Genomic DNA, 112,852 nt, shown 5'->3' on the forward strand with positions numbered 1-112,852 from the left:
CCACCTGTCCACTGGCTCCCCGGGCCCCACACCTTGTTGAGAAACTCAGGTATTCCATCTCTCCTGTCTTGTCAACCTCTCCCTTTCTTCTGGTTCTTTTGGAGCTGCTTTTTTAAAAACATGTTCCAATGCTTTCCTTTGAAAAAGTCACTCAGGGAGCTCCCCCTGAGGCTCGGGCCACTGCAGAGTCCCTGCCCAGGAGCTTCCACATGCAGCGTGCACCGCCATAAAAAAATTAAAAATTAGGGGAGGTCCTGTTGTGGCGCAGCAGAAATCTCTGACTAGGAACCATGAGGTTGAGGGGTCAAACCCCGGCCTCACGCAGTGGGTCAAGGATCCGCTATGGCTGTGGCTGTGGCGTAGGCCGGCAGCTACAGTTCCCATTGGACCCCTAGCCTGGGAACCTCCATATGCCGTGGGTGCGGCTCTAAAAAGGACAAAAGACAAAAAAAGTAAATAAATAAAAAATAAATTGAGTCGCTCAGCTCTCATCTCCAGCTTTTTATTTTCTTCTCCATTCTCTTGCCTCTGTTTCCTCACTCCCTTCATTCCTTAACCCGCTCCTGCCCCAGCCTGCTGCCAAGGTGGTACACACTCTCTCTCTCTCTCTCTCTCTCTCTCTCAGGTCACAAATGACCTCTGTGGCACTAAACCCACAGGACGGTCTCCAGACCTCGCTTCCTGTTCTGGCTGCAGTGCGGGGCCCTGGATGCCCCTGCGTCCTTCTAGCACTCTCTTCCTGGGACTTCGCACTCCCTGATTTTCCTCCTACCCTTCCGGTTTCCCCTGCTGACCTTTCAGGGCTGGGCTCCTCAGAGCCCTATCCTTTAGTCTTTTCCTAGACTGTCGCTTGGACCAACAGTCCCCACTTTTACCTCTTCTTCCCAGACATCCTTCTGAGCTTCACACGCTCAGTCTCCTCCAGCCTTCCCTCTGGCCCCCTATGAATCACCTCCAATGCACATTGCAAGAAAAAAATCAATGTTCAAAGACCCACCCTGTAAAACAGTCAACATTTTGCTTCTTGCTCCTCCTCTGGGCTCCCTGGCTCCACCGTTGGCTGAGCCAGCCGGACACCCAACAGTCAGCCTCGAGACCCCTCCCCTCCTGCTCACTCCTCCATGAAATCTGTCACTAAATCCTGGAGATTTTCTCTCCTAAAGACTTCTAGAGTCTCCCACTTCTCTTTAATTCTGCTGCCCAACCCTCATCCGGACAATAATCATTGCTCGGCTGACCACTCATAATCATCTCAACTCCAACTCCAGGCCCGTCCCCTTTTCTCCACGCGGCAGCCAGCGTGATCTTTCAGATGTGTACATATGATCGCACCTTCCTCCAGCTTGCACAGCTGTGCCCACATCTTTAATGTGTCCTTCAAGGCCCCTCATCATCTCCAGCCTCATTTCACACCCCTTTTCCCACTGCCTTCCCTGCAGCCCACTACCCACACCCACCCGCAGCTCTCCTGCTCCCCCGCCCCATCCTGATCAGCCTTCAGCCCCTGTGCCCTCGATACCTGAAGCCACTGTGACCCTCCTCCTCCCCTGCTTCCCACCCACTCCCCCATGGAATTCACCCCAAACTCTAGGTCTTTTTTATTTTATTTTTTAATTTTTTTGTCTTTTTAGGACCCTACCTGTGGTATATGCAGGTTCCCAGGCTAGGGGTCCAATCGGAGCTATAGCCTCAGGCCTACACCACAGCCTCAGCAACGCCAGATCTGAGCCTTGTCTGCGACCTACACCACAGCTCATGGCAATGCCAGATCCTTAACCCACTGAGCGAGGCCAGGGATTGAACCAGCGTCCTCATGGACACTAGTTAAATTCGCTTGTGCCGAGCCATGATGGGAACTCTTCTAGTTCTTTTTTTTTAAGTTTATTTTATTGAAGCATAGTTGACTTGCAATGCTCTGTTAATTTCTGCTGTACAGCAAAGTGGTTCAGTTATACGTGTATATATAGACACACATTCTTTTTCACATTCTTTTCCATATGGTTTATCTTGGGATATTGAATATAGTTCCTTCTGCTATATAGGAGGACCTTGTTGTTAATCCATTCCACACGCAATAGCTGGCACCTGCTCATCCCAAACTCCCAACCCATCCCTCTGCCGCTGCTCCCCTGGCCACCACACGTCTGTCAAACCCTGCTTCTTCATGCCTCCCCTGACCTAGAGAAGAGTTCAGTCGCCCTCCCAGGTGGGCATGGCTTCTCCTTTGCAGCCCTCCTCGCGACAGTAACTAAGGACACGATGGTATGACTGGGGGCTGAGGGATGGTCTCCACAGGGCAGACCCCATCTTCAGCACAGAGGGGACACTGCATAAAGACTGGCTGAAAGAATAGATAAAGCATGGTTAGAAATACAGGTCTAGGAGTTCCCATCGTGGCTCAGTGGTTAACGAATCCGACTAGGAACCATGAGGTTGCGGGTTCGGTCCCTGCCCTTGTTCAGTGGGTTAACGACCCAGCATTACCATGAGCTGTGGTGTAGGTTGCAGACGTGGCTCGGATCCCAAGTTGCTGTGGCTCTGGCGCAGGCCAGCGGCTACAGCTCCGATTCGACCCCTAGCCTGGGAACCTCCATATGCCATGGGAGCGGCCCAAGAAAAGGCAAAAAGACAAAAAAAAAAAAAAAAAAAAAGGAAAGAAAAGAAATACGAATCTAAAGTCCCGTCAGAGGTTGGAGGAAGAGCTGGCTCTTCAGAGGAAGTGTGCAGAGGACAGTCAAGAGGCTAGAGTTCTGGGGACGGGGTGGGGAGGCCTTACTTTGGTGGGGCAGGAGGAGCAAGAAGGGTCAGGAGAGAAGCCACAGGGGCGGGGTCAAGAGGAGAACCATGCATTTCACAGAAGAAAGAATTGGGGCCCCTGAAGTTCCCGTTGTGGCTCAGTGGTTAACAAACCCGACCAGCATCCATGAGGCTGCAGGTTCGATCCCTGGCCTTGCTCAGTGGGTTAAGGATCCAGCGTTGCTGTGAGCTGTGGTGGAGGCCAGCGGCTACAGCTCCAATTAGACCGCTAGTCTGGGAACTTCCAGATGCCGCAGGTGCGGCCCTAAAAAGACAAAAAAACAAAACAAACAAACAAACAAAAAAAACCTTGGATCCTGCAAGCAAGGTGCCAGCATTCATATTGCACCCCATTATGACTAGTTCGGGGACTCTCAGGACCAAGTGTCCTTGCTTCGGAAATGGGAGAATAACAGTCCCCCCACGTAGGATATTAGGCATTAAATGAGATGTTTCCAAGAAACGTGTTTTAGCTGCTTCCTGGTGCGCAGTGAGGACTCACTCCACGTAAGCTGCTGCTGCGGTGTTAGCGCTGATGGTGGTGGCGGTGATGATGACGATTCGCAGTGAGGGGCTGTGCTGGGGGCTTAGAAGAGGGTGCCTCAGGCCAGAGCTCTTTGTCCTGGGGTCCTATGCAGATGGACCAGTGCCTGGAGCTCTGTCTTGCAAACCCAGCTGTCCATAGGGAGCCACGGACAGTTTCAGAGCATGACAGTGACACCGTGGGGCTGACTTCCCATCTAGACTTGAATGGGTGGTGGCAGCCCCAGAGCCCTTCAGAAGCATCCTGCTCCCTGACAGCAGACAGCAATTTCTATTCCCAGGTTCCACCTCCCAGCGGCTCTGAGAGTCTTGTCATTTCTGACCTAAACGCCCCAGGCTGTCACGTGGGAGGTGGCTTCCGGGTCTGAGAGCACCCCAGGGGTGAGCAGGGTAGGCTGAATGTGAGGAGAGGGAGGCAGCGAGAGGTCGGAGGCCCGGGGGGACCTGCCTCCTGCACCTGCCTCCTCCTCTTCCCCAGGTGTGACTCCGGGGAGCCTGCGAACCCCCTGGTTCCCCCCCTCCCCACCCGCCATCAGCATGAGAGGTGGTCAGGCGTGATGACAGCTTTCCCCCTGGGGCAAGAGGCGCCACACAAAGGCAGGCCAGGCCCCCCTACCCAACTCCAAAGGCAGCCCGACTTTCTGCTATTGGGTCTCAGTGGCCTTGAATTCTGCCCCTCGGCATCCAGTGCCATAGGGTCCACATAAAGCAGGGTGGGTACCCCGACGAAACCCGTCCTGTGTGAACACCCAGAACACAAATCAAAAGCCACCTGTGGGATGAGTGATTCTAAGGGACCCTTTGTGTGACAAAGGGATTTGCCTCTTTCTCTTTCTCTGAGGCAGTGTGATGTATAAACGCAGCTTCCCCTCCAACACTGCCTCGCCCGGAGACCTTTGACAAATCACTGAATATCTCTGACCTTCAGATTCTTTATCTAGAAAATGGAAATTAGCTGTAGTCTAACTCAGGGGGTGGCTGTAAAGATTAAATGGGATAAAACCCTGTGTAAACTCAAGGCACCTTTCCCATCATTGCTTAGAGTGCCGAGGCTACTCTAAGCCATCTGATATCTATTAACTCATTGAATCCTGACATCATTATTTACCCTCGAAGTTTTAAACTATAATTTGCCTTCTTCCTTTAAAAGCTGAAAACTTCATTTAATAAATAATTCTGACTAAAAAACTTAATATAATTCAGTAATGTGATTGGATGCAAAATTAACATGTAAGGTGTCTACCACAGACCTATGACAACCAGTAAGAAGATCTGAGAAATGCTGCAGTTACAACAGCACCAACAAAAAAGAAAAATACTTGGAAATAAACTTTGTGGAGTTCCCTTCGTGGCTCAGCGGCTAATGAACCTGACTAGCATCCATGAGGATGCGGGTTCGATTCCTGCCCTCGTTCAGCGGGTTAAGGATCTGGTCTTGCCATGAGCTGTGGTGTAGGTCACAGATCCGGCTTGGATCCGTGTTGCTGTGGCTGTGGTGTAAGCGGCTGCTGTAGCTCCGATTCGACCTCTAGCCTGGGAACTTCCATATGCCTCGGGTGCGGCCCCAAAAAGCAAAAATAAATAAATAAATAAAAATTGAATTAAAATAAACCTTACAAGGTTTGTATAAAGCTCCTGAATGTCACGAGAGCTCCACAAATATGTTTGCATAAAAGAAATAATGTGTCCTTAGATTGGAAGACAAAACATAATAAACATGTTAATTCTCTCGACATTAATCTTATGTTTTAAAATGACCTCGGTGAAAATAACAAAGGGGTTTTATTTTTCTTTTTAACTAGGTGAGTTGATTCTAAAGTTCATATGGAAAAAGAAACAAGGAGAAATATCCAGGGGAATTATAAGGGAGAGTAATGGGTGTGGTGTGGGAATTTACCAGGGGGTAATGCCCTTTTTCCTAGTATAAAGCTGTGAATTTAAATGAATGTGGTCCTAGTTATGAGAAATACATGAGGCAGGATGTATGGTCCAGAATAAACCCAGATTCAGTCATTTAGAATATGATAAAGATTGCATTTCAAATGAGTAGGGAGAAGATGGATTTTTAATAGATGGTATTAGTTTGGCCATCTGAAAAAAAAAAGTAAATTTGAATCCCTGACCTACTCTTTATATCCCTGTACATTGCAGATGTATTGAGAGTAACGTAAAAAAAACAAAACAAAAACATAGAAACCATCAAAAGCAGTACCGAGAGGGGTATTTATAGCCTTCGGTAGATGTATGAGAAGAGAGAGTGAAAATCAATGAACCTAGCAACCTTTTCAAGAACTGAAGAAAACAGACTCAATGAAAACAGAGGAAAGGCAATGATAACGACAATGTAGAAACTGATGAACTAGCAGAGCAAACATACAATGGACAGGAGCATCACAGTCCTTAGAAAAGTCCAATTATTTTTTAATTTTTTTTTAGGGCCGCACCTGCAGCTTATGGAGGTTCCCAGGCTAGGGGCCTAATCGGAGCTGCAGCTGCCAGCCTACACCACAGCCACAGCAACAACAGATCTGAGCTGCATCTGTGACCTACCCCACAGCTCACAGCAATGCCAGATCCTTAACCCACTGAGCAAGGCCAGGGATCAAACCCGCAATCTCACAGTTCCTTGTCAGATTCATTTCCGCTGCACCACAATGAAAACTCCTAACTTTTTTTTTTTTTTTAATGAAACCTAAAAGTACTGAAAGAAAGCCTGGAAAAAACTGTCATAATGTTGGGTGGGGAAGACCTTTCTAAGTATGATGTCATCACTGCCCCTCCCCTTACCTCCTGCTTTCTTGTTCTCCACATCACTTTTCCCATCTGGCACCCAATTCTCATCCATGTTTATTTGGTATTTGCCTGCTCCCCAACTAGACAGATGAATGCTGTATCTCCGAGAACAGAGCCCAGCACAGTCCCGCCATATAGTTAGCGCTGAGGGATGTCTGGAATGACGGTTTAAAACGCGGAGGACGTATTTCTTTAACATATAAAGCGTTCCTAAAACTCAGTAAGAAAAAGAGAAAGGATATCAATAGAAAGTTCGTAGAAAATAAAATACAAATGGCTCCTACACATATAAAAAGATGTTCGGAGTTCCCGTCGTGGTGCAGTGGTTAACAAATCCGACTAGGAACCATGAGGTTGCACGTTCAGTCCCTGCCCTTGCTCAGTGGGTTAACAATCCGGCGTTGCCGTGAGCTGTGGTGTAGGTTGCAGATGCGGCTCGGATCCCGCGTTGCTGTGACTCTGGCGTAGGCCGGGGGCTACAGCTCCGATTCGACCCCTAGCCTGGGAACCTCCATATGCCGCGGGAGCGGCCCAAAGAAATAGCAAAAAGACAAAAAAAATAATAATAATAATAATAATAATAAAATAAAAATAAAAAAAGATGTTCATTCATAATAGAAAAAATGCATACTGAAAAATGAGACACCATATTTTACCTAGTATATTGGCAAATAATTTCTTTTTTTTTAAAAAAAAAAAGGCTGATAATACACATGTTGCTAGTGTGAGAAGAGTTAAATTGTACAACCTCTGAAAGATAATTAGACTACATTTATCAAAATTACAAAAATGACAAAATGTCAAAAAGTGCATGCCGCTACCCATTAGGCCATATCTATCAAAACTCTGAAGGCACACACTCATTCTGCAAGTGTTTGTTGAAAGATACTCCTTCAGCAGTGTTTGTGATTTTTGAAAAATGGAAACTATTTAGATAGCTATCAACAAAGAACTGCTTACATAATTCAGGGTGCCTGCACACAGTCAACTTTTTTGCAGCTATTAAAAGCAACAAGTGTGCTCTACATGTTGGTTTGGAAACGTCTGTGAAATGCATTGTTAAATGAAAAAAAGATGCAGGATAGTGTGGAGAGGGTGTGACCATTTGCATATGCTGCACATACTTGCAGAGGCATAAAATGTTTCTGGAAGGATACAGAAGAAACTGACAAGAGTGCTTGCCTTTAGAGCGGGAAACTGCATGGCTGGGGCCGGCATGGAAGGACGATTTACCTCTCATCACAGACCCTGTGAATGTTATAGCTTATGTCTGTATATTCAGTATATCCATAAATGCCTCCATAAGGTGTAGGAAATCTCTAGAAAGGGAGCAGCTGAAACTGGCCACAGCGACCTCCTCTGCAGAGGGAAACGGGGGGCTGGAGGATCCTGGGAACAGAAAGTTGGCTTCGAACTTACTGAGTTTTGTTTTCATTTTTCTTGACCATGAGCTTGTATTACCTGCTCATTAAAAGAGCTCAAATGCATTTGTCCTTGCTTCTCTAGCCTGCCACTCTCCAGCATGCTCTCCCCGGCCCCTGCCTCTGCTCAGCAGGCACGTGGGCAGGGAAGGGGCTGGGGCATCAGATAGGCTTTCTGACTTGGAGCTTCCTCATCCTCACCTATGGGATGGGACGATCAGCAGAGTTTCTGTTCCAGGGCACGTGAGGAGGACATGGGATAATGTGCAGAAGGCGAATGCTCATTCTGGGAAACAGGAGTTCCCGCTAGCACTGACTTGCTTTTCTAGAACATGGCTATGAGATCCATGGGGGCCTGGGGGGCTGAAGCCTTCCTCCTGTTGGCAGCTCTCTCCCAATTTTGAAGGAAGAAAGAAGCAGCAAAGGTTTTGAGCAATGACCGTGTCTCCTAATATTTATGAAGAGCAGCAAACGCATTCCTCGGATTTGCATTTGGGGCAGGTGGTGAAAAAGAGAGTGGCCCCAGTTGCCCAGGTACCCAGCATCCTGGGGCCCCAAACTCCCAGCTGGGCAGGAAGCTTTGTTCACTGTAAGCAGAAGGGAGGGGTCTGCTCTAGTAGGAGCAGTGTCGGCTGGGAGTGGAAGAGGGAAGGCCATGTGCCAGGAGACAACAGGAAGGGAGGGGGCTATCTTCCCCCCAGACCTGGGGAGGGAGAACCAGGTGCCCAACCTGCCCCACTCCAGAGCCAGCAGGAAGCTTTCAGAACCAGAGTCAAATATAGACCCATTGCCATAAAAGCACAAGCCTGCTTCTATAAATACCTCAGCCAGTTTTCCGGGGTTCTCATGTGACTTTGATGCCTACCTCAGTCTGCGGGGGATCCGTCTCCATGGTGACCAGGCCATGTGACCAGCCACTCTTCATTCATGGCAGGTTGCCGCATCCTGGATTGGGGGTGGGGAGGTGAAGGGGGCTGCAGGGAGGGCTAAAGAGAGGGAGATTGGGGATGGACAAGGAATAAAGATAAAGCGTCAGGCTTGGGGGAGATTGCAGAGCTCCAGCCTTACCGGGAGGATGCTCTGACGGAATTATTGATCTCCCCCAGGCTGGCTGTCAGGGCAGAAACATTTTTATTCAAGAAGCAATAGACATCTTTGCCTCTGAGTCAGAGAAGCAAAAGTTCAGAGCTGGGAGGCACCTTCACAGTCCTTTGGGACTGCTACAATCCCCTTGCTGCCAGGGGAAGGAAACCAGGCCCGCAAAGGTCAAGGGACTCATCCAAGGTCATGCCGCAAGTTAGCTGAAAACTAGGGCAAAAATTAGGGTGCATGTCCTTAGCAGATTCCTCCCCATCTCATGAGGACTCCCTCTGGGCTGGAGGCTGCGGGGGTGGGGGAGGGGGAGCGAGGCACAGAGACACGTGACTCTGGTGAGTGGGGTTTCAGCATCTTGGCTGGAGTCATGGGTCCTTCGAGGGAGGGGAAAACAGCTTATTTATTCGGTGCCGACTTGGCCCTGGCCCCTTGGCTGACAGATGTGGAAAGAGTGGCTAATAAATCAAGAGAAATCCTTCAGTGTCGAGCAAAGCCAGACGCCATGCACCAAAATCTATGGAAATCTTTTTTTGAGCAGAATGTCCTAGATCTGCCCCCATCCGGCTAAATCTCTCAAACATCACCAAGTCCTGTGCCCTTCCTTGCTCAGTGCTGGGGTGGGATGAAAAGGCAGGAAAGGACCCTTCCTGTCCTCACAGAGCTGCCCTGCATAGGTACACACGCATAAGCGTACAGAAGAGAATTTTTTTCCACCAACAGCTGTGTCCAGGGTTGTCGGGGTCTGGAAGAACAGTGGGTCTCAGAAATCTGGGGAGGCTTCCTGGAGGACGTGGCGGGCAGATGGGGAGGGGCATTCTCAGGGGATACTGGGTGCTGGGCCAGGATCTGGGGAGGGAGACAGTGCTCTGACCGAGGTGGGCTGAGGAAGAAACGCTGGCCAAGTCTGGGGATAGGGTGCTGCCGACCGCAGACCTGATTCACATGGTTCAATCACGTGGGCTTAAGCCGTCAGCCACGGAGCATCCAGGAGGAGGCAGATTCAGAGGAGACAAAGAAACTCTCGCACTGAAGTATTCAGAAGGAGACAGACAACAAATAGAGACACCATCCCAGGGCTGCATCTGTCATTGTCAGCCATGGGCACTGTCACTACCCAGCCTTGGGACATGTGTCCAGCAGGCGCCACAGAGGTTTAAATCCACCAGGCTGGAGGCTGGTACCAGCCAGGATGACCTGGGACAAGGCTCCATGTCCCTCACTCTTCACCTGTGTAGTCTCTGAGGACAGAGTCCCCGCCTGTCTCCATCCTGCCAGCCTAACAGTGGTCTGACCATAACCCGCGCCCCAGCTCACAGGGTGAGAGCAGATACTCAGATAGGGGCGGTCGTGCCCTGCAGGCCCGGCTTCCTCTGTGCTTCCCCACCAGCTGAGCAGCTGTGCTTTGTGTGTTGACTTTACCAAGGCCACCAGCTGCTAGAGTCCAGACACAATGCCCAACCCTTTTCTAGAAAACTCTCCCCTGGCTGGCAGCAGCTGGTTCCGAGGCAGGTATTCCTTCGGTGCTGGTTGGAAGTGAGCACAGCGGGGCAGTCGGAGCATCCTGGGGAGACAGACTGGACTCTGGGTCCTGGCTCTGTCACTCACTTGGGACCCCCTGGGGGAGCTTGTTTAGATTCTCTGGGCCTCAGCTGCTTCTCTATGAAAGGGGATAACGTTACCTACTTTGAAGAACAGTTGTGAAAATTAAAGAGAGTATTATCAAGTGTCTAGCTCATAGAAAGTGATTTTTATTTTTCCAATTTTTTTTTTTTTTTGTCTCTCTCTTTTTTTGTTTTTGTTTTTGTCTTTTTGCCATTTCTAGGGCCGCTCCCGCGGCATATGGAGGTTCCCAGGCTAGGGTCGAATCGGAGCTGTAGCCTCTGGCCTTCACTAGAGCCACAGCAACGCTGGATCCCAGCCGTGTCTGCAACCTACACCACAGCTCACGGCAACGCCAGATCGTTAACCCACTGAGCAAGGGCAGGGACCAAACCCGCAACCTCATGGTTCCTAGTCGGATTTGTTAACCACTGCGCCACGATGGGAACTCCTGTCTCTTTTTTTTTTTTTTTAGGGTTGCACCCTCAACATATGGAGGTTCCCAGGTGTGGGATTGAATTGGAGCCGGAGCCGCTGGCCTACACCACAGCCACAGCCACGCCAGATCTGAGCCATGTCTGGGACCTACACCACAGCTCACGGCAACACCGGATCCTCAACCCACTGAGCAAGACCAAGGATTGAACCCAAGTCCTCATGGATACCAGTCGGGTTCGTTACCACTGAGCCAAGACAGGAACTCCGCAAGGGACATGAAAAGGAAGTTGCCTCTACCATGGGTGGATGAATGGAAGTAGCCCCCTGTGGGTTCCCAGCTGCCATGCTCACGGGTCCCAGCATCCTCCTGAGTGTCCCCCCCTCCCCTTGCACCATCTCCTCTACCTAGAAGTTCCTCCTTCTTGGCTCTGCTCGTCACAGCGTTTCTGTCCTTCAAAGCTGCACTTCAATGTCACCCTGCTGTCCTGCCTAATCACCTTCAGCCCACAGGATGCTCCTTGGATAGAGTCTGCCTGCACTGAGGACTGGCCATCGTACCATCTTAATGGCAGACAGTAAGAGCTATCGTGATGGAACACCAGTAACCACACAGGGAAGCTAATATGCCTGAGGCTCAGAGAGGGTAAGTCACTTGTCCGTGGCCACACAGCTAATGCGTGGCGAAGGTGGGAGATTTCACAGCTTCTGCATCCTCACTGTTAATCGCGCTCTTATTTGACCATCTTTGCTCTCTCTGACTATATTCCAAGCCAGAAAAAGCTAGAAATGGGTTTAATGGTCATCTTTGCCGCCGTCGGGTTGGGTGATCTTGTGGGAGTCCTTAATCTTTCCAAATCCATTTGCTTACCCACAGTGGTGAGCGGCTCAATGAGATGATGTGAGATGGGGGGATGGGTCTGTCTTATAAGGACCACCATGGCCCCTCATGCAGCCTGGTGCCCCAGGTGGCTGGGTTGAGATGAGAGCACCGGCTAGTCCTTGAGTGCACGCCTGGCACCCACACCATCCCAAGGGCTCCTGTGCGTTCTTTCTTTCTCCTCCTGACAACACGACCACGGAGTAGATGCTTTTAGCATCCCCGCTTTATAAAACCAAAGCTTCAGGAGGTTGAGAAACTTACCCAATGTGACATAAGCCAGCAGCAGAGCTGGGACCTGACCCAGATCCCAAAACCCAGGCTCTGAAACATGATTCCACACTGCCTCCCTGCAAAGCAGGCGATGGACAATTCTTCCATTACTGCTGTGTAATGGTTAAGCAGGAATCACAAATTCCATTTTCCAGATGGAGCAGTAAAAGCGTGAGGTGCTAAGTGACCTGCCCAAGGTCACAAGTCAAGTGGTGGCAGAGTCACTCCTAGAACTCGGGGCTCCTAAACTGGGGCTCCACTTTCTTCCTTGTCCCTGCTGCCTATGGCTGAGATTCTTGAGCTGGAGACACTGGGACACTGGGACCTTGGCCAGGAAGTTGGCCACTGGCCTCAGTCTGGGCCCAGGAAGCCTCCAACCATGGAGAAATTTGCTTTGGAGACAAAGGATGATTCCTGGCAAGGAGAGTTGTTCCTATTTCTGCTCCAGACAAGTGAGAAGCTGCCGCAGATTCCATGATAAATCTTTTTGCTAAAGATGATGCATCGCTTTGAGCTGGTTATATGCACAGTCTTTGGACATTATACAAGTCAATTACTGAGATCAAGTTCTTAGCACTGAGCGGAGATATTTTCATCGAGAGGCTGTAACAGAGCCAGGGCCTCCAGGGATCTGGCTGGGAAGCCGATCCACTTTAAGTCTGATGCCGGCGGTGACAGCAGAGTGCTGAAACCTGCCCCGGGAGGCCTGCGGGAAACATGTCCCCCGGTCCCGTGCTGTTGGCCTCTACTCTGTGGTCCCTGAGGCCACCACAGGTTTTTGGGCAGGATGATTCGCAGCCAGGATCATTCTGCCCATTTTATAACCCCCAGCCCTCACTCTCAGCTGCCTGGACTTGGAGAGATAAGTTTCCATTCTGGCTGCAAATTGGGCCTTGCTCCCTCAGCCCTGGGTCTCAGACACATGTCTCCTATTCCCCAGGGACCCCCTTACCTGAGCCCAGAGCACTTCCAGGTAAACTCTCTGCCGCACAGAACCTCTCAGGCACCACAGCTTGCTGAGGCTGGCCCCTGGGAACTGGTCCAGGCCGGAAGATCCAGGCTTCCTCACCCCTAAACCCTAGGAGAAGCACATGGCTGGTCCTCTGAGGCCAGGATTTTTAAACCAAATATGTTCGTTGTTTCAAAAGGGTCCTCCTCTGACCTGAGTGGATTTCAGTGTTTCAGAACCAATGATTTTTTTTTCTTTTTACAGATGTACCTGCAGCATATGGAAGTTTCCGGGCTCGGGGTTGAATCAGAGCTGCAGCTGAGGCCTATACCACAGCCAAGCCAACACCGGATCGGAGCCACATCTGCAACCTACAACGTAGCTTGCAGCAACGCTGCATCCTTAACTGAGCACGGCCGCGGATCGAACCCACACCCTCAGACACTATGTCGGTTTCTTAACCCACTGAGTCACAATGGGAACTCCAGAAGCAAGGTTTGAGGTCCTAACAAAACGATGGGGAATGATGTGAGCCTCCCTTCGAGCTGTGTGACTTTCAGCAGGTCTTTAACCTCTCTGGGCCCTAACTTCCTCATCTAAAAATGTGACAAACAGCTCATCGTCGCTCCAAAATGCTAAGATCCATTCTCTGGGATTCCAAGAAAGCAATTGGAGACAGCTGGAGCATAAGACAAGGGGGCTGGGGGTGGGAAGAAATAGGGAGATGAGATTAAATGCAGAGGGCAGGGGTCTGAATCACAAAGAACGTGAATGTCATGCTAAAAAGCTTAAATTTTATATAAGGTCATGGGGAAGCGGGAAAAATTTTAAGCATGGGAGCAGAGTGGCCAGATTTAGCAAATACCAGACATCTGTTCAAATTTAAACTGGGCATCTTGTATTTTATTTGGCAAGCCTGCATGGAGTGACAGAGAAAGCCCTTTGGTCACTGAGTGGAGAATGTATGGGAGGGAACAAAACTGGAAGCAGAGATTATCGAGGGGTTATTATATGCCAGGCAATAATTCGGAAAGTTAATATTGGTTGAGGGCTTGTTTTTGCCAGGCACCATTCTAAGTATTTTGTGTGTAGAAATTCATTTAACAATAACAAGTCTATTCCTTTAACAAGGTTTTAGTATCTCGCATCATTCCCATTTTACAGGTGAGGCAACAGCAGCACAGAGAGGTTAAGTAACTGGCCCAGGTCACACAGCTCGTTAGTGGCAGAATTGAGGTTGGAGTCCAAAGCCCACCTTCTTAACCACTGCGACATACTGCCACCCCTGGGGCCCTGTTCTGGAAACTGGGTGACAGTCAGAAGCTGTTTTGAAGCCCTAGGCCCTGGGATGGGGGTGGGGTTCTGTGACTGGCAGAAAAGGGAGATAGAGTCGTATCACAGTGACACCCACATTTTCACATCGCCTGGTACTTTTCAAGGCAGGAAGAAAGGCTCCTAAGAAAAAGAACTAGTTGGAGTTTCCATTGTGGCCCAGCAGAAATGAATCCAACTAGCATCCATGAGGATGTGGGTTCCATCCCTGGCCTTGCTCAGTGCATCAGGGATTCAGCATTGCCGTGACCTGTGGGGTAGGTCACGGACACAGCACAGATCCTTTCTGGCTGTGGGTGTGGCCGGCAGCTGCAGCTCCGATTTGACCCCTAGCCTGGGAACTTCCATATGCCCTACAAAGCAAAAAAAAAAAAAAAAAAAAAAAAGGAGTTCCCATTGTGGCTCAGCAGTCACGAACCTGACTAGTATCCATGAGGACTTGGGTTCAATCCCTGGCCTTGCTCAGTAGGTAAAGGATCCAGCATTGCCATGAGCTGCAGGTCACAGACGAGGCTTGGATCTGGTATAGCTGTCGCTGTGGCTGTGGCACAGGCTGGAGGCTGCAGCTCTAATTCAACCCCTAGCTTGGGAACTTCCATATGCCTCGGGTGCGGCCCTGAAAAAATTAAAAAGAACTAGCATCTCTGTGGCATCTACCAAACACCAGGCGGGGAGCAGAGCAACCCTCAGGGTATTTAGAGGCAGTCAGCAGGCACAGTGATCGTGTGCACGTGGAGGGAAGGAGGGCCAGAGATTCTGGTGTGGGTTGGCTGAGGGCCACGTCAACCAGAGAGCACTGGGGACAACGAGCAGCAGGGGGTCTGGGCCCCAGGTGTGGGGGACTGGAGAGAAGAAGCATCCAGTCCAGGACATGCTAAACTTATTGGGTACAAGACCAGGAGGCAATCTAGGCCCAGAGAGGTTAAGTGATTATCCTGAAATCACACAGGAAGAAGGTGTCAGGAAAGAAACTGAAACGGAAGTCTCTCGACTGTATCTGGGGTGCCTGGCACAGAGAGAGCCCTAGTCTGGGTTCAAAGATGGGACGGAGATGGAGACACCCCAGAACACAAGTTGTGATCAGTATTTGGGGGCCACTGATGTGTGGTTCAGGCCTGCGGAGGCGCTCAGCCCTGAGGGCGGACTGTGTGTGCCCCTTCAACTCTGAAAGGAAAGCCGAGGGCTGAGCTGGGCTGATTTGGGGCACTGTGAGCCAGGAACAGTCTCTCTGCTGTGGTTTTTCCATCTGTGAAAAGGGAACAATAGCCACAGCAAAGTTATTTTGAGGATTAACTGAGGTCAAGAAACGGAAAAGCCATGCGTGGTGCCATGTAACGTGTGATTGTGCTATTATTCCGGTTTTCTGCCTCTGCCACTACCCCCTCACCTGACCCTCCTCCTCCACCTTCCCCTCCGCCCACTCTCCCTTCTAGCATCTGCCCTCCCCTCTTTTTAGGCCCTGGGACAGAGCCTGTTCCAGGGAGCGTCTGCAGATAAGCAGCCTAGAAACAAACGTGCAGCCTCGCATCTCCGCCAGCCTGGCTGCTTCTGCCACCCCCCCCACTCCCCACTGGACAGCCCATCACCTCGGGGACCAGCCCACCTAGCCTTCTCTCCAGACCAGCGCTCCATCAACTGCCCTCCCTGCTTCCACAGCCTCAGGCCTCCCAGAGGCCCCCGGGAGCCCCACCTGCCGTTGCCCAGGGAGCGCTGGCGGCCGGAGGTGGCAGCGGGGGGACGGCGACGGCACGAGGGGCCCAAGGGGATGGGGAGCCTCCGGCCCTGACAGCCTGGAAATGTACAAAGCCGATCCTTAGAGACCGAGGGAGAGACTGACGTCAAACCCAGGCTGAAAATATAGTCTGGAAAGTCACGCGGCACCGTGAAAAATGAGCTGCTCTCCCCAGCCGGAGACATAGGCAGAGGCGGAGGGACATAGATCCGGCTCTTTAGAGGCTCCAAACAGCAGGGGCTGCTGGCCTCTAGGATATCTGTCCAGAGGTCCCCGGGAGTCCCCAGTGACTCATTCAGGGGCCAGGGCACCTGCAACCACCCCCGCACCTGAGAGCAGCCAGTGCCCTGAGAACTGACAGCCACCAAGCGGGGACCAGGAGGGTGGGTCCCGGGCCCCCTCCCCCACAGCCGCCCTGCCCCCGCGTCTCTGGCCAAGCCCTGATGTGGTCGGGGACACTTCCTTTCCACGGGACTGTCTTTGTTCCCACTGCCCCCAGCAAGTGCTTCCCTTGATGGTGGTCCTTGCAGGGTGGGGGTGGGGATGGTGGGCCACATAGTAGGCCCTCGAATAATATGCATTGAGTCACTTAGGAAGAGGTCTGCGCAGATTAGAGGCAGTGGAAAGAAGCCAGTCTCTGATTTCTGTAGACAGCCAGAAGCGATAAGCCAACTATAGAAAGTCATACTCCACTTGTGATGGAACATGATGGAAAATCATATGAGGAAAAGAATGGATGTATGTGTATAACCGGGTCACTTTGCTGTGCAGCAGAAATTGTCAGAACATTGTAAATCAACTATAAGAAAATTGTTTTAAAAAGTTACAGTCACAAGATAACTATGCAACTTAAACACCCAGAGGAGGGATTAGTCTATGAGGGGTTTTCATTTCCCAAGGTGCCAGAACGGACAATCAGAGAGCTGCCACTCTAGCTGCCGGTGAGGACCTGCCTGCCTCAGTTTCCCCACATGGGCAGAGGGCTCACGGGCCGCTGGGTAGGAGGGGCTTAAGTGCTGGAGGCTGCATGCAGAGGAAGGGAGTCAGCTCCTCGCTTGCCTGTGCCTCCTTACTCAGCACTTCCCTTGGGACGGCATTTTCCAGTGTCCTTAACGATGCCTCTAACAAGGCCCAGGGGACCCTGGGGGATGGCCACCAGGGTTTCCGCTGGTGCCCTGAGAGCCCTCTACTCTGCCTGCAGGCCCAGAGCACCGACCTCTGCAGTGGCTTCTCCTGAAGGCTGTCAGCCCGAGTATTGCTCAGGACAACCAGGTCCAGGTAGAAAAGCCGGGTCCAAATGACAGCTCTCTAAAGGTCCAGCATTAGCCTCACCTGGGCTTCACAACCTCAGCCTCGGCCGCCCCAAACAAAAGATGGGACAATGTCATTGTTAGCTCACTGTGCTGGGAGCTGGAGGATCAAGCAAGAAATTCTCTTAGAGACCATGACAGAGAGACAGAGAGCTTGCTTTTCTCTGCTAAAGATGCTGGAAAGCAGAGAACTACACTTCCCAGACTCCTTTGCAGCTAGGGCCCACATGTGACAGAGTGCCACCAAGAAAATTCTTACATGGGACTTGGTGGAGTAGAGGGAGGGAGGCATGGGGATAGAAAGAAGCGGGAGGGGAGTTCCCGTTGTGGCTCAGCAGATAACAAACCCGACTAGCATCCATGAGGATGTGGGTTCGATCCCTTGCCTCGCTCAGTGGGTTAAGGATCCAGCATTGCTGTAAGCTTGGTGTAGGTTGCAGACACGGCTCAGATCCCTCGTGCTGTGGCTGTGGTGTAGGCCAGCGGCTTCAGGTCCAATTGGACCGCTAGCCTGGGAACCTCCATATGCTGTGTGGGTGCGGTCCTAAAAAGACAAAAGACAAAAAAAAAAAAAAAAAAGAAAGAAAGAAAGAAAGAAGCATGAGGCAGCAGCTGGGAAGGGGGGAGATGAAGCCTCTTGGGTGAGCTGTGGCAAGTTTCCAGAACCTCCTCCCTGAGTTGAGGGCAGCAGAGCAGTGTCTCTGCCAGATCAGCCCCGTGGGATGCTGGGAAAGTCCTCCTGGCTTTGTGATGCCTTGCCCCTCTCCAAGGTTCTATAAACTACCCAATATCCTCTAATAAATTCCTTTCTGCTTACATCAGCCAGAGTGGAATCTGCGTTCCCAGACTGGTATTGGAAGAGATTCCAGGCAAGAAGCCCTCAAGGATATGAGAATCTGGGACTGGTTTCCAAACACAACAGAAAGCAGGTTAGCATCAGAAGATGGGGCTTTAGGGGTGGACGGCAGATCACGATGAAACAGCTACTGCCCTCACTCTGAGGTCCCCACGATAAGGTGTCTGTGGGAGGCAAGACTACGGCAACTTAGCAGCTGCTGAAGTAGCCCTTCACAATAACCTGTATCACGAAAGATTTCAAACCAACACAAAAATAGAGCTGTTTGATCGACTCCCATGTACCTCGTGTCTACAGTCAGTTGCATCCCATCATTGTCACTGCTGGAACTTCCTCCCACTTCACTGGAGTCTTCTGAAGCAAATTTAACATAACATTTCATCCAGAAGGACTTCTGCATGCTTCTCTAAAAGGTGACTTTTAAAAATATAATCACAGAGTTCCCGTCGTGGCACAGTGGTTAACGAATCCGACTAGGAACCATGACGTTTCGGGTTTGATCCCTGGCCTTGCTCAGTGGGTTAAGGATCCGGTGTTGCTGTGAGCTGTGGTGTAGGCTGGCGGCTGCAGCTCCGATTGGACCCCTAGCCTGGGAAACTCCATATGCCGTGGGAGCCGCCCTAGAAATGGCAAAAAGACAAAAAATTTAAAAATAAAAAATCAATTAAAAAAATAAAAATATAATCACAATTAATCTAAAAGGTGGTTTTTAAAAAAATAACCACAATTATCTAACATTTTATTTTTTAAGTGTTATTGAAATGTAGTTGATTTATAACATGATAATTTCTGCTGTGCAACAAAGTGATTCAGTTATACATGTACACACATCCTTTTTTTTTATATTTTTGCTTTTTAGGGCCGCACCCGCAGCATATGGAGGTTCCCAGGCTAGGAGCTATAGCTCGGAGCTACAGCTGCTGACCTACACCGCAGCCACAGCAAGGCAGGATCCTTAATCCGCTGAGTGGAGGCCAGGGATCGAACCTGCAACCTCATGGTTCCTAGTTGGATTTGTTTCTGCTGCGCCATGATGGGAACTCCCACACATCCATTCTTTTTCAGATTCTTTTCCCGTGTAGATTATCACAGAATATTGGGTAGAGATCCCTGTGCTACGGGAGGTCCCTGTTGGCCAATCATTTCATACCTCTCAGTGTGCATATGCCAATCCCAAATCCCCAGTCCATCCCCCCACCTCCATATTATCTCACATTTTAAAAATTAACACTAATTCCTTAATACCATCAAATATCCAGTCGATGTTCATATTTCCCCATTGTCTGGCCTTTTGGGTTTTTTGTTTGTCTGTTTTGGGTTTTGGAGTTTTTTTGTTTTTTTTTGTTTGTTTGTTTTTTGCTTTGTAGGTCTGCAACCAAGGCATATGGACGTTCCCAGGCTAGGGGTCAAATCAGAGCTAAGCTGCTGGGCTACACTACAGCCACAGCAGCACAGGATCCGAGCCTTGTGTTTGACCTACACCACAGCTCACAGCAACACTGGATCCTGAACCCACTGAGCAAGGTCAGGGATCGAACCTGTGTCCTCGTGGATACTAGTCAGGTTCGTTTCTGCTACGCCAGAACAGGAACTCCTTGTTTTTTAGCAGTTGATTTAAATCTGAATCCAAATGACTCTATCTATTGCAATTAGTTGCTATATCTCTTAAGGTTTTTTTGGTCTATAAATTTCCCTGCCTCTTTGGTTTTCTTCCTTTTGAAGAAATTGGGTCATTGTTCTATAAAATTTTCCACAGACCGATCCCCAGCTAGCTTGTTGGAAAGTTAAAATCTCCATTTTAACTCTTTCAGCCAGGGTTTCATCACTACCTGGCCTCTCCCAGGCAGACCAGTCACGTGGGACTTGTAGGTGGAGGTGAGCCAGGTAGGAGGCAGCTCTTCAGGGTGGGGCCGGAGGCATCAGAGTCCCCAGAGACAGTCATGACGGGGACTCTGGGTCCTCACCCGTGGAACCCTGGGAGCCCAGTGGCAGGCGGGGTGGCAGTCTAGGTGACTCTCTTGGTTGCAGTGCTCCCAGCTAAGTGTGAAGCCTGGTCCCTTGGCCCTCCCAGAAATCCTGTAAGCCACCCCGCTTCTTTGCCACAAATCCCTTTAGGTCTGAACTGGTCAGAGTGCATTCTGCTGACGGCAATAGAAACCAAGGGGGTTGGGGCTGGGGAGAATTGGCCTCGTTCTACACAGCACTTTAAAGTTTATAAAACACTTTCACACTCACTGGCTGCTCCGAACTACCCCACGAGGAGGCACTCACAGATGAGCCCGTGAGAGTCAGACCAAGCAGCCAGAGCTGCCCAGCCAAGGACCATCTCAAGACTCAGCCCCAAGTCCTCGGATCCCAGGTCTCGCTCGGCTCCCTCTCAGCATCCCGCCTCCCTCTCCTCATGGCTGCCAGGCTCCCAGCACAGACCAGGGGGCATCTGGGGCTATGGAGGCCCCAGGAAACAAGGCAGAGGCCGGAGAGAGACACCTCACTTTCCTCAAGATGAATGTGCAACCTCCTCGAACGTCTCTGCCTGATGGTGCCAGCAACCAACCCCCCTTGATGTCAGCCCTGGGTCTGAGCGCCCACTGCTCCTCTCCTTTCAGCCAGGCTGCCCTGAGCAAGGGGCAGCAGCAGGCAGGAAAGGCGGCTATCCAGGCCAGAGCCTTCTCGGTCACCCCAACTGTGTCGCCCACCTCTTCGGAGTCCCTGTTCCAGTGCGTGTGGGGGGGGGCCGGGGGGGCATGTAGAGTTGACCAGGGAAATCAAGTGGAAGGGGACTCAGGGACCCCGAGGGGACTCAGGCTTTTTCCAACACTCGGTCATTTTCGAGTTTAAGTAGCTACGGTGGCCTGAGGTTGTCTGATGAGAGGAGGGGCTGGGGGGGGGCTCTGAGGGCCCCCCCTTTGCCCTTTCTGATGGACAGCAGCTTTGATCCTGGGGTCTGAGGCTCAGGAAGAACGTCCCAGGCTGGGTGCCCCGGGTCCTCTCCAAGGGCAGCGCTGACAAGGTCGCCTCGGCCAGGCCTCGCGGGCAGGCCTGGCCCCACTGCCGCGGGCATGACGGGTTTATGGCCAGCAACCGACAGTAGTTGCCCCAGATTTATCACCCTTCTCCAGGGGGCAGAGGGAACCGCTAAAGGCTGCCGGGGAGCCCTTAAATCACTGTGATGGGAAGTGTTGTCGGAGGTGGCCGAGGGCAGGGAGGGAGGAGCTGGGGGCTGGGGCTTTCTGCTGGCTCCTTGGGTTACAGTCCTTTCCAGAAGTGGGTTTATAGCCTTGGATTCCAGGGGAGCCAGGGAGCCCCCCACCCAGGGGGGAGGCAGGAGGGCCCACAGGAGCTGAGCCAAGAGGATGAGGGTGCCCAGTGCCGCTGGGCCGGCCTGGCCAGAGCTGCGAGAGGAAGCGCGGACACCCAGCCCCAGCCTGCTGCCGCAGTGCCCATGCTTGGCCGACACGGCCGGAGCGCCTGCCTGGGCGGTCCCACCTTCCTGGCAGCACGTCCACCTGTGAGCAAAGCTGTCCGTGCCGAGACTGTGTGCACAGACACTTGTGCCCCTTCTCTGCGTGGGCATCTGTTTGGGGGTTTATATCCACAAAAAAGATGCGTGCACGCAATGAGGTCATTCTCCATCACAGCTGGGCACCAGGCACCGGGCTGGGTAGATGTGCCTGGGAATCCGTATCATTGCCTGTGTGCACAGGTGGCGCGGAGGTCGGGGACACTGTCAAAGGCAGTGGATTCTGGGCCCCTGTCTCTGCCTGCCTACTGGGTGAGTTGGTAGATATAAGAATACAAGAGACACGGAGTTCCCGTCGTGGTGCAGTGGTTAGCGAATCCGACTAGGAACCATGTGGTTGCGGGTTTGGTCCCTGCCCTTGCTCAGTGGGTTAACGATCGTAGGCGTAGGCTGGTGGCTACAGCTCCGATTAGACCTCTAGCCTGGGAACCTCCATATGCCGCGGGAGCGGCCCAAGAAATAGCAAAAAGACAAAAAAAAAAAAAAAGAATACAAGAGACAGGATCCCAGGGGGACAGGGAGACGTGATGGTACGGTCACTCTAACAGAACGGCAACTACAGATGAGATGACTGGGGGGAGAGAAGGTGGTCAGGGCGGGTGGAGAGAGAAACATGAGGATTAGAGAGAGAACGGGCTCAAAGGAGGCGCCCAGATGTCTACACAAGACCCAAATCGCCCCCCAAACGCGCCGGAGAGAACAGGAGGGAAAGGCTGGAGAAGAGGGGCAGGAAGGACAGGGAGAGGGGGGAGTGACCCGAGAGGGGAGGAGGGGGTAGCCAGCTGGCAGGAATATCATCTGCTCCGGGGGTTCAGGACCTGGCTTTGCAGCTTTCTCGCCTCAGCCTTCTGCCCAAGCAGCCGGGCAGAAGGACCCAAACACAGGGCAGCTTGTCCTCCAGTCACTCCTCTGCCACAGGCTGGTGGCCACCCAGGCCCAGCTCAGAGCACAGGCAGGGTGATCCCCGGGGCTAAGATGAAGCCAGCTTGCCACCTAGGAGAGCGCATACAGAGAAGGGGCCCCTGTCCTCAGATGTGAGTTGATGCTCACGTACGTGTATGGCCCCCTTGCAAAGCCAACTGCCACCCAGCACAGCCATGTGCACCACATGCCCAGCTTCATGTCCCTACGTGTCCTGTGACACCGGGGTCCTGACTACGAGGCATCACTTGAACAGAGCAGAGTTGGTCCAGGCCACCTCTTCCTGCAGCCCTGGCACTTCCTGGGCTCGGCTCCGCAAAGCCTTCCCTTTCAATCCTTGCATTTGTTGTGTGGGATCTTCTGGCTGGGCTGCCTGAGCTCCAGGAGCCTGAACCCCCAAAGGCCAGAGGTGGACCCAGACACCGCAAGTGGCACAGAGCCTGAAGCTTATTTCTGCAAACCTGGCTCTGCTGCTGTAGACCCCACCCCATGGGAGGGAGGTGTTGGATGTCTGCGTGTTTGCAGGTGTGCTCTGGCTGTCATGAGGTCCCCAGCCAGGTCAGATGAGGGGTGTACTGAGCCAAGCAACAGTTCTCCAAGTGTGACAGGTGGACCCCTGGGTGTCAGGAAAAGTCCCTCAGGTGCCCTTCAACTGCCCCCCTTTCCTATCCTTCACTGGTGCTCAGGCTTTTGTGAGATCCCCTCCTCTGAACGTGTGCAGGGGCTGTGACTTGCTTCTAACTATAGCCTCAGGCACCCGGGGTCTCTGAAGTCCTTGGAACAGTGTAAGCCCCCTCCTTCTCCAACATCTACAAGAATTTTCACCCTGACAGGCCATTCCCCGCCCCATCATTCAGGGCTATGGGTAAAAACCATGTGGTGAGCTACCTACACACCCCCACATCTCAAGCCTGGGCTGTGGCAGGACTTCCCAGAGCCCCTCTGCTGCACCATGCAACGAGGGACAGCAGGAGGCGCGCGTCTCTCCAAACCACCTTCTCGGGAGACAGGGCTCCTTGTTGACCAACCTAAGTCCCTAACACAAAGCCTGACACATAGTAGGACCACCAGCAATCTTTACTCATGGAAGGTTAAAGGACTTTGGAAACAGCACACAAACCAGGGTGCTGTGGGTGTTTCCACCAGAAAGATGGATTTTACCAGGGAACGGGGGCCAGGGGGGGGTCAGCCTGCAGTGATGCAGGAAAGGGCCAGGAGGAAAAGCCAGATTTCTCTGTGGGTCAGAACACAAAGCAGGAAACCTAGATTCAGGGGCCGTCCTGAGATGCCTCCTACTTGAGCAAAGTAGCTACCTGTAGGGCCCTGTGTGTCCTTTCATGGTACACATGAAAGAGGTGCTGCGGGGAATTAAGTGGCAGAGCCACACGCCCAAGGCTGAGGTTTAAAAAGAGTGCCTTCCTGTCCCCCCCATCCCTCAAGGGGTGATGGCAGAGGAGGGGACAGGGAGCCTTACAGCTGGTTTGCCTGCACAGTTTAAACTCCCCCTTGGAAATAAGGGGAGGCTGGGACAGGAAAGGCGCTCCAGGCAGGCAGCCCAGGAGCTAGGCATCTCCGCACAGGACAGGATTCTAACCCATCCCCAGAGTATGAGGGGATGCTCAGCCTCCAGGCTCCCCACACTCCCTAATACCTAAAAGTCTATCATCAGAGGACAAAGCCTGAGACACCCCCCCGCCCCGACCCCAGTGAGAAACGCAGCCCTGAGTAAAATGAGAGGTGACAACAGGAAGTGAGTTCTTTTTTTTTTTTTTTTTTTTTTTTTTTTTGCTTTTGTCTTTTTGCTGCTGTTGTTGTTGTTGCTATTTCTTGGGCCGCTCCCGCGGCATATGGAGGTTCCCAGGCTAGGGGTCCAATCGGAGCTGTAGCCACCGGCCTACGCCAGAGCCACAGCAACGCGGGATCCGAGCCGCGTCTGCAACCTACACCACAGCTCACGGCAACGCCGGATCGTTAACCCACTGAGCAAGGGCAGGGACCGAACCCGCGACCTCATGGTTCCTAGTCGGATTCGTTAACCACTGCGCCACGACGGGAACTCCGGAAGTGAGTTCTTGTTTGGGTCCAAGGGGTAGTGTGTCCTGTCCCAGGCTCAGCTTTGTGGGGGAGGGGCCGGAGCAGGGGCCCCTCGGGAAGGGCAGGGACAGCAATCATGGGCTCAGAAGGGCAGGACAACTCTCCTTCCTCCCATTTTGGGCTTCGAGTTGCCCCCCCCTGCAGCCCTGGGGACAAGCAGTGGCGATGGCTGCTCCCAGCAGCGCTGACACTCCCACTAGCAAGGAGAAAACAAAGGCTTCTCTTCCCGCCCCTTGTGCCAGAGTTTCTCAGCAAAAGGAATATAACGGCCCACTTATTTTTATCACTCACAGATTTCCTGGGAACTGGGCTACTAGTTCCCCTAACGTAAACTATTCTCTTTGCATCTGGGGAGCCAGTACCCCCTTGATAAACGGTGCAGCCCCAGCACAAACACACACAGAGCCATCAGGAGGGCTCTCCTCCAGAGGATGGGGGACCTGGGAGCAGGAGTGAGACCCGGACAGGAACCAGGGGGCAAGGACTCCCCTGTGGGTGCTGGCTGCCCACAGCCACCCATACTGAGGGTGCGGTGCCCCGGGAGAGGCCATTCATGTCCCCAGGCCCCGACTTTCCTCTCCATTAAGCTGGCAGGGGCCGGGGCTGGGGCACTGGTGAAGGAGAGGGCCATACAGAGTGGGGTGTCTCTTGCTCTGGGACGGGGGACAGCCGCTATAAGACAACTGCCTCACAGAGGCAGAGACACGGTTTCAGGGGTCTCTCCCTGCCGCTGTCCTCTCCCCTAGAAGACACTGCCCTCAATTACACAATTGTCACTATCTTATCCTCACAAACAACTATACTGCTATACTGTGCCCCAACCAATAGGATGCTGGGCCCCATAAGGACGCTGGGCCCATAGGGAGGCTGGGCCCATAGGGATGCTGGGCTCCATAAGGCTACTAGGCCCATAAGGATGCTGGGCTGCATGAGGATGCTGGACCGCATAAGGATGCTGGGTCCATAAGGATGCTGGGCCCCATAAGCCGAGGGCAGGATGCTTCCCGGGGAACTGGGCCCTGCTATGCCCTTCTAGACTACGCCTCCATCCCCTTCCCTCTCTTTCCATCACCTACAACTGCGGTTACAGCTCTTGTGGGATTTGGGGGAACCAGGCTCTCAGTGAGCTCCCTGCCCCTCTCACACACAGGGTGATCCTCAGCCCTTGGCAAGGGACACACATCAAGAATAGAGGAGAGCAGAGTTCCCGCTGTGGTTCAGTGGGTTAAGGATCTGGCGTTGCTACAACTTTGGCTAGGATTCCACCCCAACCTGGGAACTTCCATATGCAGCCAATGTGGCCCCAAAAAAGAAAAAAAAAAAAAGAAACTAGAGGAGGAGGCCTGGTTTTCCTGTAGTCTGTGGAGACTGGCCGTTGCACACTAAGCCCAGGGTCCCTCGAGCTGGTGACTGGCACCTGGGCACTTCAGTCATACGGGCTGTGCTCCGGTTTTGTGGTGCTGTTTTACTTGTCACGTGTATGCCCACTCTCTCCATCTAGGCTGCACGATCTGTGAGGGCAAGGGTCCGGCTGGTACCATTTTGCTCCCAAGGAGCCTGGGCCGTGCTGGGCAGGAAAGGGGGACTCAATGAGATCTGGTGATTGGTGAGACTTGGGGCAGGGAGTGGCACAGGGGGAGTTCACATGTGACAATGCAAACCACCTTTTCTGCCTATCAGCTTCCTGCTCTTCCTGGTCTGTGTGTGTGTCTCCCTGAGAGCTCCCGGCCTGGCACACAGTAGGTGCTTACCCCTGACTCCTACCTCCGCTGTCCCTGTCCCTTGAGCTGTGGAAGCACAAGCAGGCAGACAGCAGGGACAGCCTCACCCAGTGGGCAGGGGCCAGCGTCCCTCTCCCTTTGGATGTCGGGGGGCTGAGGGTGGGTGCCACGGGGACAGAAGTGCACTCACATGGTCTGCCTTTCTGTTCCCCAGGAGAAAGAGGGCCTGTCTAGAGCCATGGAGACTCAGAGTCTGGAGGTGGGCTGACAGCCTGAGCTTCTGGGGGCAAAGCTGCCCACCCCAGGAGGCAGTGCCCAGCGTATGATGGGAGGCAGCCATTGATGGCCCATTCAGGCTTCCCCTGGGGTGATCAGAACCCCTTCTAGGGGATGCAGATAGAAACATTCTGCTTTTCAGAGGGGAAACCACAGGCCCGAGAGAGGGCAGAGGGGACCAGAATCCATCCAGCTGCTTTGAAATTTCTTTTTCTATTGTTTTTGTTTCTTGGGGGGACACTTTGGGGCTGCACCCACAGCATATGGAAATTCCAGGCTAGGGGTCAAACCAGAGCTACAGCTGCTCGCCACAGGTGCAACACCAAGATCTGAGCTGAAAGCTCACAGGCAATGCCCGATCCTTAACCCACTGAGCGAGGGCAGGGATCGAACCTGGGTCCCCATGGATACTAGTCGGGTTTGTTACCACTAAGTCACGACAGGAATGCCTGCTTTGAAATTTCAAAGAGGGGTGAAGATGCAGCTACATCAGCAGGATCTAGTGGGGAGTCACCAGGGAACCCTTAAGGATGAGGCTGGGCGAATTCGAGTGTGCAAATGAGTAGGATGGTCGGTTTACTGATCAACCTCTTCCCCCTCTTCCTCCTCCTCCTCCTCCTCCACCACCTCCTCCTCCTTGTTTTGGGAGCTCTGAGCCTCAGGCTCCCTCTCCCCAGTGGGCTCCACTAGCGGCTCCTTGGTCAGGAGATACTGTGCCAGCTGCTCCAGGTGCCCCAGGCTTATCCTCTGCAGGCGCTCCTCGTGCTCCTGTCTCAGCAGCTGCAGCACAGCCTGGGCATCCGGGGGCCTGAAGTGTTTGGCTAGGACCTGGCCCAGATGGTGCCACAGGGGCTGGGACTGGTGGGCCTCCTTAGGCTCTGTCTTCTCCAAGGGCCTCATGATGACATTGATGGAGGAATTGGGCCCGATGCAGTAGTCGGAGAGGCGCTTATCATCCGCCAAAAGCTGGCCGCGGAAGAGCAGGTGCTGCTGCTCCTCGGGCACCTGCAGCCGCTCTGACACCAGCTTCTTCAGCATGGCCACACTCTCTTGCCCTGACACCTTTAGGCTGCATCTCCGGCCCAGGAGCTGCTTGACCGTGAGGAACATCAGGCCGAGAGCAGAATCAGGAGGGATCCATGCTCTGACAGCTGCCCTGAGGGTTGGGGGCTCTGCAGGAGAAGGTGGCTTCTCCTTATCAATGGAGGGCGGTGGTCCCAGGAGGCCAAGGGCCCAGCCCTGGAGAGCAGCCATTGGCTGATGCGTGGTGATGTCACAATGCTGCCTGCTGATTGGCTCATTTCCAGAGTAGGACTTGAGGGAAGTTAGAGGGGCATTTTGGACACAGAGCATCCTTCCACCTTGAGAGCAGAAAGAAGGAGAGAACAGGAGGAAAGGAGGACCAGGAGAGACGACACAGGACTGGGAGAAAGGAGAGCAGGAAGAGGAAGAGGAGGGCCCAAAGAACAGAGTTGCAGAAGGGAACATGTCCGTGTCGACACTTCAGCACTGTGTACTGGGTACCCTCTTTGCCAGGACCTGTCCCCAAGGAGAGATCACATCATAGAAGATACCTTCTGCTCCCATTTATCAAGTGTCTTCCTTCTGTCATGCACTCGACACGCTCTCCTGGATTGGGTTTCCCAGACACAGACCCGGAGATAGGGATCCCCATGCATATATTTGGTTGGGAGGTGACCCCAGGAGGCAGGCGGGCGAGGAAACAAGACGAGGGAGGGCAGCCCACACCGTGCCAATGAGCAGACTGCCTCTGTGCTCAGCTGGGAGCCCTCAGTCCCAGAGCTGGGAGCCACTCTGGGAGGCTGCAAGGAATACACCTGCCATGCCTCCAGGGAAGCAACGAAGCTGGATCCCTGTGCTTGAGGTCAGTGGGGTACTAACTCCACAGCACTTGTGGTCTGACTGCATGCTGAGCACGTGCCGGTGACCAGAGAAGACCAGTGGCAGAGACCTGCAGGTGCTGGCAGCCACAGCTTTCCCTTCTTAAGGAAAGGGAGCCCTGAGGGGCTGGGGCTGGGCCACCAGCAGGGTCTGCTGCACCAGCTCAGCCTGAGTGAGTGCTCCCAACCTTGGAGGCAGGTCCTGTCCTTCCCTTCATCTGCCAGAGGAGGCAATGGAGCTGGGCTTCATGGCACGGCCAGCAGGCCAGACAGCTCATGCCTTTACCGCTACCGGGTCCTGCCTCCTCAACATCTGCTCAGTGTCCTCTGTGTGCCAGGCATGACGCTGGCGCCTGGGGCTCCAAGGCCAATAAGAAAGGAACCTGACGGGGCCGCTGCCGTGCTAGCAACTTCTGTGGTCTCGGCAGTTTTCAGTTCACCTTGAAGGTCTCCTGGGCCAAGCCCTTTGTACGTGTTGGCACCTTTAAGCCCATGAGGAAGGTAATCATTTCATTTCAGAAACTAGCGAGCGTGAAGGCCTGGCAGACGCCCCAGAGCTGGAGGGCGGATCCGGTCAGGCGTGCCCTCGCCTCGCCCAATTCTCCCCGCCCCATGGCTGCGCTCAGCAAGCACCAGGTCCTCTCCGCCCTCCCCTCGCCCTCCTCCTTTCCTTCCCTTCACTCTAGCCTTGATTGATATCACTGCTGACATCCCTGGACTTTTGCCTCTCACAGCACGCAAGCCCGATTCCCCCCCGGGCACTCCGATCTTCATCCCTCTTCTGGCCCTGGCAGCCTCAGGCAGCAGAAGAAAACACCCAGGATGCCACAAACTCAGCTGGTCCTCCTCCCCGCTACTCCTACCCTCATGTTCTCACCCTCAGCAGGTGACGCAGATTCTAACCCATAAAGAAACAAAGTGCAGGAGTTCCCGTCGTGGTGCAGCAGAAATGAATCCAACTAGGAACCATGAGGTTGAGGGTTCGATGCCTGGCCTGCCTCAGTAGATTAAGGATCTGGTGTTGCTGTGAGCCGTGGTGTAGGTCACAGATGCGGCTTGGATCCTGTGTTGCTGTGGCTGTGGTGTAGGCCAACAGATGTAGCTCTGATTCAGCCCCTAGCCTGGGAACCTCCATATGCCGTGAGTACAGCCCTAAAAAGCAAAAAAAAAAAAAAAAAAAAGAAGAAGAAAAAGAAAAGAAACAAAGCAAATTCAGGAATCCTGCCTTTTCTCACCGCCCAGGGTGCTGCTGCCCAATCAGCTGCCCCTCCCCCGCTTCCCTCCTCCTCTCCCTTCCTGGACCAAATGAGCCCTCATATTATTTCTGTTCTTCCTTGAAAACGCCTCCAAAACCCACCCCTCCTCTGCATCTCCACTGACCCACAGCCCCGCTCAGACTCTCCCCTCCCTCCAGCCTGTGGCTCGGAACACTCAGTGCATCGCCTCCTTCCAGCCCTGCCCCCTCAACTCCATTCCTGCCACGGCCAAAGAGCCACTCCTCCGAGTGACACCAGCCAGTTTCATCCATTTACTCTTGGACTCAGAAGCAGCTCCTCAGCCTGGCATCCAAGGGCATCTCAACCTGGCCCTGCTTCCACCCAGCAGTCCCCACTTTGCACCCTCCGTGCCCGCCACACCCACCTGTCATTCCCTCTTCCTGCCTGTTTCATTTGAACTCTTCAACTCACCCTTCAAAATGCTAGTGAAAAACTTCCTCCTCCGTGAAGCCTTCCCTGCTTTCCCCAGTCCTGGGGGGAGGTAATCCCACCTCCCTCTGTGCAACCATTACTCCCCTTGAACGGTACCTGTGTTGAGGCACCTGCACGTGTCTGGGTCTCCATCACTGACTCCAAGAAGCAGGGAATGCGTCTCATCTGTCTTCGTATCCCCGCCTCCAGGGCATAGAGCCTGGTACATCAGGGGCCTCACATGACGTCTGTTGAATGAAGAAGTTAAAATTTCAACACACTGAGCCATGCAGGAGGATTCAGGGTCCAGTGCGGCAGGCTGCGGAAGGCTGTGAACCTGCCTGCAGCCTCTCCTTTTCCCATGGAGAGATGAAAATCTGAAATTACATAAAAAATAAATCTCAAAGTGATTCCAGTCTTTACCAAAGGATCTTCTATAGTATGCTTTCAATAGGCAACTCCCTTGGCGGATTTGAAATAAGATAGAATTTGCAAATGTGCATACAGTGTGCGGGGGCCCTGTGGGCTGCATGATGGCAGGGCGCTGTCTGTGCTGAGGGAGCAGAGGATGGATGAGGTCTCTCCGTGGCCATGTGGGAGTTTCCAGACTCTCCAGGGGAGGACCTTATTGTGGACAAACTGTGCGATGGACAGGATCCGGGGATGGGAGACTCCGGGAGCAGAACTACTCTAGGAAGGCTTCCTGGGGGCCAGGGTTGGCGTTCCCTTCTGCAGGAGATGAAAGGAAGTCGTGGAATGGGGAGGGCAGTGGCTTGCAATCTCAGGCTCTGCGACAGCTGAGCAAAGGGGCAGGGGCCAGAGCCCTGAGCATGGAGGAAGATGAGAAGCAGCCACCTGCCTCCAGCCTGCCCTCCTCAGATCATCTGCCCTGGACACTGGCAGCCTCTGGGAAACAGATGTTGGGCCTGGGCTTCTTAAGCAGGTGAGAGCCACAGCTCAGGCTCCGTCTCTCTAAAGCTAGTGGCCACTTGCAGGCTGGCACCTCTGTGATACAGGCTTTGAGGGCGAGAGCTACTTGGTCATGCTCTCCAAATCAGGATTCTTAGTCTAGAGAGTCCTGTGTCCTAGTGGGCCGTGAGGACAGACGCTTCAGAATTAGCAGTGTCCCAGGGCTCACGGCTGACCCCTGCCCCTGTGTTGGGGTCTCCATTGCTCTCCCTAGGGGGACTGTGGAGGCACCTTGCTGCACTCTCAAATCATATTTGCAGCTTGGAAATTTTTATAATTTTTCCTAGGCAATTGCTTTTCTTCATTATGTAATTAGCATGAGAAAATGGAGTTGTGTAATCAGCATGCAATCAGACAACAAGCGCCACAATTAGGGGGGAGATTAGCGGGAATGAGTGGGTTTTATGACTTGAGGGACAGGAAGAAACATGAACAGAGAGAATGCTGGTCAGTGGTGGGTCCCAACCCCCCTTGCAAACAACTATACGTGCGTGCGATCGTGTCCCTGGGAAACCAGCATGGAGTCTGCAGGAGGGGAAGAGGGGGGTGGGGTAGGGAACTCTGGGACAGGGCTACAAACATTTGGGTGCCTGGAGCCCTTGGCCTTGGACTTCTGGACCGTGAAACACAGAAGGCGTGAACTCCGTAGCATAAAAGCCAAATATCCAAGAGCTTCCGTTGTGGCACAATAGGATCAGTGGCATCTCTGCAGCACCAGGACACAGGTTCGATCCCTGACCCAGCAGAGTAGGTTAAAGGATCTGGCATTACTTTAGCTGTGGCATAGGTCGCAACTGCAGGTCAGATCTGATCCCTGGCCTGGGAACACCGTATGCCTCAGGGCGGCCAAAAGAAAAAGAAAAAAAAAAGCCAAATGTCCAGCTGCTGGCTTGGGGCTGCCTTGAGCAGCCTGCTCCTCGAGCCTCGAGCATCCCCTGTCTAGTAGTGCCTCTCCTCTTTTGTAAGACCACATGCGGCAGGCCATGCCCCCAGGACCTAGCAGTGTCTGACCCATAAAGACACTGAATTTATAAATTCAGTGTGTATATATAAAAACTTGTAAATGTGGGCTCTGTCACCCCAACTGTTAGGAAAGACCCCACTGCACCAAGATTCATGCCCACATGTGACTCCCCACAGGTGGGCTGAACTCCCTGCTTGCACAGGTAGGCGGGCAGAGCTGCCTCTGCAGACCTAGCAGGTCAAGGGGAGGAAGGGGCCAGGAGATGCTGGCTGACGTTGACAGCTGGCGAGGGAGGTGCTCTGGGCTTTGGCTAATCTGCAACCACTGCCTGGGGCTGTGCCAAAGCCTCACAAAGAGGGTACCTTTTGCGTCTGCCCACATCACTCTCTGGGCAAGTTATCGAGTTGTTATTGTACCTTCATAATGCCCGGCTGACCTTCCAGGGGAGGAAACACGGATGGAGACAAACCACAAAGCAAACAGAAGAAAGGCAGATGGAGCCGCAGAAACAGCGGCGAGCGGAGGGGGTGGAGGACAAGAAGGCTGAGCCCAGGAGCTGCTTAGAAAGGGGAGACGCCCGCAGGGATTAGGGGAGGGGGGCAGGAGTGAGGGGCAGGGCTGAGGAACGGCCCAGGGGCAGCGGGGAGCAGGGACAAACGGACCCTTGTGCCAGGAAAGGAAAGAGGGGGAGGAGAAGAAGCAGGAAGGAATTGTTACTGCAGAAAAAGGACAATAAACACCTCTGCAGGCCACCCTGCGGAGGCCGGTGTCCCTTGTCCCCTCTCCTTATCTCTGGCAACGGTTCACGGGAAAACTTGGCGGAGAAAGTGGAGTCCAGGCAGCTGTTCATGGACCCCGCGTGGAGCCTGAGGTCGTGGCTCCCCAGCCCCGCGGCAGCCCCTGCCTTCAGCACTTCCTGCGCGCAGGCTTTGCTCTGCGAGGCTCGTAGGAGAGAGCGCTGACCAGCAGGCAGGTGGGCTGCCTGTGCCATAGCTGGTACCTGTGACCAGGACCTCCTGCCCCTTTGAGGAGGGGTCTCTCAGAGATGCTCTGTGCAGCCTGTGAGGCGGCCTTTAGGTGGCCCCTACCCTGTGCTGCCCTCCACAGTGCTGGCCACACAGTAGGGGTGCGGTAGGTCAATGAGGCCCATCATTCACCCCCCATCCACTGGCTGGCACTTGTCATCTCAGTGGCTATACTAAAGGGGGTCTGTGACTGCTCCAGTGGGGACCCCAAGGCCACCCAACATGGACTTAAGGGGCTGAGGCTGAGGCAGCTGGGTCCGAGCCTGAGTAGGCACAGGGAGAGGGAGCTGGAGCAGGAGGAGGGCGGGAGATGGCAGGGGGCCTCGGGAATCCCCTCTGCCCTCTCCGATCATGGGCTGCCCAGCCTCTCCAGGCCTCCGTCTTGGCACCCAGCAACCTAGGTCCGCCCTGCACTGCTGTCCTGCAGCCCTGGAGAAGTCACATTGGCGGGAGGCCCAGCCCAGAGCACACCCACTCTGGACCTTTTGGAAAACCTTGTGGGGCTGCAGCCTGCTGTGACCACTAGATGTCACTGGTGACCTCCCTGGCCGGCTTCAGCATCGCCAGCCAAGCGGACCTAAGACCTCTGCCCCCTTGGGCCCTAGGCACACAGGACTGGGATGGGGTCCAGAGCCTGGTCTGGAGATGAGCCCCCTCCTCCCGAAGACTGTCAATCATCCCTCCACCCTCACAAGTCACACTCCGGGCAGCCATGCTCTGGGCACAGACATGAGTGCCCTCCCGGAGCTGGGTGCTGTGCCAGGTGCTGAGGCAGGAAGAGAGGCTAGTAAGACACATACACACAAACCTGTCATGTAGCATGGTGCATAAACCGGACCATGGCGGGGAGGGAACTCCCAATTCCCACAGGAGGTGGGGCCAGGTCAGAGAAGCTTCACCAGGGAGGGACCTTTGGTGGATCCGAAGGAGAAGTAGGAGCTTCCTCTGTGAAAAAGGCAAGGAGGGCGTCCTGGCTGAGGGCCCAGCATGCAGAGCCCATGTGAGAGAGTGTGGGACCCAGTGTAGCTGGAGTGGGGAGGGTGGTGGGGTGCGGGGGTGTAACTGGAGCAGGGGGTGAGAGATGGGACAGGACTGGCAGGCAGGGGCCAGTCACCTTCACACACTTCTCTGTATTATACATGTTGCACCCTAAATTCCTGCAGTGCATGTAGGAACCCCAAGTGAGCACCCCTAGCTGTTGCTCACTCTCTTGCGTGCACACACACACACACACACACACTGCCAACCTAAGCTGAGATCTGCAAGGGGGCTTGCTTTCCCACACCACCATGGCACTCTACCAGGGCTGTAGGAATCCAGGCACTGCTGGATGCTGGGTATGGAGTTCCCGCCTCCCTTGGGGCCCTCCCTGGTGGGGGGACCGGCTGGCGACGCTGCCTGTTGTGTGGCTGATGGCCTGTCACCTCGGTTGGGGGTGCTTCAACTGAGATCCACACGGGGCCCATCTGTACCCTGGGCTGCGTGATTTCAGGCGATACAAAAGAGCCTGCTTCAGCCCGTGGCCATGGTATCAGACGTTCATTTAGCCATGGTATCTGAGCGCTAAAAGTGCTGTGAACTTGAGAGAGTGGTATTATAAACGCTCAGAACTCAGCAAGATGACTCCCCGGAGCAGGAACCGTCAGCGAGCACAGGGAGCAGGGAGGCTCGGCTGCTCAGAACCGGGCTGGGATTCACGCTGCATCCACGGTGCATCCACGCCTGCGTCTACAGACATTCCTCACACACCAGAAATGTGCTAGACGCTGGCGCTAGACTGTGGGGAGTAGTCTCTGCTCCACAAGTTCGCCGGCAGGTGAGGGACCAGAGAGGCAGGTGAGAGGGGAAGACTCAGTTTTCTTCCATCCTGGAGAAAGGGGCAGGCGTGAGGCTCTGGGAAGAGAGCTTAGGCAGAACCAGTCGTGACCAGCTCCTCAAGGTCCGCCAGGGCAGCACGGAGGGGCTAAGGAGGAAAAGGCTTGTTCCAGGTCAACTTTAAATTGGCTGCAAGCCAATTAGTGCCGGGCGGGGGTGGGGGGGTGGGATGTGTGGGGCCAAGGAGGAAACTGCCTCCCTCATCTGGGCCCAGGGAGCGGGCACAGCACAGGCCCTGGTGGCTGAGCCAGGTTGGATGGTTACAGGGCAGATTCTGATGCACTGTAACCCGCCACGTGTCCACCAGTTCCCAAGTCCTATTTCCCCCTCAGCTTCCTGCAAACCAAACCAAATGCTATCAACTTGTCTTGGCTGCAACAATAAGAAAAAAAAAAAAGATGGATTCACATCTAAGCCGGATTAAGTGGAGAAGCAAAGGGGCTCCTGGCTCAGGCGGGACCATGGCGGCTACAGAGACCCAGCTGGGGGCCAGAGGGGTCCGGCAGGGCCCAGCATGGGCGGGTAGGCCCCTGGGAATGGCTTTGATGAATTTTCCCCTCCCTCCAAGGATGTCTGTTCCTTTGAAGGTCTGTGTCATCAGTCAGAGTGGCAGAAGCCCCTCCCCCATGCAGCAAAGATCCAACGGGATGCATGAGCGAGGACATAGGACGTGTCCGCAAAGCCCTGTCCTGAGCAGCCCTGCTCCTGCAGGCCCTGCCAGTCCACCACTGGGTCTGCATGGAGAAGCCTGTGAACCTCTCTAAAGAGGCTGCCGCACTGATCCCGCAGGATCAAAGGGGCCCCTTGTCACGCTGAGAGAGGCCAAGGCTGGTCCTCCAACCAGGCAGCTCGGGCCACCCTTTCAGTCTAGCTGTTGGCATAAGGATGCTGAGGCCGGCCCTGGGTGGAGATTCTTGTCCACCAGCCCCTTCTCTGAGCTGAGCTAAAGGCAGGCTCCTGCCAGGGAAGACGGCGTGTAACCAGCCTCATGACTGCTGCTCTAAAGATGCTGGCACCCAAACAGAGGTCCAGAGGGCCAAGAGGGAAGAAAGCTGGGAAGAAACCAAGTGAGGCTGGTCTTCGGGGAACCAAGTTCCCTGGCAGGCAGGCCCCTGTCAGGAGAAGAGGGACTGAATTACAGCAGACAAAGCAGTGAACTTGGATTTGACGTGGGTGTGGACACCACAAGGAGGTCCAACTGGCAGGTGGGGCCTTGGACTGGGCAGACTGCGGACTGTGTAGTGGTTGACTTCCTGCTCTTCCAGCTGGCAGCACTAACCACATGCAGCCAGTCATTAGAAAAGGGACTAACGGGACCTAGAGAACATCCAGGGAGCCCCGAGCCAGCTATCAGCTGGAGCCAAAAGCAAGAGGGAACAATTCTAATCTGACCAACAGCCGGTTGGATGTTCTGGAGAGCAGCACGAGCTGTGTGAACCAGTGGAGTTACGGAGGCCCAGTCAGGGGCTGCCTCTCTTCCCTGGTGGATTATCAGAACTTCTTCATCTGACTCGGGCCCAGTACTGAAACCCGAGTGGCCAGTTACTGGACCAGTAGCCTGAGAGCCCGGCTGATGGCTCTCCCAGAGTCACCAACATGGGCTCAACAGCTTCTTGGCTGTAAGAATGTCACACGGACATTTTAGATACTAAGCCCATTTCCCAACAAATGCCCTTGGGACTCCTAGGCAAGTCAACCCATTATGCTCACTCACAGGGAGCTGATTAAGAGCTAAGTGTTGGGAGTGGCAGGGCTCAGGGTCGGGCAGGAAGTATAGAGCAGTGGGACCAGATCCAAGGGTGGCAGGGGCTATCTGCCTTGGAAAGAACTAGAAAATGTCCAGGGAGCCACCGACCTGCAGTCAGCCCTGCTCCTCCCCTGGCTTCTCCAAAATACTGTGCCCCGTTGACACCCGTAACACAGCTGTGTCTTCCTCCCCAGCAGACCCCTGCACCTCAGATTCAGGGACTGCTGCCTTAAGTCTGTGCCTGGCAATTGTAGTTGCTCAAAAGAGGCCTGGGAGGCATGGCCAGGTGAGCCAGGTGAGCCAGGTTAAGGGATGGCCAGGCTGGATGGAGGCTGGGAGTCGGTCCTGCAGCCCCAGCTCTGGACACCAGCTTCCTGGCAGGATGGCAGACACCCTTCGGATGCCAGTGTCTTTCGGGAGCGGTGTGTCTGCAGTGACAGCCCTGGAACTCAGAAGTAGGGCATGGGAGCCAAAACGAGACGAGGAAGCCTCCAGCCTGGATAGTTGTGGGGAAACGAGGCCCTGTCCTGGGCATCTGGTCTCCAGCCTGAGACCCTCTGGCCCCTTGGCTGAGCAGAGGCAGAAGTGGCCAGAATGGGTTCTGTGCCAGACAGGAACAACAGCCCAGGAATGGGGTCTGGTGCGAGGCCCGTGGGTCGGCAGATGGGCTCTCCTCATCCAGCTGCCTCCGAGGTCAGTGCAGGAACTGCCTGAGCCGCCCAAGTCCAATGTGCACCCTCTCAAGTTCATGGATGGGGAGAAGGATAAAAGGGATCTGGGTGCAGAAGGATTTGGGGTAACATTTAGGAAGAAATTTCTTTCTTTCTTTCTTTTTTTTTTTTTTTTTTTTTTTTTTTTGTCGTTTATCTTTTGTCTCTTTAGGGCCGCACCTGTGGCATATGGAGGTTCCCAGGCTAGGGGTCGAATCGGAGCTACAGCTGCCAGTCTACACCACAGCCACAGCAACGCCAGATCTGAGCTCTGTCTGCGACCCTCACCACAGCTCACGGCCACGCCGGATCCTTAAGCCCCTGAGCGAGGCCAAGGGTTGAACTACAACCTCATGGTTCCTAATCAGATTCGTTTCTGCTGCACCACAACGGGAACTCTGAGGGAGAAATTTCTAACATGAAGCTGGGATGCTGCTCTCTGGCCACTTTCAGCAGTCAAGAGAACAAGCCCGGTTTAACTGAACCAGTTAGCCAGACTCAGGGGCCGGGGCAAGGCTGGATGGTCTTGACAAGTGGGTGCCCTTGACAAGCCTTTGTGGGAAACTCAGGCAGGGGTGTCCGGACAGAAAGACCCCTGGACTCTGCTCTCCCGGCCTCCCACTAATGCAACACAAAAACGTAATTATGCACAAGTGATGAGACGGTCCTGCTGAAGCCTGGCTGGGGGACCCCTGGGTTGTAGAATCGCAGACCGCCCGAGGGTAAGGGGGGCTGAAAGAGCAAGGCTTACCACTCCCACCCAGAAACTGGGACCAGAGAGGTACCTTGCTACCTTCAGCCCTGTTCCGGAGGGGTGGCCGAGCCCTCGGGCCCCCAGGGAGTATGGCTTCTGGGAAGAGAGCGGGTACCCGGCACCCGGCCCAAGGAAGTGAGGCTGGATGGCTGTGGGGAGCTGGGTGGGGAGTGGTCCCCAAGGTCCCCGTCAAGCTTCTGGGCCCCAGATGAAGAGTGAATCGTTGGTTCCCCCTGGAGGGGAGTAGTCAGTCACCCCGTAAAAGTTTATTTTTATACATGTCTGATCTATTTCACATCCGCTCAGATATTTTGACACATCTACAGGAAATGTAACTCTCCCCCATATGGCAGTGTTTGGTTGGGCCTGACCTGGGGAAACTCAATAGGGTCACAGAGGAGCGGAGGGGAGCTGCAGCGTCAGGGAAGAATGCCAGAGGCCTGAGGCTACGCCGGGCACCCGGGGCCAGCGGGCTGGGGATCGGGGTCACGGCAAGGTCAATGCAGACATCCCCCTGCCTGAGTACAGGGCCTCGGGGCTCCACGCCTAGGAGCCGCCTGTGCTCTGGCCTCCGCTCCCCAAGAGGGATGAAGGACCCAGGAGAGGGCAGCGAGGGTCAGGGGACGGGGCTGTTAGGAAGACAAAGACAAGTCGGGCCTGAGAGCCCAAAGCTGAGATGTTCAGACATGGGTGGAGGAGCAGGGCTTTTCTCCCCACCCTGGCACCCTGGCATCCTGGCCTGAGGAGAGACCTCCAGCTCCAGTGAAACAATGGAGCTGGGCACTGCCCCTCTGGACCTTCCCTAAGTCATCAAACTTCCGTGGGCCTCAATTTCCTTATATACAAATTGGGGTTTCTATTTCTCAGTAGGAGAGGATGAAAGAGGAGAGTGTGTCTACTGATTCTCAAAATGGTCCCGTGAAGGTAGAGAGCTTGGCAAATGCTAGTTCTCTCTCCTGAGCTCTAAGATGGGGAGGACGCGCAGGGTGGTGGGAGGTTGAACCGGATGTGACTGAATCACCCAGAACGGTGCCCGACTCCGGGGGTGCCCAGAGACCTTGGCTCTGCCTTTCAGGACACACTGGGGCTTTAAATGATGAGGGTGTGAGCTCAGGGTGCCTTGGAGGAACAGAGGCGGCACCTGCCCCTCCCCATGTGGCTCAGGGAGGGTCCTTCTCAGTGCTCCCCGACAGGAAAGTAAACTCACATGGCTCATCATTCCACAAGGGCTGGTCCAGAGTAGCACACTAACTTCATAGGCTTTTTTTTTTTTTTTTTTTTTTTTTGCTTTTTAGGGGGCGTGGCATCTGGAGGTTCCCAGGCTAGGGATCCAATCAGAGCTACAGGTGCTGGCCTACACCCACAACCACAGCAATGCAGCATCCAAGCCATATCTGTGACCTACACCACAGCTCACGAAAATGCCAGATCCTTAACCCACTGAGTGAGGCCAGGGATCGAACCTGCATCCTCCTGGATACTAGTGGGTTCGTTAGCACTGAGCCATAACGGGAACTCTTGTTTTTTCAAGTTTAAGTTCATGGACGTGACATTCCTACGTGGGTGCCTGGTGGAGATGGGTTGATGGCGGGCGTCCCTAACTCATGGGGTCGAGATGGAGGCAGATGCCTTGCTCTCCCCCATGATCCCTTGGTCTTGGCATCAGAGACCGGGGACGGGCAAGACTGACCGGAAAACAATCTCCCTGAATGAAGCCGTCAGAGCGTCCGACTCCAACGTGCTTGAAGGCCACACAGGTAGCCCCTGCCTCTGTTTCCAGGGCGTCCTTCCCCTGGCTGTGGGCACCGCTGGCCTAGACTATGGCCCTGCCTTGGCTACTGCTGCCCCAGCAAGCTGGTTCAGGACCTCGGGACCAAGGAGGAGCCTTGGTAAATGGAGCGTGACAGCTGAGAAGTCGTTAAGCCTTCCCCTTCCTCCCTTCTCCTCTGGGACCCGGAGGGTTGAAGCTCCGCAAAGCCCAGGGAGGGTCAGCAGGCGGAGGCTGCACTTGGGCTCACCTCACCCCATTCCCCCACCCACCTCCCTGTAAATCCTGGCGACACAACAGGAAGGCCCTTTAACTAGCACATAAAAGTGCTTTGGGCTTTCAAAGGCCTGCACAGCGTTTACGGGGAGCCCGAGACTTTTATGGGCCATTTCGAGTCCCTCTCCCCCTGACCGATTGATGCATCGTGGTTTGTAGCTGTGGTGTGGGGAATTGTCACAGCCCAACCCAAGTGATCACGGGGTGGGGGAGAAGGATGAGAAAGTCCTAAACAATGGAGGCCAGGATGCCTCAGCAAGACCGAGTTGCCGCCCGCCCGCCCACCCACCCTCGACAGGCCAGGCAAGCTGCTGGGCAGCCCCTCTGTCCTTCAGAGAGGGTTCAGCTCAAAATAAGGGCTCATCAAGTTGCTCTTGATCAAGTGACTGATTTGCAGCCACAGTAACTGTGACTCAGTCTTGGAAGGGGCCCAGCAAAAGTCTCTGAAGGGTAGGGAGGGCCTCATCCGAAGAGGAATTCAGCCCATTCTGGAGCTGGCCGGGCAGGCGAGCACTTCAGACTAGCATTCAAACAAGGGATCTTCAAGTTCTTATTTAGCCCTGAAAGACTGGGATGCTAGAGACATCTAAGGATTGGTGCAGAGAGTGGGGGCCGCGCAGAATTACCAAGCAGCTCTGCACTGCATCAGACCGAGAGCCTCTCATCGGAAGCACCCAGGAGAGTTTTCCCCACCTGGACCCCTGACCCTACTTGGTAAGGAGGCCTGGATGGCTCCAAGTGCGTGGGCAGTGGGGGTGCAGGGGTGGCCTCCCAGCCTGGTGGGAGGAAGAAGCAGGCAGGGTCTCCACCTGCCCCACCTGGATACCTCGGCCAGGAACGCCCCGGCCTACGGGCTCCCAAGGCCAACCCCCAGATGCCTCACTGAGGTCTGCCAGTGTCCCCTCTTTCGGGCCCCTCCCTGTCCTGCTCCCTCCCTTCTTTCCTTCTTTTTATTGTGTGCGTGTTCGTGTGCATGTGTGTGTGTGTGTGTGTGTGTGTGTGTGTGTGGCGGGGATGGGAGTGCGTGTCTGCTGCACCATTGGCACGTGCAAGTTCCTAGGCCAGGATCGAATCCGCTTTCTATCATTTTTAACCATCTCCTTCCCTCCTCTCCTGGATAAGAGCATCCCCGAAGGTCTCATTTAACAATAAAATCACATAATTCTTAAGATTCAATTAACAGGCCACGCACAGTGTTAGGCGTTTTCATTGCTATTATTACATTTAAGTATTACCATCGTCCTCTGAGGGTGTTCACTCCCATTTTACAGACGCAAAACTGAGGCTCAGAGGACAGGCACGATTTGCTTAGAACTGCACAGCTCTTAGATGACGGCGCTAGGATACCTCCACCTGCCTTCGGTGGTAAGAATCGTCTAAATTTCCCATGGGAGTGGTGCAGAGTACAGTACCAGAATACAGTATAGTGTAAACCAAACATAGATGTATGATGAGTATACTCTACAGTTCGGGGCCAGATTCGGCTCTGAGTGTTTCAGCACACACCCCTGTGAGGCAGGGACTGCTGTTACTACCCCTATTTTACGGGTGATGAAACCGAAGTGCAAAGAGGTGGAATAACTCGCCTGCAGTCACATAAGTGGTAAGCGGCAGAGGGAGATTCAAACCCAGGCACCTGGCCTCCAGACTTCTATGCACCACCCCTGGGCTCTCCAGCCCCTCCGTGGTCTATGGCACGTGGTCCCTTCATCGGGAAATGCCGGGGGATGGAGGCATCGCCTCTGGCTCAGACAGTAACTGAGTCCTCGGGGGCCCATGGGCCTCGCCTACCAGGAGGGGTATCCACAGCACGTGTTTGGGTCTGCGTGTCCTGCAGCCTTCCAAGGTCAAGTGCGGAAGAGGGATGTCACAGGAGGGGTCAGCTGAGACAAGAGGATCCTGTCCCGTGTGCAGACCAGAGAATAAAGGCCTCTGTTGGGAGCCCCTGCCCCCCGGCGGGCCCCTCCACTCCCAGCAGGGTCTCTCGGTCCCCTTCTGGGAAGGCCTGGAGCACTTGCCCTTCCTCCTGACCCGCCCGGAGCTGCAGCCAAGTCCTGCTCAGGGAGGGGCTCATCCGCTATTGTTGGGCAGCACCCCACTCGGACCCATGGCCTCCCCGGCTGCTGGGGACTTCTTGGCGGGTCCCCGGTCTGGCTCTCCCCCCTGGCATGGCGAGGAATGTGCCTCTGTCATCCTATCCTCCCTCCCCGACCCTCGCCCAGCACAGAATTGGATTAAGAACAAAAATATGAGCTGTGTTTGTTTTAATCAGCTTCAAGACATGGGGGCTTTTAAAGGGAAGGAGAGCGGGCCGGAGCTGGCCCCGGGGCAGGCAGGCCGGGGGGCGATGCCGTCCCAGGGTCAGGAGCAGCTGAGCAGCGAGTGCATCTGCAGGTCAGATCCCGGGGCAGATAAGGGCCGGAGGGAGAGGACCTGGGGGGCCAGGGGCCGGGAGCTGAGGGAGGATGAAAGGATGGGGAGGAGGGGGCTGGATGGCCACGGCCACAGTCCTCGAGCTGGTGCTGCTTGGGGCGGCGGGGGGGGGGGGGGAGGCTGTGACAGTGGTAGGAGCCCTGGAGCCCAGAAGAGCCCATGGGGCGGGGGGAATCACCTTTTCCAGAGCAGGGGCTACCTCCTGGCCTTTGGAATGAGGGATGATGGGAAGGAGGTGAGAGAGGGTCTCCGCCACCCGATGGCAGGAAGAGCCCTGCCCGGGGCTGCCTCGGAGGCTGAGCAATGGTGTCTAGACACAGCTTCATGGCCACGGGTGCCTGCACCAGAGGGGACCGGTGCTGACACTGAGTCAAACACACAGGACCTGGTGGAAAATGCCAGGTTGCCAGGCTCAGGTTGAGGAAATCAAGGCCTGAGGAGCAAGAGGCTGGGAAAATAATGACATCCCTGGACAGATATCAGGTTGGAAGAAGTTCTGGAGGCTGCAGGGTGTGGACGAAGGCTCTCAAGTGGGAGCCTGGAACCTGGGTGCTCTGGGATCCTGGAGCAGCTGCTTTTTAAAAAGCCCCCGATGTACTGAACATGTATGCAACCTTAACAACAACAACAACAACAAAATGGAGTTCCTGTTGAGGCTCTGTGGATTAAGAACCTGACTAATATCCATGAGGATGCAGGTTCCATCCCTGGTGCCACCCAGTGGGTTAAGGATCTGGCCTTGCCATGAGCTGTGGTGTAAGTTGCAGACGTGGCTCAGATCCCGCGTTGCTATGGCTGTGGTGGAGGCTGGAGGCTGCAGCTCCAAATTCAACCCCTAGCCTGGGAACTTCCATATGCCGCGGGTGCGGCCCTACAAATAAATAAATAAATGCCCCTGTGTCCACACTACTGTATACCCGCTATGTGAGTGGCTATCCTCACGCTAGCCCTGTGAGCCAAGGAAAGAGGCCCAGAGATCCAAGGTCACACAGCCAAGGAGAGAAGATGCTGGTACAGTCCCCTACGGCTCAGGATACCTGGCAGTGCCACAACTCCCATGGATGCAACAGCCTTGGCTAGTTCTCAGGTCAGAGCACATGGACGGAAGCAGTAACCTCGGATAGTTGAGGGCAGAGCTCCCAGAGGCCCTTCCCAGAATCCTCCTGCTCCCCGGCCACTGGGCACCAGAAGGGCCTGTACTAGCTCTGCGCACGTGCCAATCATGCTCCAACACTTTGGGCCACCCTTGCCTGGAGGGGACTGTGAGGTGATAGCTGGACATCTGGGCCAGTCCCCACTCCCCCTTAAACCAGAGGGTGGGCTCCTTGGGACAAAACTGGGTCTTCTAATTCAGGTCCACAGAAGGGTTCTGGTCCATGACGATGCTCTCACCAGACAGAGATGAAGGAGAAAAATCAACAGTGAATTCCTTATACGGTAACATTTGGTCAGCTTTGAAATTGAAATACCATCCCTTTTCTGATTAAAAATGCTCCTTCTTTCTTGTTACAAAACATGATGAAGGTAGGATTTCTAGAAAACCTATTCTTGGCAAAATTAAAACTGTCAAACCTTTGTCCATCCCCTTAATTTTTAATTGGCCCATAAAATCCACAAGCTTGGGATTAACTGTATTATTTGGAGACAGTCGTACCTTGCCTGAGGCACAGTTCAGAGCTTTGCATGCTACAAATACTTAACAAATGTGGATCACAGGACTTCGTGTGTGTGTGTCTTTTTTTCTTTTTTCTTTTAGGGCTGCTCCCTCGGCATGTGGAGGTTCCCAGGCTAGGGGTCGAATCAGAGCTGTAGCCGCTGGCCTGCGCCACAGCCACAGATAGCAACGAGGGATCTGAGCCGCATCTGCAACCTACACCACACTTCACGGCCACGCTGGATCCTTAACCCACTGAGCAAGGCCAGGGATCAAACCCACGTCCTCATAGATGCTAGTCAGATTCATTTCTATGGAGCCATGACAGGAACTCCACAGATCCCAGGGCTTCTTAGAGTCTGGGTCACCAAGGACTTGGACTGGGAGGTCTGCGGTGCAGAATCGCAAACGCCGGGCAGGCCTGAGCAAATTAGTGCCTTCTCAGCCTCAGTTTCCTCTTTTGGAGGAAGAGACAGAGGAGGAGCCAGGACTCTCAGGCAACCTCTAAGGTGAATCCCAGTGGCAGCATTCCTCGGCTCCAGGAAGGGCGACTGAGCTCCCGGAAAAAGAGACCGGCCACTCTCTAGCACTGAGCCTGCAGCTGTGCCCCAGACACAGGACAGAAGGGCGGGAGTAGGGGCGGGGTGGCTGCTGAAGGCACCTGTTCAGGTGGTCCCCACCGGAGAAGTTCTGAACAGTGACAACCACCACGGGTCTGCCAGCCGTGAGAAAAGCACCTAAATGGACAGTAGCCAGGAGTTAGACCCAAACCAAACAAAAGCCCACCATCTAGATGTGTCTCCTCGCATCACCAGGCTGGGACCAGGTTCCGAGCCTCCCTTTCACCACGAGCCCCGCCGCCCTCTGCAGGTCAAGTCCATCCAGGCCAAAGCAGCAAACCTCGACTTAGTCCCTACTCTGTGCCAAGGCGGGGGACACATGCATTATCTGGGAAAATGGTGCCGCACCAGTTAAATTTAGAATATGTGTGTTCATACGATCCAAGTGTGATAATAGGCCATGAGATTAAACAAAATACGAGCGGTCTCTGCCCTCAAGGACCACTCCTTGATAAATAGCCCTCCTGACCTATACAGGGGGCACAGAGGAGGGAGGAGACCCAATTGTCCCTTAGTGAGCACGTAGCCAACAGAGGAGGTGGGTTCAGTGCACAGACCCAGCAACAGGATAAAAGCAGGGGCAGAAGGCGCTGGCTCTTGGCCATCAGTGGGGTCTGGATGAAACCATCTCTTTCGACGCTGGAGTGAGATTAGAGAGGGCGTGTGCCATCTGGAGCAGGGCGGTCACCCAGGCATTGTCTTCTGCGTATGAGTGACTTTTTAGCCTGAATCCGACAGTGAAGCAGGAAAGAGGTAACTCGGCCTGGGTCCCCGGATGCAGGGGGAGTGGGCACAGCCTGCGCTGGGGGTGGAAGGAATGGGGAGCCATTGGGGGCGGGGGTGGTGGCCGCCCTCCCACCCCCTCAGTGGCTCAGCCCTGCACAGTCTCAGCCCCATTCCCCAGACACTGAGGGACACCCGCTGCTGACACCATGGCATTGGGTTTCCGCGGGGCTGGCTCAGGCTACTGTCACCAGACCTGCCAGGAAATTGCTGCTGACACTCAGGGAGGCGCCCCGGGAGCGGGGAGGCCAGGCAACGCCAAGTCGGTGAGTTCTGAGCAGGCACTAGACGGGGCTGGAGCAGGGGAGACACCGCCAGGGGGCTGAGGGGGCTTCCAGCCACACAGGGCTCGGCTGGGAGTCTCTGTCCCACTCCTGCCCCTCCTGGGCTCCTCCACAAGGCCGGGGAACCTTGGAGCTTGTGGCCAGCATAGCTGCAGGGGTGAGACAAGGAGAAGGGGTGGCCCTGTCCAAGGTCAGAGGACGCCCTCCTTGTCCCCACCCCCGAGCCTGTACAGATAAAGCCACTATGTGCTCTTATCTGGAGAGAGACTGCGTCCCCCTGCTTATGGGTTTCCTGTGTCCCTCTGTCCCACCAGGTCCCAGGCAGTTTGCTGTCAGCCTCGCCCTGTCCCGTCTGCTGCCAGCCCCCTCCTCTCCCGCTCCTCTGCGGTGCTTACCCATGCAAAGACATAACTGGCTCCCAGGTGCCCCTGAGTATTTCAAACACTTGGGGAGACAATGGGGACAGGGCTGGGGGGGGCACATGGCAGGAATGGGCGGGACCCTCAGACTGCGAATTGGGATCCTCCAACTCTGACTGCCCTTCCAGAGCTCTGCTGGGGGGGTGGGTACACTGGGGAAGGAATGACCAGGGCCACAGAGCACTCTGGGCTCTCCAAGGCAACCCTTACAGGAGGCTGGGCCAATCCACTTGCAGAGAAACGTCTGTGGGTTTCTCTCCTGTCTGAACCGCACCACTCCCCCAGATGAAAGCCCTCAATCCTGGAAAGTGACCTCGCCACAGCTCTGATCCTGGACTGTCCCACCCTAGCCCAGCACAGGTGGGAGGAAGAGGCAGGCTAGAGGTAGAAGCAGACCCAGGGGAAGTTCTGGAAGGGGCTGGGCCTTCTGGCAGAAGGCCACGGGGGGGCAGCTGGGAGGGCTGGCTGATGGGGCTGGGGGGTGCAGCAGGGAGGGATAGCTGAGGGGGCTGGGGCCAGGGAGGGTCATAAGCAGCTTGTGAGTGTGCAGTTGGCATGTGGGACTCCAGCCAGGGGCCCCCAGAAAGTGATGAACAATCCATGGTACCAGCTGGCAGCTTGGAGCCCTCACCCCAGACAGACAGGCCTCTCTGCAGGCACTGCTCGGGGGGGGGGGGGGGCAGGCATAGAGCATCCCCCCACCAGCAGGGGGTTTATTTTTTATTTTTTTAGGGCTGCACCTGCAACATATGGAAGTTCCCAGGCTAGAGGTCGAATCGGAGCTACAGCTGCCGGCCACAGCCACAGCTACAGCGATGCCAGATCTGAGCCTCGTCTTCGACCTGTACCACGGCTCACAGCAATGCTGGATCCTTAACCCACTGAGAGAGGCCAAGGATTGAACCCGAGTCCTCATGGATACCCGTTGGGTTCATCACCGCTGAGCCACAATGGGAAGTCCCCACCAGGAAGTGTTTTAAATACCTGTCATAGGCCTGACACGGTGACAAACAAGCAGAATTTTCTCAAAAAGGCCCACCTCTCCCACAATCTTGAAGACTCAGGAGGGCGCCTGAGGGCAGAGCCGGGGTGGGCTGGGGGGGAGCACAGAGGGGGGGTTGTCCAAACTTCTGGTTTCCCAACGTGGTATTAACAGCCCATGAAATTATTATTTACTGTCCTAACTTTCATTGAATCAAGTAAGGACATTAAAGAAAGGTATTTTAACACTTTCTTAAAAATTAAAAAGGTTAAAATGAAAGACAGTTTTTCCTGATATCAACTAGTGATAAGGTTAGACTGGGGGTTCCTCTGGGGGGACTGACCCAAGGGACACCAGGAAGCCTGGGGACACGAGTCAAGTACTAGCTCCAGAGCTGGGCGTGCACAGAACTCTGTTCATCTCTACTCAGGGCTTCGTGCCCTTTGCTCATGTAGTCACACCTCAACGAGAAAAGCGAACAGAGACAGAAGCGGGACAGGCTCATGGAAGCTCATGGACTCAGGGCCACGCTTCATGAATTCGCATTCGAGTGCCACCTCTTGGTATCTGTGTGACTTCGAACACATCACTCCTCAGTGCCTCAGCGACCTCATCTCTAAAATGAGGATAATAATTGTACTTACTGCAAAGAGTTCTTATGAGGATTGAGTGAGTTAATACACGTGAGGCCCATCAAACAGTGTTTGCTAGGTCGTCATCACGCCGTAAATTCTAGTCACTGTTATTAATATTATTCCAAGAAGCTGCAGCTGCCAACGTCACACTGAAATACAAAAAAGAGATTCGACAACCCCAAATTCAGAAGAGAAAACATAAAATGATGCTTTAGAGCACGAACGGCATTATCCAATGTTGCTTTCTTAACGCAAACTTCCTACTTAGAGGCTCTATATTTGATTACTCATTCATTATTCAATAAATATTTATCGACTGCCATTAGCTTCCAAAACTATTCCAGACAGTGGAATAAAGCAGTGAATCAGCCAAAGTCCTGTCCTCATGAATTCACATGCTCACGTGGGAGACAGTCAGGGTAGAAACAAGCAAATAAATACATGATACAGCAGCAACAGAGAACACTAAGCAGAATAAACACCCCAAAAAATCTACACAAAGCTGCCACCACACTGAAACTGCCGAAAATCAAGACAAAGAAGAAATCATGAAAGAAGTCAGAAGGGAAAAAATAAAATGCTTTACCCACAGAAGAACAAGGTAAGAATTACATCAGGGAGTTCCCGTCGTGGCGCAGTGGTTAACGAATCCGACTAGGAACCATGAGGTTGCGGGTTCGGTCCCTGCCCTTGCTCAGTGGGTTAACGATCCGGCGTTGCCGTGAGCTGTGGTGTAGGTTGCAGACGCGGCTCGGATCCCGCGTTGCTGTGGCTCTGGCGTAGGCCGGTGGTTACAGCTCCGATTCGACCCCTAGCTTGGGAACCTCCATATGCCGCGGAAGCGGCCCAAAGAAATAGCAAAAAGACAAAACAAACAAACAAACAAACAAACAAAACAAAGCAAAACTGTACAATTACATCGGACTTCTCTTCAGATACCATATAAGCGAGACAAAAGTGGAGGACATACTGAGAGTGCTAAAAGGATGCTGTGTCCAGTGAAATTGCCCCTCAAAAGTGGAAGAGAAATTGGCGTTCCCTTTGCGGGCCAGCAGGTTAAGAATCTGAGGAGTATCCATGAGGATGTGGGTTTCATCCCTGGCCTCGCTCAGTGGGTTAAGGATCTGGTGTTGCCATGAGCTGTGATGTAGGTCGCACATGTGACTCAGATCTGGCGTTGCTGTGGCTGTGGCTGTGGCTGTGGCTGTGGCTGTGGCTGTGGCTGGCAGCCGCAGCTCAGATCCGACCCAGATATGGGACTCATAGATGGGAACTTCCATATACTGTGGGTGTGGCCATAAAAAAAAAAAAAAGTGGAAGAGCAATACTTTCTCAGGCAAGCAGTGTCAATGGTCGAAGATGCCTTTGAGGAAGAGGAAGCAGGGTAAAGGGTTAGAGAACAGCGGCGGGGAAGGTGTGGTCTCAGAGAAGTCGTCTCCCCAAGGAGGTGCCATTTCCGAGGCGACCCAAATAAAGGGAAGGAGCCAAGAGCCAAGGGAGGATCTGGGAGAGAGAGCCTGGCAGAGGGAGCAGCGGAGCAGCGAGGCAAAGGCCCTGAGGTCAGGGCAGGGCAGGGAGGGGGGGCGTGAGGGTTAGAGGAACAGAAGGGAGCCAGGGTGGCTGCAGCATGACAAGCCCAGAGGGGAGGCTGCAGTGAAGAAGGAAAAGCCAGGGCACAGGGCACGGAAGGAGCTGGAATTTAGCTCTGAGCGCCAGGAAAGGCAGAGTCCCAGCCGACCGGCCATGCACTCAGGCTTCTCTCTTCCAAAGATTCCCTGGGAGGAGTTCCCGTCATGGCTCAGTGGTTAAGGAATCCAACTAGGAACCATGAGGTTGCAGGTTCGATCCCTGGCCTCGCTCAGTGGGTTAAGGATCTGGCGTTGCCGTGAGCTGTGGTGCAGGTCGCAGGCGCGGCCCAGATCCCGCATTGCTGTGGCCGTGGTATAGGCCAGTGGCTACAGCTCCAATCCAACCTCTAGCCTGGGAACCTCCATATGCTGCAGGTGTGGCCCTAAAAAGCAAAAACAAACAAACAAACAAACATCTCTGGGAGAACGGGGAGGAGCCAGCAGATCAGCTACAGGGCACAGTCCAGACAAGAGGATGAGGGGTGGGGATGTGAGCAGCATGGGGTTGGGGAGCAGTCGGTGGCTTCAGGATCCTTTTGGAAAGTGGAGCCAAGAGGATGAGGGGTGGATTGGATCTGGGGTGTGAGGAAAGGAAAGGGGTCACGGGGGTCTTCGGGTAAGCACCTGGGGAGTGGCAGTGGCAGTGGCTGGAGCTGAGGGGGGCGCTAGGAGGGAAGCCGGTTTGTGGGGGAGCCGAGAGTTCTGCTTTGTTCAGCTGCGGTGCCTCTTAGGCCTGCACATAGAGAGGACACATGGACAGCTGGACATGCGGGTCTAGAACCCAGGGGAGTGGGCAGAGCTGAAAATACCACTGGGGATCGGCAGCAGCAGGAAGCAGAGCGCACATGCCCTGCTTGTTCTCACGCTTGGGCTTTTCTCATCATCGTTATGGAAAATTCCCGTAGCTCTGCTGAGAAAAGTGGAAACAATCTTTTCTAGGGTTGTCTCATTACGATTGGAACATTCTGGACAACATCAGAGAAGGCGAGACCGACACCCCTCGTCGCCCGCAGTCCCATCAGTCCCTTCCCGGTGGGCAGGCGACAGAACATCTAAGTCGGGAGCTCCAGGGAAGGTGCTGGCCAGAAAGACAGCTGAGCGGAAGGCCTTAGGCCAGTGCCCGGAGAAAAATGCCCCCTAGGCAGAACCGCTCAGCGCTCTGGGCAGAGCTGGAGACAGGCTTAGATGGGACCCTGACGAGGGAGTGAGAAAATTATTCCCTTTGAATAATAGGTGCATCTGGTCACTCAAACTGTGGCCGATGGGGCTTTAACAGCCTCTAACACTTGCTGACATTCCTGTTGGGAAAAAGAAAGCAAACCTGAGACTCAAAACCTTCCAAAGGCAACTCTAGCTACAATGTAATCACACACTATGCCTCGATTTTATTTATTTTTCTGGCTATCCTCTGTTTAACACAAGTGCTACTGGTGTTTTATTTGTGGCAAGAATGTACTATGTCCTTGGAAAAGATATTTATGGAGTTTCCTGGTGGCTCAGTGGGTTAAGGATCCAGCGTTTTCACTGCAGCGGCTCGGGTCACAGGCCACTGCTGTGGCACAGGTTTGATCCCTGGCCTGGGAACTTCCACATGCTGCGAGTGTGGCCAACACACACACACACACACACACACACACACACTCACATATATATGTGAGTGTGTGTGTGTGTGCACAGTGAGTTAATTCCAAGAAAAATGTTAATAGTACAAGTGGCCACTCACATGTGGCCAGAATCACGAAAGTGCTACTCACATGACCAGTGCCTGAAAAACCACGGCTATAAATGATGCAGAAATGGAAATAAGAGCCCGAGCCTCATATTGATACATAAAGCTCATAATCACCCAAGGTCAAGGGCAGGAACATTTTCCTTTTCGTTTTCCAGCCCCAGCAGGCTGCAGGTGGATAACTTTTCCTCTTCCATGTTGCTTTCGGTATTTTCTGGGACTGGATTTCACCAAAGGCAAACATTCTCCGAACATACACTTCTCACCATCTCAAGGTCACAGATTTGATGTTACCAAGGATACTTCCCCAAATGCTATAGTCACGAAGTCCTTCTGAATCAGCGAAGATTACACGTGCCCTTTAAATAACAGCTGCATCTGATCACACTTCTAACTCATGGAGATGGAAGTTCTGGACTAATGTGTCCCCAAATGGTGTAATTCTCAAAAATAAGGAGTGGGTCTGGGCACGACTCAGGGCCTTGAGTGGCACCCCGCCTAGTCCAGACCTCAGGGGTCTCTGCGTATCAGGGGGTCCCCATCCGGCAGTGCCTGCCCCAGTCAGGTGACAGTGACGAGGCAGGGTCGGCAGACCCAGGCAGAGAGCAGCTCAGGAAGAACAGGAACAGAAGGTATTCAGAAGCAAGTTCAGCTGACCTCTTAGGACCCCGCCGAGGCCTCCAGACCCCTCTCCCTGGAGACCTTTTGGCCCGGCGATGTTATCCCAAAAGTCGGTGTTGCAGGTCCTGGGTTCCCAGCAGCTCCAGCTGCGGCTGGGCTGAGGGAGGCACAGCTGCCTTGCCCCAGGCTGTGTCTCTTGTGAAGGAGAAACATCCGGCCAATTCCATGAAGAATGTCAGTCAAAACTCAGGGCAGGACTCGGGCAGCTCAACTGCCCTGTCCTGGGAGCAGGCGCCTGGACTGTCCCGGCCAGGAGAAGGCCAGGCTCGTGTCCCAGGGGCTGTGGCCTTCGCAGCCCCCTCGTCCCCACGGTCCTCTCCCACCTAAAGCCTGCAGCCTGGGGGGAGATTCAGGGACTCAAAGGATGTGACCTAGGATGTGGGGACCCAGGGGCTCCATGGAGAGATATGCAGAGGTGAAAGGGCAAACCTGCTTTTAGTCTCCTTATCAGGAACGGCCGAGGGGAAGGGAAGTGGGCAGCCCCGGGGGTCGGGCTGGGGGTCATGGCTGGGGCAGGGCGAGGCCCAGGAGACCTAAGAAGAGACCCTGCTGGGTGGGGGAGAAAGGGAATGGGTGGGTGACTGGAGGGAGGGCCTAGCTGCTGGCCCTTTCCAAGTTGGTGGGGGGAGGCGGGCAGCAGCTAGGGTGGCCAGCCCTCCAGGTTTGCCCGGGACTGAAGGGCTTCCTGGGAGATAGGACTACAGGGTGGTGGGGGACCTGAGGAGCAGTCCTGGCTGGGGAACTACTGCCCCCCCAAAGTCCCAGGCTCCCCATGCCACCTTGATGGAAGGCCTTCTTCTCCCCCAAGCTTATTCATTCAACAAAATGATGAAATGTCCACTCTGGTGGCAGGCCTGCTACCAGGCACGGGGCGGGGGGGGGGGGCTCAGCAGTGAAAGGACTGGCACGGCGAGGCCATCGGAGCCACAGTCACACCGCTGGCTCAGGCGGAACCCTCACCATCCACGCCCAGCCAGCCCACCGCATAGTGCCTCTGGGGCACATTTCTTGGAAGCTCTTTCTTGTCTATGCCACCAAAGCCCCAGGGCCGGACAGTGTCTAGTTCAAGGCTCTACCTCCCGCTAGGCCGGCACCAGGCCCTGAGCAGGACGGGTGCTTAGTACACATCTGAGGCTCGAGGGGCTCAGGCATGGAGGGCAAGATGCATGTGGGGATATGTACCTGCAGCCCCTCACCTGCGCCAGCTCCCAGGCACACACACCCGCACATGGGCACACTCAGTCTTCCAGGGTCGTTCTTTCCCACACGGTCAGAGGGTGCCCTCACCTCTCAGCTGGAGAGCGGTAGGGGGCACATGGCAGGCCTGTAGGCAGACCCCAGCCCAGGAGAGGGGAAGGTGGTCCCCTGGATGAGGGGGACCAGAGCCGGCTTGCTCTCCCCTAGCTGCGAGGTCTTGGCCTCAGATTCTCGAATCCTGTCCCCCCAGGGGTCCCACCTGCAAAGAGCCGCAATAGCTGTTCCCCATGTGTGTCTGGGGTCATCCTGGGGAGGCAGAGCCAAACCGAGGTCCTCGCAGCTGGGGAAGGGACCCTGAGCAGAGGCTAGGCTCTGGGGCGCAGCAGGGACTGCCAGGGTGGAGTGGGGTGGGGGTTTGCTGTGAGAGGCTGGGGTTCCTTCCAGCTACTCTGACTGCCTCCTCGGCCCACTTAAGGAGTAGGAAACTGTACCGGTGAAGTCACCATGGGACTGTAAGCTTCCTGCAGGCAGGGGCTGTGTGTACTCGTCTTAGTCTACCCGAAGGGCAGTGCTCAGATGGGCTCTCCACACCCGCCGCGGACAACGCCGAAATCAACACTGGTCCTCAGAGAGCAGCGCCCCGCGTTTCTGCCCTGCCCCCTGGTGGCCTCTTCGCATATTGCAACTCACAAGATAAGCAAGAGGGGGTGATTTCTGATTGGCTGAGTTCAGCCCACTGTACACCCCATTTTAGAAGCCTGGACTTGGGGTATCATTAGGATAAGGCCCCTGAGTGTTCTAGGAATGTCTGGAACCTAACCAGTGCCAACCAACTGAAGAGTGGGAGAAAAGAGCAGGAGGTACAAAGAAAAAACAGCAGCCTGGGACCTGATGCACGCTCTATCCACGGGCCACAGACAGCAATAGCACAGAAGGCACATGGATCTGTTCAATCAAAACGTAGATTCCAGAATTGGATTATCCCAGTTCCTGACACATTCTCATGCTTTCATTTGTTAATTATGCACTGAGCAATTTTTCGCAATGTATAAGCACCTACGAACTAGGGATTGTCTCTCTTTTTAAGCAGTAGAGCCCCATTTTCTTCTAAAGGAAAATTCACAGGAACCCAGTATATAAAAAGTAGAACCACTCTGGCTGCAGTGGGGCCCTGAGTAGCCCCTTAGCGTTCTGCGGTGCATGATCTATACCAGTGTGATCTGCAGCCAGGAGGGAAGGAAACTGCCCCCTTCATTCCAAGGCTCCGGTGCCCAGCACATGCCCAGTTCGGTACCCTGTTCAAACAAATGGTTGCTGAAATGAATTGAATGAGAAAAATTTGCTCCAATAACTACCCAGGTCTGATGGGGGCGGGTGGCAAAAAAATGCCTCTACCTCCAAACAGCTCCCCCCATCAGCCACAGTGCCAACTGCTCCCCATTAGCACGCGGTCTGACCCTGCACGTTCTCCAGGACCCAGAACAGACGCTACCTCCTCCGTGAAGCTTTCCCAGATGTCCCCAGGCACAGTCATCTTGCTGCCTTTGAACGGCTGTGGTCACTTTATTACACCTCTTTCCAGCATTCTTCACACCCACTCAGCCCTCGGCCCAAGGTATTTGCATGCATGTCTCATTTCCCTTCAGATGCTGCGCTCCTTCAGCGTAAGACATGTTTGATTGACGTTTGCTTCCATCTCAGTGCCTTCGAACAGTAATATTCAGTACATTTGTTTGAGGAAGAAGGAAAGTCTCTTGATATTCCTAAGGACACTGCGTCCCCAGAAGGGCCTGTTAAAATTCTCCAAGAGGGGCACCTGGAATCAATTTGACCTACTAAGACATTAGCGTCGAGCGCTTTCTCCACTTTCCAAACCGTCACCAAGCAGAGCGCGTGGGAGGCGATCCAAAATGGGGTGGAAAAGAGACAGCTAGGGCTGCGCTAGTGCCAGACCTGTGAGCCGAGGATGGGTTCCTGGCCGAGAGGGATCTGGGAAATGTGGCCAAGGAAGAGCTGGAGGGAGGGGCTGCCAGAGGAGAGATGCTGGGTGCTGGGGCCCTTGAGCTCTCCTCCTCATGCCTGGCTCCAGTGCCTGGCCGGCTGGGGCAAGGGCCCGGTTCCCTCTTTCTCCCCCAGAACATCTGGGGCTGCATCAGACATAACGATCTGGTAAAGAAAATTGTTATGGAAATATGTAACCGTGAGACGTTATCAAAGGCGTCTTTAAAGTCCTTTTTCAACCCCCAGCCGGGCGGAGGGGATTGGAAATTGGAAAACTGGGAGCCGATTACAGGACCATCAAAGTGGCCGAAATTCAATCCAATCTGCAGGTTTAAAGATGGCTCGCAGACCCCTGCCCCAGCCCAGAAGGCTGCAAACCCCACTGTTTAAAAACCAAATCAACGGCATCATCAGATCCGGGTCTGGAGCAAACAAACGGCGCCCACAAAGGCTTCCCTGGATTTCCCTTGCGTTGGGGAAATCTGAGAAGTGAGGCCCTGGGGAGGCGCCCAGCTTCCAAGGCTTCTGTCTTCTCCCCACTCTACCCCACCCCACCCCAGACAGGGCTCCAGCTCTTTGTCTCTCTATCCTTCTCGATGCTTTTCGTCTACGTGTTTTTGGTGCCTACTCTTTCTCCATCTGTCTCTCTTCTCCTTCCGTCTCCCTTTATATGTTCTGGTCCTAACAGTGATCCACCTCTCTCTCCTTTCCCTGTTTCCTGCTCATAATCTGTCTTTTTGCGACATTTCCATCCCTTTGTTGTGAATTTCCATCCCTTTTGTGTGTTTCAGCACCGCATCTGTCTCTCTACATTTTGTCTTTTTCTTTTTTTCTTCTCGCTCTGTCTCCCTCTCTTTCTTTCATAGCAACACCCTCTTTTCATTGGCCCCTATTGAACTTTTCTGGCCTTTTTCTGCTTGCAAATTTCCTGAAATTTCAGACTATGTATGAGGTGAAATCCTCTTTGGCTGGTTTATTGACCATTATGAGACCTGGGTATTTCTCCCAGGTGTCCAAACACCAATGACCCTCCATGCATGTCCATCCAAGGACCCTCTTGTCCCAGTGTTCCTCACCACGAACTTGTCCCTGGTGGCAGGTTACTGCCCCAAGGCACACAGGCACACAAAATGGACATGTGGTTTCACCTATGAGCAGGCGCTGCAGACACGCAAATTTATGTCCGGAGGGTGGAATGCTACAGCACATAAAACTGATACACGCAGAGAACGTCGGTAATTTACAATTCTTTTTTATGTGGAGTGAGAGAAAGAGACTATAATTTTGCTACTAATAAAGTTCTGCATATTTATCCTCAAGATGTGAGGGTTTACCTTCATTCATATTTCTTGTGGTCGTGACCTCGAAGGCTCTGTTAGATGGCAGGTTATAATGAGAAAAGAGCTCCATTCGCACGTCTCACTGCAAACACCCGGGGAGTTTGCATTCTGCCCTGCGAAAGTCGTGAATGACCACAAGCCGAAAGCTCCATGCAGCCATTCACCTTAGAAAAATCGGTTCGAGAACGCAAAGGGAAACACACCCGTAGGTTTACGGCTTACGGAAGCACCGAATGGAGAAACGGAAGGAGAAAACGAAAGCAAACGCACGGCCCGCGCCCCGGGAGCCCGGGGAAGGCGCGGGAGCCGGCGCGGCGCGCGCAACCGACGGAAAGCGGCAGTTCGCCGCCGGGCTGCTCATCAGGGCCTGCGGCCGGGACCCCGCGGGCGGCGAGCCGCAGCGGCAGGCTCAGAGCAGCCGGCACCCGGCCGCCTGTCCGCCGCCCGTCGGGCGGTCTGCCCGTCGCGGGCCGCGCGAGCCGCGCTCCCGGATGGCGCGTTTCCTCCGCCCGCTGCCTCCAGCTCAGCTGCTGGAGAGCCGGGCAGCGCAGCGGACAACCTGCCGACTGCTGTCAAATCCACAGGCCCCAAGTTCACGAGCGCCGCGCCGGTTCCGCTCGATTGAGTCCCGCACCACTCAGGCCCCGGGCTGCGGTGTGGACTCCTCGGCCCCGGCTGGAGAGTAGGACGCGCCGGGCGGCCGCGGGCTCGATCCCCGGGGGCCCCCTGAGCCCTGAGGCCGCCGGAGTTCCAGGGAAAAGACCAAGCGCCTGTTCCCTTTGATCTGGTTTTATAGAGATTTGATGTTGCATTAAACTTTGAATGCTTTTATCTGTTTCAGTCTCTCTTATTCCTATTTTGGGAAGGGACTCCTGTGCCAACGTGCCAATCTCTAAGGGCTGGCGAGGGCGCGCGGGGCGGAACTCGGGCACCCGGAGCAAGGCTCCCGGTGGCATGGCGGTGCGGGGGCGACGCTGGGTGCCGTCACCTACCCACATCCACATGCAGCTCTCGATCGCCCCGAGAATCCCTTCTTCCCCCAACTCACGCGCCAGGCCGCTCTCTCCGCAAGGCGGGCGCGATAGGCTGCGCAAAGTGGAGGCGCGGCGGAGAGACCAGGGCTCATCCCGAGGCTCTGGGCGCGGAGCTGGAGAGGAACTGGGAGTCACCGGCGCCGTTGCAACTCCGCTCTCCTTCCGCACCCCTGTACCATGCCGAGAGATTCAATTACTTTCAGGTGTGGACCACTTAATAAAATAAATCTTTCGGGAAAGGAGGCAAGTTTTCAGGGGCCTAACTCAAATCAGCAGACTTCGCATTCATAAAGAGGGGCTTCCCTAAAATCCCCTGTGGCTGGGGAGCAGGAGTGGGAGTGGAGAACAGAGGTCTCTTCCTGGGATGGAGCCTCTCTGTCTCTTTCCATCTCTCCTTGGCTGTGTCTCTATCTCTGTTCCCGGTGCATCAGAACGGGAAACCATTTTTGGACTGACTCACTGTTAAACCTGCTAGAACTCTCCAGCCCAGCCCAGAGACCCAGTGGAAATAAGAGGTTCTGCCGGCCTCCCCACCCCCGCACGCGCACCCCCACCTCTTTCCCTCTTTTCTCCATCATCCGTTGCCCAATGTCCTCTTGATCTGCGATTTCCAAACCTGGTTTTGCAACACTCTCGGGAAACTCCAATTATCTCTAGGGCTTTGTGAAATGCTCAGAATGAAATAAACCTTAATTAACTTTAATTATTATTTAAGTGCAGGTTATGCACCCCCTGATTGGGCAGGAGAAGCGGGAGGAGAAAGTTGTGAAACAAACCAAACATCCCGGGGTGTCACAGCTCCCTGAAGATGAGAACTGCCAGCGTCAGAGATTCCAGGGCCCAGGAGAGAATCCCAGGCTCAAGAAAGGAAAATCAAATTCCCAGAAGGGCAGGGGCTTCGTTTACTAAGGTTTGGGGCCAGGAAAGGCTCTCCAAGGAGAGGGGTCCTGCCTGGGCTTCCTTCCCCACCCTCCGGCCAACCATCTCCATCTAGACTTTTGGAGCAGGAAGGGAGTGGGTCTCTTCCTTCCCACCCCACCTCACTCCCATTTAAATTCCTTCAGCAAGGTCTGATTTACACTGGACAGTGCAAACTGATTTTGTCCTCTCTTGCTAAGAAATTCAGCACAACAGAATTGGATCAATTCCCCGGGGATCTGGGCTGATGGAAACATGCTCCCATGGTTCTGCTCTTTTGGAAGAGCTACTCACCCCAAAGTCTTGGAGGGCCCCTCATCCTCCTCACACCACCGGATCTAGGAAACCGCCCTTCTGAGCTCAGGGACAGGAGCCCCAAGAGGTGACCAGATGGCTGTGGTGGAGGGCAACTCGCTCCCACGGCGGCGTCTGACAAGGGCCCACATGTTTCCCGTACAGAGAACAAATCTGCCCCATTAAAGCGTTACTCCGTTGGGGAAAATACTGATGCAATATTGGAAACATGCCGGGCCCACTGTGAGAGCCGGAAGGGGAGGCAGGTCTTCTCAGGAAGGCAGAGAAGGCCAGTGGGCGAAACTAATCCCGCCACGTCCATTCTCACTTGGCCCGCAAATCGAGGGAGGGCTCACGGACCAAAACATCCACGTACAGAGGGGATGGTGCTGCAGATCCAGAGAGAACAACGGGGGACAGACAGGGCGACAAGGTGCTGGGGACCTGGGGGCAGCTGCAGGAACCCCGACCTGGCTGCCTGGACTTTGGGGCCAAACCGAAAGGAGGGACCCCATCCCCGCGCCTACACGTTACATACAACCCATGAACTCCTTGGTTTGGGCCCCAGCGACGCTGCTGATCTAAATAGCTTATTAACACATGGAAAATATATAAACACGTAACAATTGCCTCTAAGAAAAAGCTTATTAAAATCCCTCCTGTGTTATTTGCAAAATAAATAGCTGAGCCCATATGGGTGAGGGGGGAAGTGGCTGTGTCCTAATTGGCCCTCTGCTCTTGGCCAAAGTCCTCCCTCTAGGCCTCAGTTCCCTCATTTCTAGAAGAAGATGACAGCCTGGAGGGGCAGTTCTTGAGCTTTAGACTGCATTGGTATGACCCGGGCAAAAAAAAAAAAAATTGTTCAAACAAAAACTGCTGGCCCCGCTCCAAGTGTATGTGACTTCAGAGGGCTAGGGTAGGGCCGAACCATCTGCCTTTTGCACAGGTTCCTAGACGTTGCTGGCCTGAGCCCAGACCTGAAGACCCTCTGGACCAGCTGGTGTTTAAAGCCCCGTCCAGATGGAACATTCTGTTCCAACTCCATGTCCCTGTATCTCCCCTCATCCCCCCGAGGTGTTTGCAGGCAACTTTGAGGAGGCTGAGGTTTTTCCACGCAAGCTTGTAAGCCCTGTCATCAGTGCAGCATAAATCTCCCACTGGCTGATAGCGACAGGTCACCCTGCCCGCTGGGGGCTTCCTGCCCTCTCGGGACACATATTCCAGTTCGCACTGAGCCCAGCGGCTGACCGCAGGCCCCAGACTCCAGCCGTGGCGAATGCTGGGTTCCCTCTGTGCCAGCGCAGGGCTGGGCCCAAGCCTTGCCGAACCCCAGGCGGGCCTGTGGTGTAGAGGGCTCTGCTGTCGGGGGGGTTGGCAGGAGCCCAGGGTACATCGTCGGGCCCCTCCATGTAGCCGAGTGTCTGCCAAACACTTGCCCCGACACACACGTGCACACGCACACACTTCGTCACACACAGAACCCCGGTCGTCAGGAGAACTAGCTTTGCTTTGATGTACCTCTCGCTGCACATTTGTTTCAGCTCCTCTCCTGGAGCCACGGCCTTATTTATCTTCTTGGCATGGCTTCTTAGAATACTTCCATTCAGGCAGCAGCAAAATCACTCAGCTCCACTGTTCTACGAAGTTTATCAAACAGCCAAATATCCGGTCTCTTTGTCCAATGGATCTGGTGTGAATGTGCCTACAGAACTGCCTTTCCCCAGACGGCCTGGGGTCTGTGTGTGGTTCCAGATACCCTCCCCTGTGAGGAGCTCACGAAATCCAGGGCTCGCCTTCTTCTGCTGCAAGGGGCCTCCAAAGCAGATGCACAGTTTAGGGGCGTCTCCTGAACAGGGAGAGCCAGCCCCGCACCCTCCACACACACACACACACACACACACACACACGCTCTGCTGACACGCCACCCATGGAGCCTCAGACGCCCAAAGCCCACCAACAACCCTCTGCACCCTGGCTTGACAGAGCACCCCCACATGGCAGAGCGCACCCCACCTGCAGACACAGGAGCTACTTTCTAAATCCTGTCGTCTCAACCCCAAAGGTGGGGAGCTCTGTGAAGGGAACTGCCCCCCTCCACCTGTTTAAAGGGACCAAGGCTTCATAATCTCCACAGGTTGAATCTCCCCTGCTCTCTCCCTACCCCCAGCATCCTGCTTGCTTCCCAGGAATCGTGCCAGCTCAGGACGGGGCTCCCTACTTCCAGCCACCCCTGAGGCGTTGCCAGCCAGAGCTCTCTGAAGGGTAAGAGAGCCCAGGAGCCAGGCCCACTCTCACTCAGCAACTGGTGACAGCCCCATGCCATCACCAGAGTGGCATTGATCACAGGATTCCAGAGCTCGGAAAGTCTACGTGGCCCCCTCCTCCCTCTGCCCCATAAGGACATCCCCAAAGTCAGGGGGTAGCCTGTGGCTTTGCAGATGCCCTGGCTTTAGAGGTGACAATGAGTGCTAGGGGAAGGACCCCTGGAAGGAGGGAAATCTGACTCAGAGGTTCAGAATGTCCCCTGAAGTCATGTCCCTGTGCCCTGCCTCTGCAGCCCGTTCTCTGGGCTGGGGCTCAGCCATACACCCCACCCTCCACATGGCAGTAAGTCTGGTCGCTCCTGCCCACGAAATCTCTCTTCCCTCCAGCCATCCATCCACATTTCCTCAGCTGCTCCCCCGCCAGGCCGGGGTCACCTCGTGCCTGGACTCCTCTCTGTATGCTGTGTTCCCTTCCACACGCCTGGCTACCTTGGGCAAGTTACTGACTCTCCGTGTGCCCTGCTTTTCTCATCTGGAGAAATAATAGTACCCCCCACATAAGGAATCGCCCAAGATAATGCACGTAAAAGAACAGGCCCATAGGACGCGCTCGGTAAATGTTAGCTACGGTCATTACTATGAGCCATCTGCTCGGGTCACTGAAGTGATCGTCCCAAAGCACAGCGCTCATTCTCCTGCTAAATGACAATGACGCTGATCATTCTAACACTTACTGAACACTTCTTACGGGCATGGCCCTCCTCTCAACACTCTGCAATGGCTCCCCGTCGCCCCAAAGAAAATAAGGCCCATTTTCCACACCTGCCCCCTTCTGGTCCTGCCCAGCCTTCCAGCCTACCTGTTGGCACGTCTGCTTCTCCTCCACAAAAGCCCCTGCAGGAGGCAGCCAAGCTCCCTGTGCCCTGACACATCCTGCCCGCTAGACCCAGGCTCAGCACTGCCCTCCTTGGCATCGGCCCCCTTTTTGCCTGCCCTTCACACATTCTGGGGCTGAAGCTCAGAGATCTCCCAGGATTCCCTGCGAGGGGAATGGCCTTCCACCTTGGTCCTCAGTGGGGACGGGTGGGAGTCAGGGGTTGGTGCCGACACGCTCCTGACCACCTAGAAGTGTCCGTCTACCCCCGGAAGGGACCTGGGAATGGCACCAGCCCCTCCCTGCTCACATCTGTTCCTCAGTGAGGGCTGCCTGTCTCACCCTCAGTGGTCAGCTCAGACTACTGAGTGTTGTTCGTGTGCCCAAATCTTGCCTCCCTGGGAGAAAAAAGCCTCATAAGAAGGATTTCCCCAGGCTTTGGGGAGACCCCCAGGCATGTCCCCAGCCTGCAGTTGTGCCCACCGTGACCTCTGCTCCACCGAATGCTCAGACCCACTGAGTGCTGGAGGCAGGTGCAGCCCCCGCCTGTCTGCCAAGACTCAGGGAGCACACCTGCTGGAGATGGTACAAGCTGACCAAGCCACCTGCCCGGGACCCCTCCAGTTTTAAAGTATGTGACACCTGGGGCAGCGTACTTCATTTCTGAGTTCTTTATTCTCGTCTGTAAAGTGGAAACAATGATAGCTCCTCCCAGAGCAGATTATATGACATTTTAAATTGCAGAGTGCCTTGTTCAGACCTCACTCACAGGGGGCCCTCCACAGCTTCTCCTGTGCCTGTCACTCAGTCCAAGGCCAAGGTTCCCTCTGCTAAACTGACAGCAATGCAAAAAGGGAATTTCAGGACCTTTCTCAGATTAAAAGTGAGTCTGATTCCTTCGTTCACCCACATGAACCAAGAGCCCCCGTTGCTCCCGTGGAGCCCTGAGATTGGCTTATTGCACCGAGGGAGCACCCCAAGAGTTTGCCTGCCATGACAGCTGAACACGAGGGGTACAAAAAACAGCATGGTACATCTTGTCCTATTTGGGGACCTTGCCAGTCTCCCTCAGGACAGGCAGTGTGCTTTGTCACTTGCCTGCCAGGCACCCTGTCGTTCCCCTTCATGTCCCCTTCTTAACCCATCAATGTGGTTCCTCCTCCTAACAGCATCTGGCATTAGAGCCTTGCCCTTGGGGTCAGGCATTGGGCTTTGAATCCCAATAGCAACGGTGGGATACAGGCAGTTGTGCAAACCAGTCTGTGGTCACCAGCCCCCACACTGGTGTCCACAGAACCACACCTACACGAAGAATCCTCTTATACAAAATCAGGACCAACTGGTGTGGCCAGTAGCACATCGCAGCAGTAATGGTGTGTGAGGGCCGAGGCTGGGCTATGAATGGCATCTCAGCTTCCATCTTGGTCTCTTGGCTCACCCTCTGTGGGACAAGCCAGCTGCCGGGTTATGGGGACATATAAGGAAAGGCCCCCATGGGGAGGAATTGAGGCCTCCCATTAACAACCAACGCCCACCTGCCAGTGATGTGAGTGGGTCACCTTGGAAGCAATTCCTCCGGCCCATGTCAGCCTTGCGAATGTCCTAGCCTGGCCAAGCATCCGACTTGGGGTCCTGAGGAACCCAGTATAGACCACCCAGTCAAGCTCCTCGACCCCTGACCCATAGTCACTGACCGTATTGCTGTTTTAAGCCACTCGGTTTTGGGGTGATTTGTTACGCAGCACGAAATAGCTAATACACAGACCAATCTCAGCTTCTCCATTCTGTAAAATGGAAATACTAATACCGACTTTATAACACACTAAAGAGAACATGAGATGATGTTTGCCTGGCACGTTGCGGGTGTTCTGAGTGGTGGATGCTATTGTTATCATTACCGAACTCGCTCCCTCTCCCCCCCCAACCCGGAGGCTCCAGAGGAGGCTGGGCATCTTCATGTGCTCTCCTCCCAACCCCTTGGAAAGCGCAGGCTCCATCTTCACCCGCTCTTCCTCCACCACAGGAGCAGACCCTGGGCTGGCGTGGGTGTATGTGGGCCACGGCGGTGAGCTCCAACCAGAACTCTGCGGTGGGTTCCGCTCACATTTCTAAGGGTGTTCAGGGGTGTGTGTTTGCGTGGCCTTTGAAGGGCCCCAAATGTGATAATTACATACTTGTTAGCTCTGTAAAATAACAAATCTGGAATCTACACTCTGGAACCAATGGATTTCCTGCTGAAATGAGTTCAAGGGGTGCCCTGACCAGCATTCCCGGTAAGAGCCCTGCCCCACGAGGCCTCCCAGACCACCCGGCCCGCCCGCATCCAGCCTGCAGCTCCTCCGCCCCTCCGCTCGGCTCTCCACCTCCTGGCTCCAGAGAGCAGATGTGCTTCGTGTTGTTGCTGTTTTCATGTTTTCTTGCCATCCGCCCTCTGGGTGGGGGCCCTGGGTTTCCACTTAGTGTCGGGAGCTTCCTCCTCCCCCTCTCCCACCAGTGAACCCCAGGCTTGCAGCTGAGCTTGGCGGCTGCACGATGCTGGTGGGTGGAGCCATCGTGACCTCCCCCTGGAGCTTCCCATGATGCCTGTGGACTCTTCCACCTCCGTCTGTCTTCCTCCCACCCCATCCCGAACTCCTCCTGCCCAGGCTCAGCAACAGTCACCAGATCCAAGTTCCCCGGGCTTGGCTTCCTCTTTCCCCCTTCTGGCTGTTCTCTCTGGAGGGCCTTCCCTCCCTGCCCGCCCCACACCTTCCCCTAGGTGACCCCCCTCACCTCTCAGGATTCAACCTGGAAGCACTCCACGGCCAGCTGTCCCCAGCCTGTCTCATGGCCCCACCACCCCCTGGCTCCTGCCTCAGCACAAGACACGCTGCCGTCTACGTGCCTGGGGCTCTGTGTCTCTCTGGCTGGCGTAGAAAAGCCCTGAGAATACATGGTCCGCGTCTCTGCATCTCTCGCTACCACAACAGCCCCGCCGTGGGCACATGGCAGGCCTTCACTGAAGGCTTGATGAATAAGCGAATGCATAAAATCAATTGATCAAAGGGTGAGAACTGCCAGGAAGTCTAAACCTGTCCCCTTCTGTTGCATACCAAGAAAGAGCTCATTGAAATCTCCCCCACAAAACAACTTCACCCTGATGTGCCATCGCCTGCCAGGGGACCTATTTACCTTCACCAAAGGCTGGAAGGCAGAGGAGGCCCTGGGACACTGCCACCTCCCAGACAGAGCTCCGCCTCTCTGGCCTCTGCCCCATTCCAACCCAACCCTGGAGAGGTGGGTGGAGAGGATGAGCAGAGACATGCAGGTCCAGGGGGCCGCCAGGCCCCAGAAACATCTCTCTGAACACCATCTCACTCCTTCCAGAAAAGGTGAACTCCAGAATCCTTCATCTCAATTTTCCAGGGGAGAAGCCGAGGTATAGACAGGATAAGTGGCTCTCCCCATGAAACAGATCAAATAAACCAAAGAGAAAAAAATAGCTTCCTAATGTCCCAGAAATGTTACCCCAAAGCAGAGTTCAGCCTGGATCGTCAGAATGACAGCTAAGGATGCTGGGTAGCCCTCGCACAAAGCTGCTTTCGCCCCCTTCCTTTCTTGTAAATATCACGGGTGAGGAGGAAGCGCCGGATCTGAAGGTTTATTTACCATTCCTTGGCCTGACCTTCCAGGAAGAATGTCACTAATGAGAAACAACCTACTTGGGCTCCCCAACCCAGAATTTTCATCGGAATCAATTTAGGATTTCAGAGGCTACACAGGCCAAGAGTAATCCCGAGTGTCTTGCCGTCAAAGAAAAAAGCAACTCGGTTTTCCCTGTGTGGAAGGAAGTTCTGTATATGTCACACAAATGTCAGCTCTGAAGTTCCATCTTTCCCGTTGTTCTGCCCACTTCTGGACATCCAGGCGGGGAGACAGGAGCACACCGGCCCTCGCTCGTGTGGCCCAGGCAGAGGGAAGTCAAAAAGGAAAGGAACGCTCTAGTTGGGGCTGTTTTCCCTAATTTAAGAACTGACCTTACAGTTGAGGCTAGAAGCCAGGAAATCTGCTCTGGAGACCAGATTCCATTCTAGTCTCCAGACAATTCACAGCCCAACAATAATTTTTTTTTTTTTCTTCATTGTGGAGGAGACATTCCCATCCCAGCAAAGCGTACATGCTCTGAAGGCAGGGGTCACGTTTGCCTCGCTTTCTGCTGTCCCCCACGGCCAGCAAATGCCTGTCACGTAGGAGGTCCTCTTATTAAATGAGTGAAACAATCAGCCAGCATTTAGAAAGGTGCCTAGAAACAGCCAATAAGTATCATTTTCATTTTGGACATAGTTATTCTCAGCAGGTGGAGAATTTTTTTTTTTTTTCCTGGTAGGACATAGAATTATTTGTATGATTCTAACAGCTCATCTCCCTGGGTCTCTGGACACTACACCAGTGACTAAACGCTATTTTAATTCAACTGGTTATTAAACAGCACGAATGGTGAATGAACTCACAAGTTCTCTTAAAACTCTGCCCCACATCTGGCTGTGTCGGTGGGTCGTAAAACCTCTCAGGTGTTAGACCCTCTGTTTCATTTGGTCTCAGCTTAGCAGAAACCACCCTCCACCTACTGTCCCGGCCACCACAGCTGGGTGTGGCGAGTCTCAATAAATTGTCCCTTGGTGATCAGAAGGGCAGCGGCGCCACTCACTCTGACCCCATCCACTCTGGCCTCAACATCCCTCTCAGGAACGAGTTCTGACATTCCTCTGGGAAAAGGGGGGGGTGAGCTATTGTTTTTACCTGTAAAATGAGGGCCCCTTGATCTTTCACCATCTCTCAGCCCTCCCTAGAAAGAAAACTTAGTAACTCTGAGGTTGCCGTTTTGTTTTCTCTATGCACCTGCCCCATCAAACTGCCCAGACCATACATGGATAAAGATAAGAGTGCACCAGAGGCTGAAAAAGAAGCAGGTGAGGTTCCTCTGAGTCCCCTGTTGTGCATGGTCCTGGAAGAAAACCTTCCCAGGAGGGCAACCCCATCTAATCCAAATGTAATCTGGGGTTTCCTGCTGCTTCAGTTCGATTGGCAACACCATCTCATTGTGGAAGTTAGTTCTGTTCGAAGAGTGGGAGAAGGGTGAGAGGAATTTCTGGGCTTGGGTGGGTCCTTGGGTCTCTTTGCTTGGCCCCAGATTCGGGTCCCTTTAGGCTGAGGTCAGGAGCCTTCCACCAGTTCAGCGATGTCACCCAGAAATCTGGGCTGAAATCTCTGGAGCTCTTACTGATGATAATAAGCTCTGAAATGAACACAGGTCATCTCATCTAGCAAAACAAGTGCTTCTCAAATATCCCTTGTCCGTGTGTGTGGCCCATTTTTGTGATGAGTAAACTGAGGCTCAGAAAGGTTAGCACCTGAGGCAAAACACTTGACCTTTACACGAGACCGCCTTGTTTAGACTGCTGCTGATGTTTTTTTCAAATGTCATACTTCCATCTTCCACAGGAAGCTACTTGATTACTTTGTGGAACGCAAGAGATGTCCTGAATAGACATTAATATACTCCTAAAAAAGTCAACAATGTCTACAGCCCTAACCCAATAACTGTGATTTTTTAAACGGAGGTACAGTTGATTTACTAACCCAATAACTACCGAAAAACCCTTATTAATGACAAAAGCGATCGATACAAGTTGGTTGCCCCGAATTGGGATCCACTGGATCCTACAGAATGGATCCCCCTGGTGAGGCCAGAGAGGAAGCTTAATTCCAAGCGAAGCCTCCTTCTCGGCTGGAAATAGCAGCCCCAGGTGCTCCCATCTCACTGCCCTGGTCTGCAGTCTGTGATTAGGGGCCCTAATGGCCATAATGCCTCCGATGTGGTGTTTAAACCAATAAGGCTTCAGAGAAGTTACGGTATGTTTAATAATGGCTTAATGACTACTTGTGAGATGCAAGGCTTCTGGTTCCTGTTTGGCCTTGATTTACAGCCCAACTCTGGCTGAGGACAGCCAAGAAACCCCCTCTAAGCCTCCAGCGGAAGAGGGAGGTGTTCACACCAGGCCTCTTGGATTCCTTTAAAAATTGAGAATTCAAATGAAATACAAATGATGTCTGACTCCACACCCCTCTCTGGGAGCACTGAAAATAAAAACGCTGTAACCCAGACCTAGGGACTCATGAATTCACACAAGTGAGCCGGGGCCTAGGGCCCTTGGGTGTTTCTTCCCAGATCTTAGGTAGGGTGGAAGTTGTTTCACTTTTCAGAAATTCTAAGCCACTGCCCTAGTCCAATGCTTCCTTTCGGCTAGGAAGACTCACCTCTTGGGAGACATGGTCCTACCTTTGCCTCCCTCCAAAATGGCAGGCCCCGGGGGCAGCAGAGCCCTGAGCACACAATCCCTCTCCACCGGGTCCCCAGGCACTCCCAGCTCATCATCACCTGCAGTCATAAAAGGCATTCACTCCATGCCTCCTATCGAAAGGTAAAAGCCTCTAGGTACTCCTCCACCTGCTCCAAAGGTAACCTCTGCTGGACCCTGTTCAGTTCTGCGCTGCCCCTGAGAACCCCGCTGTCTGCCTCTGCTTCTGAAACCCATCAGGAATACAGAGAAAGACTGTGAGAGTTGACTCGGTCCAACCTCCACAGTCACCCGAAGACACAAAGCGGCGCCTTCAAGGTCCCACCACTACGTAACGATAGTGCCCAGCTCCCCAGCTCCCATTGCCAGATTAGAGCTGTTTCCACGCAACACTCCCAACGACTCCTTCCCCCCCAGAGAAACAGGAGCTTTCTAGTGGAGGCAACGCTTTTCCTACTCCCAGCCCCACCTACCGCCTGGTCATTATCCCAGGCAATTGTCCGGAGGCAAGGCCCACAAGAATTTGTTGGAGGTGGTGGGGAGACTCTACCTCCGAATTGCCTCACTCCTCCAGGGCCAAGAGCCTCCAGGCTGGATATCAGGGCCAAGGGTGCAGCTCTAAAGAAGGGACTCATCAAGATGGGCAGACAAAAGGGACTCTGCCCTCGAGGGGGGGTGGCTCTCCCGCCCCCCCCGCCCCGCCTCCCGCCTCTCCAAAGGCCTCTGATACTGGGACTGGAGTGAATCAGGGGGCTCCCGGGCTCCGAGGGGTTAACCCGCGCGGGGCCGCACGTGACGTGGATGGTTCTAGCATTAAGTCAGAACGCGGCCCCCTCCCCTGTCCCCCGCCCCCCGCGGCGCGCGCCGCTCCCGGGGGCTCCGCGCCCCCGCGCCCAGGTCCCTCCCCCTTGGCGGGCGCTCACAGGCCGCGCGGGCAGCGCGAGCCCCCGAGCTCCGGCGGCCTGTGCGCCCTGAGCCGGCATGGACCCCGAGCGCTGCGCGCCTTTCGGCGTGGGGCCCGAGTCCGGCCCCTACGCGGCCGCCGGAGACGAGCCTCCTGGCCCGCAGAGAACCCCGGCCGCCGCGCCTCACCTGCACCCCGCGCCACCCCGCGGCCCGCGGCTGACCCGCTTTCCGGCCTGCGGGCCCCTGGAGCCCTACCTTCCGGAGCCGGCCAAGCCGCCCGCCAAGTACCTGCAGGACCTCGGGCCCGGCCCGGCGCTCAACGGCGGCCACTTCTACGAGGGCCCCGCGGAAGGTAACGCGCGGCGCGGGGCGTAGCACGCAGCCCGGACTCGCTCCCCCTCTTCCCTCCCCGGGCCCGCCGGGGCCTCCCCGCTTCCCTCTCCCGCTCGCCTATTTCTTAACTTTTTACCCCTCTCGCCCCCGCCGCGGCTCCCTCTGCAGCCGGACCCGCGCGGGTCCAGGCCAGGCGAAAGCCAGCTCCGTGCGGGAGCCAGAGACACCCGTGCCTCTGGCGGCGGGAAAGGGGGTCGGGAGATCGAGAGAGAGTGGAGCAGCGACGGCCCGGGGCCCACTCGGGCCCAAAAGCGGCCGGAACCGGGAAGAGAGATCGCGCGTGGCCGGAGTCGGGCTGGAACTGCCACCGACCCCGAAGCCCCGACCGGGCCCACGGCCCGGGCGCCACACAGAATTTGGCGGGGAGAGGAGCGCGGATGCGGGGAGAGGAGCGCGGCTTTTGTGTCTGGTGCCCGCTAAGGGCTCTGAGGCGGGGCCCCGACCTGCAGTGGCCAAGCCGGACTCAACCGAGGGCTGCGGCCTGGCCTCCCCGGGAAGGGCGCTGCCTCCTGCGCCTTAGGCGCTCGGGGCAGTGGCCGCGGCTGCTCCCGCAGTGCCGGGGCCATTCTCAATACGGAATAACTGTGTTCTTATTTCCCAGACTAACCTGGCCTCCCCGTCGTTATGCACGGCGATGGCCGCCCTTCTCGCAGTCCTGGCTTCCTCGCGCCGGATTGTCACCGCGGGCCGCCGGGAGCGGGCCTAACCCCCTGAGCGCCGACGGCTCGCGTAGGCCAGTTGGACCGCGCCGTCTCCCACGAACGCGCCTGGACGCCGGGGCCTGGCGCGCGGGTCCGCCACCCGGCCGCCGCCCACTGCCCTGGCCGAGCTGCGGCAGTGTGGGCGCCAGCCTCGTTTTTGCTGCCACATCCCGCAGCTTAGGCCCAGAGCTGGATCCTCCGAGAGCCGCCCCGCAGGCGCCTCGCGGGCCTCCGTGGAGTGGCCAGGCAGCTCCCGCCTTCGCGCAGCCGGGGCGGTGGGAATGTGTAGGAGAGGCCAGGGAGGTGTGTGGGGGTCAGCGGAGGAAATGAGCGAGTCTACGGAGCTTCGTGTCTGTGCCATTTGAAAGAGGCTCTCCTGATAAAAACCACAGTTGGGACTTAATGAGAAGCAGTTGGCCTGGCTCCTCTGATCCCAGCCAGACGGCGGCGGCCGCGCAGCGCCGTGAGCACCGCCGGGGACAGGTACCCGGGCTGCCTCCGCGCGCGCGCCGCGTCAGACAGGACCCACCCCGCGGGTCCGCGTCCCTGCTGGACGCAAAGGACCCTGCACGGACCGCCAGGGCGCCGGGACCGCGACAGTCTCAGATGCCGAGCCAACCGCGCAGAGCGCTGGAGTCCAATGAGCGGTGCGGAGGAACCCGGCGACGGCGAGGGTGTCAACAACGAAATGTGTGGAAAGAAAAGCAAAGCGTTTGTAAACAACAACCGAAAAGAAGGGAAAGGAAATTGGACAAAACCACAGAGAAGAGAGGCGAGAAGGAGAGGTGAAAGGCCGTCGGCGTGCCGGGCAGAACGGAAAGGAATGAAGAACGAACGGGAGGGAAAAAGGCAAGCGGAGGATCGGAGGATCGAACGAAGCGGGTAAATGGAGAGGGGAGAAACGGACGAAGAGGGAAGCAGCAGCCGAAACGAAAGAAAAAAGGGACCTCCTGAACGAGCAGAAAATAGCCAAATGGGAACGAGTGGGAGAAGGCAATCCAACGATTGAGTTGAGCGGAGGACAGACCGAACGAAAAGCAGGCGCGGCGGGTGCGAGCCGAGCCCGGGTAGAGACCCCGGCCGCGGCCGGCGTCCCCCGTGCTCTGGCCGGAACTCGGCGGGCGGGCGGGCGGCCTGCGTCCCCCCGGCGGAGCTGGGCTGCTAGGGAGGGACGGCCCTGGGGACTCTGGCCGCGCAGTCGGCTTCGTGGGGAATGTTGGTCAAAGGGGGAAGCCGCCGAATGCCCGGCTTTTAAAATAACGAGCTCCGAGCGTTTCCAGTTCAGACCAGTGAGCGCGCAGCTGCGCCCCATCTGCAGCACGATGCCTCCGAGGCCGGGCAGTTGCGCGCCCAGGAGCCTGGCGCACCGCGCTTCTCTCCAGCCCTGGGCCGCCCTTTGCCGAGAGCGCCTTTCCCCGGTCTGGACCCCGGTCGCGTCCTGGAGGTGTCAGCCACCCTCGCGCCCTCCGCGCTTGGCTCCCAGAGGGCCAGAGAATTGCCCGGCCTTTTCTTCCGGCTCTGCCGGGGGCCGTCCAGTCTGTCCCCTAGCTTTGCAATTCGCTGGCCGCCTAAGAGGCACTGAGCCGGATAACCGGGAGGGCGGCGCTCCCTGGGCCGGCCCCAAACCTCGGGGAGTGTCCCAAGTCGTCGGTCCCGCTGAAGCTTCTAGGCCAAGGCTGGAGCTTTCAGGGAGAGAAGCAAGGCCCCGCTGATGGTTTACACAGGGCGTGTATTTCCACACCGGCTTCAGAGCTGCGCAAGCCCAGGCTGTAGGGTCGTTTGGGAAAGGCCGGAGCCTGCCTGCAGAGAAAGGTGAAAAGACGAATGGATGGTTCTGCGGTGTCAGTGAACGCCATCCGTGGGGGACACTGGGGATCCCCGTAGGCAGGCAGCCCAAACGGTGCCATTCCCGAGCTGCCTCTACTTCAAGGCCGTGGGAGTAGGGGCTGTGACGGCCCCTGGGTGGGGGAGTGCACTGGGCATGGAAGCGGAGTCAGGAACTCCACTTGTCCTGACTCCTGGACAGACTGGTGCTGTGGTTCTGTGGTTGTGCAGGCCATGGACGCCCCGGTGCTGAGCTCCAGGCTTCCAGTCTCCAACATAATAAGCCCTACCTCCTCAGTCACCTGGTGTCCCCAGCAGGTGCAGGTAACTGCCATAGAGAGCCGGTGCACAGCTTCACCACGCTCTGAGCCTTACAGCGCATCCTTCCCCTGACAAGCTTAGGTTCCCACTGCTGGCTTCTGTTTCTGCCCTGCCTTTCCTTGATCGCTGCCCTCCATTTATCCCACCTCCATCTCTAGTCTCTTCTGGGCTTTGCTCCTTGGGAGGCTGCTTGGTTCTGTGAGGGGGATGCTGCCCTCACCCTGGAGTCCTCCAGGCAGATGGAGAGGCTTCAGGGCAATGGCCAAGAAGAGGGGAGATGTTCTCTGGTCCCCTGAGAGGGCTGGAGAATGGGCAGGCATGGGTGACCAGCAGGTTTGGCCCACCCCCCCACCTTTTTTTGTGCCCAAGGCAAATGGAAATTCCTGAGCCAGTGATTAAATTCAAGCCAGACCCTGAATCCACTGCACCCAGCCAGGGATCAAACCTGTGCCTCGGCAGCACCCCAAGCTGCTGCAGAGATGACGTTAGATCCTTAACCAACTATGCCACAGTGGGAACTCTGTCTAGGCTTGGCCCTTTTTTGGATAGCTCTTCTGAGAAGGCCTGCTGCATCTTCACCCCTTACCCTGGTAGCTGTGTGGCTTTAGGTCAGAAAGGCAAGTTCCAGAACTGCAGATCTGGTCACTTCCTCTGGACGGACACTGAGGGCAGCTGAGCAGACCCTGGAGCTGTGACAAGCTGTCTACAGTGACATCAGTGCTTCTCTGACCCCATTTGTGAGCCACCCATGCCCTTTTCTGCCTGGAGTCCAGCAGGACCTTCCTCTGAATCCAAGATACCAAGACCCCTCCCCCTCAGGCCTGCTCCATGTGCAGTGTCCCCTCCAGTCTCACTGATCATTTAAAATTGTCTGCGTCCACGTCCATTGAGTCCTCCTACCTAAGGTCCTACCCAGTGGAACTAAGCCTAGAACTCAAATGTCCTGGCCAGGCACAGAAGTCAGGGACTGACACCTTTTGACTCCTGTGCTCCCCCCGCCCCCCTGGGTTACGACAGAGGCCTGGCATCCAGGCTGTCACTGTTCACGGACCCAACCTCCAGGACACACTCCTGAAGCTGAGCTCATTTCACAGCCTAGGTGGTCCTGGGAGGTCGCCAACCACCTTCCAGCTGAGGGGACCCTGCCCAGCCTGTTCTCCGTGGTGCAGAAGGGAATGCACCGGACCCAGAACCCCAGAGCCATCTCTCTGTCCCATCCTCCTGCCCCCACCCCACACCAAGTCCTGGGAAAGAAACTGCCTCTTGGTGCCAGCTTACTGGGCCTCCTGGGGGCCAGGCCCCTGCTGGGGATGGGCCTGGGGCCAGGGAAGGGGCTGTGTGAGTCAGTGGGGCGTCTTTGTGGCGTCGCTCCTGCCATCCCAGAGGACTGTTGAGAAGAGATTTCATGACGACGCTGCTGGGGGTCCCCGCCAGAGGGAGAGGGCGGGGTGATCAGGGTGACCTATTTTTCCCCATGTCCCCATCCGTCGTGGCGGAGCTGCACCAAGCTTTGTGAGCGAGGGTGAGCAGGCTGCGTGGGGGAGCCGGCCGAAACTCCCAGGGAGGGAGGGGGCTGACAGCGACCAGGGTGATGGGCTGTGGGCTGTGCTGCGTCCACACTGTCCCCCACCTCCTGTCTCTGAGCACAGCCTGTCTCATGCTTTCAACTGCTGGAGAGCTGAAGTCCTTGCCTAGACATCAACACTTTGGAGGAATCGGACAACCCTCTTGAAGGTTCTTTGCCCCATCTTGCCCTTCAGACTCCAGGGCAGGGGGATTTGACACCGTCCTGAGACTTGGGGTTCAGAGAATAAGGCACAGCCAGATCAGCCAAAGGTGGTTTGAGTGTCCTTGTCCCTGTCCGGCCCTGGGGCAGGGGCATGGGCACCAAGGCCTACAGCATTAGGGGCAAGGAGGCATTTCCTGGCAGGGGCAGGGCGATGCCAACCACCCCATTCCCAGCCCTATGCTGGGCCCTGCCATGGCACCAATCCTGGCACCTCCACACCCTGTGGGAAGCACCACCACAGAGCACTTCCCCGAAACAAACCCTCCAGCAGATCCGCCCAGACCACAGAGCGATGGTCCCCCAGGGCCCCCTCCCCAGTTGGAGGCTCGGCAGGCAGGCCTGCGAATGCCAGGCGAATGCCAGGCGTCCTTGGAGGGTGGCTGCTGGGAGGACGGAGGGAAAAGGAAGGGGGAGGCGGGGACTGAAGCATCAAGATTCTTCCCCCTCCCTTCAGTCCACCCACAAAACCCCCGTTCGCTTTCCATCCTCCTTTCTGTGTTTTCCATTGCAGCTGAAGAGAAGGCCTCCAAAGCTGCCAGCTTCCCCCAGCTGCCCTTGGACTGCCGCGGGGGCCCCAGAGACGGGCCCTCTAACTTGCCGGGCTCCCCAGGGCCCTGCCTGGCCAGCCTGCGTGTCCCTCTGTCCCCGGGACTCCCTGACTCCATGGAGTTGGCCAAGAACAAGAGCAAGAAGCGCCGTAACCGCACGACGTTCAGCACGTTCCAGCTGGAGGAGCTGGAGAAAGTCTTCCAGAAAACCCACTACCCTGATGTGTATGCCCGGGAACAGCTGGCTCTGCGCACGGACCTAACCGAGGCCCGGGTACAGGTGAGGGCATTGCAGCCTCGACCATCCAGACCGTGAGCCAGGCCACGGAAGGGCTGGGAGAGGTGGACACCGGCCCTCCTGGGCTCCCTCCACACCGGGCTCTGCTGCAGCCACTGGCCTGTGGCCCGGGTGGAGGCTGCTGCACGGGATGGGGTGACAGCCTCCTGGAGACCTGTGTGGGAGTCCCACCTCTGCCACTTCCTAGCTGACCAGGCCATTTGGGGCCTGTCATTGAATCTCTTTGTCTTGGTTTCCCAGTTAGGAGAAAAGAATGATAATACCACCTACTGTCTCTGACAGTCACAGATGTGACAGCATTTTGGGAGCAGTGGGATGCTAAAGACGTCTCAGAGCTGCTTCCAAGGAGCTGCCCAGAACGGAGAGGGTCCCTGCAGGGGGCTCAGGATCAGTGATGCTCAAATCCATCCTGAGCCAGTGACCTCGGGCCTGCCAACTCCCAGATTGTGGCTGGGAGAGCCTGGCCAGGAGCCCCTGCCCACAACAAACTCCCTCCCCACAAAGATCAGGCCCCGGGGCTTCCTGGATGGGGCTGCCACCAGCGTCACTAGGGTGGAGCCCAGCCTGTATGGATGGGGTGGGAGGATGCGGGGATGCTGGGAAAGGGAGAGAAGGGAATCCAGATCCAAGACGTGCTGGAAGTGAGAGAGAGCAGGACCCAGAGCAGGCGGCAGGCGGAGACGGCAAAAGAGGCTTCAGAGAGAGTCTGGCCCAGGAGGAAGCTGGCCATTGCGTCCCTGCTCTGAACCAGCTTGATACGAAGCGGCTGCCTGATGCCAAGCAGGAAGCACGGGAGAGGGGCTGGGTTTGGGCTTCTCGGCAAAGGTGAGGAGGTGACCCCTAAGCAGAAAGGCATCCCTCTCTGGGCAGAGGAGACTCAGTAGAGGCCCCTCTGGAGGCTGTGAGGGCACTGGGGCAGGGCCCGCTTTGGCGGAATATGGGGCCCAGCATCCCATCTATCAGGAGACCAGCTGCAGCCCGGCAGAGAAGGACCTATAGCTGGATTCAGCATAGGACCAGAGGGGCACGGGCGGTTCCCCCTTTTCTGCCGGCTCTTCTTGCTTCCATATTCCTACCAGCTGGCACCCACAGCAGACCTCCAGGACTGTGTGCCTGGGCTTCTCAGGGCCTGGGGCCATTCAAGGCAACCCCAGGTCACCTAGGCCACAGAAGCCCAGGTGTTGCATCTCCAGACAGCCCAGCAAGCTTCTGGGGGAGGCGTCTGAGTAGCTGCCCCTATGGAACCGCTTTGGGGAAGCAGAGCACACTTCCCCCACTGCTCTTCTAGGCTTTTCAATCCTGAAAGGGTAGAGGAGTGGCCACAAGCACCCCCCACCCAACCCCGGTCTAGTCCAGAAGCTTCCCGGATGATTGAGGCCAAGCGTAGGGATGCTTGACAGGAATGTGACACCACCCAGATACCTTGTGCCCTCTGGGAGGGACAGTGCAGGGGGCAGGTTCAGGGCTCAGAGGGGAGAGAGGGTGATGACAGGGACGAATTCCCAGGCAATAATCAGCAGCTCTAGGCTCTTCCATCTGCCTGCAGCGGGTGGAGAGGAGAGAAAGGCGAGCCAGGTAGCCGCCCTTCCCCAGCCGTTAGGCGTTGGGACCAGCTGGGCTTAACTGTCAGGCCTGAGCTGTCTGCAGGAGAGGGGCCTGGAGTGTGGGACTAGGGTGAGGTTACACACACACACACACACACTGTCAGGCCTGAGCTGTCTGCAGGAGAGGGGCCTGGAGTGTGGGACTAGGGTGAGGTTACACACACACACACACACACACACACACACTGTCAGGCCTGAGCTGTCTGCAGGAGAGGGGCCTGGAGTGTGGGACTAGGGTGAGGTTACACACACACACACACACACACACACACACACACACACCCTTCTTTGTTGTGGCTCCCAGCTGAAGAGAGCAGGAGGATTTGTTGTTTGGTTTGGTTTTGGCCAGTGCCCGATATATAAAAGTTTATTACATGCCAGAAATACAAAACATGGGCACCAGCCACATAGGGCACAGAGCAGACGACAGGACTCTCCCAGATATGGGCACGGCACACAGATATGCCACCGCTGCCTGCCCAGAGCTCACAAGGGAATGGGAAAGACAGATTCCAAAACAGATCACGGTAACAGGATGTGGGAAATGCAATGAGCATGATGCTGAGAAGCCCAGTGGAGGCTGCCCAGCTCACCTGTGTGTGTGTGTGTGTGTGTGTGTGTGTGTGTAGTGGGATGAAGCGGGGAGCAGAGGCAGGGAAAACCTGGGCAAAGGCAGAGAAGAGCAGGGTAGCAGTGTTTCCAGGGCAAGCTGGGGTGGGAGGCAGCTAGGAGGGATTAAGTGCTGTTGCCTGGAAGGAGATGAGGCTGTGGAGAGGGCCAGGGATCAGTGCCAAGGGGCACTGTTAAGGAGCTGGACTCTAGACTGAGGTCTCCAGGGAGCCACTGAGGATTTAAGCAGGACCAGGACCTCATCAGAAGTATCTTTTTAAGATTTCTTGGATGCAGTGAGGTGGGTACGTTGGGAAAGGAGATGAGGCAGGGGGCTAGAAACCCAATGCATGCACGCTGGTACACCCAGGAAGTGCCCAGGGCCTCTGAGGCCACAGGCCTCAGTGACACCCTTACCAGGCACAGCCAGGCTGGAGAACCAGAGTGAGTCAGTCCAGGGAGTGGGGGAGGGCCCACAGGGCCAATAAACCTGCTCTGGGCTTGGGCCTCCCAGGCTCTCCTCCCTGGCCCTGAGAACGATGTGAATTTATAAGTTCCTGCAACGCAAGATCCTCCAGCCTGGAGCCAACTCCCTCCCCCGCTGCCCCCCAGGAAGACACAACCATCACCTCTCCCCCCAGTGGGTTCCATGCCTCGTGGTTGCTTTATCACACCCTCAACCTCTCCCAACCTGCCCTCAGGTCTGGTTTCAGAACCGCAGAGCCAAGTGGCGGAAGCGCGAGCGTTATGGGAAGATCCAGGAGGGACGGAACCCCTTCACGTCTGCCTATGACATCTCCGTGCTGCCTCGAACCGACAGCCATCCCCAGGTGAGAGCCCACGCTGCCCAGGGCCCGGGCCCGCCCGGTCCATGGGGAAGCCCGCAGAGTATGAGCTCGGGCCCCTGGGAGACCTGGAGCAGCGTCAGGGCTCCATGGGGTTGTGGAGAAATCACTTCTTCCTCTGCAAGACGGGCTCTGAGCAGTCTCAGGAGTGATGTGTGCAGAGCAGCTGGTACAGAGGAATCACTGAAGGAAATCTCATTTTGAGAAGCAGTGGTAGGGGCCTTCTGAGATGCCTGTAAGTGCTGGGGGTAGGAGGGGACAGTTTCCAGACTCGGATCAAGTGATGATTTCTTGCCAAGTTTCTGGAGCCCTAAGGGCAAGAGGGAGCCCCTAGGTAAGGGAGGTGGCCTCTGAGGCTCCTCATTCATGGGCTTTATTTTTCTCTTTTCAGCTGCAGAATGCGCTGTGGCCCAGTCCAGGGTCTGGGAGCCCCGGGGGCCCCTGCCTCGTGTCTCCAGAGGGCATCCCCTCCCCGTGCATGTCCCCATACCCCCACTCGCATGGGAACGTGGCTGGCTTCATGGGGGTGCCGGCCTCTCCCGGAGCCCCCCCGAGCATCTACTCCATCCACAGCTTTTCCCCTGCCCTAGGGGCCCACAGCTTTGAGCCCTCCCCAGATGGCGACTATAAGTCTCCAAGCCTCATCTCACTCAGGGTGAAGCCCAAGGAGCCGCCCAACCTGCTGAACTGGACCACGTGATCTGTCGCGTGGAACCGCACTTCGAGCTGCCCAACCCCACTTCCGTTCCCGGCTGCTCCCACCCCACCCCGGCCTGGATGCCAGAGAGGACACACCTCTGCTCCAAGTCCCAGATGGCTCCTGGAGGCCCTGCCAGAGCACTGGGACCCTCAGGCTTCCAGAGGGAAGAAGCTACGGAGTCTTTTAGAATAAGGTGGGGCTGCCCAGGTGAGAGGGGGCTTCAAAACAGGTAGGACGCCTCCTACCACACACTGGGCCTTCTCACCCAAACTCTGGGCTGGAGGGAAGAAGATGCTGCCCTGCTTTCTTCAGACTGGGTCTGACTCTGTCATCCTTCCAGCTGACACCGCTTAACTGGCTCCTCATTCTGGGAGAGCAGGAAAATAGGAGGAAGGAGACACAGGCTGAACTAGGAGCTCCTTGCCACTTAGGGGAAAGCAGAGTCTAGACGGCCAAGGGCCGGCCTCACTTCCCCCTCCCACCACAAGGGGGCGCACATCCAGTGTCTGTGCGGACAAGCCCTGGAAACTGGAGGTCCAGGTGTGAGACCCCCTTCTCCCCTTCTCTGCCATTTCTACTCCTGGACTGTGCCCCTTCCCACAACATGTTCTGGAGTCCCCTTCCCCTCCAAGGGGCAGAAATCCACCAGAAACCACCCAATATTTGGATTCTCTTCCATGGGATCAGGCCAGAGCTATGCCATGGAAACCATAGGCTCCCTTGGTTCACTTATTGGATGTTGGAAAGAATAAAACAGATTTCCACGGACTCAGCCCCTGAGTTTCCAACCCCCACTTTTGTAAAGATACTTTTGTCAGAACTGTGCTGCCCAGCATAGAAATAAAAGTGGCAGTATTTTTTATACCAGGTGACTGTGTACTTAAGGTGGCTCTGGGGCTGCTCTTCCGCCCAGGGTCCCAGCAGGGATCCCAGAAGCTAAGGGAAGAGGGGCCTGTGGCCAGAACAGGAAGCCCATGTGTAACATGCCTGGCTGTGTCACCTGCCTGGAGGGTCCCTGTGGCTTCAGCTGGCACAGGGAGGCGGAGAGAAAGGCCTGGCTCTAGGGCTGCTGGGCCCATCTGGAAGGGAAAATGGGGGGTAGGAAGGGGAGTGAGAACGCTGAGATAGACTTGTGGCTGAACTGACACTGGGCTGGGGGGGCGGGGAGACAGAATGGAAGTCTGGGGAGCCCACTGCGGGCTCTGAGCTCCCCTGGGCCGGGACCCCGGAGAAGTGGGGGTGGAGCCGCTCCCTGCTCGCAGACGCCCCAGGAACACGTCTGAGCTGTAGGGCAGAGACGAAAGCCAGGACTCTTTCTTGTGGTTTCAGAGTATTACCCATTCTATCCTTCATCCCCGCTTTCGGCCTTATCTTCCTGCAAGGCAGGAAAAAAGCAGGCCTGGCCCTCCCACCCTCCCAGTAAACACAACCACATTGCTCAGAGCGGCCCAGCCTCAGCTCGCAGCCCAGCTCCCCTACCCTGGGCCTCCTCCTCCAGGCACAGAGAAACCCAAGCACACGAAGACACCAGGGCCGCGCTGGTTCCCAAGGAGGGCGCGAGTCCCCCATCAGATCAGACGTGCCAGCCACGACCGTCACCGCAACAAGGCTCAGGCACACCCTGGAGGAAACCAGTGTCTTTCTCCTCTTCCCTCCCCTTCATCTGAGGGCCTGGCTCCTGGCGATTTCTCTCCTCTCTGTCCTGATGCTGGCTCTGAGGTCCAGCCCCGTGTCCATCGGGAAAGGAAGGGTCTGGGCGGTAGGGAGAGGCGGCCGCAGCCACCGCTGATCAGCAGAACCACCTTCACCCAGCTGGTTGATGACGGACTGGGGAGCGGCCTGCGCTTCGAATTCCAGGGCTAAGACCACGGCGCTGAAAGTTCCTTCACCCAAGGAGTGGCCAGCGAAATTCTGGACTTTGTCTCACAACAGTTAGATAGATGGCAGAGAGAAAGATTCGTTTGTTCTACAGATTTTGAGCCCACCTGTGCCAGGCCTTGTGTTGGGTGCCAGAGACAGAGCAACGGTCAGGAAGCCACGATTCCCTCGGGCTCCCAGCTGAGAAAGAGGGAAGAGGAAAGGATCCGTGAAAGTGAAGGACGCAGAAGCGGGGAAGAGACAGACCAGAGAAGAAAACGAGGCTGAGCCCGAGATCCAGCAGCAAGGCTGGGAGAGGGCGCAGAGGCCGGAGCGGGCCCTGTGCGGGTGGGGGAGGCCCTGGCGGGGAGGGCACCGGGAGGCCAGAGACCAGCTACTGGCTCCCATCCAGGGGCATCTGCCCACAGCTCATATTTTTCTTTCCAGTGACAGCTAAACGAAGAGAAAGCTAACTTTACAACCGCCACTTCACACATAATGAATATGAATGGGCATCCCGGAGCCGTTCTGGGATTATCTGTGAGTTGATGGGTCCTCCCCCTGACGGGGCCATCCCAGCCGGCCTGTCCCCTGGCTGGGACTCGGCAGCCCTTCCACCTGCTTCCCATTAGCCGTCCTCCATCCTCCCCTCCTCCTCCACACCCTAGGCGTCTCACCCCTAAGACCCGGTCCCCAGGTCTCCAGATGCCCCTGCCCCCAGCCTAGGCCCTGTGGAAAAGAAAGTAGCCGCACCTGGCATCTCGAGAGAGGCGCGAGGCTCGGTCTCCCCTTGCTAAGGCTCCTTTCTGCTCCGTGAGGCCCATCCAGAGAAGCCCTAAATCTTGGTCCTACCAGGGGCACAGGCACCAGGGCCAGCGAGGCGGGCCCAAGCCAGTATGTGCTTCAGGCCAGGCTCCCAGCCTTAGTCCAGCACCAGGAAATGCTTCTCATTAGAGGCACTCAATCTTCATCCCCTCCTCCCGCAGCCATTTACACATCAACCTGAATTACAACCCCAAAGTGCAGACCCTCTGCAGCCCCAGACAGGAACAGAGCCCAGCATCACCAGGAACTGGGCGTTTCCTGTATCCAGCAGAGGGAGAACATACCTCCCCGCCACCCCCTTCCAGCCTCAGCCACGGGCTCGTCCTGGCCATGAACACAAGCCTGCGCTTGGAGCCCTTGTTCTTGATGCTGGAGGCCCCTCCCCTCCCCCAGCAACTGCAGGCTCCCCCGGCCCAGTCCTTCTCCAGGACAAGGGCATTGGCTGGGGCCAGGGGACCTCTGTGGCCCTGCAGATGTGTGTCTTGGTACCTACCACATTAATGCCCTTACAAAGCTTTATGGCCAGCTCTCCATCGACTGAGAGCTTGTCAAATACTGTAAATTTGGTGTCCTATTCACCTGGACACTAGGGCACCTAGAATGGAGCCAGGCCCAGAACAGACCTCCCAGTTATGATGCAAGGCTGATGCTCCAGAGATATGTCTGTAAAAGACCTGGCTTCAAACAGCCAATCTGCCCTGAGCACATTCTGTGGCCGTGGTCAGGCACTTCCCCTCCCGGGCCCTCCGGAACCCACGGATGTGGGATGCACCTGCCCAAGCTTTACAGACCTTGCAGCTCTGCTACTGTGTTCTTTTTGCACAGATTTATTAGACATATCTATAGACCTTGCAAACCAAGAGGGACGATGCTTTTCTGGCTAAGGTGAAGTTTCAGAGGAGAGACTGGGGAAATAAAATAATGGGAAGAGGACAAAGCCTCAGCCAGATAGGCTGAGGGAGCCAGGCTGCCTGGAGGAGTAAGACTGTGAAGACCCACCCGACCGGAACTGCAACCCCAAGACACGTCCTTCCTATCGACCCTGGTGAGAACCCACCATACACACAGCGACGTGTCAAAGCCCCTGGTCCTGAGCAAGGTACCTTGTGGCAAAAGGCCAATCCCAGGGACCTCCACCCGCCTAGGCCATGTGACTTACATAGGAGCACACTGCTGTCTCCACCAGGGCTGCTGACTGCACGGAATCACGATGGCATATCAAGGCCTGTCCTGGAAGCCCAACTCGGGCCTGGACTGAGCCAACGAAGGGGAGTTTTCCCCCAGAATGTCTCCTTTATAAGTCAAGACCCCTTGGAGACTTAAAACTCCCTATACATGGCCTGCAGGTAAGATAAGGGAACCTTAAGCAATTCTGAAAAGGGAGCACTCCTTTTCCCAGCATCAGAATGCTATGACCCGCAGAAGTGGAGCCTCAAGAGGGAGCCAGCTGGGCGCAGACACGTCCAGGATCTCAGGGCCATGTGCAGGTCCCAGGAGGCCGCACACTGACAAGGACCACAAGTGTTCCAGGCTCCTCCTGCAGCCAGGCAGGCTCCTGGGCCTCCAGACACCCCTTCCCAGGATCAATGGTTTGCCTCTCCAGGCTCTGAGCACATTCTGTGGCCGTGGGCACACAGCTCTCCTCTCAGTCCCAAACCCCTGTCCTAGGAAGAGCTCAGAACAGTCGACCCCCTCCCTCCCAGGTACTGAAATTGGATTGGCTGAGGCCAGCTCAGGGCTGTGAGCCACAGAAACCTGGGGCTCCTCCTGCAACTACACTAAACACAGAGGAGCAGACAATTTGATGCTCAGCCACCCTGAGCCCTTGGGCTAGGAGCCCTGGAGCAGCACCAGACCGATGTGGTGGGGGAAGAACCCTTGGGGTAAGTGCCAACTCCCCTCCCCTTCCCCCGAAGATGGGGAGGGAGGGCAGCATGGCAGGGGACAAGGGGGTGACCTATTAATGCCGGCAAGAACACCTGTTTTCTAGACCCGGAGGAGATATTCAGGGGCTAGGTTCCCTGCAGACAAGGCAATGGGCATTGTTTTTGCTTCCTTTTAATGTAAACGGAATACACAAACACATTAAAAACCCCAACATGACACAAGAGAATACACACCAATTTATATATAGGTATTTACAGACCCCTGCAAACCAAGAAAAAAAAAAAAAAAATGGCACCTCTGGTTAAAGGACACATCTCTTCCTACCCCAACTCTGTCCAGAAGCAAAGTGCTGAGGCAGCTGCAGGAGCCTCTGCAACCGCTTCTGGATGAAACTTAGCAGGAGGCTGGAATGACATCAGAAACCCCTAAAGCAAAACCACTGTCTGACCGGGCTCTAACCCTAAGCCCTCCTCCTTGGCAAACCCACATGCCAAGGATCTGCGTGTCTCAGGAAGAGTGAGCATGATCCCTGAAATTCAGATGCAGTGGGTTCCCAGCCCAACCTAACTTTCCCCAGCCTTGGGCCTACATGACAAATGAGCTGCAACCAACAACGTCCGAGAGAGGAGGGCGGGGAGGAACGAAGGAAGAGGATCCCAGGGAGAGAAATGACGGCTCCGAGCAGGACACTGGGAACCACAGAGAGGCCAGATCTGGACTCACTCACCAGTCCAGCACTGGCCTGGGAGGGCACAGTGGGGCTGTGCTGCCACCTGGAGGGGGATGGGAGCACTGCAGCAAGGAACGAGGACAGCCCCTGGGGTACCTGGGGATCACCCCATCTTTCAGACTCCCACCCAGGAGCCTCACTGCAGCAGCTCTTCCCAGGAAATGGGCTTGGAGAAGACCTCCCTTTCTAACCAGAGGTCGTAGTTCATCTGGAAGTCCTCAGGGAGGTCCACCCGCTGGCCCAGGACACTCTGCAGGCAGTTGTCCACAGGCAGAAAGTCAGGGTTGCTATGGGCCCGGTCATAGCGCCGGGCATTGAAGCGTTCGATGTTGGCACGGAGGGCACACTCCTCTGCCTGGAAGTCCCACGGCCGGGCATCAAGATCTGGGACAAAGCAGGAAGGCATGGTTAGGAGCCGTGGTTGTGGCAGCTGCCCTCAAGTTCACTGAGATGCAGAGCCAGGCTGGGCTGGGCTGGGCTGGGCTGGGCTGGGAATGCTGACTGTCACCTGGGAGCGGGAAGCCTCCAGGCCCCATCCTTAGGAAGAAGGACGGGACTTCTCTCCTGGATACAAAGGGAAGTCAGATCACAGGTGAGGAGCCAGCTTACGGAGAAAGAGGCTTATGTGGCCCCAGTGAAGGAAAGCCACAGGTACGACATTCTCTCAAAGTCACCTTCTCCCTGGCTCGCCAGGATCCCCTAGGTTGCAATTTCCTGACCAGGGGCTGACCACCTTGGCTACACGTGAACCCACGGCACTGGGAATACAGGCACAGGCACGTGGCCCTGGCGCTGTGGCCAGGAACTGTAAGGGTGGGCGGCACACTCGGGGGGACCCGGGGGACCCACTCAGCTGGGAGGCCAAGGTGGCTGCGGGGGAAGGGGAGGAACACATGAGATCCAGAACAGTTAGGGGTACAGGGGAGGCACCTCGCCAGGAGAAGGAACGGAAATGAGGGGCGGCATGGCCAGTGCACTGGCTGAGGGCTGTGTGTCCAGAGCCCTGGCTGTGATGGAAGCTGGGCTGCGACACAGCAGCTGGAACAGGTTATAGAGGAGGACAGGGAGGCACCATATCTGGGCCTTACACGCTTTCAGAGTTTGGCTCTAGAAGTTTCCATCGTGGCTCAGTGGTAATGAACCCAACTAGCATCCATGCGGACGCAGGTCTGATCCCTGGCCTCATTCAGTGGGTTACATCAGTGGGTTAAGCCGGTGTTGCCATGAGCTGTGGTGTAGGTCAAAGATATGGCTCAGATCCTGCGTTGCTGTGGCTGTGGTGTAGGCCAGCAGCTATAGCTCCGATTTCACCCCTAGCCTGGGAACTTCCATATGCCTCAGGTTTGGCCCTAAAAAGACAAAAAAAAAAAAAAAAAAAAAAATTTGTCTGGCTCTAATTCTAATTCTAAGGGAAATCAGAAGCTAACGAAGGATTTTACTCAGGGAGGGAGCACCACCGGATGTGTTCTGTTGTTGTTGTTTTTTTTCTTTTTCCGCTACACCCACAACATATGGAAGTTCCCAGGCCAGGCAACCTACACTGCAGTTGCAGCAATGCCAGATCCTTAACCCACTGCGCCAGGCCGGGGATGGAATTGGTGCCTCCACAGAGACGAGCTGGATTATTAGCCCACTGCACCACAGTGGAAATTCCCTGGATGTGCATTTTTAAAAGATCACTAGGGCCACGTTTGAGGCACTGATGGAGGGAAAGGAACTGGAGGCAGCAAAACCCTGGGAGCTGAGAGAATTTCAGGAACCAGAACCCAGGCAGCTGCAGTGGGGAGAGAAAGGACGAGGAGATGGAGAAAGGCCTGGGACACTTTCTGGAAAAGGCACGACTTCAGGGGAGGCACAGAGGAATGGGGGATGATGACGGAGGCCAAGCCCTGCAGCCTCTCCAAGGCCTTCCGAGACCTCCACCCTGATACCACAAAAGCAGGAGCCAGGTTCTTCCCTGTGCCTCGGAGGGATGCTTAGCACAGAGAAGGAAAGTTGTCACCTCCTCCCCGACCCGCCTTGTGCAGAACCACACTCACCGTTGCCGTAGGCCCAGTCGTCGTTCAGCCGGTGTCGCACCTTCTGGTAGATGGCAGACATGGTCTTCATGTTGCTCTTTCGCCACTGCCGCCCCAGGTACTTGGTCTGCACCTTGAGCAGCTTCAGCACATAGAGCTGCATCATGGCCTGTTTCACCTTCAGCGCCCGCTTCAAGATGGGGGCTGACTTGAACACCACCAGCATCTGGAGAGGGCACAAGAGAGGCCCACGTTAAGGGCAGAAGTAAATGCCTGCGCCGTCGCCCCGCTGCTAGCCCTCTTGGGGACATGGTTACAGTGACCGAGTGCTGCGGGCTTCCCCAGACTGAGGGGTGTCCTGGGACATGGGGCTTCCACAGCAGACCAGGACAGCCCTAGCAAACCTGGATGGTTGGTCACCCTAATTACGGGTCGGTCTGGAAGAAAGCTATGAATTCCTTCGCCAGAACTATCCCTACGTGCACATGTATACACCTGCAGTGAATTCATGGACCGCCCCACCCCAAGGCATCTGCAGACTCAAGGTTAAGGATGCTCAGAACCCTGGTATGTGGAGATTAAGAGGACACAGAAAATTCCTTCTATACACGTGGATTTATTTCAGTGCATGACTGAGCCTCTTCCAGCTTCCAGTTCAACTCATCAAGGAACCAGGGATCAGCCCTTAAGATGCAAGTCCACCCTGGGGACTCCCTGCACCATGTGAAGGGGACAGGACAGCATGTGGCACTTGGCTTTGAGCTCCACATTTCACACCTGCTGACTGCGCTGACTCACCATTGTCCTCGAATGCTTCCATTTTGTCAGCTTGTTCAAGATCCGAAGCAGATTGATACAAGAAAAGAGGTTCCTCCAGCAAAACTGGTTATTGTCACCTGCTTCCTGCAGGGAAAACCCAGGAACACTCATCACCTGCACAGCCCCAGGTGCTCAGCAGCTTCCAAGGCCCTCACTTATATGACCTCAGCACTGCAGGGTCTCTCCATGCCTGTACCAGGAACCCTCTGCTCCCCTCAGCACAGGGGGACCTCCACCCCAGAAGCTGCCAGATGGTACTTCTATACAATGGGCTACTACGCAGCCGTAAAAAAGAACGAAGTAGCCATGCTCAGCAACGTGGACGCAATCAAAGCATGTCATACTAAGTGAAGTAAGTCAGAGGAAGATGAACACCCTATGATATCACTCAAGTGTGGAATCTAAAATACAGCACAAATGAACCTATCTCAAAACAGAAACAGACTCACACACAGAGAACAGACTTGTGGTTGCCAAGGGGGAGCGGGGAGGGGGCAGAGTGGTAGAGACCGGAAGTTTGGGGTTAGCAGATGCAGACTATTGTATTTAGAAAGGATAAACAACAAGGTCCTACTGTACAGCACAGGGAACTATCTCCAATCTCCCGGACAGACCACGATAGAAAAGAACATTAAAAATGTGTGTGTGTATACAAACATCTGAGTCACTTTGCTGTACAGCAGAAATTGGCACAACATTGTAAATCAACTAGACTTAATTTTTTTTTTTTTTTTTTTTTTTTTTTTTTTTTTTTTTGCTTTTTAGGGCCACAACTGCAGCATAGCAGCATATGGAGGTTCCCAGGCTAGGGGTTGAACTGGAGCTGTAGCCGCCGGCCTACACCACAGCCACAGCAACACCACATCCAAGTCGTGCCTGTGACCTACACCACAGCTCACGGAAATGTCGGATCCTTAACCCCCTGAGTGAGGCCAGGGATCGAACCCACGTCCTCATGGATACTAGTCAGGTTCGTTAACCACTGAGCCACAATGGGAACGCCTACAAAAATTGTTTTTAATTAAAAAAAAAAAAGAAGTTGGCAACAGATAGGGAGTGCTCCCTAAATTTTCTTGCAGGAAACATGGAGTGTGATAGTAGCGGCTGTGGCCTCGGCTTCCACTTCCCTCAGAGCTGTGGCCCCCAGAGTTCCAGTGTGGGGAGCGGGAAGCAAGTTGACCAGGCGAGCTCTGGGTCAGCAGCCCCTGGAGTCCACACTCCTGATGAAATAATCCCTCTGCAAGCTTCCTCCCCGGGTCCCTCTACGCAGTCACAGTGCTTCCACACTGACCCTCAGGCCACAGGGAGCACTGGGAAGAGCCCACCACTCACCAGACTCTCGGCAGTCAGCTCGGGTAGCTCGTGCACCACGCAGTGAGGGTAGTCCAGGACAGAAATGCTGCAGAGGGCAAGGGAAGCCAGGCCTCACCAGGAGCAAGGGTGGCGCCGGGCGAGCAGCTGTGACAGGACTGGCTCCTGGCACTCCTCCCTCACTTACTGGAGCAGAGGCTGGAATCTACTTGCCTGCACCACCCGGTTTCCCCAGCCACAAGACAGGGAACACCTGCGCCAGGACAACCTGAGCGGCCCTTCTGCAGCCAGTCAGACGTGTACCTGTAAGGGGTGGAGACCCTGCCTCCCTCACAGCAATAAATCTGGGGCTGAGGGGCAGGGATTTCTCAAGGCAATTAATTTATGCCAAGCGCCTACTGGAGACTGTCTGGTTAACTGCCAGCCAGCCTGTGGTGTATCATACTGATGAGTGGTCCACATCAGGCACAGCTGGCACCAGGTGAGGGGGTGGGGGTAAGAGTCAGCAGAAAGGCATTAGAATGCACATGAATAGGGTTCTCTGAGAAAGCAGGAGGCCTGCCCAAGAAGAGAAGAGAAGGAAAGAAAAGAGAAAAGAACAGAACAGAAAGCACAGAAGGCCAGTGAGGGCTGAGCCCAGGATGGGAACTCTCCTACCCAGGCACAGACAGAGTCACCTGTCACTAAACTGGCTAGACTTGGGTTTGACAAACTGACGTTTTCTACAGGCAGGGACCCTGAACCCTTCATCTTTGTGCCGATGTCTGGCTTGTGGGTGCTGAAAGGGCTCAGTGGGAGAGGCCAGCTAGGAGGCCTGCCATCTGCCCAGACCCACCCCTTCTTGATCCCTGGTTCTTATCACCTGTTCTTGGCAGTGATGTAGGACATGATGTTTTGATTGAAGAATTTTAGGATCAAAGGGATGCAGTTGGCAAACACCAGGTGCTGGGCCATGTATTCAAACTGAAACCAATGGGAAAAAAACATAAGCATAGCCCTTGGGACCCCACCCTCCTTCTTCCGCCAGAGGCCTGTGTCTCAGAACATTCATGCAGAGCTCAAAGGGGTTGGAAGGCCAGGGCCTCTGTTCTTAGGGGCTGGAGGAGCAGCACCGCCTGAGGCCCTGGCCCAGTGGACAGAAAGAAGGTGCTGCAAGTACCTGGTAGACGTGGTTCAACTTAAAGTGCTTGAGCAGCAGCAGTAGGACGGCAGAAATGGCCTTAACAATGACCTCTTTGTGGCGGTTCACATCCACCCCCAGCTTCATGCTCTGCAACACTGTGGTACTGGAAGCACAGTTGTGGGTGAGCCCCCAAGCGCAGCACTGCCTCTCCTCTCCGGGTGCTCCCAGGAGAGACAGGATTCCCAAGCCTTCTCTGGGCCAGGCACCCACCTCACTGCTCCCCCACTGCGGACATCTGAGAGGTCGGGCCCTGTTCCTCCCACCCACTACCCAATCTAGCTCAGCACAATTTTCTTCCTTCTATGACGGCTCCCATACATTCGTAGTATATTTCTCTGCTTTTCCTCCAAAAATGAACTTCTCACTTCAAAACCTTCCCTAAGCTTCTGCCACCATAGGAACTTGTGTTCCTTGGAGCGTGTTCTGTGAATTGCCAGTGTACTGAGATGTTTCATATCATGGGAAAATGGGCTTTGGAATCAGAAAAGTTGTGGAAGCATTGAGCTAAATCAGCTTCTTAATTTAGGAGTTGCCACTGGAAATCTTTCTAAGAGGAGGTATAGCATCTGGCTCTGGAATCCTTTTCCTAAGGCCCATCCTGATGGCCTGGTGGTCTATGTAGTCCCTCTGGGGTTGGCCGATGCCTGCTCCCCCCCCCCCCATTATCTGGCTATCACCACCAGACCCAAGGGGCCCAGCCAGCAGGGAGCTGGGCTCAGAGCTAGGCGGTACTGGCAGGCAGGTGGATCAGGTCAAGGCCCAGGTCCTTCTCAAAGCAGAACGTGATCCCGGTTTGTACTCTCGTGTGAAAAAGATGGGGGCAATGCCCCAGGGAGGAAGAACTCCTAAGGATGTCACTATCACCCTGAGACATTCAAAAATATTCTGCATGCCAGGGCTTCCCTTGTGGTTCAGCAAGTTAGACCTAGTGTTACTGCAGTGGCCTGGGTCCCTGCTATGGCTTGGGTTCCATCCCTGGCCTGGGAACTTCCATGTGCTAAAACTATACATCCTGGATGTCCCACAATCACATACTTTTGAGAAACATTTGGGGAAATGTCAAACACAGCCCAATTCATTTTACAGAGGAGGAAGTGACTTTGCCCAATTCACTCAGTGTTCGCTCAGGGGCAGAGTCTACACTAGAATCCAGGCCAACTGGATTAAGCCATTTTCCCAAGCAGTATAATTAAATATTTCACCTAGAACATTTTCTTTCTTCTGAGCCAGGAATATCCTAAACCCAACCTGCAGAGAAGTTGAACCCAAACACTAACGACAGACAACCTAGCAAACAGTGGGACTGAAAGGAAGCCGTTTCCCCTTCCCCTCTGCCCTTCTGCCCCTGACCTGCTCCATCCCCCAGATACTCAAGGCTTGACACTCACGGCATCTCCTCAGGCAGGACATCTGCTAGGATGTTGATGGAGTCTGTCTTGGCCTTTGAGGTGGGAGCTGCAGCCAGCAGGATCTTTAGCAGCGCAATCTGGGGAGAAGCAGACCATTCAGACAGCATGGGTGGGAGGGCCCAGGGGCAGGACTAGGCCCGGAGAGGTGGTCCTTCCCGAGGCACTCGGGTGGCTGAAGGAGGGGCCAAGGGCATGGCCGCCTGCTCTCAGGGCCAGTGCAGTGGGGAGGGTGGCCCGTGGCAGGTGCCTACGGAGGAGGAGCACTCACCATGTACTGCGGCAGGCTGGGGAGCAAGCCTTGGTAGAGAGTTTCCGCGGGAACTTGCTCCACCTCCTCTTCTCCCTTCCAACACAAGGGGTACAGTGGGGACAAACCCAGAGCCTGGTTCTGAGGATGCTCTCCCGGGCCAGTGTGCTAGCTGGCTGGAGGAGACTGTACATGTGGATGATGGGAGTAAATGATGCTGCTGCTAATGATGGTGAACCTTTAAGACAACGTGCCAGGCACCTGACTTGTAAGAGGACATTTCATCATGACAATTCTATGAAAAAGGTGCTACTGTCATTCCATTTTAACAGGCAGGACAAGAAAGCAGAGAGAGATCTAGTACCTCGCTAGGTCGCCACCCATGGAGCCGGGATTCAGAAGGAGGGGGCTGGCCTGGAGTCCGTGCGCTAAGCCCTGTGCCTGACACACGGCACCCCTGCAGCGGGAGCTGGACAGGGAGCTTTCTGAGGGCAGGCCTGGTGCTCTGCGGTCTTGGCCCAGCACAGTGCTGGGAACGGCTGAACCCTGTGGGCTGAGGAGGGCCCCCAACTCACCCCTGAGAGAGGAGAGCGAAGGTACTCCTCCTCCATCTGTGCCTGGACCTCTGCAATCGACGTGTACTTGTGCTGGAGGGAGAGAGGGGAGGAGGCACTGGGGAAACACCCCCCATTCTCTGGCCAAACACCCACCCCTGGCAAAGACCCCACGCAACTTTCTTCAAACACCGTCTTCTCAAAGACTGTTAAGTCACCACACAGATCACAAACTAGGATCCCCAATCCAAAATATTTTTCCAGGAGTTCCCATTGTGGCTCAGTGGTTAACGAATCCGACTAGAAATGATGAGGTTGCGGGTTTGATTCCCGGCCTTGCTCAATGGGTTAAGGATCCGGCATTGCCGTGAGCTGTGGTGTAGGTTGCAGATGTGGCTCGGATCCCGAGTTGCTTTGTCTCTGGCATAGGCCAGTGGCTACAGCTCCAATTCGACCCCTAGCCTGGGAACCTCCATATGCCACAGGAAGCGGCCCTAGAAAAGGCAAAAAGACAAAAAACAAGCCAACAAACAAAAATATATTTTTCCAAGTGGGCACCTACCTCTTAACACCAGTGCAAAAAAGCACACAATAGATTCGGGAAAAACGCAAATTCAAGGAGAGAAGGGGGCTTTCAGATAGCTATCATGAAATTAAGGGGGAAAACTTACAAGCAGAATCAAGCACCCATGTACTCAAGGATCAAGTACTCAAGTCCTCAAAAAGCCTAGCTGCCTGCGGCGCACTTACACTACAAATGTCAAAAGTACACTGCAAAAGCCTATCAGCATTCGCACCCCAGACATGCTGTCAGAGGAGACAGCTCTTTCCCACCTGTGATGCTTCTGCATTCCTGGAGGGACCCGCACGTACAAAACCCTCAGGTCTCCCTGTCTGCACCCCCACCACACATGCACACACTCACTCCTCCCCTCGCTGCCCAGTGGGTATGGGAGGAGGAACAAGACAGTCTCAGCACAACCTCTTTCTCTTCTTTCTTAAGAAAAGAAAAGCCTGTGCCCTCTTCTGCTCCTTGACCAGGCTTAGCAGGGTGCCAGCGCTGCGGGCCCTGGACAGGTGAACTGGCCTAATTCTGGAAGGGAGGTATCGGACACCCACTGGGGTTGTGCTCTTAGGCCTCATTCTCCACTCACTCTATTGGCAACAGAGCTGGTGTTTCAATCCCCATCCGCCTACTCCTTGAACCCAATTGCCTTGGAACCTGGGCCAGGAAAGGGAGGCTATTTACTAGACCCCTTAAAATTCCAACTGTCAGGTACTATAATCTTTAATAAAACACCAGTAAGAGCCCAACAAAAGCTCAGTTAAAGTAAGGAAGATGTATGAAGAGCTGTTTGAAAGGACATGGCCGGAGTCCACCTATTCCTCCACCCCCCCGTCCTTCCAGCAGACAACAGGCCTCTCCTACAAAGCCTTCTCCCAACGGGCTGGGCTCACCTTACTCACTTGGGACCAAACGAGGCCAAAAAGCTCAGCCAAAGCCACCTACCTGTTTCAGAGTCTTGATGCTTTCGTGGATTGGCCTGGGCAGCCCCACCACCGTGTTTGTGTCACTGGAGAATAACAGAGGCCCCGTGTTAAGCCGGAGGCCGGGAGAGTGACCTTCCCGTGACCTTTCTTCAAAAGGAACTCAGATGCCACTCACCTGCCCAGAGTGTAACCTATGAACTTGCTGCGGCTGGACTCGAGGAACATCTCGATGTCCTTCTCTCTGCCAAAGGAAAAGACTGCCGCTTTCTTAAATGTTATCACAAGGCATCCTGCTTAATAAAGCACAGAATGTCCAGACACTGCGAAGCCAGAAGAAAAACTTCCCACAATTGCTTTTCTTTTTGAGAAAAAGAATAGAAAAAGAAAGAATAGACATCTTCAGACTAATTTAAGGTCCCTCATTTGTTGCTGGATTATGATGCATAACCAGTTTACTCATAAATTTAAGGTGATACATGAAACGTAAAAGCCTACTTTATTCAGACAGCAAAAACAAGTTTGTCAACAGAATTTCTCAAGTATTTACAATTTTTACAACTAGAGCCATAAGCTACTGAGTTTTTCATGAGTCATGCTGTCCTGTCTCCAACAACCAGCCTATCTTGCATTTTCTGATGACTTGCTTTCTATTCCCACTACAGACCACTCAACACCGGGGCTATACCTCCATCTAGAAACTGACTTCTATGTGCTTTCACATTTCTTTTTTTAAATTACTCAATGAATTTCATTACATTTATAGTTGTACATGTTCATCCATTTCTTACACTGGCGCTTTTGCAAAGAGATACCATTTATATACATCCAGGAATCTCCATCTCCATTGATTTATGCACATATATTTCAAGTATCTTAATTATGGTTCTAAAGAAATTCTTCCTTAATCTGTAACATTCTGTCAAAACCCATTTACAGCGTCAGGGTGGGTGGAAATGGGTTCACTTAAATGCCCTTATTTTAATTTCTTCCTATTCCCTTTCACGAGTACCACGTCTGAGAGCTAACCCATGTTACGGACTCGGGAGTCATATGAGGGCCTCTTTGTGCACGGCCAGCAAGGCCACCAAGGCCAGCGCCCTGACACCCACTGGCTAGCACCGGGTACTTTAGGAGAGGCTCCTCCCAGAGCCAAGGTGGTCCTGGCCCTGCACGGGACCACTCATGTCACGACACAGGCTATGTGCTGGGCCCGGGAGTGCAAGGACTCTGGTTTCAGGAGCCAAGAGCATTTGGGAGGTCTGAGACTCACCTGACCTTGGGAGCCCATGGGAGCCCCTTTGGGCAGGTAAGCCTGTCTGTCTGGGGGTGCTGCAGCGGGGGAGGCATCACCTCATCCCGCTCGAGAGGGAACGTCTCCCCCTCCAGACTGTTGTCGTCGTCATTCTCCTCTTCCTCCTCACGAGAGTCGTCAGCCTTGTAAGGATCCCGCTCGTTGAAGGCATCCAAGTTATCCTGCTTTATCAGAGCCTGAGACAGAGGGAGGGGGGACCAGATAACAAGAGCCGACCAACGAATTAGAAAGGCACACGGAGGCTAGAGAGGCGATCACAGAGAAAGGCGGTAGGAAGTGAGCCAGGAGCAGTGCAAAAAGCCAGAGATGGGCCGAAGTAACAAATCAGTTCTTGCCCCAGGCCCTCAAAAGTGCCACGTCCTGAGCACCCACTATAAACTGGGCCTTGGGCTGGAGACACAGTGTCCCTGCCCTAATGACATCCATTTTGACTGGTTGTTCAGAGGGGACTTCCAACAACCTGGGATTCGTCCTGGGACCATGTCCCTGGGCGTGTGCACCCTGAGAGCCCTGAACTGTCAGGGGGACCTTAGGGCCCTCACCTTGTGCTCTCGACGGCCCCGTTTCTGCTGCTGCTCAATCAGGTCGGAGGCGGAGGCTGGCGGAGAGGCGGCCCTCATGTTGCGGATCACTTTGATGCTGTCCTCAGGCAGCGGGGGGAGGCCCAGGATGGCGCGCTTCTCGGCCTTCATGCTCTGCAGCTCCTCGAAGCCGCCCAGCGTGCACTGCATCGTAGACGGGTGCAGAGCGGGGGTCAACACGTCCGTAAGCCGGTCCCTGTCTGTCAGGCTTGAAATCGTCCATGACCCCATGACCCACATCAGCTCTAAACAAGGGACGAAGGCCACCCCCGGGGGCAGTGAGCGACATCAGCAAGGGAGAGGAGAAAAGGGAGCAAGGCAGGGAGAAAGGCAGGCTGACGGAGCCCCATGCGAATGGAGGCCTGGGGAGCCCTGTGTGCGGCAGCCGCCTCAAGTAAGACAGAGGCACCGGGAGAGATTAACCCTTCAAGTGCCTAGAAACGGGGAGGAGACTCTAATGCTTCAAAAGCTGTACATGCCAGTCTTTCAAATTGGGAATATACTAGGTTGGTTGCTCAAATTAAAACAAAAAGAACACTGTCTTCATCTAAACATCCCCCTAGAAGCCAAACCCCAGTAGTGTTCAGCAACGTTAGCCTGCTTAGTTTCACAATTTCTGAGCAATTCAGCTTTCCTCTCTGGCTTCAGTAAGACTTCGTGGGGGACCAAGAGGCCACTGGCCAAGAGAAAAGGCACAGGCCACTCCAGAGGCCTCATCTCCCTGAGCCCTGGCTCCGCGGAGCTGGCCTATTCAGAAGGAAGAGAAGGTGGGTCCCAGGGAAAGCAGGCGTCTAGACCCCAGCACCACCTTCTTCCCAGGCTGCTCCCTTTAGCAGAAGCGCTCCTGGTTTGGCCGGGGCCTGGCTGCTGACAATGGCCCCCAAGCCAAGGGTGCTGGCCGGCCGCTCTCCTGGACCCACCCCTTCCCTACCTAGAAGAAGAGTCAGCTCCTGCTCCAGGCCCCGAGGAACATGCAGGCGCAGGGCTCACTCTTGCTTCTTTCAGGTGACTTCTGACTGAGGAGCTCTACTTACACCAGCTCTAACTTTGCCTCAAGTTACTTTACAAACTCCAAGTTCAAGAGCAGTTTGTCTGGGAAGAAGGTGTTCTATGACTGCAGAAAACAGCTTCCAGGAACCAGGGAGCCAACAATCTATTCTGATTCCAAGGCCAAGTCCTCTCTGGCTGCAATGAGCCAAAATGAACATCGCCTTTCAGGAGGCTTCTTTCAGAATTTTCTTTTTTAACCAAAGCAGTTATATATTCATATAACTCAATATTCAAGAGGACATACAGAGAAAAGCCTTGCTCCTGCCCTGTCCCCTGGCACACGAATTACCCCTCAAGGAAGCGCTTACCAACACTGTCTTCCAGAGCAGCAAGAGGACCTTCTTCATGGGGAAGTGGGGGGCATGGCCACTGCAGAACTTGGTCACCATCCCAAACAGCATGATGGCAAACGGCTCATTGTTGTACAGTGGGGAACCTGGAGGCGACACAAAGGTATCAGGACCACAGGGGCCTCCGTTCAAAGCCCTCTAGCCTCAACTCCCAGGCAGGGCTTTGAGCCAGGATCCCCAGAGTCCTACCCAGCTCGGCCCTGAAGGTCTGTCGCATGGTCCTCCACTCGGCCTTATCACCCTCACACTCCTCGTGAACCGTCTCCACAATCAGGTACATGATGTTGAGCAAGACCCTGGGGACAAGAGCCGCTCATAACTGGGCAGGACTGGGGATGGAGGGAGCACCGCCGGCCTCCTCACACCCCAGCCGGCGCAAGACAAGCCTGCGCATGAAGGCTGCCTAGTCAGGGAGGACTGTCATACGGAAACCAACTGACACCTGACAGTCCCACAGAGCACCCCGTGCTGTTTCCTCCTCTGTCCCATGGTGCCAAGACTGGGACCAGATCTTCTATTTTGTTTCTAGGGTCTAGCAAAGTGCTTACTCAAAGCAGGCGCTTAATAAACAGCTGCCGATTGAAAAGATGTGAAGAAAGGCCCCAAGCATTTACTACACTCATCTTCCTGGAATGAGAAAAACAGAGGCAGGAGGCCACACCTGACTGTGGCACTAAAAGTGGCTTCACCCTGGATTTCCTTTGGGAGCCTCGATCCAGGGTCCCATTCAGGGAGAGCCCTTAGCAGGGACTACCGATCACACACGGAACCCCACACGCCTGCAGATTAGTGGAGGCAAAAAGACAGCACGCAGAGCGAAGAGACCCAAAGGTGCCCGCCCACGCTTGCCCTGACCTTGTTCTTCCTTGGGCTCGAGCTCAGGGAGCCCGGGTGAGCGGCTCGCCTCACCTCAGGTCTGTGCTGTCAGCCAGGGAGATGGCCGGCTTCCTCACGGCGCTGCTGCAGGCGGCACTGTTGCTGCAGGAGAGATGGGAGAGTCAGGGCCTTCCCCTGGGAAGGAAGAGACGTGGTTCCCCTGGCAAGTGCTGCCCAGCAGGGGAATAAGAGCCTATGCCACGCGCTTAGCCTGCACAGGAGTGCAAAGGACCCAGTGGTGAGAGCTCAGACTGCCAAAGCCTGAATCTTGGCTCCAGCGCTTATGAGCTATGTGCCTTTGGGCAAGATACTCAGCCCGTCTGTGCAGACTGGGGAGGGGAACAGCACCTGTGTCATTCCCATGAGCCACTACACGTAATGGCCTTAGAACAACGCGTGGGTCGTATATATAAGGACTCAATGAGTGCTTTTATTACCCACGGTGGGTCCTCAGATGAGCGACTAGCAGCTGACTTGTCCACCAAACAAAGGACTAGCGGAGACACAGGCTTCAGCAGGCTTCATTTGAGCCCTCTTGTGCCTGACTTGTGCCTGGCCTCCTGCTGAGGGGAACCTTGCAGAGCAGACACAAAGGAGTCCACAGGTTCAAAAGAGAGTTCAAAATCAAAGGCCTCTTTTGGGGGGGGCACAGTGGGCAGGCCTGGGCAGGAGCCGCGCTGGCGAGCTCTCTGGTGTGAGCGAGTTGCCAGACCCTTCACCGGTCGTCAAGGTTTGGGTGAGGATCTCCTCTGTTATTCGACCTGGCTGGTCAGGACAGAGCCTTAGGTGCCCCTACAACCCTCTCAAAAGCAGCTCATTCTGCAAGCTGCTGGGCCCCTGCCTCCTTTTCCCTCCTCAAGCCCCTCAGAAGAACTCACTCTATTTCCATGTTCAGAAGCTCCACCAAAGCGTTGAACGTGCCCACCTCCAGGAGCAGAAAGACGTTGTAGCGCATCCAGGACTGCACCTCTGCCTCTGAGCTACACTCCCCAAAGGTGCCTGCAAACACAGGCACAGCTCAGAGCCCCTGCCCGCATGTGACGGGGCCACATCACTGGAGGGACCCGGCACCTGCTTCAGTACCCTGGGCAACGTAGAGAATTGCTCGAGCCACCTTGAGTCTCTTCTCCCTGGCAGTGACCTCCAAGCCATCCAGGAGCCTCATGGCGTGGGTGCGGTGCTGGTTGGTGTCCAGTTCGGTCCACTTCTTATCCGTCACTGTCGGCAAGAGAAAAATCCTCACAGTGGAACAGCCTTTATGGTACTCATCAAATTCAGGACAGCCATGGGACCAGAACACTCAGAAAGACAAATTATTCTCTACATAAGGGATGAGGTCACACTGCTGCTCTACGAATCTGAATTTTCAGACTGAAATCTACTATTTTGGCTGCAATTTTAATCACATAAAGGGTCTCTCCCACCAAAACTTACATTCTGAAAAGCTACTGCCAGAGTACTTGCAAGCCCGCCCTTAATGTCCTAGCTGGCCTTGAATAACCATGGTTCAGCAGGTTTCCTAGGCCACTCCAGGACGACTTAGGTCGTTCCGATGACTAAGAAAAGCCCTCGGCTCTCACAATGCAGGAAAGGAGCCCAGAAGCGGGGAACTGTCTCACCATGCATCCGGAAGTCCTCCTCAAAGCATTTCCGATTCATCAGGAATTCTGGCCCTTCCGTGTAGCTGTAAAGCTCTGTTAAGAACAAAGTCTCATCATCTCCATGTCCACGTCCCACAGCAAGCGACACACACAGTAGAGAAGGTAAGGTGTTTGTTTCTAAAGCCAACTCTGTCCCCGAGTCACGATGACTCCTGGGCTACCCTACCTAATTACTAAGGGGTCTGATGTGCACAAAGGGGAGAATGCTGACTTCCCTGGCAGCCCATAACCAGAATGCCAGGTGGGCATAAAGTGGGCATTTCCAGCCCCGTGCGCACTGATCCCACCAGGCCATGCCAGAGGCTGACTGCCACGTGAACATGTGTCTCTCAAGTGGCTTGAGAACAGGGCTTGTACTATGGAGGCCTGAGAAGCAGCTCAGGCTGACTCCACATTACATGGGAGCAGCAGCGGCAGCGACAGATGTACACAGATGCAGCCACACATGCTGCCAATCCTCATGATCCCCTGTTCGAGAAGAGACCACTGCCAGAGGGGCCGCACACGGCCATCAATGTCCACAGTGGGGCTGGGCCATAGCCAAGTGAGCTGACTGTGCAGAGATGCTCCATAAAAGTAAAGAAAGCCAAAGTTGTGACATACACGGGGCCTGAATCCAACAATGGACATGCTCTAGGTATACACATCACTGCTAGGACCAAGTAGGGGGACAAAATGAACTCCAAAACGATACTCACTCTTAATTCTATTAAAGACTGACAAGGCAAGAAAGCACCCCTAATAATAAGAAGGCCTGTGCTTTACCTGAGAGCTCTGCAGCCCACTTGTCTGTGTCAGCATACTCAAACTCGAGGTCTGGAGACTCGGAATAGCCCTGGTGAGGAAAGGCGAGTCATGCAAAAGATCACCGTGAGTGTTTTCCAAAGGAATGAACACATATGCTTCCAGAGACCCTGCTGTGTTACAGGATGTCACTACCTTCACTTTGCTGATGCCTTATCACAATATTTTGTCCCCTGGGCTAGCTCAGGTCTCCCTCTCAGAACAACCTGTACTACTTCACAGCATTTATCCTAACTCATAATTATAAATGCACATGTGTATTCGTTTAGTGTCTGCTTCTCCATGAGACTGCAGATTCCTTAAGAGCAAGAACTTTGTCCATTTTGCTCACCAATGAGTCCACAATGCCCAGCATCCTACTGGGCATGAACAACGGACTGAATGAATAGTTCACACCCAAATAACTACTTGTTGGAGGAATGAACACTAAAGCTTCCGTGTAATCTGTGCGGTGAAATGACCATCCCACATGGTGCTCAGATTTTGGAAGCGTCATTCCTTCTAGCTAGTGACCTATCCATAGCTCAGGACTATATGAGTATACACACCCTCAGCCCTCCTGCCCTTCTCTCAAATTTCAGTGAGAACTGACGGAGAAGACAGCAGCTGAACAGAAATGGCTCCTTCCTCCCACACGCGGGAGAGGAGGTGACAAAGAGAATCTTTTTACTGCTGGGGATAGGTCACTAGCTGACAACACACCATCTTGGAAGCCATGTTCCGGGAAAAGAGAAGAGATGAAGAAAAAGGCAGTCCTCAGGCTTGATTACAATTGACCTGGGAAGATAAAGACCACTCGAAAATGATGTAAAACACCCACAAACACTGACTAACACGAAGAACTCCTTATTGGGGCCAAAGAGTGCATGTTCTTTCATAAGTTACTGAGCTTCAGTTTCTTCATTTATGGAATGAGGATGACAAAAAAATCTATCATGAAGGTTTTTTTAAGGACTAATCAAAATTGTGTAGCACACAGTGGGCTCCCATCAAATGCCTCCCCCCGGGTCCTGCAGGCACCCCTCAGGTTCCCAGCCTACTGATTTCAGCTAAGACACAACAAAGAGTGGCATTAATATCTGTAAGAAACAGATTTAGACAGGTCCCTCAGCTTAAATGTGTTCACTAACCTTGTATGTGTTGAGTCTACATGGAAATTAAAGGTTAGAAAGAAAAATTCGAATCCATCAAAGTGCATTTAATGGCCACTTAGGAAATTTTTTAACTATTTAAAAACTAGGGGGAGTGCTTGTTGTGGCTTGGTGGGTTAAGAACTCATAGTATTCATGAGGATGCAGGTTCGATCTCGATCCCCGGCCTCACTCACTGGGCTAAGGATGGGGCGTTGCTGCAACCTGTGGCATAGGTCGCAGATCTGGCTCAGATCCTGCATTGCTGTGGCTGTGATGGAGGCATGCATCTGCAGCTCGGATTCAACCCCTGGCCTGGGAACTTCCATAGGCCACAGGTGTGGCTATAAAAAGGAAAAAACAAAAACAAACCCCACACTAGAACTCCTCTTCTGATGAAGGTGGATTATTCATTACCACTTTCAAAATCCTCCATCCTTGAAAAATTATTAGGAAGTCCCCACTGACGTCCAATCAGCCCACCATGCCAGGGCTACTAAAAGGTCAGTTTCATTGCCTTTTCAAATAACTCACCTCAAGCTCAAAGTGTATCTGACTGGAACTTGCCAAATTTTGATGTTTTACCAGAAGATTGCTCATGCAACAACACCCAAGAGCTTGAGAGGAACTGATTTCACAGGCCCAAAGACGGCATCAGCACTCTGCAATGAACTGGTACCTTATGCCTGGACAATGCAGAATTCCCTCTCATTAATAATAATAATAAGCACCTGACTGCTAATCAGCCTCGGAGTCGTCTCAGGTGAAGGAGCCCTCACAGTAAGGGCGCTGGCAATGTGCTGATTAAGAAGCCTGAAACGCTGCGACGTGTGTGTCTTCATTCATGAATTCTGCGATGGGAGGCAATGGGAGTGTAATTCTTTAATGCGGGGTGAGCTCCAAACTACGGTGTCTCCGAAAGGGGGGGAACAACCCACTAGCAAGAACGGAGGGAAAGCGGCTTCCTAACGCGTGTTTAGATAAACATATTTTTCATCTTTAATAGGTCAGCATCGGGCGCACTGGGCACACCAACCACCAGGCATTGTCAAACCATGGCCCGAACCTGCAGTGGCTAAGGTCAGAGTGGACAGGACTGTTTCTCCCTCCTTCTCTCCCCACCTCGGCGCACAGTACATCGGTGCTAATTAGCTCAGTCCGTCTTCGAGGTGCCTTCCAAACCCTCGCCAGTCTCTTCCCTGCCCACACACACCCTTCGCCGCCTTGCGCTGCGGAACCCGCGGGACCAGAAGCCAGAGACGATTAGGGGGTTGGGGGTGTAGCCGCGCTGCCCTCTGGAGCGCACGCAGACCACTGACTCTTCACCCTTGAACTGGGGGCAGGGGATGGAATCCCCAGAGGCCTCGCCCACAGCCCCGGCCGCAGAGGAGCCTAAGAGCGGACATAGGCTCCAGAAGGGTTCTACCTGGCGGCGGAACTCGGGGAGGGGGACCCCGGTTTCAAGTCTCCCGCCCCGGGGATGCCAGCTTTGCGTCCTGCTCCTTTCGCTGTTAAACAAGCAAACAAACAAACAAAACCTCCTCTGCCGAACCCGGCCCAGCTTGAACCCGAGAGCGACCCCGGCCCCAGAGCCTCCGCCCGCCTGGTTCGAACCTCGCCCCCCGAAGCTCCTACCTCCGAGTCTTTGCGCTGGTTGCGGTTGAACTCTCGGGCTTTGCCCCCGGGCAGGAGGCCCCCGCCGGCCCGCGGTGCCCCAGGCGGAGGCTGCGCGACTGCGGGCGGCGGAGGTGGAGGCGGCTGGGGCTGCTTGTTGTTCATGATTAGAGGACCGGGACCGCCGAGTGCCGGCTCCATCTTGGCTGCTCCACACCCCCGGCTCGGCTCAGTTCAACGACAGTTGCTGCGATGAAACTCTCGCGTGATTTCCTCCCGGAACGCTCCCTGATCGCCATATTAAGTGTGGCGGCAAGTGCCGGAAGCCATCTTGGCTGCCCAACAGTTCGCGATATTTCTTCTATTTGCCTTCCTATCCTCCTCTGCCCCTTTGGTTTTTACTCTGTGTGGGTCCCAGTTTAGAGGTCTTTTTATCTGCGTAGCCCATAAACCCCTTAAGTCAGTTTAGGCCTGCCCAACTCCTGCCTTCACCATCTCTTTGCGCTTGTCACTGTTACAGCCCTGTTCAAAGCTTTGGAGATATGAACAAAATGGACACAATTCCAGTCTTCATGGCGTTTCCATGGGGGGAGAGGTGCGAAAAAAATGAATAAATCAATAAAACAATTACAGTTATGGCATTCATTAATCACTTATTCATTAGACATTTAATGGATATCTGGTATGCTCCAAGCATGTGATAGAATGAGGAACGAAATCAAATGCCTGCACTAACGGTACATAACACAGTGTCTAGTGGGAGAGACGATGTGCACACAAACAAACAGATTAGACAAGTAAGCTCTGAGAAGAAACAAAAAGAAGTGTAAGGGGGAGTTCCCTGGTGGCCTAGCAGTTAAGGACTTGGCTTTGTCACTGCTGTGGCTCCCGTTCGATTTTCTCTGGCCTAGGAAATTCCGCATGCCGGTAGCTGTGGCCTACATAAACAAACAAATAAATAAAATTTTTAATTAAGGGGAAAAAAGAAGTACAAAGGATTCAAAGGTGGTAGTAATAGGGGCGGGGAAGTGTGGCAGGGCTATAATAGGTAGGCTGCTTAAGAAAGGCAGGCCTGAGGGTGAGATTTTGTTTTCGTTTTTTTTGTCTTTTTGCCATTTCTAGGGCCGCTTCCCGTGGCACCTGGAGGTTCCCAGGAGTCTAGGGGTCGAATCGGAGCTGTAGCCACCGGCCTACACCAGAGCCACAACAACGCGGGATCCGAGCCGCGTCTGCAACGCACACCACAGCTCAGGCAACGCTGGATTGTTAACCCACTGAGCAAGGGCAGGGATCGAACCTGCAACCTCATGGTTCTTAGTCGGATTCATTAACCACTGCGCCACGACGGGAACTTCAAGGGTGAGATTTTGAATGAGTTCTGAAACAAGTGAGGGAGAGCCACCCAGATCCACGGAAGAAACACAGGCAGAGGGACCAGCTAACTGCAGAGGCTCTAAAGTGGTGTGGTACAAAATGAGAGAAACAGGGGAAGAATAGTAGGAGATGAGGGCTGGGTAAATGCAAGGGCCAGAGAATTAGAGGGCCTTGAAAAGCACTGACAGGACTTTGGATTTTATCCTACGGGAAATGGAAAACCATCAAAAAGTGTTTACCAGGCAGGTGTCATGGTCTGATGTTGAAAAGACCAGTCTGGCCGCTTTTGGAGAGGGATTGAGAAATTGCAAGAGTAGGTGAGGACACACAGGTTAGGAGACTATATAAATGGAAATGATGATGGCTTATATCAGGATGGAGCAGTGGTTTGACATGGTATTTCTATACTGTGTAGGTAAACTCAACAGGATTTGCTGAAAGGCTGGACTACTATCAGCCAGATAGAGAGGAATGATGGATGAGTCCTAGATTTCTGGCTTGACCAACTGGGTAGATGCTTATATAGCTTATTTAAAAAAAAAAAAAAGGCTTAGTATTACTTATTAAAATAGAGAGGCTGGGAGAAAGGAAAGCAGGTTTAGGGAGAAGATCAAGATGTCTGTTTTGGACATGTCATATATGAGACCCATTTGACATCTTAGAGGTGATATGTAAGGATCACCTGTTGCTATGTTGTGAGATCCTTAAAGGCATTTTATTCATCTTTGTCTCTCCCCAACTACATCTTGGCTGCTCCACACTCCCAGCTCAACTCAGTAAATCACTGGGATTCAACTCTTTCAGGATTTCTGGAGTTCCCGTTATGGCTCAGTGGTTAATGAATCCAACTAGGAACCATGAGGTTGGGGGTTTGATCCTTGGCCTTGCCTAGTGGGTCAAGGATCCAGTGTTGCCGTGAGCTGTGGTGTAGGTCACAGATGCAGCTTGGATCCCGCGTTGCTGTGGTGTAGGCTGGCGGCTACAGCTCTGATTCGACCTCTAGCCTGGGAACCTCCATATGCCATGAGTGCCGCCATAAAAAGACAAAAAAAAAAAAAAAAAAAATCTGCCAAGAATCCACCTAGTAGGTGCTTTAAAAGTCTTATTACAAAATAAAGAATAAATCCGAATCTGCTGTGTTGCTACTTCCTCCTATCTTCCAGTACTTTGCCTCTGTTTCTTAAATCCAGTGATTTACTTTATAAGTTAGCATTTCATCCAAGCTGGGCTGGGCCAAGCTAATAGGAAAAACTAGGGAATTTGCAAGAAAAGGACCAATGCTGAGTCTTCTTAGACAGAATCATCAAACCCCACACCACCCAACACACACCTAATATGTAGCTTCAGGGACCACAGATTTGGTCAGGTTCTAAGACTTACCACAGCTCCATCACTTGAGGAAAAATTTAGATCTTTAGGCGCAGTACACTGTTTCAGCTACATTTAGAAAAAGGAATGTTTTAGTTCCGTAATTTCACTTCTAGTGATATATTCTAAGGAAGTAATCGAAGATTTAGACAGATATATGCACAATAATATTCCAGGCAGTAATATTTTCAATAAAGTCGGAACCAACCTAATTTGAGAAACAGCTAATAAGAAAATGGCTAATAAGTAATGTGGCCTGCAAAAGAATGAATATAGAGATATTATTGATATTTGCATTTAATATTAAGAATTTTTACTGGCATGGGAAAATGCTTATGCTATAATTGGATGTAAAACTGGTTCTCAGTGTTCACGTGTGCATGTGTGTGTGTAGAAAAAAGACTGGACGGTAATACACAAAAATCTTAGAGGTTTTATTTCTGGATGGTGGAAACAGGTGATTTTTTTTTTTTTTGTCTTTTTTTTTTTTTGTTGTTGTTGTTGTTGCTATTTCTTGGGCCGCTCCCGCGGCATATGGAGGTTCCCAGGCTAGGGGTCGAATCGGAGCTGTAGCCACCGGCCTATGCCAGAGCCACAGCAACGAGGGATCCAAGCCGCGTCTGCAACCTACACCACAGCTCACGGCAACGCCGGACCCTTAACCCACTGAGCAAGGGCAGGGATCGAACCCGCAACCTCATGGTTCCTAGTCGGATTCGTTAACCACTGCGCCACGACGGGAACTCCGAAACAGGTGATTTTTATTTCCTTTATTCTTTTCTGTGTTCTTGAAGTTTATAATTAATGTTCTATTTTTATTGAGGTATAATTTATGTACTATGAATTGCACATGTTTAAAGTATAAAATTTGATATGTTTTGACATACAAACACCATAAAATCATCACCACGATCAAGATAACAAGCAAATCCATCACCCCTCAGTTTTCTCTTGCCCCTTGTAGTCCCCTCTCCTACTCAATACTGTGCCCCTCCCATTCCCAGTTAACCACTGTTAAGCTTTCTATCACTGCAGACTAGTTTGCATTTCCTGCAATTTTACAATAACAGAGTCATACACTATGTACTCTTTTTTGTATGAATTTTTTCACTCAACATAATCTTTTTTCTTTAACAATATTTATCATACATATTTATTAATTTTTTATTGGAGTATAGTGCTGTGTTAGTTTCAGGTGTATGACAAAGTGAGTCAGTTGTACATATACATATATCTGTTCCTTTTTGGATGCTTTTCCCATATAGGTTATTAACAGTATTTAGTAGATTTCCTGGAGCTATATACAGTAGGTCCTTATTACTTATCTGTTTTATATATAGTAGTGCGTATATGTTAATCTTAACCTCCTAATTTATTCATTCCCCCGTTTCCCCTTTGATAACCACAAATTTGATTTTTAAATCTGTTTTGTGAGTTCTTTTGTATCATTTTCTATTAGATTCCACATAGTCCTAATCTCATACAAGGTTTGTCTTTCTTTGACTTAACTTCACTTAGTATAATTTCTAGGTCCATCCATGTTGGTGCAAATGGCATTATTTTGTTCTTTTTTAATGGCTGAGTAATATTCCATTGTGTATATATACCACATCTTCTTTATCCATTCCTCTGTTGATGGACATTTAGGTTGCTTCCATGTTTTGGCCACTGTAAATAGTGCTGCAATGAACATTGGGTGCATGTATCTTTTTGTTTTTGTTTTTTGTCTTTTCTAGGGCTGCTCCCATGTCATACAGTTTCCCAGGCCAGGGGTCTAATCAGAGCTGTAGCTGCTGGCCTACGCCAGAACCACAGCAACGCGGGATCCAAGCTGCGTCTGTGACCCACTCCACAGCTCACAGCAATGCCAGATCCTTAACCCACTGAGCAAGGCCAGGGATCAAACCCAAAACCTCATGGTTCCTGAGCAAGGCCAGGGATCGAATCCAAAACTTCATGGATTTGTTAACCACTAAGCCACGACGGGAACACCACATTTATCTTTTTGAGTTATGATTTTCTCCATGTATATGCCCAGGAGTGGGATCATATTTAGTTCTATAGTTTTTTAAGGAACCCCCATTCTGTTCTCCATAGTATTTGCATCAATTTACATTCCCACCAGCAATGTAGAAATGTTCCTTTTTCTCCACACACTTTCCAATATTTATTGTTTGTAGACTTTTTTTTTTTTTCCCCTTTTAAGGGCCACACTTGTAGCACATGGAAATTCCCAGGATAGGGATTGAGTTTGAGCTGCAGCTACCAGCCGCCAGCTGCCAGCCTATTCCACAGTCACAGCAACACTAGACCCAAGCCATATCAGGAATCCACACCACAGCTTGCAGCAATGCTGGATCCTTAACCCACTGAGTGAGGCCAGGGGTCCACATCCTTATGGATACTAGGCTTAACCCACTGAGCCACAATAGGAAATCCCTGTTTGTAGACTTTTTGGTGATGGCTATTCTGACTGGTGTGAGGTGATACCTCATTGTAGTTTTGACTTGCATTTCTCTAATAGTGATGTTGAGCATCTTTTCGTGTGCTTTTTGGCCATCTGGATGTAATGCTTTTAAATTCATCCATCTTGTTGCATAATATCTACAGTACATAAATAATATTCCATTGTTCATCCAGTCACCTGTTGATAGATATGTGATTGTTTCCAGTTGTTCTTGCTTGTTCAAGCCTAATATTGAGAAGTAACAAGCCCTTCTTACAAGAATTGTCTCAACTTGCGTGGAAATCTTTCCTCAATGAATTCCAGTCTCCAAGTATGACCAGGATAGCTACTTGGATTGGCACCATTTTTGAATCTTCACTCCACCCTAGCAAAAACTCCTTGAACTGTACTCCAGTGGCATCTGGTAGGAAAAAGAATACCAGATATGAGGGAGTTGAAGTACAGCTAGAGAACACACTCCCCTGCCATTGGCTTTCAGAAAAGCACAGCCCAGTAGAGAGTGGAAGTTGCAGAAGTGCCTTCATGCATATTCTCTTCTTTCCTCATGTGTAAAATGAGGATATCTCACCTCTCTTTGAGGCTATGGATCAAATGAACGAATTTATGTGAAATCATTTAAAAAACCATAAATCATGGTTTTCAAAAAGGGAATTATTATTATTATTATTACCAAGAGGTTAGGCCTATGAGAAGGCCCTTCCTTTGCCAGGCACAACCATGGTTCAAGAAACTAGAGAAAATGAAACTTCATATTTGAGCCATCATAGCATTGCAGAGGCTGTACCAAAAACATGGTAGTTGTTCCAGTGAGGCTCTGTAGAAGGAAACTGGCACATACTGTGTGCCTTTAAGATGAGAGATACTGGGTAAGATGCTTCACAGCCATACATCCCTAAGTGCATGCTGGGAGGCAAAATAAGCCTGTTCCTGGCAATTTCCATTTTAGCTCCAGCCAAGATATTGCTAGTCACTGAAGTGCTCAGTGCAAAAGTCATGACCCCTGGAGCATCTATGGGTCAGCTCTTAATTTCTAGTTGTAGAGCCACGTGGAGTTCTCTTCATTAATTGCTACGTGAAGAGGAAAAGATGAACAATGTTTTAGTTGGTAAATTAATAAATAAGGCAAATAATGACCCTGCATTCCAAAGGAACAGTTAGCTTAATTGTCTCAGGTCAGGTTAATTTATGCTCTCCTAGCCCTTTTATATACAGTATGACTCGGTCAGAAGAGGACCCAAACATACAGCCAAGGGCTAGTTTGACATCTCACTTGGATGTCCAACAGGCATTTCAAACTTAACATGTTATAAACAGAGCTTTAGAGTCTCCCCTTCTTGCCCCAAACCTGCTCTTGCTTTTCCTTGTCTAAATCCATGGTGTTACCAACCACCCATTTTTCTCAAGGACGCCAAGGGGATGTCTTTAATTCCTTTTTTGCCCTTCACATCTAGTCTGCCACTAATTCTCCTACCAAAACATCCCGAAGCTCCCCATTTGTAATTATCATCGCTCTAGTCTTCCTCACTTACCCTCCTGCTGCCCTGTAACTGGTTATCCCTGAAGCCAGAGCTTCTAGAACCGCGGGCCAACTCACCTTACTCATTTGCTCTCAACCTGCTGCCATGGTTTCCCATCTCACTTCGATTTAAATCCCAACATACAAGCCCCACAGCGTCCAACAGGGATCTGCCGGCTTCTCTGACCTCATCTTCTATCACTCTCCTTCACCCTATTTCCCCAGTATGCCAAACTTGCTGCTACCTCAAGAACTTTGCACCAGTTGGTTTTCTGAGGCTGGGGGCAGGGATGGGGCAGAAGCCAAGGATGTTTTATAGATAGTAATAATCACAGAGCAAATATTTATGTGTGCTCACTGTGTGGCAGACACCATGCCAAGGATTTAAACTTGTTGAATCCTCACAACCACCTTATGGAATGGATACTGGTATTTTCTCCCATTTTGCAGATAAGGAGACCAAGACCCAGAGAAGTAAAGTATTTGCTCTAGATCACAAAGGGCCTCAGGCAGGGTCTCCAGGAAGCAGGCTCTCAGGCAGAGATTTGCATTTCAGAGGTGTGTTGGGGACCATCCCTGGGTCAGAGGTTCCTGACTAAAGTTTGGTCAAGTAGTCTTTGTCAAGTTCTCTCAATGAAGTTACAGTCAGGCTATTGGCCAGGGCTATGGTTTCCTCTGGAGGCTTAACTTGGGGAAGTGGGAGATGGTGGGACATAATCAAATAATATTTAAGTGGTAAAATGCTAAGAACTGTGGGAGAGGATTCTGGGAGGACAGTGGAATAGGAAGCACTGGGAATCTGGCTCCCAACCTAGACAACAATTGCACTGGCAGAGTAGTCAAATTTTGGAACTCTGGAGTCTGTTGAAGGCTTACCACTTGCAGGGGAAGATTTGGAAAGTAAACTGTGGTGTCTGCGCAAGCAAAATATGGTACATGCATACAGTGGGATAGTACTTAGCCTTAAAAAGAAAGGAGAATGGGCAATATGCTACAACATGGATGAACCTTGAGGTCATCAGACTAAGTGAAAGAAGCCAATTACAAAAAGGCAAATACATAACATTCCGCTTAAAAGGGGTACTTAATTTTTTTTTTTTTGCTTTTTAGGGCCACACTTGTGGCACTTGTGGCTCCCAGGTTAGGGGTCAACTTGGAGCTACAGCCGCCAGCCTACGCCACAGCAACACCAGATCTGAGCAGAACTGGCGACCTACACCACATCTCATGGCAACGCTGGATCCCCAACCCACTGAGCAAGGCCAGGGATCAAACCCCCACCCTTGTAGATACTAGTGGGATTCATTTCTCCTGAGAAGTCAAATTCATAGAGACATAAATTGTAATGGTGGTCTTTGGTCTTTAGGGGCTGGGGGAGGAGGGAACGGGGAGTTATTAATAAGCAGAGTTTCAGTTTTACAAGATAAAAGGGTTATGGGGATGAATGGTGGTGATGGCTGCACAACAATGTAAATGTATCTATCACTGAACCGTGCACTTCAAAAAATGGTTAAGATGGTAAATTTTACGTTATGGATATTTTTCCACAATGGAAAAGAAAGAATTCAATTACAAAATCAGCTGAATGTAAATATTATAAAAATTTATTTCTGGGAAAAAATGGTAGGGATTGCAGCATTTTCACTTTCACAATATTTAGTGATATTTTCATATGATTCATTTGCTTTTGAGAGTTAAATTAGAAAACAGAGCTTGTTTACTGGGCATTAGGAAACCCACAGCACGGACAGGAAAAAGCCGCGAGTGCTGGTTTGCTCCTTGTCGGATATGTGAGCCAGTTTCCTCATCATATCTCACCATTAGACTTGAGATAAATCAGTCTGCCCTTAAAAAAAAAATTTTACACAAATCCACCCTCTCTGCTGACAAGTCTTGTGATTTAAAAACAACCTATTGTGAGGTGATCTCAATACACTAATTGTGTAAAGCATTTAGAATGAAGCCAGATACATAGCAAACATTACATGTGTTATTCTTATTCCAGAACTACAAAACTGTATCCACAAGTCCAAAACTCAAACAAACAAACCCCCCAAAAACTAAAAATCAAAAATTTGCCCCCCGAAGTCTGGCACAAATTAATTTGGGAGCAAAACCTGATGTGAACTGATGGGAGGCTATTGATAGTCGATACTCATTCCTTATTCTGCATTAACAAACTTAACTGAAGAAATATTAACATATTTGAATGCTCCTCCACACCCCCATTAGAGGTATTATATTATAATATACTGTAATATAGTATAGTACAATAAACTGTATTACCTCTGTATTTCCTAAAAATCTGAAATACTCTTAATTTCAAAACATCCTAAAAAACAAAAAAAGTCCCTGGTCCTGGCCTCAGAAAACAGGAGTTTCAAAGAAGGGACTGTGGACCTATATTTTATTATCCTTTGTTGGCCAGAGACCTGGTGTGACAACCAGACAATATAAGAAAACTCGCCATCTGGTGGTTGCAGTGGAGAACAAGCAAAACCAAAATGAAGTAAAATACACAAAATACTATTATTAAAATTTCCAATAGCGTAGCATTTACAATAACTGTACGTACACAAAAAACTGACTGCAACTTAAAATTGATTACTAAGTTGATTACACTATAAATTGGAATCACAAATTTTAAAATACTTTAAAATTGCTCTATCAGTTTGCTGAGATTTCCTTATCCCAGAGTGACTCTGAGCAGGTGGATGTAGCACTTGCTACCTAGACCAGAATACTCTTCGATAGCCTGCACTTTCTAATGCTCTCATTCTCTTGCTTTCTGCTCTCACAGACTTCCTCTTCTTACCTGATACAACGAAAATCAAAGGTCTTCCAACACATCTTTCACACACAACTTTTATGCCTGAGGTCAGCACAACTTTTCTGCTAAGGGCCATTTTGGACACTGTGGGCCATTTGGTTTCACCTACCTAACTCTGTCATTGTGGACTGAAAACAGTCATAGACATTACATATCTATGACATAGGCTGCAGCAACACCAGATCCTTTAACCCACTGCGCCTGGGATGGAAGCCGTGCCTCAGAGGCAACCTGAGCTGTTGCAGTTGGATTAACCCACTGTATCGCAGCAGGAACTCCTAAAAACCATTTTAAGATGTAAAAACTATTCTTAGTTTGTGAGCTGTGCAGACACAGGCAGTGGGCCAGATTTGGCTCATGGGAGGGCTATAGTTTGCTGACACCTGGTTTAACCAAGTTTCGCAACCAATCAGCAGTGACGTCAATCCTTGTACATTCTTTTAAAACTCACAGACCTCTCTGGAATCTCCCACATTCAGAAGTTATTTGGCAGGTAAGATTTTGTTCAGGGAGTGACCTGGAGTAGGGCTGCACCCCTCCTCCCCACCTTCCTATGGAACCATCCAGGCTTAGGTATCACTTTCATTGGGACTGTCAAGTGGAATGCTTTGAGTAGGCAGGTAAAATATCGTTTTGCTGTTGCTTTCTTTTCCTTTGCTAACCTGGAAGACTTCATACCTGTATCATTACTCTCTGGTCTAAGATGTTCCTAAATAGAG

General features: G+C 53.7%; 3 protein-coding genes and 1 long non-coding RNA gene across 5 annotated transcripts; 1 reads left to right on the forward strand and 3 right to left on the reverse strand.

Annotated features, from left to right (window-relative positions):
• Positions 25,815 to 29,433, reverse strand: UBL4B (ubiquitin like 4B). The gene has a single exon (XM_021090052.1). The coding sequence runs from the start codon at positions 28,032 to 28,034 to the stop codon at positions 27,123 to 27,125; it is 912 nt and encodes a 303-aa protein (XP_020945711.1). The 5' UTR covers positions 28,035 to 29,433; the 3' UTR covers positions 25,815 to 27,122.
• Positions 29,585 to 74,757, reverse strand: LOC106510199. Of its 2 annotated transcripts, none has more exons than XR_002343514.1 (3): positions 70,238 to 74,757; positions 48,043 to 48,182; positions 29,585 to 30,383 (listed from the first exon to the last, which is right to left on the reverse strand). It is a non-coding gene; the product is annotated as an uncharacterized LOC106510199 (long non-coding RNA). The 2 variants fall into 2 exon arrangements; XR_001308457.2 differs by lacking the exon at positions 70,238 to 74,757 and adding an exon at positions 58,856 to 60,756.
• Positions 69,252 to 80,203, forward strand: ALX3 (ALX homeobox 3). The gene is made up of 4 exons (XM_021090054.1): positions 69,252 to 69,589; positions 74,777 to 75,093; positions 78,026 to 78,154; positions 78,561 to 80,203. Exons 1-4 carry the CDS (start codon positions 69,313 to 69,315, stop codon positions 78,867 to 78,869), a joined length of 1,032 nt encoding a protein of 343 aa, XP_020945713.1. The 5' UTR covers positions 69,252 to 69,312; the 3' UTR covers positions 78,870 to 80,203.
• STRIP1 (striatin interacting protein 1) lies at positions 83,594 to 103,015 on the reverse strand. The gene is made up of 21 exons (XM_003125856.6): positions 102,600 to 103,015; positions 99,796 to 99,865; positions 98,989 to 99,063; positions 98,453 to 98,587; positions 98,248 to 98,368; positions 97,403 to 97,471; positions 96,683 to 96,789; positions 96,452 to 96,579; positions 95,055 to 95,237; positions 94,471 to 94,688; positions 93,376 to 93,441; positions 93,220 to 93,283; positions 91,731 to 91,802; positions 91,177 to 91,251; positions 90,888 to 90,985; positions 89,476 to 89,602; positions 89,179 to 89,279; positions 88,338 to 88,404; positions 86,985 to 87,089; positions 86,208 to 86,412; positions 83,594 to 84,552 (listed from the first exon to the last, which is right to left on the reverse strand). Exons 1-21 carry the CDS (start codon positions 102,777 to 102,779, stop codon positions 84,305 to 84,307), a joined length of 2,514 nt encoding a protein of 837 aa, XP_003125904.3. The 5' UTR covers positions 102,780 to 103,015; the 3' UTR covers positions 83,594 to 84,304.

This window comes from Sus scrofa, chromosome 4, assembly GCF_000003025.6.
Source record: "Sus scrofa isolate TJ Tabasco breed Duroc chromosome 4, Sscrofa11.1, whole genome shotgun sequence".
Taxonomy (NCBI): Eukaryota; Metazoa; Chordata; class Mammalia; order Artiodactyla; family Suidae; genus Sus; species Sus scrofa.

Bases quoted from the DNA above. Each gene is read 5' to 3' on its own strand.
- UBL4B (XM_021090052.1), bottom strand. From the start codon at position 28,034: ATGTTCCCTTCTGCAACTCTGTTCTTTGGGCCCTCCTCTTCCTCTTCC.
- ALX3 (XM_021090054.1), top strand. From the start codon at position 69,313: ATGGACCCCGAGCGCTGCGCGCCTTTCGGCGTGGGGCCCGAGTCCGGC. The intron at 69,590-74,776 runs GTAACGCGCGGC...TTTCCATTGCAG, and splicing joins CTACGAGGGCCCCGCGGAAG to CTGAAGAGAAGGCCTCCAAA. The intron at 75,094-78,025 runs GTGAGGGCATTG...ACCTGCCCTCAG, and splicing joins TAACCGAGGCCCGGGTACAG to GTCTGGTTTCAGAACCGCAG.
- STRIP1 (XM_003125856.6), bottom strand. From the start codon at position 102,779: ATGGAGCCGGCACTCGGCGGTCCCGGTCCTCTAATCATGAACAACAAG. The intron at 91,803-93,219 runs GTAGGTGGCTTT...CTCTCCCTCCAG, and splicing joins GCATCAAGACTCTGAAACAG to CACAAGTACACGTCGATTGC. The intron at 90,986-91,176 runs GTGAGTGCTCCT...GCTTCTCCCCAG, and splicing joins CCAGCCTGCCGCAGTACATG to ATTGCGCTGCTAAAGATCCT.